Consider the following 107,421-nt stretch of genomic DNA (forward strand, 5'->3'; position numbering starts at 1 on the left):
TGTTCTAAATTATATAAATCACTTTAAAAGACATTCCTTAATAGAGTTTTATGTTTGTGTCTTATTATGCCATTGATTTGAGACAGAAAGTTTTATTAGCAGTTTTTCCAACATGCAAATGTGCATGTAAAATTCTGCAAAGACCAAAAGACTGTGTACATTTTGTCTTTATTGGACAGTTAATTGTTATTTTAAATTCCCTGCTCTCTGTTAGTTGCACTGCTTAAGATGTCAGTGGTCTAATCAGCCACCAGTGCATGTAGGTATGCAGGTGATATCAAGACAAGTTCAAACCAAGCATTAGAATGGGGAAGAAGGTGATTTAAGGGAAGTGTGTGGGTATTTCAGAAACTGATGGTTTTCTGGGATATTTCTCATACATTTGTCTCCAGAGTTTATATATAATTGAATTGAGAAAATATTCAATGAGTGACAGCTGGAAGAAAATGCTTTGCTGAAATCAGAGGTCAGAGAATGACCAGACTGTTTCGAAGTGATTATAACCAAGGTATGTAGAAGAGCATCTTTCAACCCAAAACATGTACACTGAAGCAGATAGGCTACTGCAGCAGAAGACCACATCTGGTGCCACTTATGCCAGCTAAGAACAGGAAACTGAAGCTACAGTTAGCATGGGAACATCAAGATTTGACAACGGAAGATTGGGAAAAACATTGCTTGGTCTGATGAGAAAAGAACATACATCAGTATCTTCTTAACTTAGGCTCACAGTGGGCTTATGTGGAGCTGTGTGGAGGCAAGGCCCTGGACAAGGCTAACACAGAGAGAAACAGACAACTTCATATTTCCACCTCCACACATAGGTCCAATTTAGGGAAAAACAGTTAACCTAACATGCATGTCTTTGGACTGTGGTCAGAAAACCACTCAGGCACAGGGAGACCATACAACTCCACGCACAAAGGCCCCTGCCAAGAGGGCCAAGAGGTTGAAACCTGAAACCTTACTGTAAGGCAGTAACAAAAAAGTCAAAAAATAAACTTAAAGAATGGCTTTAACATTAAAACAGATTACAAACCCACTTGTAACCTCGTGTCCAAGTAACTGAGGTTATACTCTACAGTAATTTGCAAGTATTGTAACTATTCTCCTGTGATTTAAAGCGTGTTTAAAACTGTTTGGTGAGTTTTTTCTAAGATATACTTAGATAAATATGAAAATGTGCTTTATTTTGGAAAATCTTCCCATCTTCTTAGCATGTGACCATGCAGATATTGCTTCACAGTCTAAACAACTAATATTTACAGCATGTGATGGGCAATATATGAAACAAAAGAATATTAGCCATAAAAAGTCATCAACAGTTGAAATACTACCTCTGAGCCAGCTTGTCTGCACTGAGCCCCCCACTTACTTACTTCTGTCCCCTCTTATGTCCTGGGAACACAATATAGGGTCTCCTCTTCTCATCACAATAGACTTCCACCTGCTTAATTCATCAATGAAACCGGAGCTGCAGGAAAGCCTGTCTTAATTTCTTAGACGTCGACATATGGGTCGGTTTCCACCAGATCTTAAGATGCAGAAATCAGTGCCAGTCAAAAGGAGCAGCTGTCAAGGTGTAATGTTATGTGATATACTGCAGGTAGCAGGGTCAGTTTACTTTAGTAGGGACATCTGGTCCACAGCATTAAAGGTTAAAGAAAGCAAGCATAATCCATTTTCCCCACACACAGTTGTCAAGAAAATAAGGAGCCTCTTATAATCATTAATGTAACAACCCTGAAGTGTGACCCTGGCTCTCTTAAACCCTCATTTGCAGCTGATTCACTTATGAACCTATAAAATGCATTAAAATATTTGGTTATATGAGGTTGTCTGTGATTTTTCTTTTTGTTTTGTTTTTTTGCTCCTTCCCTGAGTTGTTTTTTTTTTTTTACTCGGTGTGATTAAATAACTCATTAAGGTGTGTGCATCTGCATCCATCCATCTGCAGGGCAGGATTATATTAAAGCGCCGCTAAAAGTGTTTGTACAGCAAAAACCAAGGACCTGCAAACCTGAAACTTCCACCAATACTCAGACCCTAAAACCATATGTTGCACTGTAATAAGCAACTTAATATTTTTGCAATAACTTGGGGGGAAAAAGCAGGAAAACTCCTTAGCAGGGAGTTAATATTAATATATTTATTATTTTAATCAATTTAATTCATCTGCATCATTGCTCCACTCTTTTCACCTTTAGAAATGTCAGTTCTTAGACCATTCACCACCCCAAAAATGATTGAGCACTATCTACAGACTTTTGCTTGTCTTAACTTGCTCAGTAGTTTTCTTTACGTCAGTTTATTTAAATGTTGCCAGCGATTCAGGACAAGCAGCAGAGCATTCATATTATGGACTAACTCACCAGAGGTGGGACCAAGTCATTGTTTTGCAAGTCTCAAGTAAGTCTCAAGTCTTTATCCTCAAGTCTCAAGTCAAGTCTCAAGTAATGTCAGGCAAGTCAGAGTCGAGTCTCAAGTCACTGGTGTAAAAGTCCGAGTCAAGTCACAAGTCTGAAATTTTGAATTTCAAGTCCTTTCGAGTCTTTAAAAAAAAAACGAAAAAAAGCATGTTGCAGTTATGCTAAATGTAAATATTAGACCATGTAATTTTTAAATCTGTGTTTTTCTCAACACATGACAAAATAGTGAACTTAGAAAATATACACAAATTGTGAAATTGCACCTCTTTAAAATGCAGCTCAATTAAACCTAGCTCCAAGAATAATTTTCACCGACAGTTCTGAGATAAGCTGCATGTTATTCTTGGATGCGGTTGTAGGACCGGCTTTAAAAATCGCATGACAAAAATATCATACATATTAAAAAAAACTGCATCACCAACGTAGCCTGGACAACATTTGCTAGTTAGATGAAGTCAGCTATCTCATCGTAGCATATTTATATGCATATTTATAATTATACGCTTCTTGGAGTGAGTGCATACACTCGTGAAGTTTAGTAACTTCAGGTCACTGCAACAAGCCCAGGTACAGTTTACCGACGGATGGGTGCAGGACCTTGAAATGCACCGTGTAGAACGAAAGACCATCGTACGTATCATAAGTTTACCAGTCTCACAAATCGTCGTCATAAATACACATTCGTTAACCGTTTATTAATAGGACCTTTGAGCTCAACGGTAATTAATTAGCAGTGGAAATAATTTCTGGTAGCATTACAGAAATGTAGCAGTGACAATAATATTGTATGCTGTAATCGTACTGGGCAATTAGTGATACAAAACAACTGTTTTACCCTGTGAATAAAAGTATATGTTTTTGTCAGTGTACCATAATAACAGAAGCGAAACGCAATATTGTGTCAGGACAATTCACTATTTATGCACAATAAATAAAGGAGCATAGCGCGACAATTTCTGTTCAGCACCAGACTTGCTTGTAACCTATATCACCAATTATGTTATGAAAATGACGCATTAACTACAACAGAAGACTGACCTTTGTGTAAATGCTTGGAGCAGACTAACCTGTGAGCTGGAGTGTTCTGGGACGTTATATTTGGTCTTTGAATGGCTGCAATCCAGTCGCCTCTTTGTTACTTCAGAAACATGGCTCGAACAATTTCTCTTCAACGACGTAATCCGATAACAACCGATCTCTTTACCCGTCGGCTTCCCGTGGCTGTCATGCGACCGGCTATTGCAGTTAATAATACAACAGCTTCTTGACATTTTTGTGTTTCTTTTTATCGCTGTGTGACTGATTTCAATTGAAAGGCTGTGTGCGCTAGTACCTCTTGCCACGAGTTCCCAGAATCCTTTGCGGTTTTACCCCTGAATGACGTCACATTTTCAATCTCTATATAATATGCATGTTAAATTTTATATTTGGGGTAAAATGTCAAGTCTTTTCAAGTAAACCGGTTCAAGTCCAATTCAAGTCCCAAGTCATTGGTGTAAAAGTCCAAGTCAAGTCACAAGTCTTAGAACATTTTTTCAAGTCAAGTCTAAAGTCATAAAATTAATGACTCGAGTCTGACTCGAGTCCAAGTCATGTGACTCGAGTCCACACCTCTGTAACTCACTATCACTTCGAGATATCAGCACATGCACTGGTGTGTGCTAAACATTGTCTTCACTGCAACCTATGAACATCAATAACCCCTTAAGTCTTTGTTTCACTGGAACCAAAACCAGCACAGGCTTCCTTTGCATACTGGAAATCACACGTTTTAGATGCTGTTAAGATGGGTCAGTAAGTGTGCAGTGACATCCAGTAATTAGTGCTGTATGCAAAACATTTGCTTGATCAAACTTAAGCAAAGTATTGGAAATATGTGAAATCAGATTTGCATCTGGTTTTGCACGTTTGGTGTCACTTATGAGAAGGTGTGAGGAAAAAAAACACATCTCTAAAATCACTACGTCACCTTTTCTATTGTAAATTGTGCCCGTGTCACATTTTCAGCATTCAGTGCTACCAAATTACCATGCTCTCATGGTTTACTTGGACCCCCAACCACTGCTGCTTGAGGCTGTAATTCTTCCCGATGTTTACTTCTCCACTCTAAAAGTGTGACCTGGAAAAATTCCTGGAACCTTAATGCCATGGTCCTAAATACCTTATACTACTCAGATGCCAAAATGAGGAACTGCACTCCAGTCATCATAACTTCTTTTAAACGAGGGATAACGAATACAAATCACGGGGAAATTATATTTTTGAAAAACTCAAGGTTAGAAGAGATATGAAATGTCACTGTATTTCTGTTAAACAGAGGTTTAACTTTTGGACTCTGAAGCACACTAAAAGTGTTTAAAAAAAACGGCACAGAAACAACATATTCAGTATTGTGATGATGGTTTAGTGTGAGGATGGTTTAAAATCTGAGATTTTATCTGTATCTGGACTTGGCATGAATGGTTTTATTATTTATTTGTTTTGTTGTGATTGTGTATTTAAATCTTAGGTTACAGATCTACTTTAGGATTAATTTTCCTTACACGTTGATTGTTGCATCGGGGTAGGTGTTATCGACACATTTTCCATTTTTTATGGGATTTCTCATGATTGTATTTTGTCATTTATGCTATCGTGGTTAAAATGAACTTTACTGAATGAAAAAGTAAAGACAAGAGCCTTCAATTTGTAGTTTATGAAGAAAATCTTTAAAAATAAAGTTCTTTATTAGATTGCATCTTCAACAGCATCAACCTGTTTCTTTGACGTCCAGCCAGCTCTCCTGCCAGAAGACAAAGATATTGAGGACTCCCGTCACTGCTGAACTCCCGCTAACCTCTCTCCTCTGCGCACAACATACCAATTTATTTTCTGTTCCAATGCCAAGTACATAACCCCCACCTCTCCTGCTCATCTGTCTTCAGACTGTCAGGTACGTCTGTTTCTTTTCATCTGCTCAATACAACTTCTTACAACTGCCCACCATCATGTCAAACCTATACACATACCCTATTTACCACAACACTCCTTTTCTCAACCCCTTTTTTCCTTTAAATCATCGCCATGGTTCAGTTCAGCTTCAGGCTTCGGCAGTCTGCAATGCTAATATGATTTCTAGCTGAAATGAATCGTGCAAATGTGCTGTAGCCTCTCCTTTTCCCCAGTGGGTTCCCATTTAAGTCCACTTCATTTGACTGGAGTGGGTGGAGGGGTTTTTAAAATTTTATTTATTCTTTTTTCTTTTTTTGAACTGCGGAGGATTACAGTGGACATTTTTCTAGGCTTGATGTTTGTGGGTGGAGTATCTCTTATTTTTCCAGCATCCAAAAAGCCCTGTTAGTTTATTGTCTCTTGCAGTATGCAAAGACTATGTGTGAGTGTGAGTGCAAGTATGTGTGTGTGTCCTGCTGCAGCAGTGTGTTTCTGCAGATCTCTGTGTGCCCAAGAGTGTTTTCTAAAAAAAAGTCCTTGCCCTCGGCAGGCAGCGAGGTTTGTACATGACAAGACTGTTTATTTCATAATAACAGCGAGGAGGTTGCTGCCTGTGCAAAGACAGAAAGAAGTCCCGCTCGTGCTATTGTTCTCATGCTTTTGACAAAAACTGCTTTAAGCATGCTTGTAGGGAATCTGGTGGGTCCACCACATCCATGTTTGTGTCCAGACTGAAAGATACAGGCAGATTTGGCTCATATATTCATGTTTTCCAGATGATTGTTGACTGGTCAAGACTGAAGTGATCCACACCCTTACTGTGAAGAGCATCACATTTTGTTTTTCAAATTGAAATTAATGTTGCTGTGCTTGGTCTCCAGAGGATAAATCCTAATAGGTTTAAATGAAGCTCCACCAAAGGAGAACAGATGTTCTTGATTCTTTTTTTTTCTTTTTTTTAAGAATGGGCCTTTTGGGCGGTGGCTACACATAGTGTAAGGTCAATCACTTTCCACAGAGCACAGGCCTGTTATATCTGGCCCTCTGAAAAAGGAAAGGAGGGGGCACAAGCCAGTGTAAATTGACTGGTAATTACATTGCCCCTTTCTACTCAGATGAACACATAAAGTCTTTCTACTAGAAGTCTTATTCACCTAATCCTACACACATGCATACACCGCTTTTATCAATGCCTAAGTATGTTTTCATCCATACACACACTCACTCTCCAATGGATACATTGTGGGAAACTCAAGGTTCAGTAACTTTCCCAAGAATACTTCAGCTTGTGGACTGAAATGGATCAAACAACCAAGCTAGTGTGTTCCTTGTGCTGGCCCAAAGTCGAGATTTAAGGGGAGATTTGCATTGGAAGCTCCAAGTAAAATTTCTGCCCAGTCAATATGTGGATCCAAATAATTCCATACTGGACTGGTTGAGGCCTGGGTGGAGGTGAATGATCTGCTGTCACGACAAATGATCGGAACAGCTAAAAGGAGAAGAAAAAAAAGAAATAAAAAACCCCATAAAAAACATTGAACTTTCTGTGTAGGAAAAAGTCAAGAGTCAGTCTCAGTACTAATTAGAAAATGTTACATCCTAATGCACTAAAGTAAGATGGTAAACAGGATGAACTGTCACAGTTTCAATAACAGCATTAATGTAAAAACAGCCATGATAATCATACAGGAAAAATCTGAAAGCCCCATCGAATATCAACACATAGCATAAACCCAGAAAAGTAGCAGCCTGGTGGGGTTTTTGTGAGCAGAGAAAGCTGGAGTGGAGTTAGACTGAAACATGCTGCTGGCATGCCGTTTGACTTAAGCCAAAAGCATGACTGTAGACTCCAAAATCATGTCTTGTTAAGACTAACTGTATGCTTAAGTGGACATTAAGCACTTTTAAACAATGATTAACTGTATGTTTAGCTGCTAATGTTGCAGTGTGTAGAAATGTCACAAGAACATCAGATATTAATAGCTATATATGTGTGATTAATATGGCTACAGATTCAGTGATCAGTTTTGACTTGATGCAGGATTTGAACCTCACTCTCCCGGGTGAAATGGCTGCACTTAAATGAGAGAATGGCCAACATCACCCAGCACAAGCTAGATTTTCTTAAGCCTAAAGACAGAGGAGGCAGTACACTTGAAATCCCTTCTTTCTAGTGATTGATGACAATATGCTGAAAATGATATTATGGATTTTTTGAGGTTTTTTGGGTGTCACAGGCAAGTAATCCACACAAACTCAAGTTTCTACACAAACTGCCAAAAATGTGTTTGCGTCTAATTGTTCTGCAGCTGTAGGTGTTCTGTAATATATGCTGTGTACATGCTGTGTGACTCAAGTATACATGTGCCTCCACAGCATCCTTATACTGTGAGAACAGGCACAGGGCTCCCAGAGGGGGGACTCTGACAAACGACTCTACTGGCACAATTTAGCAAAACAGCTTCATAAAACAGATTAATGGAGAACTCCTCGCTGCCATGCCAAAGCAGAAATACTACACTGCGGGTCTTTGTTTCTACTGTGCTTTAGTCTGTCTGTAGTTGTCTGTGTGAAGCCTGGATCATATGACTCACATGCTCTGTCCCTTCAGGGTCTTCATCCACCACCAGACACCTGACCAAAGCTCGACCCTCAGCTGCAAGATGACTCAGAGATACGAAAGAGCTCCCAGCTAAAATTATTCCCATGAACCTGGGAACGTTCCTCACGTGCATTTCTGTTTGCTTCCGTTTCAACATAAAGTGCCGTTTACTTGTCCAACCTTTGAGTTTAATGACTCATGAATAGTTTATGCCTCATTTGCCAAGTGGATGAATTTTAGCTGTTCAATAAACAATGAGGCTCAAAGTGCATCCAAGATGAATCTGCCAAACAAAAAGAGAGACAGCGTGGGAATTTGAATGATGCCATTATCTTTGTTTTTGGCCACTGAAGAATTCATCAAGACCTATGACATCTCTGTCACGTTCCCAATTAGACTCTCCTGCATGGCTGGCACTCTGCTGAGGTTTATTTACATATTTCTATAATGGTCAAATCAGGAGAGTGCAGTATAGCATGAAACACTCCCTCGAATTCCTGCTCTGGTCTGAGTCTGAAAGCTCATCCAATATTGAACTCTTTGTCTACAAGACGAATCAGTGTGGCTGGGAAGCAAAGAACTGGGGCAGAAAACAGCTTCATCTCTGTTTTGATACCGCTGTCTGTTCGGAGCCTCTCATCTCTTTGCTGTCAAGGTTGGTGTTGTAAACCAGTATGACAGCTCAGATTCTGTCTAATTCTATGAAATGCTGCAGTCAGGGTTTTGGCAGGACCAGCTCGCTCAGACCAGGCTCTGAAGATGATTATTTAATACCACTATTCTGCTATTCAGTACGCTCATTAGAAGCATGTCTGCGCAACAAAAAAATCCCACATTGATAATTTATTCACTCAGCAGCAACCACTTAGATGGTCCCTTTATTCACCATCCTGATGCACTTTCATGCATTTCAATTGCTGCCCCATAAGCTCATCCATCTCCCTCTGCACTGGCACTGAACTCTGACCTCAACAAACCCCCAGTGTATACAAATAAGATATAATTATCACAAATATACATTAATAAAGTCCAGTCTCAAATTCCATCTGTTTTATAAATGGCTATTTTTGGAGTAGCTTGAATTTCTAAAGATCTGTTTTTCAGTTCAGTGGTGCATTTTTGTGGTCGACTAACCATAAATGATGTGAAATAATGCTGACGTTCAAGGGCAGCTATGGTACAGAGGGGTCTGGAAGTAGAGGAGAATCTTAGGGCTGGCTGTCATTGTTGTGCATAAGAATCAACACGACAATATTTGCTTTGTAAGCAGTAACATCTTTAGACTGAAGTGCGATGCAGGTTTGATTTAAGCAGTGGTTTAAATGCCACAATCTAAGACTGAGAGATGGTGCATGACTCGGACTGCAATAAAGTAGTGTTCTCCCAGAGAGTGCACAGCCTCACAGATCAATGAGCTAACTTTTTCATTTTTAATGTAATGCTCCATCAGAATTCTCCCCTTTTCTGCATCTCCTTGTGATGTGAACACACTGTAGACACTAATCACAGCGGAGCAGATTTCCACTCAGAAAGATTAAAGCTAACTACCTCCAGTAGCTAACACTTCTTCTCAGCCTCAACCTCTAAATTCAGGATTTTATTTTCCCCCACTGAGCCAAACATGGGATGCCAAGAGCAATCCTCCCTGGATTATTTAAACAGCCACTTCAAAGGGGAGCAATTATAATCCTGCATTATTGATATGGGAAAACCAGTGAGTAAATGTCATAGTAACTAGAAAAAGAAGTGCCACAGACACGTGAGAACATGCAGAGTGTGAGCAAAGGAGAAGTGCTTTTAGGTTTGAGGTTTAAATTCTTCGATAAGAGTTAATCAAATAGATATTTGAGTCTCACACAACATCTTCCTAATCTGAAATGCAAAATTTATTCTCCTTCCACACTTACATACATGCATTTCATCTTCATAGATACATAAAACTGCATTATCTAAACTGCAGTCCATCGCTGAGGGAGATCCAGCCTTCTTTGTTCACACATCACATACATGGCAGACACATAGCCCTAACCTTCCTTATGGAGTCTTCATAAATGTCACCGGTGTCACGAGTACCCCAACATAAGCGTAGATGCATGCACCCACAATGACATCCATGAGTGCTTGCTGCAGAAATCAGCTCATGCACAATAACTGTAGTTAGTGTATAGTAGTGAAATGTTGTGCTCACACAGTAAGCGGTCTGACCCAGATTAGAGCATGCATACGTGTGTCTGTATTAGTAGTTAGTAGTAAGGCTGCGAGTGAATTAGGATGCACGTGTCCCAGAAAACAGAGTGCAGATGGTTATTTTAGTCAGGCGAAGGCTGCAGGCCGCGCACTGTCATGTTGTGTAAATCCGGTGGCAGGAAAATGGTCTATCCCTCCAGGTTAATGATGAGATAGCTGCACATTTGGGGAAATGATGAATGAGAAGAGTGGTGAAGAAAACTAAAATTATGTAACGGTCAGCCGAGCAGTTGCGATTTTAGATCCTGCGAGCCTTGCAATAGGTTTCTGCTCATTGCCATCAGCACTTCATGAATAATTACATTTCTTGCCTCAGTGACCTTAGTGGATTCAAAGTTTACTGACCTTTAAAATGTCTGAGCAAGAACCAAAAGCATTTATCTTCAGACTTTTACAGGAAGAGTGCCTGTTCACAAAAGTGGATGTGTTGAAGGTTGATGATGCATTGATGGCGGGTGACTTATTGCTTCCTGCCACTAACCCGAGAACAGCTTCCAGCATGTTTCAAAGAGGGTCAAGGACTTTGCAGTAGAAACACTTTACTCTTAAATTATCTACACACCTTCACAAAATGTGCCTAGAAAAAACAAAACTTTGTCTCGTGACTATTTGTCCGTGCAAACAGATGTGTGTCTGGGTGAAAAACAGAATGTGGCGCCTTAGATTCAAACAGCAGCTGTGGAAATGTTTGTGTTGGCTGTGGTGATATAAACAGTGTGACAGTTCCCAGACACTCTGGAGATGTGGATGAACACACAGATATCCATCTTTAGTGTCATCCCATATGCTACAGTATGTCAGAATGGGAGCCATAAATGTTGTTGCAGGATCCTTGAACTCTGAGGAGCATCTTGTGAGTCATACACGGTTTCTTTGTCACTGTAGACAGAGCTGTGTGTTTATGTGTGTTTGTGTGTGTCATTCCTACATTTCAGCTGGCACACCTATTCTTCATCAGTTCATTTACTTGCAGCATATAAGAATCAGCTCATTCCTTCACTCCCTGGCCAAACCTGCTAAAGGATTTAATGTCATGCCTGAATCTTTGATTTAGTGTTTTGTGTTTTTAGTCTATCGAGTTCTGTTTATTATTAAATATCTTCAGTTTGATTCTATCATGGTTCCTCGGTCGTTGACTCAGTGTTTTGAGTTTGTTATTCTTTGTCCTCAGTCAAGAGTTTTCTCATTTATAATTTCCAAGGCTCTTGTAATTATGTTTGGATTATGTGCTGGAGTTGTAGGTCTTTGGTTATTATTGAATCTTGGAGCTTTTGTTCATGTCTATTCTCAGTGAGCACTCTGCTTTGGATTATTGTAGTCTGCTACTTTTTCTTATTTTGCCAGCTCTTCGTGTCGTGTTCTTTGTCTTCGGCTTTGCATCCTTTTGTCTCATTGGTTTTCCTTTTGAGTTTGATGTTTTTTAAATTCTGGCCCCAGCGAAGTTTTGTTTTGTAATTTGTCCCTGTATGCTCCAGCAGCGAAGTTGCCTTTAAGTTTATGTTGTGTCAGGAGTCCTGCATATTGGGTCCTGCCTGCCACTCAGCGTATCGTAACAGATTCTTAATTTGCTTATTCTTTACATTATCACCGTTTCCTTCTCTGTCAATTCCCCCAATGTTTAGTTCTGTCTCAGGTTCCCTGTTAGCTATTGTGCATCATTTCCCGTTTCATTTTGGCACCATTTGCCTCTTGTGTATTTTTGGTTTCCACCCCTCATCTCATTTCCCTGATTTAGTTTAGATGTGTTAAGCTCCACAGCTGTGTCTCATTGCCCTTTAGCCCTTTGTGTTTCTGTGTATTAAAGCCTCTTTTTGCCTTAGTTCTTTGTTGCATCATATTGTAGTTTTGTGTTAGGTTCCCAGCCTTTTTAAGACTTTGTTTTTTCCCCCTGTAATTATCCTCATGTGCTCCTTGTTGGTTCTCAGCTTTCTTGTGGATACTTCACAGTGGGATTTTCATGGGCTTTGTGTTTTGGACTCTTTCATCGCTTATAATAAAAGTTTGTTCTTATTTGATATCTGCCTGAGAGTCTGCGTTTAGGTTTTCATTCACACACACACACACACAGCATTACCTGCACTTATCTACCTGCCTGCCCACTTCCCACCACTCTGCTACCTGGAAATGACTGACCTGTTCATGCCCCCCACCACTTGTAAATACAACACAAACAACTATGTATGAAAGACTAATTCCTGCACAAATTCCAAGTCTTCCTCATGCCAAACCCTAACCTCTCCAGTAGGTGTCCCATCCAGTTTCTGGAAGAGAGAAGCCAGCTGTTATCACGTACCTTCAAATTCAAATTCAAATTTTATTTGTCACACACACACAACCATACACAGTATGACATGGGGGTGAAATGCTTGTAGCTGTACAATGCCCGACCATTAAATGACAGAAGAAACGTTTTACAATATTTACAATTTACAGGTTACCTGCACCGAATTTACAGGTTACAGGTACCTGCACCGAAATGAAGGTTATCTGTAAGTTCAATAGGGAAGATCTGTAATTACTCATCTGTTTGCTTTCCTGACTGTTCAGGCAGCTAGTCTGTTCTTTACATCACTCTCTCTTTCCTATCCTTTCAAACGCAATATTGACACCATTATTCTAGTCCAGCCATTTACTTTTGCAAGCCAATCAAAAATCTCTGTCATTCTGCCTTTCAGGTTCTTCTTCATGCTACCCACATCCTTCCCACCTCTGCCTCACTTTAGTCATCCACACCCCCAAGCCTCCATCTTTATCTTTCTCTTTATCTTCACTATCACCAGTATCTAGAGTCCAATCTAGATTTACTAGAGTCTATTTTCCAAAAGGCTTTTTAATTAAACAATATATTTCAAATCCTATTCAGTTCTTCCAAATGATATCTCCTTTTTGAGCTCTTTCCCTGTTAAATCTGCACAAATTTAGTAAAATCTTTAGACTGAATTGACTTGGTTCTGCTTTCAAATCTGAATTAATCTTTTGGTTTGCGATTTTGCACAGCTTTTGATCAATAGAGTTCTATACAAGAGCTGAGATTGCTAATTCATGATTATCTGTGAATTTAATGTAAAAATGAATGATGGCAAATTATATCCCCACTGGGTTCTTGACTGACAGCAGAGGCTGGCATAGGCAGAGCCATATCTCTGGGGGAAACAGCTTTGATTCGAGTGACTGCTCTGTATCCTGTAGATATTGCAGTCAATACTGACCTCTTTGGCATGTCTCCATGTCTTGTGAAGCACATTCCATTCAGTCTGCTGAGCTGCTCGTCTTTGTGCTTCTGCTTTGAAAAAAGTTTGATGGAGAAAGTCACAACTCTCTCCGATAATACAATAAAACAACCTCTCTAAACATTTGTTGCAATTGCGACTGATACACTTGTCATTAAGTGTGTTCAAAAGGCAATAAGCAAATAGAGGATGACCCATCCGAATAACGAGAAACTTGAGCAATCGTGTAAAGTACTCCACCTGCAGTGCACTTATCTTGCAGGTCCAATATTTTTTTTTGGCACCAACAGCTATCGTTTTCTTGAAAGAAGGCAATTAGCAGGCGTGGCTCATATTCCTCCAGGGAACAATTTACCTCTGTCTCCTCTGAAATAATGTTGTTATTTTGACAAAAACGTCAAGGCAATGTGGTGTGCTCTACTGGTGAGTTTTGCCCACTTTCTCTGACCGGATGAATGACTAAGAGAGGCAGCTGATTGACTGACTACCATAACAGCGACCTGTGGGTAATTGCTCAATGGACTCTTACACAATTTTCAGTCCACCCCAGCAGTCTCGTGGGTGCTTGTTGTGCTGCACTTATGCCACTTTTGTAGTTAATGTGAGAGCTCATCATGTCATCTAGTTTTTAATTGTATTTTTTAAAACCAGGGCGTTCCCCTGGAACCCCCCTTCTCGATGGACTTGGGCTCCTGAATCAGGAAGTTGACTTTCATTACTCACATCCATTATTCTCTCCGTGTGAGTGAATTACAAGCTAGAAAACAGTAACACATTGCTGCGACGAGTTTTAAGGTTTAAGCGAGGTGAGGAGAGACATAGAGATAGCTTTTATGGAAGGAGGTAAGAGGTACATGGGTGAAGTAGGGAAGAAAAACAAGAGAATGGAGGGATGGCACAGGAGGAGAGGAAAAAGGGTACACTGCACTAATGTGGGGAGACAGGGCCAGTCAAGGGAGCATCTGTTTTTAGAGTCTATAAACCCTCCATCCACCCTCCCCTTTTCTAAACCCCCTCTGCTTTTTTTTAAGCAACTTTCTTTTTTTCCTCTCTGTTTGTGTCCACACCACACTGAGCTCTAAACAGCCCTCTTTTCACCATCAGAAAGCAAAGACCAGGAGCTTCTCTCGTGGGAGTTGGATAACGGCGAGTGGAGACTGCGAGTCTGCCTTTGTATTTTGATATTTTAGGGTCAGTCCGGGCAATTCTATTCAATAACAGAAGGCTATAAAAATATTGAATTGTTATTAGAGTCAAGGCCTGAGAAATAATTCAAAGCATGTACACATTTATGTGTGTGAGCCGTTATTACATAAGTGTTTGCAAAGGAAAGAGTGGGGTGGGTTTGGATGCCGAAACAAAGACTGGAAAGAATTGAGGGGAGGTTTTATAGTCATCTGTCCTCATTCATTTCTCATTTTCATCCAATAGAAAGGAAATCTGGAAATAATTAAAGGCCGATCAGCCTCAATCACTGAATCTCATTCAATAAATCCGAGGATTATTTAATAGCTCTTGGAATCCAGCCACTTGCTCTTTGCTTTTCTCAAAAAAAAAAAAAAATAAAGAAAGAAATCTCCCTTCATGTGGAGTTGCATGTTTCCTCTAATTCCATCAGAAAAGAAGAATTTGTTGAAAGCATGCTTGTCATGCTCCTCCCATGTCCTCCGCTGAACCCTGCAACTATTTTCCTCTGGTGAAGCCTCCAAATGGCTCCTCTGGATGACTACATCATTTCATCTTCATATCCTGCTTCGTATTTCACCCAAGGAGCACAAGAGAAGGACTGGGAAAGTACAAAAGAACATACTCGTGTTTTTACTGAAGCCTCAGGGTCAGCCATGGGCTCATAACAGACCTTAATCAGAGAGCAAGGAAAGAAGAGAATTCATAAAGGAAAAACAAAAAAAGGTTTCTATGGTGCTGTAAAACCCAGAAATGCACTAATATTAACCTTGTGGATGCTCTGACCTTCACTTTCAGAAAAACAGCAAACAGTAAAACATAGTAAGCACAAGATTCAGAACTACTTGAACTGCTGGCACCTTCAGTTTCTCTGCTGTTGTGCACATTTCTCCAAATTCTTCTTCTTTTTTTTATGAGAGCAGCTTAATGTGAGACCTCCCCACAGATCTCGGTGATTAAAGTTGATGGCTTTTCGCTCCCTCATAAAAATCGATGGATCTCTAGTGAAGCACAGGGCTTGTTCCCATTAGCCAGTTGACTAACTGCATCGTCGGTTATTGAGCCAGGTATTGAGATGGTGACGAGACGGCTGCAACTGCTGCAATGCAGATCTCACAGGAACATGCAGTCACTGTAGCTTAAAGTGAAGGTAACAAGTGGATTCACCAATACTGGCTCTCAACCACACACACACACACACACAAAGTCATTAATTGTTCCCCGCTGACTGGGCACCTGGTACTGTTGTTTCTGATAATCAATCACCAGAGCAGTAACTCCCACCCAGATTTATTCATCATTTTAAGCTGCAGTTTTGTGTGGCTTTTGTCTGTGCGCTGCTGTGCTGCATGTGTGTATTTCTTTGTATGTGTGTGTGTGCGTGTGTGTGCGTGCATGCGTGTGCGTGCGTGTGTCTAACTGGGTCAAACCCTTCCATTGCCTTTCAGACAGTCCACTGGGACATTAATGCAGGATTGAAGCACGATCCTCTAACTCAATTAAACATCTCTGTCTTATAGGACACACAAACACACACACGTGCGCCTAAACTAACGCTACCATCGCTCCAACTTATCCTGTTACATGCAGATGACTTGAAATAAATTTTCATGTTTTCATGGTAAAAAAATTTTATGTACGGTGATTTATGCATTTCCCAAATTAGAGGCAAGTCCAAACACTTGACTATGTCCTTATAACATAAGTTCTATAGGTAATTGTGTGTGTGCAGGTGAGTACACAGAGTCAGTGAGGGTTTTAAAACTGATATCTCTGCATCATCCTTCCTCTACTGTTTCTATTCTGGCGTCTGTGTGTGATGGTAAGGGATGCAAGACATGTGTTTTTGTCGATTTTTCTATGTAATTAAAATGTTTAAATGTTTATTTTTGACTTGTTAAAATCATCTCAAATCCATTTCAACTTATTTGTTCGTAATGTGGTACTTGACTGTATCACATTTCATTATTTTTTCGGTTTCTCAGTTTTAACAGCACCTGAATTTTACCAGCAAATGTTCAATGTTATATTTTAAATACACAATTCACAGACCTGCACTGACTGTATCACAAATACATTTTCATTTTAAAAATCTATCAGTTAAAGTCAACTTCAAACAGCAGAATTCAAAGTATATTTCTGCTCTATTAACAAACAGGATGACGCTGTAACACCCCTTCCTGCCACCAGATGTCCTCAGACTTCCATTAGGCGCCTCCCTGCCACACTCACCTGGTTCCAATTTCCCACTAACTCCCATGTACACAGTTATGTTTTCAGACCTCACTCCTTTGTTAGATAGTATTTGGATCCTATGTGCATTTTTGGATGCCTTTTACAACAGACCCTTTTAAAGTCTTTTCTGCATACTTGGTTCAGTCTGCAGTGGGTCTTACTTCACAGGAAGCAATGGTTTCTGTGTTTTTGACCCTGCCAGCCTGCCGACAAGACTGGTCTGCCACCTTTCCTGTTGAGTTACACCAGCAGTTAGTTGTACTCTGCTCCTCGTGCACTCTGTCCTTCCTTTCTTAAAGCACCGCGAGGATATGAATCTCATGTCATTATGCATTTGGAGTTAATATATGTTTTTCTGTATTTTTGAAAATATTTCACTCCCACACAGACTGTTTAACCAACATGCAGGTTTAAGTGTGGTAGGTGTATTCAAACACTGTGACAAGGGTTTATCAAGACTGTGCAATAGGAATTAAAAGGGTAAGTAGCAGCCAGGTGCTCATAATAGAAATCATTTGATTAATTAAACATCAAGAAAATGTGAGCACCTCTTAAAAAGCTGAAGCTTTGGCAGTTTGCCCATCTGGAGCATTCAGGTGTGAGTTGACACAACGCTACTATTCTTCCGGGAGTGAACGTTGCACCCTGAGATCAGACCGTGCAACACTCAGAGTCTTTAGAGGTCTCAGTCAGCATGTTAAACGTTAAAGTTTATGACAGTACAATTAAAAAACAAGCCTGAACAAGTGAGGCGGCACGGTGGTTAGCACTGTTGCCGCACAGCAAGAAGGTCCTGAGTTCAATTCCACCATCAGGCTGGGGTCTTTCGGTGTGGAGTTTGCGGCTTCCTCCCACCATCCGAAGACATGTCATTCACAGCTGATGGAGTCAAACCTGGCCATCTCTAAGTTTTTGGATTTTTTACCAAGATTTTCTCTTAGCAGCTTCATATAAAGCTCTTAGGAAGAAATTAATAGTTTTGACTTTTTAGCACTCCTCCTAGTGGCAAAATGTGATCTTTGTGAATACAAGGGAATGTAAATGGGGTAAGGTGAGAGAGTGGCTTCAGTTTTGATTCAGGGTAAATAAGACTGAAACAGAAATTTGCTGAGTGGACAAAATGTCCTGTTAGAAACTTAAATAATGAAACAAAATTATTATTGTAGAAATGCATTGTGAAAAATATTTGTATAGCTTTTCTGTTTATCGGTTAAATGGTGCAATACATGTTCATTCTAAAGTTAGCATAAAAAAAATTTAGGCTGCTGCAAAGAATAAAAGTAAACGAATGAATACTTGTGATTTAATGTGACTATCAGACTACCCACTGACTATTAGGTCAGTGTGCTTGCTACCCACCATCAGCGTTATACAGAGAGACAGTGACTGTCAGGGGCAAAGATTGCTCCAGGGAAATAATTTGACAGTGTTTAGACAGCGCTGGCAACATGTGTCTTCCAATAAATGGCCGCACAATATGATGGAAAGAGGGAAGAAATGGTGTAAGTCAGCAGAAATGAGACCCACACGCACGCGCGTGAGCACGCAGACACACACTGCGTCTGATTTCTCCATCCACCCTAAATGAGAATGATACTGAAATACAGACAAGTGTTCTTGTCGCTGAAGCCTGAAATTGCCTTTTCCCTCCTGCTGTTGATTGTGTTTCACACTCAGTGAAACAAGAGCCAGGACCCCGACACAACTTCAGTGTCAATGTGTGTCTGTATCTAGTCTTACTCATTAGGGCTGCACTCACACTAGCGTGAAAGAGATTTTATATTCAGGCAGTAAGACTGTTTTTATGAATGGAGGGCGCCCACTGTTCAACAAGAGAGCGATCTGGTTAGTTAACCAGCCACCAGTCCAACTTGCCCCCTCTTAGCATGGTGTGGCTGTGCAACACTGCACATTCATTTGTCTACAACACTGCTTCCTTCTAAACAGCCTCGCCTCTTTTTTCTTAGTTTAGTTCACTAATTTTACTTAGTGGAGAAAACACAGAAAGTACATTTACTTACGTGGTGTCATTTTTAGCTCCTTGAGTATTTTTTCTGATTCACTATGTTTCAAAGGAAAACTGTAGTTTTAGCTGTAGTTCATTACAAATTCAAATTCATTGTTTGTTTGTTCTTTGGGGTTTTTTTACAATATATTGTATAGTCATGCACAGAAAAAGTTGGGACGCTTTTATTTAAGCTTTAAAAAAAAACAGAATACAATGATTTGCAAATCTCATATTTTAATTTACAATAGAACAAAAAAAGTCAACACAGAGGCAACAAAAGGCTGGAAAAGTAAGTGGTGCTAAAAAGAAACAGCTGGAAGAACATTTTGCAACTAGTTCGGTTAATTTTCCACAGGTCAGTAACATGATTGAGTATAAAAAGAGCATCTTGTGTTCTCTGTGTTCTGTTGTCAACAAAAGTATGATTTTAATTGATCAAATCATTGCATTCTGTTTTTATTTATATCTTACACAGCGTCCTAACTTTTTTGTATTACCTCATTGAGATGGTTATATAATAAACAAAGAGTCTGAGTACCTGTTTGAACCATTACGTTTTAATGTCATAAAATGTTCAATGTCATACCCTAGTCGTCACTTGTGGCCACACAAAAGCCCACATATATATCGTTTAAACTTTAGCTGCTGCCTTGCATAAGTAAAGAAAATTGCTTGTCTGCAGTAAAAACATCTAATTCCTAATGTGAAACGAACAGTAAACGTTTCAGGAGACAAAACTAGGACAGTAACACGTTGTGTTGATTCTTTACCGCTTCTGGGGAAGGTTAATTGTGTTTTTGCACAGGAAGGTTGGAGGGCATGGTCACCTTCAAAGCTGACAGGAGTTCTGCTTCACCTTGGTTCAGTGACACATTCATGAGTTTGGACGCTTGCACACATGAAGGATTGATGGCAGGTCAAGGTCAGTCTGTTATTCATTATGCCAGCCCTGTTTCATTCTGTCCAGCGGAGTTGCGTTGGTACGATGACAGCCTGGCACAATCGGAGGAAATCGCCTCAGACATAACTGCCACACTTCAGCAATAAAGTCGGGTTAAAACAAAGACTTTTACAACTTTCACTACATGCTGAACTAAACAAATAGAAAGAGGTGATACCTACAGTAGCATAAGTCTTTACAAACCAGTAAAATGAAAGGCGTCACCGATTGTTACATTTTCTTTAGAGATTTACAAGTACGAGGTGTGTCTTCTGCAAACAGAAACTACAATTAAACTTGTAAAGGTAGACAATATCAGAGTTTGTGCTAGCAGAGGTGTATGCTCTATAAGCAGGCTGTCAACGACCTCTAGTGGTAAACAGCGCTCGGTGCATTTGACATAAGACAGAGGAGAAAAACACTAGATGGCGCCACATGAGTGAGAATGAAACACCACATGGCGTGAGCCCAGCCCACAGTCCAAAGGCTGACATGGTTCATAGCTCTAAGCCACACACACACACACACACACACACACACACACACGCTGAAATCTCACTGATTACTGACCCAAGCATCATGACTACAGATCCATAAAATGTATCTCCAGTTTAAAACACGTGTTCACTCCTGCTGGTTGCACTTTACATATCAAATCAAAGACAGATAGCCTTAACTACATGTGCCGAGCTGGTTTACACTCTGTCAACAATTCCAAGTGTCAACAGAGTCCAAAAAGTCCAAAGGTCAAAGATTAGACATTTAGTTTCCGTTTGTCCAGGACATATCAGCTGCCTGTGTGTATGAATCCCCTCTTACATGAGCACAATCACACATAAACACCTGAGAGGAAGTCTCTGTGTTTGTTTGAATCTGAAACTGTTATAATGAAAACAAGATAAACAGCATCACGTGTTGCTCATATTACTCACTGAGTTTCAGGTGAAACTTGAGCGAGCTGCAATCAAAACATCTCTCTGCAGTGGAAATGTAGCTTAAGAAGACATTTCAACATATATGTGTGTGTGTGTGTGTGTGTGTGTGTGTGTGTGTGTGTGTGTGTGTGTGTGTGTGTGTGTGTGTGTGTGTGTGTGTGTGTGTGTCAGAAGTCATTGTGATGTGTCACTAGGACACCTGGGCGTGTCTTAGCACTCTCTCTGGTAGCAGCTGCAACTCAAATTTCAGTCTCATGTTACTTCCTTCATTCCCACTGCATGAACAGAGAACCCTGGGAGATCTTTTGATAAATTTGTTGTTAGAAAAAAGGAAAAAAAAGCTGCCTTTGCATTGATTTTGTTGGCTGCTGTCAAGAAAAATCAGAAAATTGCACCGGCAGTGGTTTATTCAGCATACCTCCCATTACAACATAACCAATAGGCTTTAAAGGCCAGTTGGATATTTCAACCAATCATTTAATCTCCTATCAAGATCTCAAGGGGTATTCAGAGCAAAATAACCTCTCTGACTTTTGACAGGCACATGCCTTTCTGTTTCTGTCATGTGGAGGAAGCAGATAAAGAGCTGATTGATATGCCAGTGTTACGTGTGTGACAGCAGAGACGCGTGGCTTTTCTGGCGTCAAACCGGTCCGGGAGGAGGCAAGGGATCTGCTTGTTGGCCTGAACAAGCACAGTATCTGTTTGTTTTGGGGAAGAAAAGTGCAGTGTGTCACGCTTTTCCTTTTGTCAGTCTAATACACAGGCTTCCTATAATGGTGACATCCAAACAGCCTCTTCAGAGTGGAAACATTTTTATGAGGCTGGATATTTAGAGCATTATTTGCTATACAGTGGCTGGACAAAGAAACAACAGCATGCTCTGAGCGGCATCACAATGAAGAGACTTAACGTTTGGTTCGCTTTTCTTTAGCCATTTAATCTTGACTACTGTGAAGGAGTCAAAGATGACTCTGCGACAATCTCAGCAGCATAGTCTGTACTGTTTTAGTGTGTGTGTGTGTGTGTGTGTGTGTGTGTGTGTGTGTGTGTGTGTGCGTGCGTGCGTGCGTGCGTGCGTGCGTGTGTGTGTGAGGCTAGATTCTCTAAATTTATCCTGACCGTCAAAACTCTCATATCTCTGTCTGTGTGACTGACATTTTCAATATCACAGTCTGAGGCTTCAAATGGACAGTCGAGCAGGTATGAGGAGGATTGATGGGGAACCTTTAGACGAAAAACTTTAAAGTCACCTCAACCAAAGCTACTTTTAGCTTCTCCTATAGTCACAAGAGGTCACCATAGTGGGTAGCTCTGCATATTTTGCAGATTTCACACTGGATGCCCTTTCTGGCACAGCTTCAAACGCATTTGTGTCTCCTCCTGGGATCAAACCAGGGATTTTCTGATTGTTAGGGGAAAGTGTCAGCCACTATACTCATTATATTGTACTGTCATTACAAAACAGTGAGTAATAATCAGCAGACAGTCATGTAAAGCTATTTGTCCTTTCCTCACTTGGCTCAGTGACACACTTCTTCGAGAAAGACAAAGCAGGGCTGCTCGTGTCTAAAGCGACGAATAAACAGGAGAAAGGGGAGCAGAGATAGCAGAGCCACCGGAAACAAAAGAGAAGAACAAGAGGAGAGGGAATCATCAACCACACCTAGACAATTCATGCACCTCTCTACACATTCTGCTCTGAAGGTTACCTTGATATACTGAAAGATTGATGTCTGCAAGCTAAAATCTATTTTTTATCCTCATATGTCACTGAAATCCCTTTCATCTGTCTCTGCTTGGATGATATTTATCAAATATGTACAGCTTTGATTCACCAGAAAGGAGAAAGATCTGTGGAAATCATTTTCCCCTGAGAAGCAAATCGAGTCTATGAATAGAATCGTTGTTTTAATCTCAGATTAAGTCACCTGTCAGGTTATTTCTAGGGGAGTAAGTGCTTTACACAGAGCACAAACAGATGAGTGAGTATGAACAACAACACAGTTCAAATCTAACCAACAAGGGCCATGTCAGTCATAGTCTGTATGTCTACCATGCTGTTTGTTTTAATTATGTTGCTTATAAAGCGATTTCAGTGTTTCTGTCAGGTGTATAAAGAGAGGGAATGCAAAAGTATGCTGCAGCAAACTAGCAAAAGTAGCACAGACAGAGGGCAATAGAGAGGACTATACACATGCATATAGGACTGAGTGGATTAAGTCTGACCAAAGGATCTCCCCAAAATGTAACCTTACCAGGCAGTCGGACTTCACAGGCTTAAATAATTTTCATCATTCAAACATGGAAGAAGATCCATCCATCGTCTTCCAATTATCCTTATCAGATTCTCCGGGGAGGGGGGCGCTGGAGTTTATCCCAGCTTTCATAGGGTGTGATCCAAAACAAGCAATTGAGAGTAAACTATAAACAGAGTTCAAGTCATCTTTCAAGGTTTCTCGTGACATCATACATATGTTCCTTGCAATTTGTTCGTCATATTGGATGTGATAAACCCCCGTTTGCTACAGAAAAACTTGTTTTTTGTATATTTTCATGTTTCTCTGAAAATGCACAGATGATAATGACATTAAGGACATTTTTTTTTAAAATGCAGGTTTAAGGCACTTCTGTGTTGGCTTGATAACCAACTTTTCTAGCTAGTACCAACATATTAACGTTCGCCCTGAGAGGCCAATCTGACTGCAACTTTAGAAAACACTAGCAATAAGAAAAACGCTGCAAAAGCACACAAAACACAACGGAAATAGGGGGGGGGGGGGGAAACAAAACAGAGTAGGAAAAACGACAACGGAAATAGGAAAAACTAAAACAGAAAAAGGAAAAAAGTGTTTCTGGGGAGACAATAACTAGGCGGACCAGTTGCAGGAACCAAAATATGCTTAGAATTGCGCTGGGAGACACTTAAAAGAAGGGGAGGATCTGTCGGTTTTGTGAGGAAAGAAAAGATGAGCGGTAAATGTGCTAGCCTAACTATTAGCCTAAAAATCCGTCACCAGTAGCATATGAATCATGATAAAACACGCCTACCATCTTGTAGGTTCCTGCAACTGGTCCGTCGGGTTATTGTCTCCCCAGAAACACTTCCCTTGTGTTTTTTTCCTACTTCTGTTTTCGTTTTTCCTGTTTCCGTTGTGTTTTGTGTGCTTTTGCAGCGTTTTTCTTATTGCTGGTGTTTTCTTAAGTTGCAGTCCGTTTGGCCTCTCAGGGCCACCGTAGATAAGCCTCTCCTTCAAATATAGGCAACTTCACCCGTTGCCTACTGGTGGTGGTCAGAGGGCCCGGTGGCGCCAGTGTCCGGCAGCCTTGCCTCTGTCAGTGCGCCCCAGGGTGGCTGTGGCTACAATGTAGCTTGCCATCACCAGTGTGTGAATGTGTGTGTGAATGGGTGGATGACTGGATATGTAAAGCGCTTTGGGGTCCTTAGGGACTAGTAAAGCGCTATATAAATACAGGCCATTTACCATTTTACCGATAGATAGATAGATAGATATACACACATTTGTTTATTTCAAAAGACAAGAATGGTGGCTTCTAAAGTGCCAAACATTGTAACATGCTGCTAACTGGACTAACTGAGAATTTTCTGTCATTATAACCATTATAATTTGTACTACTCTTTTCCAGTAAAGGTAACTTTTAGTTTACACGGCATGACATCAGCCAAAACACTAATGTTTAGGCTTCAAAGTGTGTAGTCTAGAAAAGTAATGGCTTGCGCCCATCACACTGTCTATCAAAGCAGTCTTCTCTAGATGCTAGTAGAGAAGATAAAACCGAGAAAGGTATGATGAAATTACCACATTTTTTCCTGCTCCTTTTGGTGCAGCCCTTTATCCTAAATGTCTCCATGTGGGAGTCTTGATAATGTGTAAATTCCGTCAAACACAAAAAGCTGCACTAAGCCTGCACTTCTGTCGTTTAACATAAAACCGCTTTGTGATATCCACATTTCAGAGCGGGCCCTTTGAAATTAACCTGTAAATTTTACACTACTCATTCCAATGTGCCACTTGAGAGAACAGGCTCCGCCTGTTGACACTGATTATCCACGATAGCATTACGCAAGTAACACACTAACCATGACAGTTTGTTAATCACACATCAAGCTGTACACACTGCAGGTACCTGGCACTCTTACAAATCCTCCATGGGTGTGTTTGTGTGAGCGTACGACACGGCTGTCCTATTTATGGGCGTCTTGTTTTGCTGTTAGTTATGTGTTACAATAAATGCATTGTGTGAAAACTGGGTGTTGTCCTCTCAATCCCAGAAATGAAGGAAAAGGTCTTATGGATGATGGAGAAATCTGTTTGGGAGGGGAGGAGGGTAGTTCTGCACTGTGGCATTTCCGATTGAGTAAATTCAAAAGGTGCATCATGAATGTAAGGCCTGCAGCTCGTCAATACAAGCTCCAACATTGGACGTTGTCTTTTAATGCCTTTGCAGGACACAGGACGGACATTATGCAGTTGGTTTTGATCAACGGCACTCTCCTGCTGGCTCCGAACCAGTCCTCGGGCATCAACCTCACAGCAAAATTTTCCGTACCAGTCTGCGCTTGCTGCAGGAACTCAGGCCTGCTTCCAGTTACAAAGCAGATGCTTCACTGGCAATATTTGCAGGCTTACATAGTTCGCTCTCTCTCTCCTCTTACATATAAAAAAAAAGCTTTGACAAGGATAGGATTTCTTTCATCTACCTTTGTATCTGCAAAATCAAAAATGAAGAAGTCTTTGAAGTAGAAAGTTTTATTCAAATTCATCATGACTGAAATGTGAAGGAACCCACTTCCCTTTTAATTCTTTGTGTTAGCTTAATAAAAGAATTGGATTTGCTGTGTGCACAAGCATGCAAACAGAGAACAAAACAATTACAGTGACAAAAAAAGCTTAACGATCCCTCATTAAGACATTAGGAATATTGTGAGGTTTATATATAATTTGGTGTATTTTCATTTCCCTTAGTAGGTTATAAATACTCACTTCTGTGGTGCTGGTACGGCTTCTGCATGCTTTTTGTTTGTCTACCGTGCTTCTATTTATTACATTTTGTGCAACACAGGCAAAGTGTGATCCTCCTTTTTGTTAGGCTTTTGTTTAACAAGTGGCACTTTGACACAAAACATCGACAGTAAATTCCAAAACATACAATGTACAAAATTACAAAATAAATATGCAGCTTCTTTGAGGGATAAAATAGGCGCACAAAACAACAAACTTGGCACTTTCGATTAATAGTAAAATGAGTTTTCTTTGTCCTTTACTTAAAGAGAAACAGTGTTGAAACAATTCATGCAGCAAGTGAGGGGAAAAAAAGGTTATTACATGAAACGGAGGGAAGGGCACTCTGCGCACACATAAACACACACGCAGCTGCTTTCTGAAGAAGAAATGCTGCTCGGTAAGACACGGGAGCCAACAATTTCCTTTCCAGTTGTTGCTGCTGGGGCAGAGACTCTTATGCTGTAGCCCTTATCCAGCCTCGCTTCAGGCGCCACTGTCCACTAACGACAGAAAATTTGATTTCAGTGCTCATTAAAGAATATCTTTGCAGCCAGTTTTGCCATCTGACACTGGTTGAGAGATGGTATCCTCGGGAATGAAATTAAGTGGGCTTCAAACTGACCTGCGCTCATCACACCTACAAACGAGAGAGAAGGCAAAAAACATTCAGCGTTTCCACTGCAGCGAATAAAACTGCAAATCACATCAAACCCCTGTAGTTGTGTTCACCTGGTGTTGTGCTTTGAATCGAGGTCAAATGGTTTTAATGAAGGCTTTTAATGTGTGAAGTGTTCAAGCTAAGCTGACTGGAAAGCCGAGCTCAAGCCACAGCTACGCTGGCGTCCTGACATCACAGCCGTGTTAGGTTCAATCCCACGTACGACTTTACATGTTCGTCACTCGTGTTTATCATGATGTTGTTTACACTCGAGTTATTTTTGCTTTTCTACTCTTGACGTACAGCAATTAAATGGAAAACCACACCCCATGCCCGCGGGTATGAGAAAAATAATTAGAAACCTGAGAGTGTTACATAATGTAAATGTCCAGGGAGACTTCTCACTCAGTTTCTCCATCCTCGTCATAAGTAGACTGTTTAATTAATACTGTGCTCAGGCATGGGAGCTGAAGATGCAGCAAGAGCAGATGGATTAGGAAAATAAAAAGGACTAAGAGTGAGACTGAGCAACATAATGGCCAAATCAGCCTAAACATTAATCATTGATGCAAGAGAAATTTGTTTTAATTTCCTGCATGGCTGGGTTATTCCCATAAATGAATTATTCTGTCAGAGTGTAATTTGTTCGAGATAAGACAATGCAGCTGTGAATGAGTTTACAGCATATGTTTTCAATCGGAAATCTGTGAGTTTACATTCCTGCACAAATTATTAATAACCAAGCTGATCTAATTGATACGCTGTTAGAGCATACAGGTGGGTAGAAACTGTGTGTCCACTACTGTGCAAAAGTCCTGAGCCAGACCTCATTTCTTTAAACTTTGCTAGGGAAATGGGTGCAGCGGTTTATTGAAACATTCAAAAATCCATGAAAATGAAGTATATAGGGCAAAAACAGAGTTTGCACAATGAGTGAGCTTGAAGGTCAATATTTGGTGTTACCACCATGATTCTCAGACAAGCCTGAACTATCTTAGCCAAACTTTCCTGTAATTTTCTTAAGTTGTCTTCAAGAATAGTTTTCCAGGTCTTTGGAAAAAAATTCAAACCTTTTTGTTGGATTTTGGGTCAAAATCTGATGGCACTTTTCTGCCTTCATAACTTGCCAACACCAGGGTTGAAATGCAACCCCAAGCCATGACATAGCCTCCACTCCACGGTGTTTTACAGATGGCTGTAGACACTGCCTCTGTTCTGACCTCCTCTATACATATTGACAATGATCTGAACCAAAGATTTTAAATCTGTTGGTACTGATTTCCAGTCCAGATCTTGCGTACTTTGGTATACCTCAGCCTCACTGTGCCCCTTCCTGGCACACATTGCACACCAAGCTTTTGGCTAATAGCTCTTTGGGAATTACCTTGCTGGTGTAAAATTACTATTTACACCTGTCAGCTGTGTGTTTTGGCATTTTTCATAGATTCAAGTAAAGAAATGGAGACAAATGTGTTTTTACTAAGTTATCTGTTATGTGTAGACAACAGTGACCTATAAATGATAAAGAGACACCAAATTCAAGGGACGAACCAAACATAAAAGCATTCCTTTGAAAATGTATAAGGACTGGACTGAAAGAGTGAAAAAAGCAGCCAATGCCCAAAGAAAAACTTTGAAGACCTTCATAACTATTCCTCAAAAACCACTTATAAACAATTACAACAAAGTCTGGCTCCTTGAAAACAAAATATAAAGAATGAGGGGTGTTTATCTCTCTGGTCCATAGCCTTAAGTACCTGTTTGGCTAACAGCCTGTGTAGAAGATGTATCAGTGCAATATAAAGACGATTAACCTTGGAACGCTCTTGGCGAACTCTGTTTCCCGCAGTCTGTCATTCTGTGTGACGGTCTCATGCAGGGTGTCACTCAGCGGTGGATTCAGGCTCAGTCAGTGTTTTTCTCCTGACCCACTGTGTCAGAGAAGGTCCAGCAGACACAGCTGAGGTCTGCACAGTTGCAACTCATCACACTGACAAGGGGGGGAAAGAAAAAAAAACTTCCTCTGGCTGGCTGGTTGCAGAGTTAATAACAATGACTTTAAAATTACTAGCATTTAAAGTGCACTAAAATAATTATAATACTGTCACATATTATCTTGGGATGTCCATCAGTACTTGGTGAAATAATCACTATTTAATACATTTTCATCTAAGGGTTTAATAAGTTTAATCCCTCATGAATTTTGCATGTAATGTGGACTCTAATGGCTACTTGAAGGAATTAGTAGATATTAATTAAACTGGAGTATTAAAGGCTAACACACTGCTTCATGTTTTAACCATTTATGATGCATTAACAGCATCACCTGGATTATCAACAAATTAACACAAATAAATTTTTCTGCAATTTAAACAATACATATAAATGATTAATATGATAATTATCTACTAAAAGTGGTGCATTACGTGTTTAGTAATTATATAAATCAGTAAATAAAGAAATACTTAGTTAAGCAGGGTTAATATTAAATAATGATTAGTTCACCAATTGATGGCTGGTGTAAATGTTATGTGCCATCCAGTCCTATATTACTGTAAAATATTGTGTTGGTTATTGCAATTAGTTAAAAGCAAAAACATTGCGCACCACGTTCCCTCCCCTCTCTCCCTTCATGTTTTTAAAAATGCATAGGCCATCTGTGCTCAAACGAACTCTGGCTAGCTGCCCTCCGGTCTGAATCGACTCTTCACATGTATTCATATTCCAGTGTGGCTCAATTTGACTTGTTGGTGGAGCCTGTGCATCCCGCTTTGTGCTCTGTGGATCAGAGGGCTCAGACATGACACTCAGATCAGACTGGGGACTGACTGCACTTGTTCTTATGGGCAGTTTTGAGGTGAGGTAGATTGCTCTTTTTTGTTGATTCATGCTCGGCCCCTTCACTGGAATTTATCTTCTCATTTGTCGCGCATTGGGAAATTGGGGAATTCAGTTTGACAAGCAGTTCAAAAATAGGAATGTCTCATTTCTGACCCTTTCACTGCTTTAGACCACAACAATAATGAGTCACGTGACAGGCACCAGCTAAGAACACTTAGCAGTACGCCCATTATAGGGGAAGCTACATCTGTCTACACAGAGCTCTCATCCGGCCTGGGCAGCAGCTGAGTGTGTTTCCTCTTCTCTAAGATCTTGTTGAGCTCCTCAGCAAAGGAATAACCAGGTGGTGACATATTTTCAGAGTCGCTCTGTCTCAGGAGCACATAGCTGTTCCCATGTATCCTCCTCAGGACACTAGGCAGTGTTGCCGACAGCCCGTTGGAAAAGTCACACCCCGGCGAGGTAAGTTGAGGTGTGGGGGGGAGAGGCGGTGCTGGGGGAGGAGGTTCATTACTGGGTGAAGTGTGACCCTCGCCAGGGACAATCTGTAGTAAGCCTCCGTCCTGGATGTTGCCGTTATGCATATTTGAACCTCCGTTACAAATGCCGTTGCCATTACAGTGACTCGAGATGGTCTTCAGCTCCATGGTGGTGGAGTTTCTGTGCTGTTTCCTGTTCCTGTGGTGCTTCTTACCACTCTGGTGGGCCGCAGCCGCAGCCCGTATTGAGTACTTTCCTCTTTGGCCTACTCGCAAACAGAAGCCCACATAGATAAGAACCACTGTGAGAACCACGCACAGGCCTCCGAGGATAGTGATGAGGGAGAGGTAGATGGCCTTCATGTTCCTGGGGGAAAGCAGATCTGAGTGTGGGAGAAGAGGGCTCAGCAGTGGTGGCTTGCCCCTCTCTGTCTGGGGATGCTCACTGGGGCCTCTGACGGTGGTAGAGCTATGAGTTGGATCAACAGGCGGTAGAGGGTGCAGGTCCAACTGGATGGTGACATTGTAGGTAACTATTGCAACCTTTACACTGTTTTCAACGCCGTAGCAGGTGTACAAGCCACTTTGGTCCTGCCGGGCATTGATGATCAGCAGGCCATCTGTGCCGGTTCTAAAACCAGAGTTGAGGTCGTACCCCTGCACCTGTCTGCCGTCCAGCATCCAGAGGGGCGTCGCCAGATTGGAGCTGAGCTCGCACTGCAGCAGCACGTCATCACCGACCCGCACCGAGCGGTTCCGGTGAACAACATCTGAAAAACACAAGCAAGCCCACATGTGCTGAAACACAGATTTCATAAGAAAACCCACAAATCAGCCACAGACACGTTTTATATATATGTTCATTGTTTTACATCTACTGCATTTATCAAAGGCCATCCAAAGTTATTGAGGCATGAACTCCAATTACAAATCTTTTAATTCCTGCTCTCACATTACCTTGCACAGAGCGAGGGAGTGAGGGGGGTAGAAGAAGCTACACTTTATCAGATTGAAATTGAGGAGTGAGAGAAGGACTTTGCCTGCCTTGAATATCAAACAGATTTCTCTCCAGAGATGGCAAAAATGTGATTAAAGAAGGGAGGAGAGGATTTTGCCAACACAGTGCGCATAATCAACTTTCAAAGAGGCCTTCATGCCATCTGATGACAACTATGCATCTTTCGAGTCCTTCCATGCGTTCTCTATTTTTAATCTCCCTTTTAAGCGTTACGTTTTTTTTTTCGTTTTTTTTTGGAACAGCAGCACTGAGGAGCAGATGAGATTTCTGCGTACCGCCTTGCGTGTTCTCACATCCCTTGGTGCCATGCTGGATATCCTGGATTAATGTGGATCTGTGAAGAGAGATAAATCATAACAATAGGTACATCAGTACAAGGAATAAACAGGCACCTTAACATAAGAATGTCAGCTATTTATTGCTTCGATATCTGCTTTCTAGAGAGGAAGCGTATCTTTCCTGAATAATCAGGACACCTAAAGTACACAGGCTATGCTATGTTTACAATCACAACCATCTGCTGTCTGCCAGCACTGAATTACACAACAGCGTGACAGTGTGACAGGGCACGCTGATACTTTAACTTTACTCAAATCAAACGTACAAAAGGGCACTTTAATCACCTGATCTAACCACACACACACAACCTTTCAAACTGACCTGTCTGCTTGCATCATGACGTCCACACACTCTGCTCCGTTCCAGGCACAGTGCGGGTCCCTGGCAAAGATGCAATCATAGCAGGAAGTGTATCTACCACAGCTAGAGAGTGGCAGCTGAACCACGCCTGATGGAGAGCCCACGTACACACTCCACTGAGGGAGAAACAAGAGTCATATATTGTATAGGACACATAGGACACAGATGACTTTGTTTAAAGCAGAAATTGGATCTAATAAATGTGGCTGTCTGTGCATCGGTCACTACCTGTTTGTCAGATATCAGTAGATTGTTAACAGGCTGTGGCTCTTCAAACAGCTGAAGCTCCTCAATAATGTGCAGCTGACCTTTGATGTCTACAGCTTTGTGTAACCAGCCTTCATCTGGGTGACACAAAGGGGAATCATTAGAAATAAAGCACTATACATAACACAAAACACACTGTAATACAAGCTGAATGAAACGTGCATGCCTATCAGACACTGGGTTATAGGTTGAATTATTATTTATCCATTGATTAATATGTATTTCACCATTTGGTATTGCAAACACTGAAGATTGTTCTTTCCTTTTACATACATTAATAAGTGCTAGACTACGGGTAAATAAAATCATTTTGGACAAAAATATTTGGTCACACAGGCTCTTAATCTTTGAATTCAAGTGTTTTGAGTCCCATTGCTGCAGGTATTAAAAATTAAGCAGCTAGCCATGCAGTCTGTCTTTACAATCAGTGTGTGAAATGTATTTACCCCTAGATATTCCATGATCAGCTATAAGTAGTTATTACAAAGTGGAGTAATTTAGAAACCAAAGCAACTCAGTGAAGAAATGGAAGACCATGTAAAGCTACAGAGCTGGTTCGCTCAGTGTGGCCATGCACAGCTGGTGACAGTTGTCAGTGCTCTGCTGAATCAAGAGCATCAGCATTCAAAACATCTTCTGGCATTAACATCAGCATAAAAATTATGTGCTGTAATACGGTTTTTAATGTCTAAAAGGCTAAAAAAAAATAAAAATGAACAGATAAAATTAATTTGCTGTAGTGTGCTAGCATTGTGCTAGGGAGAGGCAGGAGAAGGACTTTTGACCACGTCAGAATGTTTCGCAAACTGAAACAATGTAGTTACATGCAAGTAGAATTGCAACATCAAGTTGGCAGTGGACCAGGATGACACAAGACTGTGTTCAAGAATCACTGCTCAACCTTAAAGCCGCTGAGTACAGATCTAAGTGCTTTTTTTTTTCCTTCCACTCAAATGTTGCTTATATTTCCCATATGAGCTGCTTGCTCAGTGCTTGAAAAGCCACTGACAGGATGACTTGTTATTTTTGCTTGTTTCTTGTGAAACAAATGAAAAGCTGGTTGAACAAGAACTACAGGAAGTCTAAAATTATATGTAGGTGGACTGGTTCCAGTGACAGCAAGGGTCTTGAACCTCCCTGTAAGCCACAAGGACCTCATCACCTCTGGAACAAGGCAAGCTTTGTGTTTTCAGCTTTTACACCAAGCTAAGCTTAAGTTATCACACATTTAGAAACAACAACAATTCAGAAAAAACAATTATTAACTGGCTGCAGTTAATACCTGATCTGAATTTATACACACCTGTGCCCATGTACAATACATGGTAAGTTTTTCCATCTAATCCCTGGGCCGTGTGCACACCCATGTGTGTGTAGTCTGTGGTCCTCCTAAACAAAAGGGGGCGTCGGTCCTTAGGCTCGACCTGCTTGGACATCAGAGGATGCCTCCTGACAAAATTCAGAACATCATCAGGCAGGGAAGTGGAGAAGTTCATGTTCCTGGCCCTCAGAGCATCAGTTATACACTGCAGGAAAATAAGAGACAGACAAAGAGCACAACAAGAGAAGAGATGATGAGCAAGTAGGAAGGCATGATGTGGGCTGTAGGGAACAGCGGTATTTTTGACTTATTTGTAATAGAGGCCAACACTGGAAGGCAGAGAGGGTGTCAGAGAGCTTAGCGATGGTTTAGTGGGAAAATCGGGATCAAGACGAAAATGTGAGAATGTGAAACACTGTGTCTGGGGAAAATTTGACTTTTTTACTTTGACTACAATGAGCCTGCATGGGTTCAGCAGCTGGCTTGTGCTGACATGCGGGTGAATCAGCTTCCTCTGTACCTGACTAAGGGAACGACTTTCCTCCTCTCTTTGTTCCTTTCAAATCATTTCAGCCAACTCTTCTAAGAGGCTTTCACGCTCCCAAGTTAAAACGCTTGACCGTTTCTCCTTTCCATTTAATAGCAAAGTTAAAATTAAGTCCCACAAAGTGTTGAAGTGACACTGCAGTGGATGATGTCTGCTCCTGCTAACGATGACACGGCCCTGGCTGCTGCACTAAGCCATTGTCACCCAAGCTGCGAGCTTCAGTTAATCGCCATGGAAATGGTTTTCAGTGACATAAGCTGGTTGTGTTTTGAGCTTCATCCTTGAGGCCGCCACTCATTTTCTCAATTATTTTCCCTTCATCTATTCCTGTCCTCTCTTTATGAATCTTCGCTTTGCATCGGTTTCATCTGCTCTCTCTTAGGGAGACGTTATTTGTGTGCTGCATAGTATGTTTAAGGGATTCATTGGCCAGTGTGTGCATTTACCGTTCCAGGTCGCGGGTCAGGGATCTTTCCAGTGTATTCCTTCCACTTAGAACCAGAGTCCTGGTTCTCCATGTAAGGTCCTTGAAAGGCTTCTTGGACTTCAGACAGAGTGAACCGACACACTGCAGACGCCTTCACGTTTTTCCTAAAGACATCAACTCACACAATGAGAAAGACCAGAGCGCGAGCCGCGAACAATAACAGCAGTAAACCCAGGGTTTCCATAGTGACAGCAGTAGAAGTACAGTAGATCAGTGAGTCACCTCGATGAAATGATAGAAAAAGATAAATGGGATGAAAGCGTGGGGCAGGGAGGGAGGGGGAGACGAACGCTGAAAGAGATGGTATGAAGCTGATTAAAAGTTATATCTGTCTGGGACGAATAAAAGAGAAGGAGGAGAGAAGTAAGTGGTTTTAGAGAAGTGTAGTCGGACCTGAGGTAAGAGAAAGGAGAGCCGGTGAGGAGCAGTATCCCAACCATGTGCAGTATTACAAATAGATTTAGTGTCACTTGTTAAATTTTGAGTACAACTCTTCCCTTAAACTGCTGTTAAACTTCTGCAATCAGCTTCTTTTCACACCGCCTGGATAAAGAAATTCCTTCTGTCTTTCATCCTGTCCCTTCACGTCGTCTTTGATTGTCTCAGCGCATCGATTGCTGCCTTTCATCTCCATCTCACTCATTTGCATTTGCATCCTCAAAGACCCTGTCGATCAGCCATCTTGGCAACATACAAATTCGCACTCACCACTCAGGGCCAAAGATGCCGTAGAAAAGCATGTCCTGCGGCGTTTGGCCAGGCAGAGCGAACACGCTGCGCAGCATGTTGAAGTGGAAATCATACTCGGGAAGAGAACAAGTCAACCGAGTCTTGAGGAAGGACGTCCACCGTTTCTGGAGAGTTAAATGGCCTCCGCGGTCTTCCTGTAGGATGACAGGTGAGGAGGAAGGAGAAAAACAAGAGGGTGGAGGAGGGAGAACGGGGGAGGGGGGGGGGGGGGGGTTGATGTGAGATAAAAGAAAAATAGACTGAACACCACTCAAGGTGGCACACGAAAGGATATGAAGCTCCTGATGAGCACAACAGATGGTAAGGGAAAGCAATAACGATATATTCAATAAGGTTGTAGCTTCCCATAGGTAAGACTAATTTACAGATTTGTGTGTATGCGTGTGTGTTTATCCTCAGCAGGTTGAAAGCACTCACAGTGGAGTGAGCTTCTAATTGGATGTGACAGCCACGCGTACACAGAGACATCTCAACACCCATTCATTATATAAAAAGCTTCACTCGAGGCTGCGGGTCTTTTGGAAAATCCAAAAAATGGCACCATTTGGCTTTTTGATTTTAACCTTAAAATGTATTCAGCCTGGGGCAAATTGCTAGCGTCACACATGTAGCCACAAGGCACTGCTATTAGGATGAATACTTTGCCCTGCTTTCAAGGAGAGAACTTGCGAGCTGACTCAATTTTAAGGCGCCAAAGGAGAAAACAAGGTTAGAACAGTACAGCTGGCTCATGTCATTCTTGATACTTTACCAGGCAGCAGGAAATCTAAAACTTTATCGATACAGGCAGCAGACGATGCTAAATAGTCTTACCTGTAGCCATCCACCCGTCTCACTATGACTTACACTGCCTCTCTAACCAATTCATCAGCTACACAGTCTGCTCTTCTAATTACACTGAGGCCTTGTTCCAAATGTATTCTTTATCCAGCCCCTCATCTATTACAGCCCTCTCTTCTATCATAAGCTAAACCTTCACTCAAGTTGGCCTGACGCAATCTTTCACTCCCACATGAAAAATATCTCACGCATCTCTTTCAATCTGCACTCACCTTACAAACCCGAGCAACTCGTGCCACCCGGCTGTGGCTGTAGGTTGGTGTCTGTTGCTGGCTTATTTCAGTGAAGAAGAAATAGATCTTGTCGTCATCGCCAGTACTGCTGCCCACACTCTCCCTCACGAGAACCGAACCCACAAAGTCTGCCTCTGCAACGGGGGAAAAAGGAGATGCACTTATTGTAAATGTGACAAAAGTCTTTTGAACATTACACAACACTGAACACAACTCTGTTCTCAACTCCACCACGACGCCATGTTGTAGGCTCTGCTACTCTAGTCTCTTGGTGATTACTTCTTCTGGAGGCCACCCTAAACAACCTGTTGCTATGGATCCCTTGGCTTCGGCTCCCCACTTCCCCTGTGTGTCCAACCAGGTTATAACTACCCATTGATTCCCATTGATTATTGAAAGGAATAAGCACCATAAGACACTGCCTTACATCTGCCCTGATCGATAAGACACTATGTAACAGCTGTAATCCTGTCCTGGTCTCTGACCTGCATCTGGGATTATCTTGGTCCTGGCAGTTTTCACCTATGAACTCCAAACAATGTCAGAATAATCAAGTCAGGATATTGAACCAACATTGTTCTCATAGATATGCAGCACACAACAAGGAGACTGTATGAACTCTGCTATCACTACTGAAAACTAGTTAGGTAGGGCATGCAGGGGCCGGGACCAACAACACCCACACAACATACCTGCCCTACCTTCTCACATGGGCACAATTACAGCAAGTGAACAGCACATGGACTTTCTACTAGGAAGCTGGCAGGTTAAAATACCTTTTAATGTCAGATTAATTGAGTGTGGCATTTGTATTGAAGCAGGCAGCTCTGTGCAAGGAAATATCTAGAAAAGTTCCGGGCTGCAGTGCATGTGAGATCAGCTTAAACCTTAAAGTCTTGCTAATTACTCTGTGCGGCTAATGTAGTGTCAAGTTAAATGCTAACAGGCACACAATGCCAACTAGTACTTATATAGTGCTTTTCTACTTTAACTATCATACATGCATAATCTGATAGACAAATCAGGGATAAACTGGAGTACGGTATCTTGTCCAAGACCACTGCAATGTTGAGCATCTGTCACAAAGTATTTTAATAAGAATTTTAATAAATTATCATAATGATTAATCCTGACAGGGACATGAAGGCTAACTTCATGATGATTGCTGAGATATGTGAGCCCGAACCAAAGTGTTCGATTTACAAACTTGGACTACAAACCTCAATCAGTAGCAGTCGTAACGTTAACCATTACATAACCAATCCACTGAAGCCGAAGGAGTATGTGAGTCACCAAGGATATTCCAGCAGAGAAGGTCACGTGGAGGTTTAACATGACGTTAGCTGGCTGTTTGCTCAGACCCCTGTCCACTTGCACCATCCTGCCACCCAAACGCACTAAAGGAGCTTTTATCCTGCAATGAACTCACCATTCAGCCAGCGTGTGGGAGCATCTTCTGTCTTCAGCGTGGGAGACGGAGAGTTTCGGCGGATATCTGGAAAGCTCCTAAACTCATACTGGGAAGCTGTGTATATCTGCTGGTCTGGAAGAAAAAAAAAACAGTTTACCAGCTTATACAGCTGTTTATTGGAACTCAAGAAGAGACTGGTTTATTTTAACTGCCTTACCTATAATGAGGGCAGTGTAACCTGTTGTGGGGCCATAGGGGCATTTGTCTCTGCCTTCTTCAGGCTGAGATGAAATCACAAATCTCTCCACGTCCTGTATAGGAACAAAGATTTGAATATGGAAACTCCATGCACAAAGGTATCTTTTAATCACAGAAAACTTACAAACAAAACACTGGAAAATAACAGAAAGCACACGCTTTCTTTTTTAGTAAAGGTCACGGCTATAAAGCAAAAAATGCAATTTCTAAATATGCTGTATTTTCACTGCTGTAAAAAAAATGCATATATGTACATACTATGTATGCACAGAGGGGTCTGTAGGCATTAGTACCACACGTGTAGAGATGAGTTGAGTTGAACCTCTGGAGAAGGCGGATGTGATTAAAACACTCGGTCTGAAAGAAGAAGATGGAAAAAAACATATTGCAAAGAGCGAGCTAATATCAACACATAAAATAGACCCATATCCAAAAAAAACAAAACAATAAAGGGCTGAGGGTGGAAGAACGAGTGCTGTAAATGCCTACCTTATTGTCTTTTCCCTTGAGCCGGCACTGATGTTTTTGCTCCGGGGAGGCCTCCCAGTCAATCTATAACACACCAGATAACATACAGTAAGACAGAGATCCCCAAAAACGGATGGCTTTATATCACAAACCTACATAAACCCCTTTGGACTGTGCCACAGACATGACAGCAGATAAACTCTGATAACGTTACTTTTGCTTCGTCAGTGCATGCATTAAGAATGTTATCATCATCATCTGAATTTGTTGTGTACTTAGACAGCTGCGAGTTTGTTTGTTTTTTAACAATGAAAGTAAATTCTTACAGCAAGACAGAGGAGTGGCACGCACATGACTGCAGCCACTCCTTACAGCACAAACTTTTGCTGTATTAGGATAATTAGCAAACCAGTTTAATGCCAGGTTGTCACAAGCTAGAAAACAAAGTAGCATGGCAGCTAAAACATCAAAGAACTCCAAAGCACACTTTTGCTTGAATGAAATTTCAAGTGCCTTTTTTCTCATAACATGGTTGTGTTTAACTTGAAGAAAAAAAACTTTTGAAACAACATACAAGCCCTCATTGAGGAGTCTTTTTCACTGGTGTTCCACCAGTAGGAACTTTCCACTTGTGGTTTCACACCAATGGCAAAATTCCATCTGAGGTGATAGTGGAATATTCCACCAGGGCCGCATAAAGGCCACAACATTCATCAATTTTATACATCAAAAACAACACACAATAGCATAGATCACAGACAATATAACACCTCAAACAAGGTTTATAAAACAGCAGTAAAGGTGAGTCATTTAAGCCAGGGTATTTAGTACCCTGTACACTGTAAAATATGGATTTTCTTGTTCAGCTAATTACACTATAGCTCTGAAGTTAACAATAAATTTTAGGGATTGGCTCATTTTTTACAGCAGACACCCTTCCCAACGCAACCTTCCCATTTATCCAGGTTTGATACCTGCAGTGAGAGCACACTATTTTATGACTCCCACACACAAGGCTTAGTTTGTGTTTCTTCTTAGCTGCAAAGAGGGAACCTTTCACATGTTAACAAGCATGCTAACTCTTACACTGTCAAAATAAATTAACCTTCCAAAGACATTTATGTTGCTATAATTTTCTATAAATATGTAAGAAATGAATAAATAAACTGAAGAGGACACTGCTGAAAGTCAGCTGAAACATTATGTTTTGCACTGGTGTAGAGGTTGGCATAAAACTTCCCGAATTCGCCTCAGAAGCAAAATTCCCACCTTTCACAACTGGGACTAAACATAAAGACAGGTTTATGCAGGGTGTCACAACCCCTGCTAGATAAATATGGTCCAAATAGGAGTCGAAAATTACACGGAAAAGGTTTCATGTTGAGTCTGTTTACTCAACAAGAATTTATGTGTTTTGTGAAGGTATAACACACGGCGCTGAAGCTTGAATTTTACTGTTGACCTCACAGGAGTATTAGTAACAAGTAGCTGAAGAGGACGAGTCAAGTTTCCTGAACACTTTCAAAGTAAAGTCAACACCAGTGCAGAAAAATCTATTAAATCATGTTGCCTTGATATTTTGACTTTTTTCAATTTTTTTCCATAGCGTACCAGTCAGTCACCTCTTTGTGTGGAAAGAGCAATTACAAAGTTGTAATGTAGATGAGTTCCTATGAAGGAAGTCCAAGTAGTGTCTAGCCACGGGCAATTACTGCCTGTGCATATTCGCATATTCGTGCTCCGCTAACCAACCCTGCAAATGTCCAACAGTGATGAATGAGGTTTTACATTTAATGAAATGATTAACAGTAAACTCCTTTTTAGATGCGCAAAAGACATATGGAGCAGGGTTTTCAGTTCTTACTGAAGACAGTCAACACTAATTACCTTATTCTAGAGCACACAGTGCTGAAAGTCGACACAAACTGAAGGCAATATTTAAGAGTGCTGATTTTAACTCTAGTGGTCCTGGTGGGGTAATGCTAAGAATATTTGATTGAATACAGGTCTCGGAGTTATGTTCGAAATTTCACAGAGGGCAGGAGATACGCTCGCTGCAGCTTCCCTGTCAGAAATACAAAACAGACTATGATGAAAATTTGATGCCTTCTTTATGAACAACAGCCGCCGTACCTGTGTGAAAGCGTATGTGCTTCCTACTGCTTTTAAATATTTCAAGACTGCTTAACATATGAACAAAATTGCATTATTTTGTGAAAGCAGCAAAGCAACGGGGTGCTCCATAGCTGAGCATGTAAAATTCTGAATAGCCATTTAACAAAGCTGTAGATATATTTTTTCACAGATGAATTAACTTCAGTCGTTAATGGTGCAAAAAATGGGGTTAGCAGAACGAAAATTACAAATTTGATGTTGATAATAAAAGGAAAATGTCTTACAGTCACCAACCCTACAGTTATATTAGCCCATGATATTAATTAGCATCTGAATTTGCTTCTTTGTCCAAAAAAGACCATTTGTTCGGGCTGTAATAGCAATTTATGTCTAACGAAAGATCCCAGAGTTGAGATTGATATTCACAATTTTGCATTTGGAACAGTTTTAAAGTCTGTGAGTGTAAAAAGCAGCGCAGAAATGATCTATAAGTTATGCTAATTACTGCATGAATTAGGAAACTATTTCTGTGTCAACATACACTAGTGGTATCGCCATAAATTCTGGATCTATTTAAAGTGAGATGATCCAGCAGCTGATTCTTCACCGTTTTTCTATTTAATGTATTAATTTATGCAGCAAGATAGTCCTGTGAGTTATTGTGTTAAAAATAATACAAGTACACACACACACAGACACACACATACAGAACCAAAACTAGTGACAGAGGAATGTTTTTGCCTCAGACTGAAATATTGTTGCCTCAAAAGGTTCCTGCGATGTTGAATGCAAATGAGGCTGTGGCAGAGGTAAGGATGTGGCAGCTGAGGCACACAACATGCAGCAAGATGGAAAACAAACAAACAAACTCACAGTGAGAGCAGAGCTGGCTGAGATGTCAGAGGCATTGAGAGCGAATACGGCCCCACGGGCCCCGACGTACAGACGCTCACTGTCAGCCTCCAGCAACATGGTGCTGTAGTTGACTGCAGACGACTGGAAATGCCTGCAGCCTCGGAGACCTAGGAGAGTAGAGGAGAGAGGACGTTAATGATTGTGGCCTTCTGTAACTCCTTAACACTACTTTTTTTTTTCTAAATGTATAACGGCTCCTAATGACCTTAAAAACTCTTTAGAGACATTAATTGGTCAAACATACTCTTTATTATATGAACAGCAGTTTGGCACAAAGAATATGGATTTGGAATGGATTTGCCATCCATTGGAGGACTGGTAGGTTTAACCACCTTTTTTTCTGGGTGATATCAACCATAACCGTGTATGTATGCCTACATATTAATAATGGATTGGATTTATATAGCACTTTTCAAGGCACCCAAAGCGCTTTACAATGCCACTATTCATTCACTCACTGGTGGAGGCAAGCTACGGTTGTAGCCACAGCTGCCCTGGGGCAGACTGACAGAAGCGAGGCTGCCATATCGCGCCATCGGCCCCTCTGGCCAACACCAGTAGGCGGTAGGGTAAAGTGTCTTACCCAAGGACACAACGACCAGGACAGAGAGCCCGGGGATCGAACCGGCGACCTTCCGGTTACAGATACACTGGGGCAAAGTGGTAAGAAGACCTTCTTCTTTGATTTTTGAGAGAGTTCTTTGAAAAACGTTGATTTTTTTTTTTTTAAAGTGAGGTAGAGACAACTGTTAAATTTCAATCTGCTGGTGTCGTGGCTGAAAAAAAAAAACTTCTTTGCAATCAGAATCGGCTTTATTAGCCAGGAATGTGCACAAATACAAGGAATTGGGCTACATGTTCTTCTTTGCCTTCTTCACAGACAGTACCAACATGTACAGCATAGTCCAGACTGCAAAGATGTTGGAATAAATTATGGAATAATTGAAGGATGGATAACTTGTTGCTATAGATACAGTATATAGATTTAAACTTGACAGTATATTGGTATATACAACCAACAAGACATGCATCAGGCTTTGGTTGTGTAGCAGGTATGGTGAATGTTTAAGCAGAGACAATATGCGAGTGATCTAGTGATCTAATGATCGAGTGATAGCCTGTGGAAAGAAATTCGTTTTGTGGTATATATCTTAGAGCTAGTGATCGTTAACTCTTTATCTATTCGGGAAGTTTTATGCCAAGCTGTGACTAAGAAAAACCACTAGAGCACACACAAACAGAATGACACTTAAAATAGCCGTGAACAGAAAACAAATTTTAAGAAAATACATCAAATACTTTCACTTTAATACCACCGTTGAATACTAAATTGTATCTTTACTCTGAGGTAGAAAAGGGTTTAAGGTGACGGTTGTGACTTTCATACACACAAACAGATGAGCTGTGATAGTCACCGCGTTACACTCAAATGATTTGTTAAACACTTTCCATCCTCAGGTTAAGCCCAGTTGTCCCAGATTTTATTTTGGTGTCATTAAAAGCATGAAGTTGAAAATTAGTCTTTCCTAAAGCAAAACAGATTTTTCTTGTCTGTTTTTCAGTCGTTGATGTTTTCTGATCAATTTTAAAGCATGAATGTTAGACAAATTATGATTACACATGGTCACAGTTTTCATAAACTACCACACAGACTTGTTCATGAAATACTTGAGGTATTCTTTTAATTTATTTGTTTGTTTGTTTATAAATGGGACCTCACTTTCTGAAGTATTTAAAGGAACAGTTCACCAGTTAGTTAGATCTTGACGAGGAGACGTTTTGCTCACGCTGCTGCATGGTGCAGTTGATCAGTAGTCTAACACCACTGTGAGTACCCTTGCACATGCCTACACTTCTTGGAAACAAAGAGCCCAAGTACATGACTACCATTGTGATGCACCTTTTTTATTTAACATCTAATTAAGATATCTGACGTGCCTGTGCAGGTTTTACAATCAGCACAATAATTAAGCCATATAAATGTAGAAGTGAGCCACTTTTTATGACTGCTATTGACTACGAGAGACAAATTTTAAATTGCCAGACTTCCTGGATCCTCAGCCAATTCACTTTCCCCTGAAGATTGCATGGTTAGCTCAAAGTAAGCCGTCATTAAGATTCCTATCAGCTGCTGCGAAACACAATCCACTCTGCTCACTTCAGCAGCAGCAAAAGTCAGATGCCATCCCAAGCTGGTGATCAGGCGCCTGCTTTTCTCTCCTATTCTCAGCAGGAGGAGAAAGGTTATCATCCGTACGGTCTTTTCAGAGTAACAACCTTTCCTATGTGATACTAGTACCTCATTGTGACTAAATACAATGAGTTATTGCAGAGACAGTGCCTACGTTTCAAGCGTGTAATCCCGGCATTAGGGCACACAATGAACTGTGTGTGTAAGCTTGTGCGACAGGCGTGCCAGGTAACTGGAAACAGAGCAGCAGAGGGAGGGTTTATCTGGGATTTATTACAATGAAATAACATCCCGAGTCACAGGTTAGCCTCGGCTTACAAGATCGGGTGAGAACAGGCACATTTGAGTTAGTCTACAGGGAAAGAAAAGGTGCGAACTCAGATACTGTTATTCACTCAGCAAACACTTGGAGGGATCTCAGCTGATTGTACAGCACGTTGTGTTCAGGGACGCCAGCATACTCTATGAACATCAAGGCGCTGGACTGTGACGTGGCAACGGAATTGCATACAAACTTACACCGAGTCTCAGGCGTGTTTATGGCTGAGAGAAGGCAAATAAAATGTGTGCAACATTCCTAAATACGAGCGTCTAAGAGGAGGCAAATTCCCGAAATACCCAACAGGTTAACTCAGTGGGTGTAATAAAAGTGCATTTACATGTACTGCCAATTTATTAGTGTTTTCTGCACCATGGCCCTTCACTGTGGTGCCAGCTTTTAATCTTTCAGCTGCTCCAAACTGTCTGAGTGCCGAAAGACATCAAATTAATTATCTTTAAACACACCTGAATGATTTAACCTTGCTTAAGAGAAAAAAGGGAATGTTTAAGCCCAAGCATGAGAGACTGGGAGTCACTGTAGATGTATGTGTAACTTCTCTTGCCCCTTTTGGTTTCTGTAGCTTTGACTTTAGGTTGCCAGGGAACACAGCGATTAAAAGGATTAGAGGTAAGTTTGCATATCGAAGGCTTCCCATCTGTAGGAGGGACGCCGAAGAAAAAAAAAAAAAGAGGTGGAGGCAATATAAAGAAATGGAAAAAGAGGGCAGTGAACCAGAAAAAGTACAAACTAATGAAGAAAAATCAGGCAAAAGAGCTTAAGTGTAAAGGCAGAGCGATGAGGAGAGGTGGGGGAAGAGGATAGAAGTGTGAGGGGGTGAGCTGTGTGGGAGGACCTGTGGGCTTGAGTGAGCTCAAACCGATGATTAAACTGATGATGAAAGTGAGATATAAACGTATCAAGAATTGTAAAAAGATGGGCATGGGATGAGTGTAAGCAGGTGACGTGCTTTGTGAAGTACAACTGTTTAGAAAAAGAAGAAGAGTGATACTGCTTTATGAGTATTTCTAGCAGAAGGAAATGTGGGCGCCATTCAAAGTGGAAACGTGAGAAAATTTCTTGCACACATCTGTGCGTCGACAAATAAAGTCCGGGATCAGACGGCACTGCACGCTTTGCCATACGTGAACTAAAGGAAAAAAATGCTCTATACCGTCAACTTGTGCAATACCACAACAGTTGTCATGGTTACGGTGCTTCTCAACTACCTATGGCGGTGTCGGGCGCCCTGGATGCTCCGCAGGGAGCCCAACGTACACCGTACACTCATCTGCTTCTGTCTCTGCAGCACCTCAGGCTACATGCCATCACTCATGAGGTAAGTAAATAATAATCACAGCCGGATAAAATAAATCCTCATGGTTAACAGAAGAAGCAGGTGTTAGAGGAAAGTGAGGGTATATTAAACTCTGTGTGCACACATTGAGGTATAGAGGAGCGAGTGGAGAGAAACAGAAAAGCATTGCTTCGGGAGATAATGAGGGATAAAATGCTATGAAAGAGAAGAAAGAAAACTAGATGGAGAAAGGGGCAGAGAAAGAAAAAGGGACAAGTGAGGAGTTTTTTTGTAAAAGTCTACTTTTAGAAAACAATCAGCAGCTTTCTAATAAAAAAAAGATGACTGATGACTGCACGTAAAGAGCGAAATAAATACGGAGTTATGAGTCATCTTCAGCTATTTATCTACAGTTCAAATGTTTGTGCAATGCTTGGAAATCCAAGGATTTCTGCAGCAATTAGTCATTAAAATGTGGTCTGATTTACATCTCAGTCAGTGGTACATTTTCACATCTTTACAACGGGTGATCAGTTCAGGATGAATAACAAAAGTGAACCCCTGTGCCAAGGCAATATCTATGGAAGCTCGTTTCTGCCACTAAATAAAAACAAAAAACCTAGTATCCATAAATCAAAATTTCGAGTTATGTTCTCTAAATTTCGAGTTAGCTCTGCCAATCAAAAATCTACGTGAATGAAGTCGCTTTCTTGTTACCCGGAAGCATTTGGCGCAGAGGAACGCGCACTCAAAAACGGATCCCAACAAATTGGCGCTTTCGCGAGTACGTTTGCTGATAGTAACGCCATGTGATTCAGCTAAAAACACAGGGATTTCATCATTTGTGAAGCCACGCTGAAAACACTCAGCAATCTGTGCATTCACGACTGGATGTAATACCAGTAGCTTAGCTGTAGCATTTGTAGCTGAGGACTTCAGCTTCTGGGTAACAAGGAAATGACATCATTCACGTAGATTACTGATTGGCAGTGCTTACTCGAAATTTTGAGTTACTTTTCTCAAAATTTTGAGTTAAGAAATCGAAATTTCGAGTTAATATGCCGAAATTTAGAGAAAGTAACTCGAAATTTCGAGAAAATAACTTGAAATTTTGAGTTATGGATCCTTTTTTTTTTTGTAGTGGCGGAAACAGGCTTCCATAAATATCACCCATTGGTTTAGGAATTCCTAGTCAAAGCCTTGAGATGAGCATTCGAGCCATTTTTGGAGATTAGATAAGTGATAAGCTGGGGGTGAATCTGACAATATGGTAGCAACTTGTTACTTTAAATGGAAACACGTGTGTTCACAGTGAGACAAAAATATATATTTATATTATAATTCCATTATTATATCATTCCTGCCTGCATGACTCCTCTATCATACACAGAGCAGTAGTTATACCCTTTTTCTTAAACTTTGTAATAGATTGTATTATTTAATTTAGTTCAGTCTGTTACTGTTCTTATTGTCTTAGAGCAACTGTAAACACATCTTCCTTAGGGATTAATAAAGCATTTTGATTCTGATCAAACTTTTTTTCAACCAGATAGTTAAAGCCCTTAAACACCTTTACTATTAAGACTGGATATTTTATATATCCAGCCTATGCTGGGTTGTTGAAAACACTTTTCCTATTAATAAGGGCACACAAAGTTTGATTTCTGACTAAATCTGCACTTATTAAGAAAAACTGGTAGCTTTAAACAACATTTTTTACAGGACAGTTAAAGGAGCATTAGAGAGATTAGCAGTTTCTTAAAAGCTTACTTCTTCATTTCTAAAAACTGGTCCACAATAACACAAACTGTCTATAAATGAAGAAGCTCCAGGAGTGTTGCTACACTCCCTGGGAGTGGGCGTCTTGCAAAGATTACACCAAGAACACAATGTACATTTCTGAAAGAGGTAAAAACAAAACAAAAAAAAAGGGCAGAAATCTTTACTTGCTACTTTCTTTGTTTATGTGTCAATAACGCTGTGCAGGAACGCTTAAAAAAAAAAACCGCTTAAAGATTTCAAAAGACAACCGGGATAAATGTTGCTTCGCAATATTTCTGAGATAATGATGAGAAAAAAAAAAGTTGCACATAAACCAGGAAAAAAGAAATGCACTGCACACCAGAACCAATACCTCATCACTATGTCGCAGTTTGGGGTTCCCTTGCCATTTCAGAAGCTGGACGCTTTGCTATAATTTATGGGACAACAAATTCAAAACTAAATCAAGCGATTTCTTAGGCCTGAGGTGATGCTACAAGGAGATGACCCAAAATCTGTAAGTACAACAACAACAGAATGCTTTAAAACACAGAAAAGTCATGTGTTATAATGGCAAAGTCAGAGCCCTGCCCTCAACCCCATTTAGACCTGAACAGGGCTGGTCAATTACGACATCCCAGAATTCTCCTGAAGGCTGTCCAAGTCTCAGCAGCTGGTTGAAACAGGCGCCACACGTTACAAAGTTCAAAAGTTCAATTTTCCAACCTGTACTCTGCATGATTATTGAATTTGTTTAAAAAAACAGCTTCTAACAGTTCACTAATGAATGTTGGAATAAACTTCGGTACTGATGATTTTAAAGCAAGGTGCAACACGTGTTCGTGTCTGTCCTTACCGCTGTTTAGCACAGTGACACGTGGAGTCACATCCAGGTCCAGGGGTGTCCTGAACAGGTAGCCGGTTGCCACGGCACACAAGCAGCCCAGCAACAGCAGCAGCTGCACCACAGAGGACACACCTCGCTGCATCTCCACCGAGCACCTCACGGGACAAACACTCTCCGTTCAGGATGTATATGTATATACAGGCATTCACACTGGCATATTCACCCTGTGACTCACATACACCCCTGCACACAAATACACACGCACAAAACAGCACACCGACGCACTCGGACGAAAACAGGCAGCCTCTTGTTCGCCACGCTGAAGGAACCTGAAAAAAAAGAGAAAGAAAGGAAACACACAAAACGAACAGCGTCAGTGGTCTGTGATTAAAAATGTGACACCTTTAAAAAGTCAGAGAAGTTGAGAAAGAAGAAAAGCCGGTAAAGTTAAACAGCAGAGTTCAAACACATTAGATGAGCTGATGTGGAAGGATTTCACAAGGATGACGACAGAGATATGAAAGAGATACAAAGTGGATTTGCTCAGTAAAATATTGGAGGCTTTCGCAGATCAATGCTGCCCTGCGAGACCGGTCTGGCTTTACATGTTGCAAAGAGTGCGATGTGTGAGAGCAGCAGCTGTTGGATACAAACATAGGGCTGAAAATATCATTAACCAAACAACGACTGTCAAACAAGAGCTACGTGCCGATATAACGAGCAAACACTTGCGACGTGAAGCAATCCAGATCGATGAGGTGTGAAGCCAGTTCAAAACAGCAGACATACCTGACAGGAGTCAAATGCATGAGTGGAAAGATTGTGAAATATGATCATTTCAAAGATATGTATGTGTGTGTTGTGATATGAATGCCAATGTTGTTCCGCCAGACCCTCTTACAGAGGGGGAAAGGAGTGACGGTGAGCAGAGGAGAAGGAGGTGGTGTATATGTGTGTGTCTATACCAAGCGCCAGTGCACACACAGGCACTGAGAAAACACTGACAGACACTCATTACTAGCATTATCCAATTTCATGGTAATGCCATTCTTTCACTTATACCCTTTCTCCGCTTCTCATTAAAAAAGAATCACACGAATAAAACCTTTTGAACTGCTTTCCTGATTCCAAATGTAAACAGTCACACTCTTTAGCGCTTTCTTTTCAATCAAAACCTGCCTCCAGTGCTGCAAACAGGTGACTCTCCAGGGAGCCTGCTTGTTCCTTACATTATGAGCATAGGCATGCACAACACAAATCTATTTACACACACATACAAGGCTGCGGCAAGAAACGGGCAGAAAGGTGAAGCCATTAGCACGAGAAACCGTGTGTGTGCTCTCACAGAAAGTACCAGCAGTCCCTCAAGGCTGACACCATGACAACATGGCTTCGGTGTTGCATAACATTAGAGATGAACACAGCAGCATGCAGGTGCGGACAAAAGAGAAACTACACGAAATGCAAGGCTAACAGTAGGTACACCTACACGCACACAGACAGGTAATTAGACTTTGTGTAATTAGGCTTAAACTCTGTCTCTACAAGCTGCTTTGCAACCCACCTCCACCCCAGCTCCCCCATTTTCATCTAGTCATGTGAAAAACAAAGTTTGCACAGGTCCTTATGCCATCCTGTGAAAAATGACTGCTTTCATAGTTATTAAGGGGGCAAGTAGCAGCCAGGTGCTGCAAATCAAATGCACTTGACCTTTTTAACATTAGCAAGTGTGATCACAAAAACAGAAATTTTGGCAGTTTGCTGGTCTAAAGCATTCAGGTGGATGCAGACTTCTCAGCAAATTCCCCCCTAGATCAGAACTCAGGGGAAAAAACCTAAACCCCAAGAGCAACGTGTGAGACTCTGCCCGCCTCATTTAGCATTTTAAGGTTAAGACAGTCCAATTATAAACAGACTGAACAAGTATGACTTGTTGGGAAGGGCTACCAGAAGAAGGCCTCTTCTTTCTAAAATGAACATAGCAGCATGACTTAGGTTTGCAAAGTTGCATCTGAGCAAACCACAAGACGTCTGGAACAATGTCCAAACACGGCATAGCAGCATAAACACCTCAGCTGTCAAGCACGGTGGTGGTGTGATGATGATTTGGGCTTGTTTTGCAGCCTTTGGTCAGTGTCAGAATTGAACTTGTCCTGCACAGAGTCCTGTGATTCTATAGAATAATCTTGCCAAGGCATTCCCAGAAAAAAGCAATACCACCAAATATAAATGAGTATAACTGAAAATACTCTCTTTTTTTTTTTTTTTACTAAATAGGGCCTGAGTGAACTTATATATACACACCATACACAACATACATTACAGTCATATAACACACATACAAATAAAGAAAAGTAATTGTCTATAATAACACAGTAGAAAGTTAACAAAAGCACAGACACTTTAAATAATGGGGAAACAGATAATACACAACTCGGCACTTGTTTAATGCACTTCTGAGTCAGGATTGTTTCTGAAACACAATCTGTGTTGGGAAAGCTGCCAAAAGGTTTTGTAGCCACAAGTTTGACCAGCATGTAGAAGGTGCAGCAATAAATAAACATGAAAAATGTTCTGGAATATGTTCTCATATGTGGGGGATATATTGCTCACGCTTGTTTCTTTAATCATTCTAAATGCAGTACTTTGTCAGACCACTCATTTTGATTGTTGTCATTCCATTGAATGGCACTGTAATCACTTCCATAGATATGAACATCCAGTGGGAGCCCTTCTGGAAGCTCTATGATAGTCCAGCAGATGTGTTATCATTCACTGTAATTGGTGATAAATATAAAGGAACCCTGTTGCTATAGGAGATTTCTGGCAATCATATGAAAAAGTGCACGTAGGCACATGTAGTATATAGTAAACCAAACATATTTTTCCCTAACCTAACCAAGATGTTTTAGTGCCTCTCAGACTTGCACAATGATGAACTCAAGACTCATGACTAAAAACCATGTGACTTACACAACTAAAACTCATAATGACGAGCATTCAATGGTGCATAACATTCAAACATAAAACAAACTGTTACAAATATTGCTAGATTATATTTGATTGATGAAAACTGCTTTTTTTTTTTTTAAGTTGGCTGCATTAAAAAAAGATTCCTAAATGTGAAAACTCCTAAACTCCCTCAACGTGATAGAAAAGAAGAAACAAAGTCCTTTATGCTTCATTCTTTTGACAAAAAAAAAATCGATTAAATCTTCAAAAGCAACAGATTTCAAAGTATTTCTGCTGAACTTGAGTGAATGGCCAGTGGAAAAGAACTATAAATGGGAAAATCTATATAAATAATATAAACCATGTTTTATTATTTCCTGGAGTTAATCCATTTGAGATATACGACACTTCCACCAACCTTAAAGTTCTTATAGGGTTTCACAGCTCTATCTTGCTCCCTTAATGCCAATTTTACTTTGGCAAGAGCTGATTATTTCTGTTGCGTCCCCTCTGAGCATGTGCTAGCCCTCGTGGGAACTGTCAAACACTGAAGGTGCGTCAACTTGGCTTCCACTTTTGTCTGAGCTCCTTCTAAAAGGTGGTGAAGGAGGTGCGCCGAGGGGATCGTAATAAGTCATTCATCTGACTCATGCACACAAAATCCCTCAAATGGGCTGTCATGGTGCAAATCCTTTCAATCAGTCAGCCACAGCGGTCCTGATGTGGTCTAATAATCTTCAGAGGAGCAGGGGTTTGTTCACGCAGAAATGAAACCATAAGGTGACAGTAAGATAAAGAAAATATGAAAGAGAGGAGAGGAAGCAGTCAGGAAGGAGGTAAAATACTGTCAGAAAGTTCAGCAGTGCAGAGAAAAATCCCATAATTGTCACATTCCCAATTCTCTGTCATCTAAAATCAATTATTCCTGATTTCCTCCGAGTACCTCAGACCCCATGAATGCAGGAGCTTTCAGCTGTTAATTGGCCACAGAGCACACCATCAAAACTTTGAGGAAATGCTGAAAGAATGAAATGAGAATGAAATGCTGAAAACGAAATGAGCCGAATCCAGGGGAAATCACAGAGGCTCTACCGCTCACGACCTTCCTAATCTGCCTTCCTCCTGATCTCGCTGCCGGCTTTCTGTCCCATGACATCCATTCACGGAAATGGATTTTATCAGCCAACTGAGGCGTCCATAAACCTGCTTGAAAAGAAAATAGTGGAGCTCCGTGGCGACAGCTCCATCAACAGACAACACTGGTCCCAAAGGACTCCAAACTCTCTGTTGTTGAGTTGGATGTGTGTGCGAGTGGTGAAAAGATTATAGTCAAAGCCACTGAGCTCTGCTTCAACTGGCAGTCAGACTGCTTTAAAACAGTCTTGTTTCACAGAGTGACAAAAGGACGCCAGCTGAACTGAACTCCATTTGTTCAGAGGACTGTAGTATTTACACTTTGTACAATCGGGGTACAATGAGCCCTTTAAACCCACCTTTAACACACTGGAGTCATTCTGACAGAAGCAATGCTTTGTATTATTAAGATTTTGTTTGCCATCATTGATAATCCTGCAGCTTGTTTGTGCTATTTGTCAGAATCTTTCAACTCAGCAGCAGCCTTGCAATTAATTTTAATCTAGTATTTAGGGGGGGAAATATCCAGATTTGCATCAGAAAGCTTCAACAATCTTTCTGCCAGCAACCTTTTCTATCGCTGAGCACTTAAATTTGATGAGGAGACACCCTAAAAAAATAGGATGCATATAGGCATGCAAGTAAAAAGGCAAAACAAGACTTAAAAACACCATAATTCTGTACAAAACACGCAAAATCCTTGATGCAGAAAGAACCAGGAGGCTAATCTGTTAATTTTCATTAATAAAGGGTGGTGACTTCATTCTGGGCTTCCTGTTTTCACACAGCTTTATCAAGTTTGTCCCTTTGGACTGAGCTAAACCTCAATAACAGCAAAATATTGAGTTAGGCCGCTTCTGAAGGCATTACAGAAAACATGGTAAGAAATTACTAAAAATCAACATTTTAATAATGCAGGAACAAACAAACAAACAAACAAAAAACGGCTTACCAATCCTTTGAGTTAAACAAGAAATGACCATCGAGGACACTATCTGCATAACAATACCTAACAACACCTTTCTTTGCACAGGTCTTCCAACAGTTTTCTTCCTCTTACCTCTCAAGTCATGATTTTTTTTTCTTTTTTTTTTTTATTTAAATAGACAGGTAGATAAGCGGGTCCACCGGATCCACACAGATTTAAATGCAGGCCTAATGATGATTAGATCACCATGGCTGGACAGGAGATGGCCACCTTTATCAGATCAATCAACCTCTTCCAGCTCCTTAAGTTATAACACAGTATGCTCTCAATTAAGGCTCAATTTTAACACAGAAATGAACCGAAATGATTTATTTTTAATGTAAATGAGAAAAAGAAAGAAGAAAAATAGACAGGTAAGTATTCTTAAACATGCAGGAAATATAATGTAGGAAATCTGTATAACAATAACTGAAAGGAGTAATTTGTTTAAAGAGAATCACGCTGTAGACACTCTTACTATAGCACCGCCGTTGACACTAAAGAGATATAAAGGTATTATCACGGGAGCCTAAATCATATATTTGGTAGGTATCTCGTATCCCTGCAGAGATCGGGTAGTGTGTCGGCTGTCTTACCTGTATTCGTGCGCAGAAAAAGATATGTATGTTTCTTCGAGCTTCAGATAATCCAAGTGGACTTTACACTCCTGCCTGTGCACTCTCGCAAACACCCGCTGAAAGACACGCAGCACTGACAGAGGCGCAGACTCGCAGCTCGTCCACTCAGCTGCCGTCACAGGTGGCACGCCCTCCCGCAACGCTTACTTATTTTTTTATTTACGTTGAATCAAGAGATATCTTTGGCTTTTTATCACCGGTTATACTGCTGTTATACTTCTTCACTATCCCATCAAACACCTCCACTTGGAGTTGCGGTGCAGAGGTAAAGTGGAGGTTAAAAAGGTGGGCAACAAAAAGCAACAGAGTTCATTTAAAGTTGTGCCGTGGCTCCACACTGACACCTAGCGGACATGGATAAAATTACACAGAGCTGAGCTGACAAGTTTTACAAGTTTACTTTTATAAGCAGATTTTTAAAAAAGAATCTGGGACTTTTACAAGTGTTGGTGTTAATTGATGTGCACAGTAAATAAAATTAATATAAAATTTAAGTTATTTTGTTAGATATTTGTATTTTTGGTATTTTCTGACAAAGAGAAAAAGATTATGTTAAGCTATTTATTTAGCATTTAATGCTATTTGTAAATTTAATCAGTATACAGTTAACTCCCTTAAATGCTTTTAAAATAGTCCGAGGGAAAACCAATTCAACAATATCTATTAATCTCTATTTTGAATACATCGTATGAGAAAATAGAGATTATATCTCACTTTATGAGTAGATTTTGTCATGCTTACAAGTACGAAAGATAAAGTTTCTTCAGTAGCTCATCTCTAAGATGTAGACACGCACTCTCTCTCTCTCTCTCTCTCTCTCTCTCTCTCTCTCTCTCTCACACACACACACACACACACACACACACACACACACACACACACACACACACACACACAGCCTGTCGACCTTCAGTTTGTTCATGAGAGACTGCAGCAGTCCCGCTCCCTGCAGCACATTTTCTCCTGTTTTCCCGACTGTCTGGTGAAAAACAAACCACTCTCTGTAATACAAAATGATGCCGTTCAGCTTTACACAGACTCTACCACTGTCTGTTACATTAGTCTTATAATGATAATCCTGGTTGTAATAAGGTAAGGTCACAAATTACTAAGGTTGTCCTTAGTTTCAATACTAATGCAAAACAAAAATAATAAAAAAAATTAATAAATAAACAAATAAAAGAAAAAAACTACAAAAAACCCCATAAAAGTTCATTAAAAATAATATTTTACTGATAAAAAATAAAAGCTTTAAGAGTTTAATAAAACTACAAAAAGAAATGTAAATGTTCTGACGAGACTTTCATTCATATGTTGAGACGCAGATAGTTGATTAAGCCATCGGCTTATTGAAGCACCAGGAGATTGCAGGTGTGCCTCAACCAGGCAGGATGGGTCTTGGATGGTGACCCACACCCAAGGTTTGGTCCAAAGCTCCCAAGAAGAAGAGAAAAGATCTGGTGACCTCTGAGGTGATGCAGGTGGAAGAGGACTCATAAAAAATCAAGGCTGTTGGCCAGCATCAAGGGAGATGGACAGCCTGGGAAGTGATACTCAACAGAACGACCATGTGGGCCTTTCTGTTGAGGCTGCCGGTATAGACAGCAACACATCCAGGTTCTGCATAAGCTGGCGGAAATACTGGAGGTAAAAGGCTGGAGGGAAATAGCAACAGTGCAGTAACATCCCAGAGGCAGATCCATTTCATCAGGAAGGAGGATCAGGCCCACGTCAGCTCACAGTAGACACAGTCCCTAGTGTTCCCGGGAGGCGAAAGCTGATCTTGGGAGTGGATCTCAACCGTGCTCTCAGGTTCCCAGAGAAAATCGCCTCTGGGAACCTTCTCTGACCAAGACGGTCATCACTTATCCTTCCTTTAAATCGAGCTTTTAACATTCCTAGAAAAAGTTGGTTGCAGAGGTTATACCAGAGCAGCACCTCTGGGATCCCAGGGCCAGCTACAGGGCGTAGAAAGGAGACATCTCAACTGCTGCTCCACCACCCTGAGATGTTTCAGGGTTAAAGAAGCGAAACATCAGCAGGTAGTCCGACCTGTGCTCTAATAATGACTGCAGAACTAGGAGGAACACTGACCCTAATTGAATCCCATCAACTTTTAGTGAAGAGGATGGACCTGGTTAGGTAGAAGAAACGCAGTGCTGCATACATTAACATATAATCTAAGAAGAAAGATGCAAAACCACTGATTAGTTCAACTGAAAAGTGATTAGGTTAACGTGACTGATTACCTCATTCAAGAATCAAATGAAATAAATTAAAAAAACAGAAAAGGGCAGGGTGGATCCATGCTGTATAAGTGCCAAAGTCTGACCATCTGAATGTTTCAGCAGAAATTGAGAATCATCAGACCAGGCAACGTTTTTCCAATCAGGACATTGGAAAAATGTTCAAAGGAGTGGCACCCTGTGTGGTCTTCTGCTGCTCTAGCCCAAGCCCTCTTTTACATATCTTGGTTGTAAGGAGTGGTTGTTTCAGTCACTTGCCTTCCCATCAGCTTGAAGCAGTTTGGCCTTTCTCTGACATCTGACATCAACAAGGCCTTTTCACCCAGATAACTGCTGCTGTGGATATTTTCTCTTTTTCTAACCACTCTGTAAAACCCTAAAGATGGTTGAGTGGGAAAATCCCAGCAGATCAGCCCATCTGTCCCCCATCAAGTGCGCCACATATAAAGTGATATATAAAAAACCCCTACCTTGGGGTAGGGACAGGCTTAGGGCGTCGGGGGGTTCCCCGGAGGCATCTTCCTTGGGGGGCTCAACCCGGGGTAGCGGTCATGTCCGGTTAGGGGCTCTGTTGGCTCTCAGGTGACTGTTTCCTCGCGGCTGCGTGCAGCGGGGCTAGGGGAGGGTCTGTGCTGACGGACGTGGGTTACTGACCTGGTAGCCTGGCTGCCCCTGGGTGGGTCCGGGATGGGCGTGAGGTTCTGGGGGCGCTCCGTCTCTGGGCTGGGACCCGGACCGGGCCTCGGGGGCTTGGGTCCTGGTTGGTGTGTTGCCGGGGTTGTGGGCGGGTGGGTGCATGGGGGCCCAGCCCTGGAGCAGGGTGCCGCCGGTGCGTCGAGCCACCTGGGGGGCTCTTCAACTGGTGGGGGAGATTGTCACATCTTGCAGGAGCTTTCCTCTCCTCAGGAGCTCCCTCTGCAGGAGGGGGAGATACAGGAGAGGTGGCGGAAGATCTCAGCCTGGGTGTTTATTGTCTTATGTAGTCTGGAAGATGAGTGGATGGTGGGGTGGGTGCAGTTTTCTCTGTGGTGGGGTTGGGTGGACTGTCCCGGGCTCTGTGGGGCCGGGCGGCGCTGCTGCACTGGGCCCCGGTCTGGATGGGCCTGGGCCCCCTTTCCCTGGCGGGTCGCGGAGTATGGGGGTGCCTACTGGGGTCAGCGGGGGAGCTGGCCCCAGGGAGGGGTCACTTGCCCCTCCCTTCCTTCCCTCAAAAAACAAGCGCGTCCATGCTCACAGGTGTACACACGGGTGATCACACCCACAAACTACACCCTTTTTGGCTCCTACCTCAAAGCACACTGTGTTCTGTTGATCTTATGTGCTGCACAATAATGTTTAACATTTAGTATTTACTGTCATATTCCCATATATCATTGTGATGTTGTTTATTCTATTACTCTTGTTCTCTTCTGCTTGCTTTCTTTTTTCTTTCTCAGCAGGTGATCCAGGTGATTGATATATGCATTTTTTTTTCTCTGCCCGTTCTGTTGGTTTTTGTCTTTTGCCCTTCTCCCCCGTCCCTCTTCTCAGCTGTTTCTCTTTCCCTCTTTCTTTCTCCCCTTCTTTCCCCCAGTCAAGTCTGTCCCGTATTCAGTAAGTGAAAATAAAAGAAACAATAAAAGGTGAATCAAATGGACCATTGGGCATCTTTCTTTGCCTTTAGACAACAATTCTGATGGCAAAAGAGCCAAACGGGACAGGCCAAAAAAGAAAAAAAAAAAAAAAAAAAGATCACCTGATCGACACTATGCAAAGAAGAAAGAAAAAAAAGAAAAAAAAAAGAAAAGAAAAAAAAAACAAAAAAAAAAACACCTTTTCTTCCTCATTCTTCCTATACCCGCAAAATATACATGCAAAAATATATTTGATTACTGCTGTTTAGATGCATTCGATGATTATTTGCATTAATGAGCAGTTGAACAAGTGTACCTAATAAAGTGTGCATTGAGTATATGTTGTGGGTTCACCACCTTTAAAAGTTGTGTGGCTGTGCAAGATGTATATTTGCATACTGCAGAGAACAGCATGTGTTTGAAACTAAAGATGTTCCTGTGGTCTTTGCTACAATTGTCCCGTTTAATAAATTCCTTTTTGTGTGCTACTAGAAGAGTCACATTACCCACATCCAGGCATGCAGAGGCAATTGCTCCTGTGACTCCCCATCTCTTCTCTCATGCCTATAGCTTTTGGTCCCATCCAGACCCCTGGTTAAAAATAGCATTTTTAGATGTGGTAATATTCATGGTGAGCAGGATTTCACTTCTTGTGAGAACTGAAATACAAATGTTTTTTATACACTTAATGAAGGCGTCTTTGAGGAAAACCGGTTCCTTCACTCTCCCCTGTTGCTATCCCAAGAATTGATATACATAGGACTGTATTTAATCTAATGCACGAGCCCTGTAGGTCTTTATATAAAAACACAAAGGGCTCATTCTGCTGGACTGCAGAGATCAATTGGAGCTGAATTATGAAAGAAAACTGCAGACGCTATCTGTCATAATACACTTGTTTATACCGAAGTTTTAATGTATTATGAATGCATGCATTGATAATGGATGCAGTTTGTCATGTTCAGAGGGCACTGTTGCTGCTGAATTCAGCCATTTATCTCAACTCCTTGTTTTAATTCAGCAAGGATTTTGCACACTCTGCTCCATTAACTCCAAAGATTCAACATGTTTAACTAAGTAATTACAATAGCAATTTATTTAAGGTTTAGAAATATGACTTTGAATGGAAATTGCCTCACTATGTGTGGAATTACCTTTCAGAGAGCTGCAGACAAACAGGGCAGATTTTTTTTTTTGTTTTGTTTTTGTTCAACAGGTATCTTTATCTGTCATTAGCACATGCTACTTGAAGAAGCTGGTGATCTGGCTGTATATTATACCATATAAGCCCATCACTGACGTATATTTTATAATAATATTTTCCAAAGACATTATTGAGTTATAACTGTTAAAATGGGATTTACCAGGCACCTAAAATCCAATACTGTGGGTAAAAAAATGACTCAAATTAATGACCAAAGTTGATTTGCACTTTGAGCTCTGCTGGACCTGTTCTCTTTGTGGACAGGCTGTTTGATCAGCTGAACTGTGCTGCTGCAGTGGCTTTGAAGTTTTCTTCTCTTTGTGGAATTAACTAGTTGCACTTTTCTAATGTAATGTGACAGTTTTACATGTACTGTGACAGATTTCCCAACTTTTAGCAATAAAGAAATTTAGAAAGCGAAACTGAATAGCATCATCCGTTTAAATTTGAACTGATGGCTCCTCCCTTTTGGACTGTAATAATCAGGTAACAAACATGTAATAAGCATCTCAATAGCACGTTATATAAGTGCACTGTAGGCTTAACATTACCTCATAAGCAGTACATCAGCCCTGTTATTTGTTCACCCTGCAGAAGAAGACGAAATAGCACACACAGCACTTGATACACCAACTATAATGCTCTTTCCTTGGCTCCACTCTGTTGGGACCATACGCTCTGCTCTCATTTGGAGAAAGGTGATTAAAAGGAAATGAAGTCATTATACTGCAACATTCAGTAATTTTTTTAAACACACTGAAGTGTAATATAAGAAGGATTTTCAATGTCCCTAATGTCTTGTTACTGTTAATAATGTTTGTTTGTGCTGCTTCCACAGTAGAATAATTAATGTGATATAGAACACTGTTCTCTTGTCAGTCCTAAGATGAGTCAATACCGATGACACACATCTGCCTTTTAGTAAGAAAATACCCAGAAAAAAAAATCATCATATTAATAGGCTGACACCTTCTGACACCAACAATCATGCCACATTCTTCCCTTCTGTCACCTTTTTCTCCCCATTGTGACGCTGTTTCTGCATGACTAAATGCATCGACTTGCTGCCATGTGATTGGCTGATTAGATAGGTAAGCACTTTGGTACACCGGTTTTTGTGTGTTGATATGGATGCAAGATGGGCATGTACACAAACAGCTCCTCGTTGGCATCTTCACAAAGAATCACTAAAAAGGTCTCTGTCTCAAGTCAGCGAAAGTTACTCATCCTTCATCTATTTACCACTGCACATACTTGTGTTAACGTCAGTTTCAAATCTTGTGTCCACGCTTTATAATGACTAACAGAGCCCGTGAAGACGAGAAAATCACTATGTAGTGTCAACTACTGTCCAGCAGATGGCAGCGAATAACTTGTAACAAGGCCATAAGAATTTTTTTCCCCCCCACACTGATTATATAATTTTTTTTGTTGTGCATATAAATGTGTGGCTTAATGTTAATTCATGTTTGATTCCTTTTGATTGTAAGACACCTGAAAAGAAATTACATTAGAGCGACTTAGTACAAAGTTTTTATTGTAAATGTTTGAAATACTACAATACATATGTGGTTACAATTCTGACAAAATGGCTAAGGGAAAAAAAACGTAACAAAAAAAATAAATACATCAGCACTGATTGATATGTGGTGAGCTGAGTCTTGAGATATTTCAAGCTACATCTTATTTTAATTATTTTTGCTTTTAGGAATCGATTTTACTTGGAAAAGGTTTGTGACAGCTTTGTCTTCACAGAATGGCTGTATCAAACTCATACTGCATGTTATTCTCCTGTGTCCTCAGACAGCCTCTTATGAAGTTTTGTAATAAAATAACTACTACAGTGACATTTAGCTAACTTTTATGACAGAAACACATCTATACACATCATCTGTGGCATCTCAACCACGTGCAACTGCAGGAAAGCAAGCCAGCTTTTGAGGTGTCATTGACCACAGAACGTACAGCAAGAGATAAAGCAAACAGCTTCGGCGCTGTATTCCCCCCCCCCCCCCCAGCTGTTATTTCTTCTTCTAATTGTTTAGCCAGAACAGCAGTGGTCACGGCCGAAACTTTACAGCTCCAGGGCAGTTGTACAGAGGCACAGTGACTTAACACAGGCGATGACAAATACGCCCTGAAAGATTGTCACAGTAACAGAGTGTTTCAAAAGCATCATCATCACCCTCCACTCATTAACCTCATGCAACACAGAGTCGTAGGGTTTGTTAAAAAATAACCAGTATTCCAGACATAAGATTTAAAAGACTACTCCAATGTGTAAAAATCACTTTCAATGAATAAAAAATACTGTTTGTTCCTTTTACATCCCACTGTGACATCAGACAACATTCCAGACACTAAATACAAAAGCAGTGGAAATAAATGAAAAGAAAGCCTTTAGTGTCATAAGCACACAGTACACAGTGTGACCTGTAATTAAAAAGAAGAAAGGAAAAGAAAAAAATAAGAAAGGGTGACTCCCTCTCTTTTGTCGATACAGAAAAGTGCCGGAAACATTTGATCCTTCATATTGTTTGGTCTGTCCTCATCTTATCATCTCACAAGGTGTCCTTTTCTTCACCAGTCTATTAAAGCCTGTGCATATGTGTGTGTTCAAAGTTCTGCCAGAGTGGAAATGTGCAGGGATTCCTGTATTTTAAGCCAGCGTCCTCTGTCTTGGTTTTATTCTGGGGTAGAGCTGTAGAGGACAACACAAAAAACATATTAATAATCCACATTTTAACACCTAGAATACTACACTGATAATACGCTGATTCATAACTCACCCCTAAGAGGTTGCGGGGAATGTAACCCTCAGTGTCGCCCATGCGCGCCCACCACCACTCGATCTCATCTTCGTCCTCCCTGCGGACGATGGTCATGCAGTCTCCCTCGTGGAACGAGAGCTCATCAGGGTTTTCAGCAGAGTAGTCCCAAAGGGCGTAGACCACACCCCTGTTCATGATACCCATTTTTTCTTGCACGCCTGAGGAAAAATGACATTTTAAACACTGAGTTTTTGTTGAAAGAGGGAGGGGGGAAAAAAACAACATTCACAAGACAGGAAACAATAATGGAGAGACAAAACAGCTTTTACTGACCATAGAGGAACTGAGAGCACTGGGTGTAGCCTTCTTCCATTTCTTCACATTTATCAGCTGCCGTTTGCATGTCGCTGTAAGTCATAGCAAACACTGCTGCTCCAGACTCCACCAAGAACTTGCACACTTGCACATTGTTGCAGGATGCAGCACAGTGAAGAGGTGTCCTATTTATTTTAATTGAAAAAATAAAGAAAAAAATGGAAAAACAAAGAGGAGAAAATGTGACACGTATTAGGAAAAAAGAAAAACAGTAAAGCAAAAATAAAATGAATGTGCTCAGCAGCGAGCATGAACTTACCAGCCGTCACTATCAGCGGCATTAACATTGACACCAAACTGAACCAGGAACTTTACGATCTCCGTATGGCCGGCACAGACAGCGTTGTGTAGAGCAGTGATGCCTTCATCATTGGGCTGACTTGGATCTTCCACCTGTGATTCAAAAACCACAAGAAGTGAAATACTAGTATAATACCAGAGCAGATTACCAGCAGGAGTGACAATATAATATATAACAAGCTTGTGGGAGAGATTTCTTACTTCGTAGATGATTCTCTGAACCAGATCAAACTCTCCCTCCAGAGAAGAGTCCAGCAGCAGAGCCAGTGGGTTGAACTTGACTCTCATGTTGTGCTCGATACGTTCAGAACCAGGCTTGCGCAGATTGGTCCTCTTTCCCTAAAGACACAACCATAATAGTGTATCACATACACATAAACGATCTTGAACAGCACAGAAAAAAAAATATAAATCTCAGAGAGAGGAGACGTCCACTTGCTCTTGCCCTCAGTGTGGGCTTAAAGCAAATGAGGGACTTGTGCTTCCAGCGAGCTAATCCAGTTTATGAACGCAAGCTGAAAAAAACTAATTAATTCCTCCAATACCACGATTATGCAACCCGATATGGAAAAAAGGTTCTTTAGCTTTCAAATTGAGGTGACAAAAGGAGGGGACTGGGCTGGAAAATGGGTCATAACACTGATTTCTCAGTGTTACAACCTGCTACCTTAAGATCAAAACCGCTTAAGGAGTTAAGCAACAAGAAAAAGTAAACTGGTGTTTATTTTTAAGAGAATGTGTAAACTGCGCAAAGCGGGGTGGATATCGGCTTAAAGAGAGCAGAATGAAGCCCATTTTCTCCTGAAACAATAGCAGTACTTGATGGTGATTATTCAATTATATAACACCAGAGCAGGTCACTGGTGTTCAGCAGGGCCAAGTGTAACTCATGATGTGCCCCTAACAAACATGTGAGAGGATTTACAAAATGCACGCAGCACAAATACAAACACAGGTAGTGTCTCCTGTGGACTGCAATGACTAGTTCTTCTTTCAAAAACAAACAGCTAACAGCCATGTTATAATTGAGATTCTACAGATTAAGATTCATACCGGTGGCAGAGTGACCTGTCCAGTGACCTCAGGTGCTTTCATGTTGAAGGTGTCCTCTCCAAAGCTGTCCTGCTCTGCTCCGCTGGGGTATGGAGGTGGTGGGTATGGGGGGAATTCTTCCAGGAAGCCTTCTGGAGGTGGAGGGGGCAAACTAGGTTCTGTGTCCTCCAGACCAGGAGGTGGTGGCGGTGGGAAAAGAGCATCATCTGGCCTTGGGGCTGGGTGGGATGGTGGAGGAGGGGGAATAATTTCCTCAGTCTCCAGGATGGCCGGTGGTGTGTAGGGCTGTTCAGTAAAGGCTGGGAGTGGAGTGTTGATACCTGTGGTCTGTGAGGGTTCCTGAGTTTGTCCTCTCTCTGATGGGTAGTTTTCGGTGCCAGTCGGAAGGCTTGGACCATGTGGTCCGGCTGATCCTTCCACCGCTTTCGCTGCTTCTCCAGTAAACGTGGGAGTGGTTGGTGTGTTCACAGTGGTCTCCATAGCTGCCAGGGTAGTTTTCTGATAAAGGAGTTTCTGAATGTTGGGCCCTGCCGGACCCTCTGGTTCAGTGATGGAGCTGCGTTTCTTCAAAGGCCGAGGGGCATTGTAGAGTTTCTTTCTCAGGGCTTCCAGGTCACCATCGCTCTGCCTGTAGGGGTTGGAAATGAAGGGAAGCAGCTTGGTAGGGCTGAGTGGCCGGGGGATGCGCTCTGTCTCTGGCTGCTGCCCCTCAGATGAGCTGGAGCCTGTGTTGTTGGTTCCATTGTTGTCAAGTTCAGTTTCTGGGGCTGGGGAGCGACGCTCTAAGTATGGATTCTCTGGATGTGGGGAGCCTCCACTGGAGATCAGTGGTTTACGATACACTACAAACAAAAAATGGGAAACAAGTGTTTAAGACAGCGAGAGAGAAAAAAAGAAGAAATTTTTTGGTGCATAGCTCTTTTTTTGGACACATTTCACCACTTCTCTCCCTTCTACTTCTACTAACTTGATATTCAGAGGATGGAGCTTCTTTACAGCAGCCTTCACCATGTCACAGCATAATCATTATGCTTTCTATTATTAAGTTGCAATTCATAATAACAATGTATTTGATTATTTTTTGTATTTATTTTAATTCATTAATTACAACAAGTAGGGTTTTTTTTTCCCGTTTCGTCTTCCTCATTAAATGAATGGGCTATATTATTTTACAGAGTTAGTGTGGAATACAAAAAGATTCTGAGGACAGATTCAGGACTTTGATAAACTTCCTTTTCAATTTTTATATATGAATCCATCTACATCAACTGTGTATGCAAAGATGCTTAATGTATATTCTTACCACTGACAAATCCGTTGGTGCGGTTTTGAGCCCTGTTGAGAGAACCCTGCACAACAGGCAGGAAAGGCTTTCCTGAACCCGACTGCTGTGTGTACATGGAGTAAATGGAGCTGGCAGCTACGATTTGCGGTTTACTCAGGTTGGCTTCTTTGGAGGAGGGGAGGTCTGAGGTGAAGGGCCGTACCGTGGCTGCAGGTGGAGTGTCCTGCTTGGAGGGTAGAGGGAGTGTCTGGCTCTGTGACGGTGGGTGAGGGCTGCGGCTCTGGGCGGTGTGGGGCTGCTGGCTGTGGGGCTTGGCTTTAGGGAAGGTGCCTGTGTTGAGGCCTGGTTTGCCATAGGGAACAATAACGGGGCCTTTCGGTTTGCTGGGGACAGGGGGAGGTACCTTGACTGGAGCTTTGGGAGCCGACTGATGGAAGTTGAGGAAAGAGAAAGATAGTAAATAAGCTAGGGTTTTTTCTACAGGTATTAACAAATCTTTCTAGTATTTTTTTTCTCATGATGATATAAAAAGTGTGTTTTCATTCCCCCTCACCTGAGCATCCCTGACAAGGTCATCACTGCTCTGGTTTTTGCGGAGGGAGGTAGCCGGAGCCTCTGTTGGCTCAAACATGGAATATGGACGCACTTTCCTGTCCCTCTTCAATTCTGAATCATCTAGCCACAAAACAAACGGAGAAGATGATGAAGAAATTAGTTTCAACACAGTTTGAGGAAAAAAAAGAAAAGAAAAAAAAAAATCTTGTTTTATAGGAACAGGAAGGGATTACACTTTATTTCTGCACGTGTGCAGTATGTGCCTGTGTCTTTACCTTGGTCTGTGTTAGAGCTGGAGTGAGAGTTCATTCGTGGCAGTGTTGAAGCAGAACCGTGACCATTGGTGTTGGGCTCTGGACCTGAAGAACTCCACTCTGCCAGTTTCCCTGGCTGAAGGCCTGGTGAGCCAGCAGAAGAGGACAGAGAAGATAAAGTATAAAATGAGATGCAATCGGTTTTTAAAGAAATAATGAACTAAAGCATCAACACAGAAATTCATTCATTATAAACACAAAGTTCATAGAGCTTTGTGTTGTGCAGTGTCATACATAACAAACCTTTTTTGAAAAACAACAGATTTTGTGGCATTTTGCATTGCTCTTCATTTGCTCATTTGCTTCCATGTCTGCGAAAATCTCTGGTCAGATTTCCACAAAAGCATGGAGGGGTATCTTACAACTAGCAAAAGTAGCAACACATAGCAAAACCATGACTTCCGTCACAGTTTCTACACACTTTAGTTAAATGGTCCATTAGAAGAAGGGCTGTACCAATACACCAACAGCCCCATATATTTTTCTAGACCAGTCCAGACCAGATTGGGTTGGTCACAGTCCACCCAGGATGTCAGTTCAAGTGAAGGTTATGTGTTTGTTCCAACTGACCCATTTAGAGCTGCAGAGAAAGAACTGAGGAGGAAACTCAACAAGCACGCTTTAACAAACAGCAGCAAAACAAGCAAACGGGATCAACGATCCAGCAAGAAAATGATAAAAAACTCGTTTTTGGTGAAGATAACAGTCATGAAAAATGAAAACATCTAAGCAAAGATATCGGGAAGCGCATATGTGCAGACACACACACACACACACACAACACAAGTGTGTACCTTTTCTTTTAGCCCGCAGCTCTTTCAGAGGCTTAAGCAAGAACATGGCTTCTGAGGAAGATGCATTCGAAAGACAAAAAAAACAAAAAACAAAGTAGCCTTAAAGCTCCAGATCTCCTCTGGTTCTAAACATGGTTTTGGATGGGCCCAGTCTGGGCCCCCCAAGGGGCCATGCAGACCACAGCACAACCCCCAGGAGCCTGCCTGTTACTGTGCACAACGTCCCTGATAGAGAGGAAATGGGAATGGGTGTATAGAAAGAGCAGATCCCTTCTCATCCCCGCCCATCCCTATCTCTCTTCTTTCCATACTGCAAATCAACTCAGCATGCAGAAATAATTGCATGCAACAACACAACAGACTGGAGAGATGCCTGTTCCGTTCACTTTTGGTATGTGAAATTGCTTTAAATAGCAAAACATGAGATGACGATTTCTTCTGTTGTTGTTTTGTAATGACTAATTTTGGTGTTGGATCATTCATTTTTAATAACCTGAAGCATACTGCTGGCACAAAGTCTTACTGACGGACCAGTTTTAGGATGAGAGAGTAACTCTCTCATCCCACAAGATAGAGATGAAGCGCATAAGAAGGAATTACAGTGTGGAGGATGGTAGAAAGAACAATATGTTGTTCTGGTCTCATTGGTTGGATCACACTTTCACTTCCATTACATAGAACATACCTTAGTGCTGTCCCCAGTTTACCATGTAACAAGATGTGAAACAGATTGATTTTAAAGCAGCACAGGAGCAACTACATTAGGGACAAATTTGCAGCCTTAATAAAATAAAGGTAAGTAGCATTGTTTGGAGTTTTAATTTCTTATGGTATAAATAATTTTCTGTATAGCTGTTTCTGAATCTATATTAAGAAAGGCATGCGAGACACACTTTGGCAAAACAAAAACTCAAACTACTTTACTCAAAACCTAAAAAAGTGTTTTATAAAAAAAAAAAACATCCCAAAAAAACAAAAGACTATGAAGCTCAGGCTAAGCCATGCTAGATCACAGCACAGCACCCAGGCAGTAACTAGCTACCTTCTGAGCTCAAAAAGACATCACAACCAGCAGGTGTCCCAGACTCCTTTGCTCCTGCTGTAAATGGTAAATGGTTAACGAACTGCTCTTTATACAGCACTTTTCTACTCCTTTACTGAAGAGTGAAAAGACTTTTACCTATCATCATGCTGAAATTAACAAAACGTATTTAACTGAAAAAAAAAAAACAAAAAACATAATTTAGCTGGTGATGTAAAGATGACAGCCTGATATTTGAGTCAAAATCAGAAAAGGAAAAACTTTTAAGAGCAGCAACACTTCAGACTGCACAGTCTGGGTGCTCACCTGTCCCCGCTTTGCTCTGTGGCTCGTGGGCTGGGAGGGTGGCAGTGCCGTCTGGGTAGGCAGGTTTTACAAGCAAATCGTGTCTCGCTGGGCCCCTCGGCATAGTGGACGACTGGATGTACGGACCGACCGCTGCCACACGAGACGGACCCGACTGCTGTCCGGCTTGGGCATCGGAGGGCAACTGTACAGTGAAAGGGTAGAGAAAGTAAAAAGAAGACTGGTTAGTGAGAGCAATTTAAAGAGCCTGTATTACAGTAAACCACAGAAAGGGATACAATATTTAGACAAATGAACATAAATGACAGAATGGTAATCAAAACTGTAAACTGCTGAAATGAGTCCACAGAAAACACGCTGACAACAATTTTGAAAAATGTAGTTTTTAAAAATGAAAGGCACCTAAGTCGATTACTTAAACAAATACACAGTGGATGAAAAAAATGGGAAACTTGAAAATTCTCCTATACAAGTTTTTTCTACTTGGTGGGTGAAAAGTTCACTTTAGCCTGTGCGTGGTGCCAGAGCAGGCCATGTTTTTATTCCTCCCCACTCAAAGATAGAAAAAAACAAAACAAACATGGATTAACTCTTGTGAGCAAGGAAGTGTTCAGCCTTTTTCAGAATGATCATTTGTTTTGTGAAGTTTACTCTCAAGAACCTTAGTGTGGGACCTTTGTATTTATGCCAGTTGGTGGTGTATAAACCGAAAGATGGCCAGACAAGGAGTCCAAGTGTGTAGGATTTGTCATATAGAAACAAATGTTGATAAATGCCACAAGAAGGCAAAAACCCAAGAATAGGTGCAGCAGAGCAGGTGTTATAATCTAGAACAAAAATGCTGGAATAACCGACTGACATCTCCAACCTTAGTGTCTTAAAACACTTTCATAGATATCCAGTTACTTTCTCAGCAATGGCTGTTAAGTTACTGCTGAACTACTATCTCACACACACACACACACACACACACACACACACACACACACACACACAACCAAACATTTTAAGATCTAATGACTCCAGAGCAGCGCAGCAGTCTCCTAAGTGTTGTTGCTTTATTAAGTTAGGACAGCACCTTCAATATAAACACAGCAATTCATGCCTTTTTTAAAAAAATTATCCACATTTAGAAAACTGACTGATCAATGTTCACCTATAAGTTGGCACGAGTTCTTACAGCTCAACAAAAGCTGGTCCTATATCGTTTCCCTTTAAAAAAAATGATCATTGTAGGTTTTATCCATCAAATGAATGGAGCAACAAAAGTTAAACAAATGCAAAAACTAACAAAGTCTGAAGCCAAATCACATTCAGTTTAGAAATCAAACAGGTACGTATGTATAGCTGCAATACTAGTTTAGTTACCTGAAGGTGTGTTTCTTTTGAAGCCCTCTCTTTACCAGGATAGCCATTCTTGAGAAAACAAAAGCACAAACATGCAACAGAAGTTCAAAATACCAAATAATCCCCCCTTTCCCCCCCTATCCAGTATTGGCCCTTTTCACTGTTTTCTGAAGTATGTGACTAAGATGGTGTGAGATGACTCTCAGCTGGCAGCTCTCAGACTACCTCTTGGTCAGTATGTTCAGACGTGTTTGCTGGGTGATGTTAGCCGGACGCTTGCTGTTTAGTAGGAGGAGAGAGCAGCTTGGATGGAGTGTGTCTTTGTGCTGGTGAGAAAAAGGCTCACTCATTATGATTCTAGGCAGGGTGTGGGTAAATCACCTCACGAGCCCCTATTCAAGCTTTCCTCTCAAACACACATGCACACATAAACACCTTTCTATGTACTGCTTCTCCTTTATTACATATGACATTAAATAAAGAGGCCAGAAGGCTATAAAGTAAGGCACGAGTTGCTCATTATCTAAACAAAACAGATTTAAATTTCCTTCTAAAATGTATTATTTATGTTTTAACTTTTAATCTTCAACACTGTTTTGGCTGAGTAAATACTGCAAACCAAATACTCACGAGGCTGTATTTTGAATCTAAAAACACAGATAAAACATAACAACTGTATCAGCTTTTAATGAAAAATAATATTTGTCGTTAAAAGTTTGAGTTGTAATAGAAAGTTCGTGCTGGAAGCCAATAAAGCCCCGATTAGGAGAACATAATTAAATAAGTGCATAGAGGACAGATTACAGTGACTCATGTAATTGAGAAGGTGAAAGCACAATATCAACCAATCAGGATTTTTTATTTATTTACTTTATTTATTCTGTCCACCCTGAGAGTTAACCTCAAGCAGTAAATATGGTAACTTTTCTTCTCACATCCTGTTTCATAAAAATCCCATGGCAACCTTCAAACATCTTTTAGAACGGGGTGGGGGGGGGGGAGTAGAAAGACACCAGAGACTGAGATCAGAACTGATACCTCAACACTAAACAGGATTACCACCACAGACTGCCTTAACTCAGCCTTCTGATTTTTAATGTGTGTTGAATCTTGCCATAAATGTTTGCATAAAAGACGGTTTAAAAAGGCAACTGAATTCTTCCACTTTTCATGTTTATAAGCCCCACCAGAAACAGATAGTATCTTCACTGACATTCCTGCGTGTCTGTGATAGGAAGTCTGCACATACTATTCCTCTCTCATCTTCTGGCTTTGTTTCTGTCAAATGGGACTGAAAACACAACCGAGTGAAGGAGTGGGAGTGAAAAATCAAACTCAATTCCTTTATATGATCAGAACAACCTTCCTTTCCCACCAAGATCCAATATTGGAAAAAGACAGATAGGAACTGATTGCTCTAAGTGAGTGAGGAGGGGTGGGGGGGAGCGTCACTTGACCATCTCCAAACAGAGGAAAGAAAGTGTGAGAAGCTTGAGCTCAGAATGTCAGACGTAGAGATACAAACAGCTTTTTATCACAAGGCCACTAGGGGGAGTTCTGATCAAAAGCATTTCTACTAGTTAGTACCAGAAATTAAAATTAGTACCCTGAAAGATTGTCAGGGTGCCATATAACAATTAAAGCGATGGGTTTTTTTTTGTTTATTTGTTTGTTGTTGTTTTATGTAGTTTTGGTGCAATAATACTTACGGGCAAGTTCTCTTTCTGCTGCAGGGCTGCCTTCTTTTTCCACAGCCGGTCTCGGAGCTCACTGATCCGTTTGTCCATAGCAGCCACTTCCAGGTTGCGCTTGTTCAGACTTTCTCTCTGGTGCTGGAGCTTTGAGTTTTGATCCTGGTTGAGCTTGTTCCTCAGCTGACCAACCAGCACAAACACAAATCAAAAACTGTGCTAATTTTAAACAAGTAATATGTTTGGACTTGAATTTTCCTTTATTACTTCACACCTGTAGCTCTTTGTAGAGGCGGTCCAGCTCTGCAACTGAGCTCTGGTTGTCATGGAAGTTATCCATTTTGCCATTTTTGAGCAACTCCAGCTGCCGGTTGAGCTCCTCCACCTTGGACGCAGCCATCACTAGTTCTCTCTGCTTCTGCTGGAACAGGTTATTCATTTGCTCTATCTCCTCCACTGGAAAGGGAGAGGGATTGAGGGTGATGATGACAGAGGTAAGAAGAAAGAAAGCAAAGAGAGACAAACAATATAATGTTGACAGTCCGTCACAGAAATACAGCGCATCTTAATCCAAAATAAATTTCAAACTTTAATGGTTCACACCATACTCTTAGCAGGCATCCAGTCGTGAATTCAAAGTTAACGAACTCACCCAGTTTGCCATTGCTGAGACGTTTCTGTTCCACCTGACCCTTGAGGGCCCGGACCTTCTTGAGCCGAGCTTCCTGATTCTCAATGTTCTCTCTGAGGCGCTGGAGCTTCTCCTGCTCAGATGCCTGTTGCTGCTGACGCTGCTCTTGCTGCTTCAAGTAGCGCAGCCGCTGTTCCTAGAGACAAGAAAGAGCAAAGGGGAAGCAGAGCACTTGTTAAAAAAATATATAATTAAACAAACACATCCCTCCTCATGCATGACTGCACTATGTACAGTGCTTAAATGTTTGTGGGCTACACATATAAGGGCCACTGATAGAAGTTTTTCCTGGTTCATCTTCCTCTGAACAGACAATAGGTACATTTTTCCTTCTATGATGTTCGCACAATGCAATGCTACTGAAAATAAAATGAAGTCACTGATAACTGGCTTGCCTATAACCCTTGCTTTCAGTGCAAAATACTTCCTGCCACAAGTCCTTGGCTGTAATGAAAATCAGGAAGTAACTTGCTTTCCCTGGTAGCCTTGGGAAGCTATTCCCAGGTAGTTAAATAGCAGAAACAGATGCAACTGTGGAAAGTACTGAAAACAAATCAAGGGGGGGAGGGAGCTTGAGAGGGAGATAGTTTGCATTACTTCCACTGGATCCAGCAAAAAAAAAAAAAAAGAAAAAAAAAATCAAACAAATTCTGACTACAGAAAGCTTAAATGTTAGCAATGGTATTTAAAAATTGGTTGGTTTCAGAATCAATCATCGCTCTTCAGGTGTCACATGGTATATTGTAAACATGACAGAGCTCTCCCAGCAGGTTTCAAGATAAGCACATCCCAGCCACGGGTCAGGTGATGATGACGACAATGCCCCTTTATTTACTCCAAGCAATCAAGTATACATGTAATGCTTGTACTTGACTGCTTGGAAGTCACATTCCTGGACTTGTTATACTGTGCTGATGTATACACAGTGCTTGGAAGTGAATGCTTAAATGCCTAAAGGACCTAAACCACAGCCCTAGGAGCATATTTAAGGAAGTAAAAGAAGACACAAAGTTTTTAAAGTTACTATAAAACTGCATATACTGCGTGGGTGATTCAGAAGAACAAAAACATTTTAAAGTGCTTCCGCAAAACAACAAAACAACAAAAAAAAAAACATGGAAGGAATAAGCACTCAGTTAAGTATTTCACTATATCACACCTATTTTCTATCATATCTTTCTTCTTGTCAATCAATCCTGAGCAAAGTAAAAAACAAGTTTAGATATCAGATGTGTCCCGCAGAGTGAGAAGCCTGAGACAGTAAACTGTCTCAGGCTTCTCAAATGAAACTATGCCCACATCCACCCATGCCTTACCTGTCTATCACAAACTCTACATAAACATGCATTATATAAGTACAATAGAATGTACTCATTTAATATACTAAATGAACTCATTTTTAGTCCAGTACTGACTTCAATACTGTCTCCACTTAACTCCTTAATCTCTTATAGACACCCATCTCTTTCTACTGCACTTTTTTATGCACCTTGGAGGCAAGAAGTTGCTGTTGGGCTTCTATCTGCTGCTGCTGTCTGGCAGCCATCTCTTGTAGCTCAGCCAGCGTCATGTCCATCTGGGGCGTTGCCACCTGTGTAGAAAGAAAGAACAAAAAGAAACACATTCATGTTTTAAATATATATTCAAGCTGAAGGCTGAAGGGGGGGGGGGGGAGATTTCAGAATTCATTGTACAATATTTATTCCCCAAGGAGACATCCTCAGCGGAATAATCATTTTGCAGTCATATCCATGTTATGATGCACTGATTAATTTTGCAGAAAAACACTGCAGGGTGTGAGAACTGAAAGGAACTAATCAGTATCCCAGAGCACACAATTAACTTCAACTCGTCAAGTATAAAGAAATTACATTTTGGGAGAAGACTTTATGCCAATACTAAATGCATGACCCTTATTAGTAAAATTTAAAAAAATAAAATAAAATAGACTTTGTTCCAAATTGACATGTTTCTAATTATTCACATCAGCTACCATTCAATGTGAATGAATGTAAAATAGTGTAAACCATTTCAACCACTTGTCAGAAAAAAAGTTAATAACTCACCCCATTCTCCATCCTTCTCTCTGGGGGACCCTTCACTCCATTTCTCTTTGAATCTGAGCCTCTTGATCCTCCTAAGTAATGAAAATAAGTGGAGATTTCGTCAGACATTAAAATTTAGACCACCTTAAAAGAAATGAAGGATCAACAAGAAAAAAAAAATGGCTGGAACGTCCTGTTGTCCTTTTGCCCTTCAGTGTCTCTGACAAACAGTCATACACATTTAGATTTATAGGTTTGTCTTGACATGCTATAGAGGAGGGTGTATACCAGCTGAAAAAATGAGAGGCTAGTGCTGAATTATTTTAACTTCTTTACCCCAGTGCTTTTTGTAACTTGTAAAAAATCTCTTGGGATTCAACCTCATCAATAATGACTTATTAGTGGGGTGGGTACACTACTGCATGTATATATGCTTGTCTAGGAAGATATAACCATATAGCCAACCGTTTTACTGGCATTTGGCATGCATGTCTGATAATCTGGGTCCTATCCCTAAAGTATTATCCCATGATGAAAGCCCATAATAGCTTTACTATATAGTCTAACTGCTAGCATACAGTATGCATGCTAGATACAAACTAATCGCTATAAACAGATGTCTGAAAATCAACAAATTTAACATTCAGTATTGTTAGTACAGGAAGCTTTATGTGGTTTAAAGAGGATTGACCAACCACGATTAGAGCTTCATGCAAGCCCATAGATCAAAGCCTCATGGGTTGCAGCTCCAGAAGCTAAATAACTGGTTTAATAGATGCTGGTTAATCGCTGATGGGAATGTAAGACACTGCTAAGCTCAAGAGTGACGCAAACTGTTATAGTCACAGCATTCAGACATTCACACAGTGATTAATTTTCCGTTAATTTTCCTCACTTCATTTAGATAGATCAAGTCAATGACAGAGCAGAAGTACACCCATGATTTTCTGGGGCATTTTGTTGCCTATGTGTCATTGACTATTGTCACATGGCACTGAATTTGGTGAAGCGTGACAACTCTTTTGAAGGTTTAGTTCTTTCGGCCTTCTTTTCTAAGGTTTAGTTCTTTGTCACTAACTACCGAGTCTGTGTGTTATAGTAAAATAGTATAGAAGAAAAGTAAGATTATTCATGTTTAGGGCAGTCTTCAAACTAATCATGTTTTTTTGCCCAGTAACTTGAGAATTTTGTCTGTGCCTGTTTGTTAATGATTGCATTTCATATTTATGCTATGCTGAAAGTAAAGGTCTATAAAAAGTATAATTAGTGTGGCTGCTTACTCAGACATGACACAGGCATAACATTAGATTAATGAAAAGAAGTTCAAATGTACTGGCAGTCCAATAGATTGGTGACATTCCATTTTATCCTCCGACATGCTCGGAGGATAAAAAGAGCATGCTCGAACAGTATCGGGGAAGTATAAACATTTAACTAACTGCAATCTGAGGGCAGGACAGAGTACATCCGTACTGCCGTAACTAATGTAAACACGGCAACAGGACTAAATAAACCCGCATAAAAATGCAGTAACTGAAAAATTTAATACAGAGCTGTGTTGCAAATAATGATCAGAGCTAAGCTCTCAGTGTGGGAAAACAACAGCGGGCTAAGATAACACAAAGGGAAAACAGTCACCTAATCCCTGGGCCAGACTCAAGCTGTGAGAGGTAAAAAGGGCTTAGTTATGCAAGTCGGGGTTGAGAGGATAGTCTATGAAAAAAATACTAGACTTTTCTGTGTTAATAAGAAAATTGAAAAGTAACAGACTTCTGATAGTGTGACTCGGACACTCTGATTCCAGCAAGGATGAAGGATCTGAGGGCTCCAAATATAAAGCCCTCTTCTGGATAAACGTTTGAAAAATACCATAGTGTTTATTGAGTGAATAGGGCATTATAAAGACAGCAGGCACCTCTGGAGACAGTGCTCACCCAATCATAACTCTTGTGTGTGAGCAGTATCAGACATTAAAGCCTCTTTTCACTATCTGTTGTGTATTGCAAACAGTTGCTTACCTGATTCCCTGCTAGGAGCTCTGTTGTGACGCAGAAAGAAGCGCACCTCTGATCTGTGCTGTCCCAATCGTTGGAGCACATCCAGCATCCTCTCCCCATCACCTACAGGTCTCTCTGCAAGTCGAAATAAAACATTTTAGCCCAAGTTTTCATAATATTTCACTTGGATTGGCTAAAACACGAATGCATGTCAAGTTTGCACATGCCATTTACTCAGTGAATCCAGTCTAACCCAAATTGAAGGATGATTCATTTTGTCAACACAGTTTGCATGCCATTGATCTATCTAAGCAATGACTTCAGGGGAAACAACTATAACGTGCTGTCAATTATGCCTCTTGGCACTGAGCTCATCAGCTGTTCTTCAGACATTGTCTTTGAGCATTTCATTACACAGATGAGCTGACACATTATGCTTAAGTAGAGGTGAGTGAAACTGATCTTTTAATAATGGTAGAAATGCAAAATGAAGCAGTTAAGTAAAATATTATAAATATAATTTATAACTTTACATCTAATTTGGATGCAAAATGTCACTGCTGTGTTTTCAAGGAGATTCAAAAGTGGCCTGTGGTGAATGGGTACAAAATGAGACAATCTCTTCAGTATTCATCAATCTCCTTTCAGACCACTCCTGGAAGTACTCAAACACAATAATTGGCACTTTTTCACTACTATGGCAGTATCACCATGGAAACGGCTATGAAGCCTGGCTCCTTGAGTTCTGATGTTGTATACTCTTTGACTCTTAGAAACGGTGAAAATGAGGCAGGCATGAAATCTCAACGTCACTCCTCACCTCCCACCTGAGAGATGTAAGAAATGTTTAGGCGCTTGTGTTTGATGCAGAGATTAGGGCTCTACGCTATTTGCATGGTAGATTCAAAAGAGACAAACACTTTAAAAACTGCCAAGCAGATGACTACAAAGCTAATCACAAACCACAAAGTGGTCAACATGAGAAAAAGCACTTTTTGTCTAAATAAAATAAGAACTAATGTGTCCACACACCGACTCCTGTTCCTTCAGATACTCCACAAACAAAAGAGCACTGTCACTCACCAGATCCACGCCACATCTCAGATAGGTGGCAGTCCGTTTCCCCCGGCTCTTTGCACAAGTCCACCACATCCCGGCACAGCGTCTCCGGAGTAACAGGAACCTCAGTAAAATGCTGGTCATTGTTACTGAGGTATACAGTCAGGAACATCTGGAACAGCAGGCGAGAGAAGCAGATAACCCAGTAGATTAGATAGAGCTAATTAAGATCACAAGCGAGAGGATCCTGTTAGAGTTAGTAGAAGTAAGGTAAACATAAAAGTTCTCTGGAATTGGTGTCCAATTTCCTCTTGGTTCATTGTTTGTATAGACTGTATAATATGTGAGCTTCACTGATAGCAGATCTGCTTCCCAGGTCTCATACCTCTGTGTCAACAGAAAAACCAGAGGCCAGATCTTGAAATTCCATTTCACTCACCAACTAGTGCTGTCACCACTGTGAGAGATCCCTCCATCCCAATGTAAACACACTAAAAAAAACCCGTCAAGGACTCTGAATGAGCAAACCGCTAGGTTCTTATGCAAGTGTGTGACTGACAGCTGCTCAAGGCTGGTTTATATCAATCTACACAGAAATGGGCAATCTCAATGAAGCAGTTTGTAATAAATTGGAATTTGTATGCCTCCAGCTACTGCAGAAAATAAACACACTGACACTGAGCAGAAAATTGAGCTGTCTATCAGCAAGGATCCAAATGCAGACAGTCACCTACAACCTTTTAAAATAAACTCTAAAAATCAATACTTATATGGGATATTACTCATCTTTATAGCTATAATAGGCAACAATTGTCAAAACAATTAAAGTAAGAAGGGCTGAGTCAAACAAAAGCCTTCACAGATGATTTAAAAAATATGCATCTGAAATGTCTGTGATATTCCAAAATCTATATAATCGCTGACAGGAAACACAAACATCAAAAGTCAGTGTACGAGTATCATACATTCATAAAAAGATAAGCGCTAAGAAGCTTAAGGCTCGTAATGGAATATGCCCCCAATCTGTAATATGAGCACATAAGAGGAGTTGATAAGGCAGCAATAAAACCAATTTTCTAAGGTGTCTTAGGATATTGCATGCCTTGAACATACTGAACTGTTTTGTTTCAAACCCAGGTTTTTGCACAGTGTCATGCCTTCACAGTGACTTCAGACAGAGTATCCTGAAAAGCGTGTAACTGTAAAAGCGGTATTATTTTAAATGCCCAGAACCTCCAGGTTACACTGCCAGGTTTTTGTACTCCGAGTTGCTGTGAATAGCCATGCCTACGGGGGCTACGGTGGGAACATGAGGTCAGCTAGGTCACAGGCACAAAAAACTTGAAGGGGGTAATCATGCAGAGCAGCTGGTGCAGAAACAAAAGTATTTGGGTTGCTTTTTAGCTGTGGTGTGTACTGCGCCAAAGAGCAACAGCCTTAGGATAAGGGGCTTTATTCCCCTTTTCTTCCTCAAATGAAGCTTACTAAGTGAGTGGGCAGGTGAAACGCTCCCTCTGAAGATCTCCTAAGCAACATCTACAACCAGAGGTTTGTTTTATCACACAGAAGGTGGAATCAACGGACACTGGCCTGAGTCAGAGGACCTGACTCAACTGCCAGAATCAATGGGGATGCAAATGAAAGATTCTCATGAATAGAGCAAATCAGCTGTGAGTCATGCCTGTCAGTAATGTAGAGAAGAGAAAGCTGTAAACAGAAAGCTGTGTTTCTAACCAAAGACCACCCTCTGTGGCAGAACACTACCCTGGAAAGTAAAACTAAAATGGGGGCTTTTTGTGTCTGTTAATTAGAATAGTTTAAACATTCATGCTAAAACAATTAAAATCACTCATATAGTCTGCCTTCATCAAATTATTTCAAAAAACAATTCGTAGATCTTTCAGAATGAGACGGTGACATCATGAAAACTTCCCAGAAATCCAAAGTGCTAAAGTGAACCTATTAATATTTGGAGAGTGAAAGAGAGCACTGACAGATAGTAGGAAAAGAAAGAACCACAGATGGGAAGAGAATATAATCTCGGGCGCTGGCAACGCCCCCACTAAAATCCAGTTTGCTGCAGCACTAAAGTTGATGATCCAAGACCACCAGTATTCACTTCAACTATCCATCTAGATGACTTAGCACTTTGCAGTTGACCTTCATCCACCTAAAGCATGTGGTCACTGCTTATTCGCTATGATATAGCACACATGGTACAAAAGCTGTATAAACTACAAATACAAATACAAAAATCTATGAGACCAATTTTCATATTGTTTTGGAAACTTTGAAACATTCAAAATGACGTGTGGAAACACATTCCCTTTAATTCGTTTTTTGTCTTTGATCCTTGCAAACCTTTTAAGGTCTCAAAATGATAGGTCTTGTAGACTTTTCATTACAAACAAAGCAGTGCATGCAAGGTAAATTACAGGAATTTATTTTATGTGCTGCAGTAAATATCAGAAAAGTGTTTTCATCTTTATAATTTATGGTCTACTCAACAATAAGCAACTACACCGCAGACCCTCTTCAACTTTTAAGAAACGTACCTACTCAGACAGGCAAGATTACCATAAGTAGGTGTTTGACTCAGCCAAACAAATTGAGTGTTCATTAAATATTCATTGATACAGCAGCAAGTAAAATTAGGTAGCTCAGTAACAGCCTGATAGGTACAATGCAAAATAGACAAACAGTAGCTCAACAGCCTACCAGAAAATACTGCTTTGTGTAGCTTTATATAGTTCGAAGGGAGCTGGCAATATCATGATTTTATGTGACAATGTTTGACAGAAATATGCTCCACTTGCTTTCTATTAGGTATGGAGAGGATGACAGAAGCAATTGCTGAATTGCACTTCCCTTCCTATTTTATTTTAGAGAGCCCTGGGGAAGGAGAAGGGACAAGCTGCCTCGGCTGCTGTGGCTCACTATTATAGCAAAAGATTTCCATTTCCATCATAGCATCAGCTAAGTCAAACCTGTCTCCCAGGGTTTTGAGGGTGATGTGGCAGCTCAGAATAGCAAACGGACAATTATAGCCAATGCAAAGAAATATGGCCATAATACTGCTGTCTACACTGTAGATACCCTCAAAGCAGGGCAGCTATATGGTTAGGTCATTTTATCGCAGGGATTACGTTAATCCGCTGTATAAAAATATAGCCTTTTAACAGCCTGCTGGCTCAGGGGACAATAATAAGCTGAAACATGCTAGCTTGCAGCTAGGCTATGGCCATTATGTCTTACTATATTATAGGATCATGTTTTTTTCTTGGAGGTTGAACAGTGGCCTGCAGTGAATAGGTGCAAAACAGTCTGACCATGTATTCTCAAAAAAAAAAAAAATAAAATAAAATAATAATAATAAACTGCCACAATTTTAAGAGTCGGCGTAGGATCCTTTGTTCAAGATGCAATAACACTGACAAGACTGTGTCTCTCTCTGACATGAAAGGCTGTAACATCAAAACCTCAGACAAAAGACACTGCAAGAGGAAGACATCTAAGAGTAGGAGAGTGACTGCAGCTGGCAATACTTGAGCTAAAAGGTTCAGAAAGACAGAGGGGAAAAAACTATCAAAGATATGCTATCCTGGGTTATTTCACTGAAAGTGGCTTCTTTGTCTGCGATTCTCCTGTATCCAAGTTAAATGAGCTCCAGTCCCTTTAGGGCGGTAGAGGACAATTCTGTCAAATTCTGTGTACTGAACAGACAAACTATGAAGTTTAAAAAATAAATGCTGATTTTCTTTGCCTTTTGCAGCGTGATTTGGATCCTTAAAGCAGATGCCACCGGCTGCAGACCTGAACAAGCTTTTCAAGCCTCTCCAGTTCAGACAGGGCACTGTGAGATGACTTGAGTTTAAATATCAGCACTCTACCTGTAGCCAATTGCAGAAAGGAATGTTCTGTGTGTGTGTGTGTGTGTGTGTGTGTGTGTGTGTGTGTGTGTGTGTGTGTGTGTGTGTGTGTGTGTGTGTGTGTGAGAGTGAGAGAGAGAGATTGTGGCACTCCCACTGATTGTTAAGATAAGGTTCATGCAACAGAGAGAACAGTTTACAGGTCAATGTGTTAGGTTTGATGGTCAATGTGTTAGGTTAGGACGGGTCAAAGGAAAATGAAGTTAGAAAAATACTCCTTAGATAATTTGACTCCTAAAAGCATATCATTCTTCATGTCCCACCTTGAAAATCCACTCTCTCCATCTGAGGGTCAATCCTCCTGCAAGAGTCTCTTAAGGTAATTGTCCAGATGCAGTTGTTCACATATTGAGTTAAGAGTGATCAAAACTGCATGCCGCTGCAGTTTCCAATTTCCGGGAATAACACACGAGATTGTACTATAATTCAATGACTCTGCAATATAACAATTACTACCAAATAAAAGTCAGTCCTGTCACAGAGAATTTATTATATAATTAGCTTCCAATAGACAAGTACAGAAAACGCAGTATCTCATGTACTGTCAATGCAAAGAGTAGCATATAACCAAAGTTAAATTCCCACACCCATCCCCTGATGACTATTAATGGGTGAAGTATTAAAAGGACCTATTAATACTTTCCTTGCTCGTGTATTTTAACTGTCACACTTATAGAAATCCAAATTAAACATAGCAAGTATACAAGAAGGTCATTGTTTAAATAAGTAATCCCAGAGTCAAAAGCTGTTTCTGTTTCAACTAGGTCAGTTTTGTTACTGCTTGGTTCTACAGGGTGTCACTGAAATTGGATATCCCTAATATGGTCATCTTGGACACACAGCATTTCCTTAAACAGCAGCCCTACCCACCTGCTGGTCAAGCGTTCTGTTTGAGAGGAGGAGCCAATCAGAGAAAAAAAAAAGTTTCAGACAGAAGCTGCAGAAGGGCCCAGTAAAAAAAATGAAGCCATTATTCTGAATTGCTCCTCATATAAAGATACTCTAGTAGAGTCAAGAATGTTTCTTCTCTCTGTTAGCCCTGCAGACAAGCGACCTGTCTGGGGTGTAACCCCCATCTCTCGTGCAATGGAGGAAGAAAATGGATGGATGAAAACGTGCATAGCGTCTCCACTTCCAGATTGTTTACTTTTCAAAAATCAATATTTTGTTTACATCAGCACAACTAAAAACCAACAGAAACACTGGACATGGTTAGCCTTCGGATAGGGCTAGGTGAAAAAAGATAAAGACAGTTTTCACAAAGTAAATTTTCCTTGATAGAAAAACGAGACGCGGTCAATATAAAGTCAATAGAATTCATTCCATCCACGTTTTGGCACGAAAGGCCAATGGCAATGACAATAGTGCTGTGCTGAACCAATCTGACGGCTGGAACAGAGTTAGAAAAACATCAGGATTGGTTGGCCCTCAGTGTTGGAGGAACAGTTGACAGTAGTATATGTGCTAAGGACTCATCCAGGCTGGAGAAACTGATCAGGAGGGCTAGCTCTGTGGTCGGCATGAAGCTGGACACTCTGGTGACAGTGGCAGAGAAAAGGACATTAAAGAAACTGATGGACATTATGGACAATGCCAGGCATCCTCTGCACACGGCCATTAACAACCAGAAGAGTCTGTTCAGTGACAGGTTGCTTCTCCCAAAGACAAGAACTAACAGACTTAAAAACTCCTTTGTCCCACACGCCATCAGACTGTTTAACTCCTCTCTGGAGGGGAGAGGGAGGGGAAACAGGAGGACAAAGGAGGGGGGAACAACTAAGCTGTAGTGCCTCTTCACCTCACTGTACAATACCTTTTGTGCAATACTTTTGTAAATAGTCAACGGTGCAATAGACTCAATACTTGAAATGTGCAATTCACTTGTATTTTTATTTTTATTCCTATTTATTCTATTTATCCCCTTCGTATATTTTATTTATATTGTCTCTGTATTTATATATATATATGTGTGTGTGTATAACTCTGTAACTTCTGTCGGTGCTGTGCTTTTTTGGAAATCGAATTTCCCAGAGGAACCCACCCGAGGGATTAATAAAGTTCTATCTAATCTAATCTAATCTAACATTTCTCTCAGAGAACTGTTAGCACATCCCTTTCCAGTTGTACACAGAGCTGAACAGCTGCGTCATACTTTAGTACATCAGATTTGTTATCAAGATTTGTTATGAAAAAAAATCATGTATAAGACTTGATTTCATATGGATGAAATCAGTAAATAAATAAGATACACTGCCCGACAGGTTAAAAAAATATATTAAGACGCAATACCAGTTCCTTATAAACATATGGAACATGTAACACAATGCCTTAGGGGAAATGGAGTGGCTGGGAAAGTGGATAGTATGATAGCAGCAGAGGATAACAGAAGCCATATCTTCAAGTATGCCCGAGGGCACTTCACCTAAGGGGTGCTGGACCTTCTGTCCACACACACTTTCAATTACAGATATTGCTGTAGTAAGCGAATGAGTCAACTAAGTCTTGTTGACGGAGTCACCTCTGAATCTAATTAGCAAAGGTTTGTAAGACACTGCAGCAGCATCTTCCTGTGTGTGCGTGCCTTAGTTCTCTCTGCCTGACACAGTTCCAGATTAGCAGTTCTTCAAAAAGGCGAGGCAGCATAAAACTCTATGAAACTGAAACAGCTCTATGCATTATATCTCTTCATCTCGTGTTCCCTCTCCCTCATTTTCTGTGTTGCATTAGAGGGATGAGGTGGCACGGGAGAAAAGGTCAGGGGTAACAAACAGCAAAAAGCACAGTAGTCTTATTCAGCTGCAACATTCGGGGGGGAGCAGCTTTTACAGTACATGAAGCTGCAGAAAGCTTCCATCACAAAAGCCTCTTCTCTATGTCTGCACTGCAGTACTTAGCCTATCACTTCATAATCTGCGGTCTTGCAATGCTCTTCTATTTTTGGTCTACGTGATGAGAGAGTTCCTACTCTCGGCTTATCTGGGAGATAAGGGAAATGGGAGTCAAAATTAAGCAGAAAGGAAAGGATGCATCCTTTTTTTCCCCCTTTTCCAATGCCTCATGACTCTTGGATGAAGATGTTCCGAGAACTAGTCACAGCCTGAAAGTTATTATAGAAAATACAGATACTTAAAATATGAAGAGTGCAACAAAAACTGAATAAAAATGCCCACTGTGTGGGATTTAACTGCAAGAAAACTTACCCTTTATTAACTCTTATTTTATGCAAAAAACAAATGCGATTCAAAATGTAGCAGTGAATGATGCCTTTGTGACCTTTAATCAGTCATATGTAAAAATGAAACCTTGGTGAAGCAGCAGAGTGAATGACTGTAGTCTTACCAGTACAGAAGACCTTTGCTACTAGAGGAACTTTTCAGGACTAAATTATACAATTTGTTTCCACCAAAAAGTCCCTGCAGCAACGGAAATAACGGAGAGCTTTGTGTCATCAGCTATTTTGCCCATCAACACTTGAAGTTGTTGTACGTTCTCTGGTCAACACTTGACTACTTTAACAAAGTAGATGACTAGCAGGAATTTGGCAACTAGAGACCAAAGAGCATCTCTTGTATTCATCAACTTCAAGCAGTGATAGACCAAAAAGCCAGTGGATGATTCCCGAGCTAAACTTTTGTTCAATTTTGAGAGCAGTGATTGATATATGATGGGGTGGTAAATACATTATATAGGGGGTATCTACATAGCAACCAACCGTCAGGGACAATTGCATGACAAATAGCTTCCTGTGTAGACTGCCCTTAAAGCTGGATCCACCCAATCTGGGTTGTCACCATTTTTTTTTCTCCACCCATTGCTCCTTGAAGTTACTGAATGTCACTGATTATCTACAGTCTTAGCTTCGCTGCTAGTCTCTTCCCGTGTTAAGTAAATGCAATGTGAAAACTGACCAAAACTTCTAGTTTAAATCTTTTGTTCCTTCACACATGTCATAACTACCATTATCAATAAATCTATGTACCGTACTGGTGATAAAGCAAAATGAATGTTTGCCATCAAACAAAAAACATCCTGTGTCAAAAAAAGAACTGCATCCTGTTTATTCATTTCCCTTATCATTGAGATAGGGGTCAGCTATATTAACGATTTATACAAAAGGACATTTTGCTTCCTGACGTTACCTATACCCCACACAACCTCCCTGTTCATTCAGCAGCTCAACATTAGTTAGAGAACTGTCTAATGTGAAAGTGAGTTCTACTGAAATTTTGCACCACTTTAATGTACATTTATCCTTTTCAAATGGATCATTCCCAGTGAGCGACTTTGTATTCAATTACTGTAATCTGACACCAGCTCAGGTGATTCCTCTCAGAAACCAGGTGAATGTAGAGTTGTTGTTGAGGCACTGGTGCACAGCACAATCTAACAGTATGCATTCAAGAAGATTATTCAGCTTCTCTATAAGACCTGTGGTTGTAAACAACATGGTCACCAGAGCATTGAACCATTCACAAGAACTTCCTCTTCACCTTAGAAATTATTTTGTGCACTCCTTTGATGAAAAAACAAAATATTACAGGCCTACTGTGTTTTTACACAACTGTTCTCAGCTAACAAAGGTCTTCCTATCAATCTTCTTCTTAAGGATAAAGTCAAAACATGAACATCCTTGTCTATCACATGTGACTATCTGCTTATGTAACCAACACAACTCTCCCACAGAGTAAACACAAAGCCTGTGGCACTCAAAGAGAAAGCCTGCTCAGGTTTCTGTTGACACATACAGCAAAATCAGGCTTCCCACAGCATTAGCTCACTTTTCCACCATCAAAGCACCACCATAAAGTCTAGGCACACTGAGATTTGATGATGTGGAACCAAGACACGGTACAAATGTGAGCAGTGAAAGAATGAAAAACTAAATAATGTAAGCCAGGTGCACAAAATTGTATCTGTTTGAAAATCTACACACCGAAGCAACATGCATCATGGGAGAGGAATGAGGAAGTGTTTGGTATGTGAAGCGAAAACACAAAACACAAAAAACCCACAAAAAACCCACAACAAAACAAACAAAATGTATTCTTCCAGCTTGGTTTCTGTTATTTTATGTTGTCAATAGAGTATAATTAATCTTGTCAAAAAGTGGACAAAGAGAAAATATGGGCTAATAAACCAGCAGAGAATTCAAGCCTAAATGTGACATTAATTCATGTGTGCAGAACAAAGGCTGGTTTCAGGAGAGATAAAGTAAATCAGGAGTAAATGAGTTATTCCATGCCACGGTTTAATTAATGGTGAACATCACTTATCAGGGTATTGGCACAGCACAGGCAAACACACACAATGTACCCACCACAGCACACTGCTAAAGAGTCCCTGCAGCCCATTGTGCTCAGGAAACAGTGACCCCCTATTTACCATCCCAGCAAGCAATTACGACACTCCATTCTCACTACCCCACAAGCCCCTAGCCTGCACGAGCAGGGTCATGGGCTATTGGTGTAATTTATAAAACAATACCTCACATCAGACACATCTACATAAAGACCAGTTTGTGTTTATCAGCGAGCAGCAGGAGCCGTATCCTATTTACAGCAAAAGGACATAGAAAGATATCCTCAGGTGACAGAGATGGAGCAAACGGGGTAATTATTAAGGGCCAATAAAGAAACAGCTCTGTTATGTAAGGGTGACAGTTTATATCAGTATCCACTAGGAACAAGCTTGGCAATAACAAACAAGTATGTGCCAGTAGCAGACTGAGGTCATGCGCCAGACAAGAGTCGTCCGAACACGACTCTCTCCACTGCTAAGATGATTAATTCAATGAAAGAACACAGGTAGCACAGGTTTGAGGAGAGAAGGGCCACAGTAGTAGATCCTACACATATTGTGAACAGCTGTCATCAGCTGTTCACAATAAGACAAAATGAAAATATGACCATGTATCATAGTTATCTGAATTATTCAAATCAGAATTAAAGACATAAACTAAAGGAAAAAATATAGAAATAACAGGTTTAGCTACTTTTTGAAAGTTATTATTAATATTATTTTATATCATCCCTTTTCCCTGAGGTGTTTTGTTTTGCCATATGTTAGTTACTTTACAGTTATCCTACTTTACTTAAACAATTTTGCATCAACTTACCACCTCAAGTTTTCTTCTCCCAAAATTGGGAATGAATAAAGTAGAATTTATTTTTAATGAAACATGGTAAATTTTAAAGAAAATTGTGGTAGACAGTGCTAAAACAGTCTGTTCATAAAATAACACAAAGAAAACTAAACTATTTTGATAAAAGATTAAATAACTTCCTATGCTACCTGGAAATCATTTAAATCCTTTGCTGAAAGCATGGCAACTGTTGTTACTAACACCTAACTGTAATGTTATTAGTTTACTTCATGTATGTCACAAAATTACCATTTATTTTTATACCTTACTGAGAAAATATGTCAGTGACCTCTAACTCTGTTCATATCCTTGATTTGGTATTACAGGGGTAGAGTGGGCAAGGTTTGAGAAGTACGGTTAATTGTTTTCTTATTTTGGTTTATAAAGTCTGTATTGTATTTTGCTATGAAAAAAATATTGAAAAAGTCTATAATCATTTCAGCTTGCAAGAATCAAAACAAATATCCACAGACTGATTGGGAAACTGTTTCTTAGTTGCAGCTCCATTTTCCATGAAACATTTGGGTAATTAGAAAATATGCCAGGGTTAAATGTTTACTAGTTTGGGGGGGGTTACTCATTAATCACCATTTCTATTTGTTAGGAAGGTTGTTTCTCTACACTGCACACACGCAGGCAGACTGCTGTGTGCTGCCCTATCCACACATCTAAGATAGTTCTGAGAAAGAGAGAGAGCCTTGCACTGCAGCAAAAGCAATGAACCTCTGATGATGTTGAAGATGATGGGGCTGACATGGCAGGAGTCCAGAGCTGAGGATAGGTCCAGTGCCAGCCAAGAACTGACAGGTGAATCCTGCCTATATACCGACAATACTTGAGATTACGACTGGTTTATAGGTGACTAAGTCTTGTATGAGTGTAAAATCACATGGGGGAAACACACTAACGCAAACACAAGCATCTATGGTAGCCAATAAACTTCACAACAGACGGCTGTGTCGACATAGTAATGACACAAAGTAGCAACCGCATCAACTTACCACCTCAATTTAAATGCCCAGGTAATTCACAATGATAGCGCCGCAGCGTGATACAATATCGAAAACTGGGGGATTGCGCAATGGGACAAGGTTAAAACTTGTAGCCATGAAAATAAAATAAAACTCACCGGCATCATTTTAGCTTCGTACCGCATTTAGCTAACGCACACAGCATGAATCCCCGCTGGCAGTTTCGACGAAGGCTGTTGGGACTGGCGATCGCTGTAATCCCAGAGCCTAAAGCCGCGACAGGCAAGGCTACTTTCTCCTTCTTAGGGAGGGGGGGATCCAGTCCTGCGTTAAAAAAGGACAACACAACAAAACATGGTTACGCTCTAAAATTCGACAAAAAATAAAAAGAATACAAAAACAAATAGCACTAAAGTTAACTGCATCTCGTGTCGTAGACCTGTTGCACCAGATAACGAGGCCTTCACGGCAAAAGTTTCCGTTGTGGTTGCGCGAGCATCGCTTTAAAACTTTGTAATGCTCGCAAAAGCGAGCGCGAGGATCGACGTAAATAACAAAAAAAAACAAGGTTTGTGAGTGGGAATACACACACGCGTTTAAATGGAAATACTTAATAATAATTTTTTTTAAGGTTTTACTCACCAAGAAAATACGTAGGTAATCGTCTCGAAACCCAGTAGAATGACAGCGTAGCTCGGTCGCCCGCAGGCAGCCTATCCCAGAGTGACGTAGCGAGAGGAAACTCATTCCACTTTGGAATTCAAGCTCCGCCCCTGCCGGAGTATAAAACACCCCCACCGGCTAGACTTGTATACTTTGTGCCTTGACTTCTGTCTTAATATCAGAATCGCACGCTTAATATTGAAACCATGTGCAAAAAAAACAAAAAAAAACAAAACCAAACATTCAGTGTGTTCAGCAGTTTCTCAGCAGCAGATTAAACTTAAAAGAGCAGAGGTAGGAATGATTCCTCGCCAGGACATACTTAAGATGTATCACTCCGCCAGTAATCACAAACTGAAAGGTGAAGGTGAAAGAGCTGCGAAACTGTTTGGTTCAGTAAAAGCATTAATTATTAAAGATGGCAACTTAACGAATGAAAAAAGAATAATTATTAAAGTTAATATGACCAGTTAGCTGAATTAGAGCATATAAACAAGCAACACCTAATGTAACTTGGGAAAATGTAACTTGCTTCAGATAAGAGCTGTAATCAGGATTTATACTGAAATAAAAATTTCTACCTGGCTTCATCTAAACCCCATATGGCCTCACTGTATATCATGAATCAGAAGAGTTCTTTCTTCTCTTCTTATACTCTCACTTCAGATTACAGTGTCGTCTGCAAACATTATAGGCTACAGAGACTCCTGCCTGACCTCATCTGTCATCCTGTTCATTACCACTGGGACTTCCTACATTTCTGATGTAATCCCATCCCCATCCCCTAGCTTCAACAACTCTTTCCTATAACTTCGTGTTATAGCTCATCAACCTTATCCGTCTACGGCTACAGCTCTGCACATCACCCTTTAACTTGAAACTCAGTATTAGTAAACTTTTTTCCCACTCCTCGGGCATCCTCACACTTTCCAGGATTGTGTTTTCTGGTTAAAAAGCCCACTCCCTTCTTTTCTATATATCGCCATACTTCCAAACACCTGTACTTTTATGTAGAATTATAGTTAAAGATTATTTTTTGTAATTAATTAATTACTGTTTATTACGGAATCTATTTGTTGTATTCCTGCTCTTTTGATTTTGCTGCTGTCATCATGCGAATTTCCCAACTGTGGGACTAATAGAAGGTCTTTTATGTTATCTTAGACATCCTGGTCTCATTAAACATATATGTAATGACTTCTAATGCGAGATGAAGACATTTCCTGTACTTTGATTTATTTATTTATTTATTTTTTAGTTTTGTAAGTAAACCATACTGTTTGCTTCATTTTTACATTTTTTTTTTAATTCAAGTAGCTAATGAATATAATAGTTTCAGAGGTGATGGCTTAGATTTATATAGACGATCTTTAAAAAAAAATCTTAGACTACAACTCCCAGAATTCCCACTCAACGGCGAGCAAAGTGTTCAAACGCGCGAGTAGCGGCAGGAGAAGCAACGGCAGCACATTCTGTACACGTTGGTACCTCACTGAGTGTATCGCTCGTCTCACTGTACTGCAGGTGCTTTGCATAAGGGAGTTGCTTTCGCCTCAACAGTGTGTTAGACGCTACTTGAAGTCATGGCTGACCAGGTGGCCGCCATGTGTGATCAGCTTGTGAAAGCTGTGAATGTGATTATGGACGCAGAAACAAGTCAAATTTACCGACTGGAGGCCCTAAAGGTAGCTTCGTTAACGCTTGCTAGCTAGCCGCTAAGTTTGCTGAGCTTGTCATTCATTTGTGAAAGGAGAATAATGTACTGGCTTAGCTAGATAAATTGGGCTATTATACGTAGTTTCCTAGTAACAGCGCTGTTTATACGGTTCATGTATGTTGGTTTAACCTGCAATGATGATAGCCATATGCTTTACGAGCTAGCCGGCATGCCACAATTATCACCTCAACACCAGAGCCACTGTGGACTCATATTCATGCCATTAACCACATGGTGAAAAGACAGAGCTCGATTTAATGAGGCTAGTTAACCAATTCCGAGTAATTCTGCCCCCAAGAATAACTCTAACCCTAGCTGCTAGATTAGCATTCTGCTATCCAAGTATTTATATGAATGTTTGTGAATTAGCTGTTGCTATCTGACATATTACACGTGTATGGTAGTGGTGGGTTCACAAAACTGTTCATTTAAAGTCTTATAACATTTCCTAATCTTTAAAATTACGCGGTTTCTTTTTTCTTCTCTTCAGTTTTGTGAAGAGTTTAAAGAGACGAGCTCCTTGTGTGTCCCATGTGGCTTACAATTAGCTGACAAAGCCCAGCCAGCAGTAGTGAGGCACTTTGGTTTGCAAATCCTGGAGCATATCATCAAGTAAGTTGAAGGTGACTAAGGTAAATGTAATAGGGAAAAAGCATGATAAGGGATCCATGTTTGACAGAAAGCTAATGTCTCCCTGCAGATTCAGATGGAACGACATGCAGCAACAGGAGAAAGTCCACCTGAAGGAGTGCGCCATGCAGCTGTTATCAAATGTAAGTGTGATTTGTGAAAGACGCTTCACTTCACAGTTGTACTGCTCTGATGCCTTCTATTGTCTCTTTTCAGGGTACTCATTCGATCTTGGACGAGGAGAGCCACATCAAAGATGCCCTGTCACGAATAATTGTGGAAATGATAAAAAGAGAATGGCCTCAGCATTGGCCAGATATGCTGAAAGAGATGGAGACTCTCACTAGCCAAGGAGTAAGTAACCTGTGTGGTGCAGGAAGCTCAATTTTTCCTCATCTCACTTGTTTCCTCAGCCAACATGGATTCAATATGAGAATGGAATAACTTGCATGCAAATAAGGGCCAGTTGTGGATTACTCATTCATTTCCCCATTGCCTCATCATGTAAACTTGGGCACTGGGATAACGTCACCTTCCAAATACGAACCTAACAACCCTCTTTCCGCTTCCTTGTTTTATCACTAAACTGTAGACCTTTTCAGACATTCAGATCAAGCTTGGTTTTACTTTTATCATTAATACATACCCACTCTGAAGGGATGAACAAAGTACTTGTGCAATATTACAATAATATCTAAGTGTGATAGTATATTAAAGGATATACAATTCTTAAGAAAAGTTTTTTTTAGTTGGTTGCTGTATATTTAGAAAATCAGTTACATCCTATGTGTAGCTATGGGAATGTGGTAGACTGATTAAGCAGTTGCTTTAATGCAGTGTTGTGTGTCAGCGCACCTAAATGAAGTGGAGTACACACTGTCATTTCAATTCAATTCAATCTTTATTGGCAGACTTCATGTCTATAAAAACAAGACAAAAAACACACACATAACACCCCCCCCCCCCCCCCCCCCAACACAAGGTATAAACCATTAAATATATATATGTATATAAATAAGTATCTAAAGCATTTGTAAAAATATAAAACCATAATATACATAAAACACAATTACTTAAAATAAATCAATAAATACACAAACACTTTAACCAGTGCTTTCTCAGACTGGATGAGTAACGGGAACCACTCACTGTTGGATCTGTAAGTGCTACAATTATACTGTTATTCGAACCATCCAGTCGTTCTCTAAAATTGAACATTAGCTTTCTTAAAAGTGCTTTAAAAGTCCAAACACCCACAGCTACAAACATCTGACTGGCACTACCACTTCTAGGTATCCTGCAAAGGATTCTCATCGCATCATTATATGCAACATGCAGCTTCTGCATGCTACATTGTTTGTAGGATGACCACAAGGGGGCAGTATATAGCGGTGTGCAATACGCTTTAAACAAAGCCACTTTAACTGGAAGTGAACAAAAGCTGAATTTGTGTGCAATAGTATTTGCCTGCACATAGAGCTTACATCGCTGTCTGTATATGTCATCATCATCATTCATTTGCCCAGTAATAAAGTGACCGAGGTATTTCACCTTTTTATGAACTTCAAGAGTTTTTTGTGCCAGTTTAAACAAAGGGAAATTTAGCTGTTTATCCTGCTTGGTTCTACATATCAAAACAGCACTTTTAGCAGCATTGTACTCAATGTCATATTGCACACCATATTCAGTACAGACATTAAGGAGATCCTGTAACCCATCACTGCTTGGACTAAAAACAACCAGGTCATCTGCATACATAAGATGATTTATCAATGTTTTACCTAATATACACCCAGTGTTACAGGCTCTCAGTTGTATGGACAAATCATCAACATACAAATTAAATAAAATTGGAGACAAAATCCCACCCTGTCTAACACCATTGCTGACACCAAAGGGGGCAGAAATACTGCTTCCCCATTTAACCTGCATGTTCTGATGAGCGTACCAGTAAGAGAGAATCCTCACGATGTACTGAGGAACTCCCCGTCTCTTCATTTTATCAAAAAGTTTTCTGTGGTTCACTCGATCAAAAGCCTTAGAGGCATCAATGAAACACATGAGGACAGATGAATTTTTAGCCCTATACAAACTGACTATTTCCTTGAGTGCATATATGCACATGTCAGTGCCGTGCTTTGGTTTGAAGCCAAACTGATTATCCAGAGAAGAGATGAACACACTAACTCTATCAAACAAGATTCTTTCTAACACCTTAGATAAAATAAAGTAAGATAAAATACCATTTTAAAAACATCAACATTCATTTATTTGGATACTGCCTTTTTGGAGCCAGCTCCAAAAAATCATATTTGAACAAGGGGGCAGAGTGCTTATTTATACGCTGAGGTTAAGAAACTTGGTTAGCAAAATGCATTTATAAACCTTACAGCTGCAGTAGAAGGAAACAGATTCCTCATTATTAGTGCTAAGTAACAGATGAATAAAATACTATATGTCACTCAGACTTTGTCTGTAGCACATTGAAGACTGTATATTTTCCAGATATTTTTTTTAAAAAGTATTAAAAGTGCTCCAAAAAGCTTGAGCACATATAAACACCATACGCTGCTTGATAAATGTATACAACTCTTTCATGCTGAAACGGCAAATGGCTTTGAGGCTTCCTGAGATCTGTCAGTCCCCACATTTATGGGGGCGTTCTTTAAAACATAATTTCTTTCAGTGGGGTGAACAACTTAAAATGCTAGAGAGATGTAAGCATTTGTTACCTTGTGCGTGCTTATCCTTTAATGTAATGACAAGCAGTCAAACTTGTACCATGTTTTTCATGGATGCTTAAATGTTATTAGGTCTGACTTGATAAAACTATCATTGCATCTTTTATGGAAAAGTGAGCATTCAGACACATTCTTGATAATCGTGGACTTCAGGAAGACCAGGAAACACTTGACCCCTGTTTCAATCCAGGGGGTCAGTGTTGACATTGTGGAGGACTATAAATACCTTGGAGTACACATTGACAATAAACTGGACTGGGCTAAAAACACCACAGCACTTTACAGGAAGGGCCAGAGTCGTCTCTATTTTTTGAGGCGACTGAGGTCCTTCAACATCTGCCAGAAAATGCTGAGGATTTTCTATGAGTCTGTTGTGGCCAGTGCGATCTTCTATGCTGTTGCATGCTGGGGGAGCAGGCTGAGGGTCGCAGATGCCAACAGACTTAATAAACTGATCCGTAAGGCCAGCAATGTTGTGGGGATGGAGCTGGACTCCCTCAAGGTGGTGTCGGAGAGGCGGATGCTGTCCAAGATAAAGACAATGTTGGATAACACCTCCCACCCACTCCATGACATGTTGGTCAGTCACAGGAGCTCGTTCAGTGAGAGACTGAGATTACCGAAAAGCACCACTGAACGACACAGGAAATCATTCCTGCCTGTGGCCATCTCCCTGTACAACGCATCCACTTAACACACTGTTTGCTGCTACAGCTACACATGTTTCTTTTCCAAATATTTATTTATAAGTGACTTATGTATGTATGTATGTATGTATATATATGTATATATTGTACTATTCTTAGTTGGCGTATTGTCTGTCTTGTCTTAATGTTGGTTTAAAATGGAGCACTGTAACAAAAAAAAAAAAATAATAATAATAATAATTTCCCCCAGGGATCAATAAAGTATTCTGATTCTGATTCTGATTAATCCAAGCTGATTTGTCACGAATCACTTCTTTAAAACTGCTGTTACAGCCATTTAAAGCTAGATAAAAGCAAATCAAGGAAAAAAAACATCCTCTTTGCTTTCACAGGAGGCCCAGACAGAGTTGGTCATGCTGATCCTTTTGAGGCTGGCTGAGGATGTGATCACCTTCCAGACGTTGCCTACCCAGCGACGCAGAGACATACAGCAGACACTCACCCAAAACATGGAAAGCATCTTCACTTTCATGATGGGCATTCTTCAAATTAATGTGGAGGACTATCGTAAACTGGTTAGTGGAGTCCTGACCTCATTTGTGTTGCAAGAAAGTAGAAATTGAAGAGTAAACTGACTTTACAATATTGGTCTTCTTTTTGTTTTCATCTAGAAAGGTTCTCCTGGAAATGAACTGCAGGTAAGAAAGCGTCAGCGTGTGCCTGCTTTAATATTCTAAACTTTGTTAATCGACTTGATTACTTCACTTTGCCCCCTTATAATTTTTCATCCACACAGATGAGAGCTCACTGTCGAGTTGCCGTGGCTACGCTGAATACACTCGCAGGCTACATAGACTGGGTCGCTCTGGTGTACATAACCTCCGGAAACTGTCATCTGCTGGAGATTCTGTGTCTGCTGCTGAGTGAGCCGGAGCTGCAGCTCGAGGCAGCGGAGTGTCTGCTCATTGCTATGAGCCGCAAGGTGAGTCGCTGGGACAGTATTCATGATGGCTTTCAAGAGATTTTGTCTCGGTTTGTCAAGTAGGCACTGCTGTATGCAACCTTCTTTTATGAGATGATAGAATTGCCAGACAAGCTTTTCCAGTTTCTTTTCCCAGCAGCTTTCATCACTGTGATCCTCTGAATATACTAATAAGTCCTGCAGAATTGTGTTTTTTGCAGTTAAATTGCTTTAACGTTTATATGTATTGTGCTATTATAACCATAATTACATGAGCAATGCACAAGTCTAATCAGGACACGTGAATCATGCAATGACAACAAGGTATGAGTCTGAACAAGTCCATGAGTCCATTTCCTCTAGGTTCCAGGTAGGGTTAATAGAGCTCATATCCCAGTCATCATAACTGACTTGTTTTTTTTCTTTTATTGGACAGAGTCATAAAATTTCTGCCATAATAGAACTTTGAGTAGAATTTCTAATGATCATATTAATAGTGTTATAATTTCAGCAATAACTCAGTCAAAATTAGGAAACGCACAGAAAATGACGAAGGTGCTTTTGTCCTCGCAGCAGATAGAACCGCATGTTGGATTTGGCAGAAATTTCACGCGGGATGTTTGTTTGACACAATCCTCCCCATGGATAAATGGGAATACAATGAGTAAATAAGTGTTGAAGATGGGAAATATTTGTTTAATCTGTCTTTTTAAAAATCCTTATACACTTTGAGAAATTTTACTATTAAAATAACTCTATTTTTGATAATTTAGAGGCTTTCTTTTGGGGATTTAGAGTAGTCTTGCAGATCAGACCAGTAATACTACATTATGGTAAGCTATAGTTTTTTTACTACCAGTTAATAATCTGTCATTCTGCCACAGGGCAAGCTGGAAGAGAGGAAACCATTCATGCTTCTGTTTGATGATGTGGCCATCCAGTATATTCTTTCTGCAGCCCAGTGAGTACAGCTGCTTCTCTCCACGTCTCTGCAGGCTTCATGCTAGCACTTCTACTGCAATTTAATGGTTTGTGTGTCTGCTTACAGGACAGCAGATGGACTTTCGATATATCAGAAATCCGCAGAATCATCATTAAGTAGCCGTGACTCAGAGCCCTCTATGTGTACCTCTAGAGCAGTGGAGGTGGTGGAGCGGCGTTACATCTTCCTGAAGAGGCTCTGTCAGGTCCTGTGTGCTTTGGGAGGTCAGCTTTGCTCATTAGTGGTAAGTTTGGCCATTTTTAAGCACTTTAGATATTCGTTTTAAGATTGAAGATAGGTAACAGTTTCTCATCTTTTCTCCCCAGGGTTCAGACGTAGAGGTTGAAGTACCTGCAAACCTCAGCAAGTACATGGAAGCCCTTTTAGCCTTCACTACGCATTCCAGTCAGGTGAGATACCTCAGGAAAAAGATTGGACCCTTTTTGAAGTAAAATTTCATTTGAGTGAACAGCGTGTAAAGAAAACGACTTTTCTCTTTATTTCACTGCAGTTTTTAAAGTCCTCAACCATGGCGACATGGGGAGCTTTGTTCAGACATGAGGCTCTTTCAAAGGATGCAGCTGTTGTCAAGATGGCTGTCAAATTTCTTAGAGCCTCTATGACCAACTTAGTTAAGGTGAGGTCGTGGTGACAGCAATATCATTCACAGTGTGACCTAAAGCCAAACAAAGTGTTAATAACTTTCATCTTCCCCTCCTTAGACTGGGTTCCCGTCTAGAGACAATAACCCAAACTGCGAGTACTCCCGTGTGGACTTTGACAGTGATGAGGACTTCAACTCTTTTTTTAATTGTAAGTACCGGGGATTCAAGTTTTGCTTCAGTAGTTCTGACTCTTTTATTTTGTGCATACCTTTATGGTTTTCATTGTTTCTTTTGGTGCTTTGCAGCTTTCCGAGCGCAGCAGGGGGAAGTTTTGAGGAGCACATGCCGCATTGTTCCTCTAGAGGCTTTCCGGATAGGAGCAGAATGGTTACAGTATCAGATTACTAACCCAATAGATACTGGAGATAACGCCTGTAAGTAGTCTTTGACACAATACCAAAGAGGAAATGATCGCTGTTTTCACACGTGTTTTGGTTTACTGCTTGAAGGGATTTTTATGGCCATATGCCGATAGTTAATTCATCATGTAAAATACGTAATAATATTACAATAATTTAAGCCTGGAGTTAATTGGGAAACTAGAGCAGTCAGTTTGGGGAATAGCAAACTCATATTGCTACTAACATATAAGCTTTACAGTTTCCTTTCGAGTCTTTTAAGGGACACTAAGGGAAAATTGGGGAAGGGCTGATATATTATTGGCTGATATTGACCCTGATGCCAACTTTTTTTTGTGCAGCGCATCCTTAGCAAAACCTTAAACACAAGTTTCATTTCCATATTGATGGCTGAATCTGCCGTGAATGGGCGCCTCTCCCTTTGCATCTCTCTAGCTAAGACTGCAGAGGGCCTGTGTTCCCTCTTGTCCCCTTCAGTGGTCCAGTGGGATGCAATGACGGTCTTCATGGAATGCATGGTCTCGCAGATCATTAAAAGTGTGGATGAGGAGGTAAAGGAACAAGTTTTCTGTAACAGAATGGAAATAGCAGTGTAAAAGTAATCGTAGTCAAACTAATAATGAAGGCTTTTGCTCCTTCTGCCTTATAGAAGTTACCCATTGATCAGAGCATGGAGCTCCTGCAAGCCGTGCTGAACTACGAAACCAAAGACCCGCTCATTTTGTCCTGTGTGCTCACCAATGTCTCTGCCCTTTTCCCATTGGCCATACACAGACCACACTTCCTGCCACAGGTCCTCATCAAGGTAAGTTGAGCTGTTACTGGTTCCTGAATAACATTTACTATGTGAATGTAGTTTGTCACAAATCAATCAGAAAGTTCCTCCTGTCACATATTTTTGCTCGGTGGGGATGTTTCTTGTATTCACACCTTCAGCTCATTTGGAGGAGTTTGTTTTAATAATGTGGATTTTGAATGGTTTTGTTTTGTCCTGCAGCTCTTTAAGGCCGTCACATTTGAAATTGATCACGAACCCAAAGTAAGTTTCCTTCACGGAGTCATTTTTACTTCATCTTCATGACAACTGTGGAAAACAAATGTATTCTCCTCCTGATGTCTTCAGGCACCTTGGACTCGAGCTGTGAAGAATGTGAGGAGGCACGCCTGTTCTTCCATCATAAAAATCTGCCGGGATTACCCACAGTATATGCTGGTAATGGACTATTCTATTCCAGTTAGCTTAATAGCTAATGATAATTTGTCTTTCTGACGTACACTTTTCCGTATAGAAGTAAGTCAGTGTCTTTAACGATGCCCTTTTTTCTTTCTACAGCCTTGTTTTGAGATGTTTTACAATCATGTGAAGGAACTGTTTTCGAGCGGAGTCGCGCTCACTCACATGGAGAAATGCGCCCTGATGGAAGCTCTGGTTCTCATCAGTAACCAGTTCAAAGACTATGAGAAGCAGAAGGCGTTTGTAGATGAACTGATGGCCTCAGTGGTTGCAGAGTGGACTTCAAATGAGATTAGGCAGTGAGTTTGAATTCTCTCAGTGTGCCTCAAATTTAACACGATAGCGATAAATGATAGTTTTCTCTTCTTTGTTTTTCAGTGTGTTGTGGAACCCAGACACATTCTTGTCCTTTATTGGAGCAGATAAGGTGGTCACGGAGCAAAAAGAAGATGCAGATACAGCAGCCATTAATAGAGGCAGAGTAAGTGTATATGCGTGAACTCATTTATGTGGAGGGATACTGCCATTGGAGATCACTGTAGGTTTGCTTGTCTCACTTTTGTGTAATGACAAAATGTCGTAAGGGAAACAGACGTTATTTGACCTTTTAAAGGCATTGCACATGGACGTGTGCTCACTGACGAAACTTGTTTTTTGCGTTGTGTAAGTTGTTTATTACGTAAGCAAAGAAAAACTTTCCAGACAGAATGTGCCATGTCACCAATTTTTTTTATTTATTTTTTTTGCACCAGCCACAAAAGCTCATATTTCAAATTCTGACGCAGTTTTTGGCTTGTCGTTGGAGTTTATATTTTATTAATAAACAAAGCTGAAAACCATCTGGGTGTAGGCCCTGAGGTTTTGTAGCAGCTATGTGACTGTAACTAGGTGTAGCAAGGCTTTTAACCTAATCTAACGCAGCATGGTTAAATTTGCTGATTAGAAATAAACACAGAGTGCAGCTGTGGCAAATGGAAAAACTTTTTTTTTTTTTTAGCTATTTGTCAAATAGTTTTGTTTATCATCAAACTAAAAATGCTGGTGATAGATATGACACAAAATTTCAAAGGCAGTCGCGTTATAAGAACGGATAAAAATTGCTTGTAGTTAGTTGTAACAAGGTAACTTGTAACTGTTTAATCCTTTTTTTGTATTTTCTTTTTAATTGAATCCTCCTCTAGTTGAGCTTCTGTTTGTATGCTATATTGGCGGTGGTGAAGCGGGCACACTGGCCTGCAGACCTGGAGGAGGCCAAGGCTGGTGGCTTTGTTGTGGGCTACACTCCTGCTGGAGCTCCCATGTACAGAAACCCCTGCACTGCCCAGTTTCTGATTTTGATGCCCAATTTACTAGCACTAATCAGGTGCGCTTGTACCATGATGTTACAGAAATTTGTAAAAAATGATTAATTATCCTTTTTACCGTACTGATATGTTGATTATTGACTTTCCCCTCTTGTTATTCCTCACTGCAGGACTCACAACAGTCTTTTCCTGCCTGAGAACATGGCCCGTCTCAGTGAGACCTTCAGCAGAGCTCATGAGATCATGGATAGTGAGAAGAAAGTGGTTCTTGGTAAGATGAGTTTTGTCCACACTTTTTACCAGAAGTCGGCAATCACCTTAAAAAAAGACTGTGGTCAAACTTAAGTGCATCCCGTCTACAGGTCTCTCTCATCATCTTTTGGATATTTACGACTCTCCCGTGTGTAAAACCATGATAGAGCGCATGCAGGGATTTTTCTGCACATTATATGATAACTGGTGAGAACTGTGGCTTTGACAGCTTTAACCCAAATTTTTCTTGCCTTTTTATATACCTTACATGTTGTTAAATTAAGTTTACCTCCAATTTTGCTGTTTTTAATCCATGTAGCTACCAAATCCTGGGAAGTGCAGGTGTGTCCCTGCAGCAGGAGTTCTACAACATCGACAAGTTGGCTGAAGGAATGGCTGGCTCTGCTTTCGTCTCCCTCGACCATGTGCCCGATCACAGACTTCGCCCAATGATTCATATCCTTATTTGCTTTTTTTTTTTCCTCCATTTGATTTGGTCAGCTTCTTTTCCCCTTCTCCTCCATGCTCCAATTCAGTGATGCACACCGGCCTGCAAGACCTGACATAATTAAAACTGAGCTAAAGCTTTACGTAAACTTTACATTTCCTTGACAAGTGTACGTCTGTTTCTGAGGCAGCTGGTGCTGTCTTGTCCCCAGGAGTACTATGAAAGTCTACTCTGCCCTCTGCTGGGACCATTGTTTGGCTACATGCTGCAGGTCAGGATCTCCACACCCACTGTTCTCTTCTTTTAAACTTTTTAGCCTAAAATGTGCTAAATATCATGACTGTGTTTCTTATTACTGCTTCAGAGACTCAACATGAGGTGGCAGGTCATCAACCAGCGGACATCTATCAAGTAAGTTTTGGCACAGTGTTTGTGATCAAATGAATTTTCAGTCCATAAGACAAAAATAACACACACATACCCCAAATATAGACCATAAGGAAGACTTTTCTTATCTGGAATGGAAATTTCTCAATTGCAGTTTGAAAAAAAAAAAAAAAAATCACTGCTTAGTTTTTCCTCATAATTCACCTTTTGTGTGTGTGTGTGTGTGTGTGTGTGTGTGTGTGTGTGTGTGTGTGTGTGTGTGTGTTGTTTTTTTTTTTTTTTTTCTTTCTTTCTTTTTTTCAGTGGTGAGCATGAGGAGGAGGAGTTGGTTTGTCAGGAAACCCAAGTGACCCAGGAGATGTTGGAAGAGCAAGTAGTACGCCTGCTGACGAGGGAGGTGCTGGAACTTCTCAGTAAGTAGTGTCTTTAGTACCGCTTCCCACTCGCATACATGTTCATTCTAATGCACTATTGCCAAGTTGTGAAAGTTGAGCTTTTGGAGCTAATGTTGGTTTCAGAGCACATCAGAAAAGTGCAAATCTCAGCCACAAAGGCAAAGCTGTAATTCTACATTTTGTGGTAGATTTTTCTATCCAGTAGGATTTGTCTTTGGTGAGTGATAAGATTATGTCTGAGTTTATCCAGATTATGAGAAGTATAAAAGCACAATACATACATACATACATAACAAACAGTTGTACTTTTTATGGCATTATTAAACAAGGAGCCAGTCACAGAAGGGCTGCAGAAAAGATGTGAAACTCTGCGTTAATGACTTCTCCCTGAGCTCTCTGGAGTCAAGTGCTCCAATTAAGAAGCTAAAAGTGGAAGTGTTTGCAGAGAATTGTACCTTCTTATAAACAAAAGTCATACAAAGTCTGATTGGCAGATAATATTTGATTGAGGACGTTGCTGCCAAAGTGGTATTTAAAGTACGAAATTTAAGATCCCCTCCAAGAGTTGAATCTGTTCATCTGGATGTAGAGTTTTCAGTAAAAAGGGAAAGACCATCTCTGAATCAAGGAAAGTTTCTCCCACTGAAAACGCTACGTCCACATGAACAGAATCAGGTTTTGGGGATTTCCTTACCTGGATGATTGAGCATCTAATCAAGACACTAAACTTGAGTGCACACTCTTTTTCAGCCTGCATTGTGAGTGACTGCTTAACATGTATTTTAGTTTGGTTTAGTTTGATCACTCATCAGTGCAGAAATGCTGGTAATTTTGAAGTGTAATTCAAAGAGAGCTTCTTTTTTGAACATGAAGGTTTTTGTGAATTGATAGCAGCTTAGGTAAATAGTTTAAGGATTTTTGCGGTTACTGTGCATTGTGCAATGAATATCCAAGGTTTTGTGTCGATGTAGTGGGTTTGTTTGTTTGTTTGGGTTTTTTTTTAGCTGTCTGATTAGCTTTTAAAGATGGAAGTTCAGTTGTCAAAACATCACAATTGTCTCTTTTTGTTTTAGCTGTGACCTGTATTTCCAGAAAGGTATCTGAACCTGCAGCCAATAAGGAGGAAATGGATGGTAAGAGTTAAACTGGAGAATTTGAATTAACTGGATGATTTTTATTCTGGCGTATCTCTTTATTTTTAATTAAAATTTGTTGTTGTTGTTGTTGAAACATGCTCTTGCAGAGGAAGATATGATGATGGATTCAGTGCAGTCAGCGTCTCCTGCTCAGCCCACAGAGGAGCTGACAGAGCTGGGGAAATGTCTCCTGAAGCACGAGGTCGACCTAAAACGCATCACGTATCATTCAGAGGAAAGCACAGTTGTACATTATTAAAAACGTAATGCTTCTTTTTCATTTCTCAGAACCTCTACATGTCCCTGCTGACCCTGTCCTTTACCTCACTTTCCTGGAAGGATGCCACCAACTGTCATCGCACTGCTTCACTGGTCTGCTGGACTCTGCTGCGGCAGGTAGCACATTTAATCTAACCTAAATACAAGGCAGCAGCTTTTTGATGCTCTCATCACACACGTTGCTTTTATGCACAAGCTGTCTGGCAATATTTAACCCAGATGTCTTTAAATGTGGGACTCAAGTATGCACAACAGGTTCCTGAGGACTGTACTTTATAATGAAATGCTACGTAAGCAAGAATAAGTTGTGCATTTGTTTAGGATTGATTTCAGCATCACAGTGTGTATATATGACCCAAAACATAAGCCTGTGCTTAGTGTATTTAAGGAGATTTTATTAAGTAAGATTTTTTGGGTAACATTGGCGGTTTATAGCACAGAGGACTGAAGTGCTATAGGCTTACACAGGAAACGGTGGTTGGAATCAACAGTACATTTTTTTACATTTTTACCTTTTGAGGTTACGAAAAAATGCCTTGCAAGATTTTAAATAGCAATATTTATGGATGTCATTTAAGGGATTTGTAAAGATGTGATGAATTATCAGCTTAACATCAGTATAGGCCAAATGTTCACGTTCATGTTTTAATCTGGTGTTTTTCTGTCAGTTTTGCATTTGGGTGCTTGAAGATGGTGTGACAAAAGGCTAAAGTACCTTCAAGTTATTCATGTATAATGAAGACTTCTTTGATTCTCTGTAACAAAAGAGGAGAGTACCAACAAAAACAAATGTCAACAAAACAAAATACACAAGACATTGGTACTGGCGTCAGGTAGCATCCGTATGAAAGCAGAATTTAACAAACACAACCCTAAAATCTAACGATCTTTGATCTGGGAGGTGGCTGAATAAGTGTCTTGCATAGCTTTATATTTCTCTTGTCTCCAGGTTGTTGCAGGTAATCTTCTTACTGAAGCTGTTACGTGGTTCTTTACCAGCGTTCTCAGGGGCCTTCAAGTTCATGGGCAGCATGAGGTCTGCAGCTCTACCCTCTCTCAGTTGGCAATGCTCATCTATGAAAACCTGGTGAGGCAAATTTTGAACATATCTGACATATTTACATATTTGCTCTTTTTTTCCCTGCCCTTTAGAGGACTTATTTTACTTTCACTACTAATCAATCTGTTGTCTATATTCTGCTTTGACCTATAAAACGACAGATTATAGTGAAAAAGTCTTGATCAGAATGAAAGATTTTTCAAGATGTAAACTTACAAAAAAACAAACAAGAATTTGCAAAGCTGGAATCGGCGAAGATTTGAGAGTTTTGCATGACAAATAATGTCTGTCTTTGGGATGAAGTAAAATTGACTTGTTTTTGAGACTGGTGTACATTCCCAAAATTTAAGTTTCATATCATCTTGCTTCCTTATATTGTATCCTTTTTAAATGTCTGTGTTCCTGTTAGCGGCCTCGCTATATGGAGCTGAGAGGAGTGATGACCCAGATCCCAAACATCAATTTGGAGGCTCTGGACCAGTATGACCACAGGCTCATGGACCCCAGTGCCCAGAAGTTTGGAGAAAAGAAGAGAAAAGACCAGTTCAGGAAGCTTATTGCAGGAACTGTTGGGGTAATGCTACATTTCCCCACTAGAGAGCAGTGCTTCTCTAGTATATCCGACTGTAGATGGCTCATTAGGAGTAACCATAGACGCTGGCGTTTTAGTGCAAGTCATTACTCAGCAGAGTGATTCTGGCTGTGTTGTAAATCTTCTGTTCGCCGCAGCAGAAAAATGTTCAGCAGCTCAACAGGGCCGGACAGTCTAATGAAATTCTTTCCTGCAGGTCTGGGATAGCTGTGTTTAACCTTTCCTCTACCTGTCCCCTGCCAACAGAAAGCTCTGTGCCAGCAGTTCAGGAAGGAGGTTCATATCCGGAATCTTCCATCGCTCTTTAAAAAGCCGAAGCCAGATAAGGATATAGTGAACAATGAACCTCTGGGCCTGGCAGCTCTCTTCTCTCCCAAGAATGATGCCCTGTAGGAACACAAAGCAAGTCAAGACTTCACGCTGATTGAAGACGGAGTTGTGTGTAGGACCACCGTCTCTCCTAAACATCCTCCAGCTGGGGCAGTGTGGCGCTACCTAACATATCTGTCAACACTGGTGTTGCTTCAGTAGGTTGTCTTTTCTTTTAACCTACATCGTGCAATGCCGCCGTTCATGCTTTATAACTGCTAGTCATTTGTACAGTCAAGTATCACAAAGTAGGGGACTTTTTTTTTTTAAGTTCCTTTTGTGCATAAATGAGATTTGTAGACTCTACAGAATCTGTAGGGATTATTTCAGAATGAAGTTCTTAATTAATATTTAACCATTAATATTTGCACAGCTGAAGAAGCTGTAAAGAGCCACAAGACTAGTTTTATTTAAGACTTTTCTGCATTCTTATTTTACTTTGTGCTTCTTCATTTTTAGTCGCTGTATTTTTCCATTTCCCAACATCAGGACACAAGAGGAACTATTAAGTGTAGCAACTTGCAGTTAATCGTATCCAAGTAAGCAAAGCAAGTAAAGCAGGTCGGCGTGCAGTTAGCCTGTTGGGGTACGATGAGGGATAGAGTGCATTTGTGTTATGGCATGTGGACAGGTGGACTTTTTTTGTTTTTGTTTTTTCTTTACAAAAAAAAATAAAGAATACATTTTGGAGGTTAGTGTTGGCAGATACGTTGGTACCCATGCTGCTGTTGCATCCCGCGTCGAAAAGAAAGACCCGAGGGGGAAAAACTGCTGGTGCACATTTCTCTGTTCACTTTTTGTTTTGTTTTGGGGTTGTTGTTTTTTTCTATTGACTGGACCAGCTTGAATTAATTTTCTGATTCTGAAGGATGTGCTGATGGTACCTCGAGTGTGATGTTCTTTATAATGGGGTAAAGTTCCTCTGTCTATGTATAAACTAAGAGAGGAAAAAGTAATGGATTATATGAATGATTTATTGTAGACGTAAACAGAACAGCGGTCTGTTTTGCAGTTATTTTTTGCCAGTTCTTCATATCGCCACATGTGAAAACAGCCCATGTACTGTTTCGAATTGTTAATTTAATGCAGAGCACATATCATACTACAAATGATACAACCGCAGTCTGTGCCAAAACACTCATTGTAAATTTGTAAGCAGACAGTTGTCTGACAAATCTAATTACACGTAACTTAAGGAGTATTTAACAGTGAACTCAACTAATGTGTAGCTTAATCCAAGTGTTCCTGTTGTGTTCTTGCTGTCTGGTTTTTGTTTTGTTTTTATTTTATTTTATTCAATACTGGTTTTGCCAACCAGGAAGAAAGGTGAACCATCACTACATTCCTTTATTGTCCAAGGGATTGTTTTTCAGGATAATTTGTTGGATGAGTTTTGCTCTTATGGAGCCATCAAAGCAGTTTGTTTTGTTTTTTTGTTTTTTTTGTGTGTGTGTTTTTTGTTTTTTTAATTAAACTCTTCACATCCTTTTTCTACATCTTGAATGCTGTTGAACCTAAAGCAAGCTGAAGTACTTCGTTAGTTATCAAAACTGTTTTCCTTTTATCATCAAACTGTTCCCCTGTCTTTGTGCTGATTGTTCACATGTGGTTATTTTTAAAATGTGTTCAACACTAAAATGTAATGTACAAATGAGAAAATAGGCTTTTTAAAAGTGTAGTGTGGTTTATATTTTTGTTTTGAATAAAAAAAAAAAACAAACAGTATCTTTTTTTCCCCCCCCTCTATTTATAATATATCAATTACAGCACGTTCACATATTTTTCTTTGAATTAATTTCCAGATGCAGCATCTAAAACATTAGAATGACCTTAATGGGGATGTAGTTTTGAAAACTGAATCTAAATCTCGAAAGGGTGAAAAATACTTGAAAGATGGGGAATGTTTTCAGACTCCCATATTCTTTGTGCTTTAAGTTTAAAGATCTTTTTTTTTTTTTTTTAAATTAAATCTCCCGTTCAAATCTAGTATCAAAAGCAGTAAACTGAGGTGAACAAATACTGCAAATATTTTAATCATGTGGATATTGACCATAACTTGACCCATTAGACCTTCATTTATGTCTGTTATGCATATTAAACTACAATATACTATTAGCAGTTGCTCTTAACATTTGTAAGATTTTTACAAGCAGGCTGATAAGTTCAGGTGTAGTCTAATCCTCCAAAACACAAGGAGGAGAGAGAGAGAGACACTGTAATCACCCAAATCGCATTATATTGCCAAATCTGTACTTTTCAATTCTGCATCAAACTGTTTTGGTCAGGTTAATTGCTTTTATAGTCCTTCAAAACTGCCTAAACATCTTCATTTATCAGTCGCTATATTAATCTTATTGGTGCGTGTATTATGGAGAAATATTCAATTCGGGAGAGATTTCGCGATCACATTTAGACAAATCCACCTGGCCTCAGCAGCTTAAGGAAAGGCAGTTCACGCTCAGACCGGTAGGGGGTGGTAAAGCAGCAATTGCCAATCCGGTTGTTCAGTCTGACGTCACTAGCCGTGTCTGGGTCTAAACTCCGCTGCAGGTCCATATATCAAACGATCACTGTGGCATTACTGAGAGTTGAAAAACTGTCTAAAGTCTTTCATCTTTAATAAAATGATCAGCGTTCTGCTCTACCAGGTGTAACAATTGAGTTTAACATCCAGGCATCCATGAAAACGGAATTTATGACATTTAACGGAGTTAGAAGTTAGCAGGGAGTTAGCTCGCTAGCTTCTATCTAAATACAATATAGCATGTCCTGACTGCGGGGTTTTGGAAACAAATTAAAACGTACAGCTCTGTTATCACTTCCAGCATAAATGAAGACAGAAAACTAAACAGCAGTGACGCTTGTGGGGTTACTGAAGTTGGGCTAGCTGGTATATAATGATGTGCTACGTGACCGCTAGCGACACAGCTATGTTAGCATAATATAAACAAGCTAACTTTTTTTCCACTCGATAAAGGTTAACGTGAGTGTTCTCGGTGGTCAGAAACAAATGTAATCGCATGGCAGGATGCTGTAAAAGGACCAAACTTCAGCCAGGAGAACAACTGAGATAATCCATCCATAATACGAGGTTAGTCATTCATATACTGCTGCATAGGCTGGGCTGTAGCTACATCCTAAGGTTTTAAAAACTGAGCTTAAATAAATGATTAGTGGTAATAAAAGCCGAGGGAGGTCAGCAGTGATCACTGACTGTTTTAGGAGCTTTTTGAGATCAAATAGAAGAAAATACATAACATTAAACATGTTAACAACACAAAAGCCATATTAAACGCAGACTACTTTAGACCCGGAAGTAGGATTCGTCGCGTCATCACTGAACAACCTCAGCTGCCGTAAAAAATAAAAATAAAAAAAAAGGAGGAAAGAAGAAGAGCAGTAAAGAATCGATGGCAGCCGCCCCATTGCGTTTTGTGGTTTCTACCGTTTTGATGAGGTTTGTTGGGAATGAACAAATAAGCGTACTTGGGCTTAATATGTCAGGAGAAGCACAAAGGCCTGCTTTGTGCCACCAAGAGTTTAATGTCGCACAAACATATATATTAAAAAACAACTTCTCAAACTTGTCACGAGACCGTCGTTAAACAGTTTTGAAAAAGTTTGTTTACATTTATTTCATTAATTCACATACTTCCACTCCTTTAAGTTTCATAGCGAATTTTTAACA

At 40.6% G+C, this 107,421-nt stretch overlaps 3 protein-coding genes and 1 long non-coding RNA gene across 6 annotated transcripts; 1 reads left to right on the forward strand and 3 right to left on the reverse strand.

Annotated features, from left to right (window-relative positions):
- Positions 1–25,498: 25,498 nt before the first annotated feature.
- Positions 25,499–28,527, reverse strand: LOC145419553 (uncharacterized). The gene is made up of 2 exons (XR_013900842.1): positions 28,185–28,527; positions 25,499–26,406 (listed from the first exon to the last, which is right to left on the reverse strand). It is a non-coding gene; the product is annotated as an uncharacterized LOC145419553 (long non-coding RNA).
- Positions 28,528–28,720: 193 nt separating this feature from the next.
- Positions 28,721–53,278, reverse strand: LOC113034746 (semaphorin-4G-like). 2 transcript variants are annotated; one of them, XM_080287553.1, is made up of 16 exons: positions 53,141–53,278; positions 47,777–47,820; positions 47,501–47,646; positions 41,035–41,183; positions 38,068–38,130; positions 37,837–37,935; positions 37,538–37,631; positions 37,339–37,452; positions 35,889–36,043; positions 34,795–34,970; positions 34,046–34,190; positions 33,035–33,257; positions 31,693–31,808; positions 31,426–31,580; positions 31,041–31,099; positions 28,721–30,517 (listed from the first exon to the last, which is right to left on the reverse strand). In XM_080287553.1, the coding sequence occupies exons 3-16, from the start codon at positions 47,631–47,633 to the stop codon at positions 29,520–29,522; spliced, it is 2,679 nt and encodes an 892-aa protein (XP_080143679.1). In that variant the 5' UTR covers positions 47,634–47,646; positions 47,777–47,820; positions 53,141–53,278; the 3' UTR covers positions 28,721–29,519. The 2 variants fall into 2 exon arrangements, with proteins under 2 accessions (XP_080143679.1, XP_026045509.1); XM_026189724.2 differs by having other exon boundaries at positions 47,501–47,820.
- A 6,487-nt stretch (positions 53,279–59,765) lies between these two features.
- On the reverse strand, positions 59,766–87,686 carry LOC113034758 (apoptosis-stimulating of p53 protein 2). Of its 2 annotated transcripts, XM_026189745.2 has the most exons (20): positions 87,555–87,686; positions 87,071–87,236; positions 75,895–76,042; positions 74,833–74,946; positions 72,836–72,906; positions 72,259–72,360; positions 70,731–70,905; positions 70,353–70,534; positions 70,097–70,261; positions 68,409–68,456; positions 67,041–67,224; positions 64,860–64,982; positions 64,583–64,704; positions 64,048–64,456; positions 62,745–63,586; positions 61,893–62,030; positions 61,651–61,784; positions 61,350–61,516; positions 61,035–61,234; positions 59,766–60,946 (listed from the first exon to the last, which is right to left on the reverse strand). In XM_026189745.2, the coding sequence occupies exons 2-20, from the start codon at positions 87,095–87,097 to the stop codon at positions 60,905–60,907; spliced, it is 3,393 nt and encodes a 1,130-aa protein (XP_026045530.1). In that variant the 5' UTR covers positions 87,098–87,236; positions 87,555–87,686; the 3' UTR covers positions 59,766–60,904. The 2 variants fall into 2 exon arrangements, with proteins under 2 accessions (XP_026045530.1, XP_026045531.1); XM_026189746.2 differs by lacking the exon at positions 68,409–68,456.
- Positions 87,687–89,024: 1,338 nt separating this feature from the next.
- Positions 89,025–105,453, forward strand: xpo5 (exportin 5). Its single transcript, XM_080288291.1, has 32 exons — positions 89,025–89,260; positions 89,783–89,904; positions 89,993–90,065; positions 90,139–90,276; positions 93,703–93,885; positions 93,982–94,008; positions 94,107–94,292; positions 95,156–95,232; positions 95,320–95,497; positions 95,580–95,663; positions 95,765–95,890; positions 95,976–96,066; positions 96,164–96,292; positions 96,713–96,828; positions 96,927–97,082; positions 97,275–97,316; positions 97,401–97,490; positions 97,611–97,810; positions 97,890–97,992; positions 98,693–98,874; positions 98,986–99,086; positions 99,178–99,274; positions 99,387–99,522; positions 99,688–99,786; positions 99,880–99,926; positions 100,206–100,315; positions 101,371–101,430; positions 101,541–101,635; positions 101,722–101,829; positions 102,662–102,799; positions 103,182–103,346; positions 103,611–105,453. Exons 1-32 carry the CDS (start codon positions 89,159–89,161, stop codon positions 103,755–103,757), a joined length of 3,708 nt encoding a protein of 1,235 aa, XP_080144417.1. The 5' UTR covers positions 89,025–89,158; the 3' UTR covers positions 103,758–105,453.
- The last annotated feature ends 1,968 nt before the right edge of the window (positions 105,454–107,421 follow it).

The sequence above is a fragment of the Astatotilapia calliptera genome, chromosome 13 (assembly GCF_964374335.1).
Source record: "Astatotilapia calliptera chromosome 13, fAstCal68.1, whole genome shotgun sequence".
NCBI lineage: Eukaryota > Metazoa > Chordata > Actinopteri > Cichliformes > Cichlidae > Astatotilapia > Astatotilapia calliptera.

Excerpts from the sequence above, each read along its gene's own strand:
- LOC113034746 (XM_080287553.1), bottom strand. The coding sequence starts at position 47,633 with ATGCAGCGAGGTGTGTCCTCTGTGGTGCAGCTGCTGCTGTTGCTGGGC. Across the intron at positions 38,131-41,034 it reads CAGCCAGCTCTGCTCTCACT|ATTGACTGGGAGGCCTCCCC; the intron begins GTGAGTTTGTTT and ends GGTGTGTTATAG. Across the intron at positions 31,581-31,692 it reads TACTGATATCTGACAAACAG|TGGAGTGTGTACGTGGGCTC; the intron begins GTAGTGACCGAT and ends TTTCTCCCTCAG.
- LOC113034758 (XM_026189745.2), bottom strand. The coding sequence starts at position 87,097 with ATGCGGTACGAAGCTAAAATGATGCCG. Across the intron at positions 74,947-75,894 it reads TGAGATGTGGCGTGGATCTG|AGAGACCTGTAGGTGATGGG; the intron begins GTGAGTGACAGT and ends TTCGACTTGCAG. Across the intron at positions 70,906-72,258 it reads AGCAACTTCTTGCCTCCAAG|GAACAGCGGCTGCGCTACTT; the intron begins GTGCATAAAAAA and ends TCTTGTCTCTAG.
- xpo5 (XM_080288291.1), top strand. The coding sequence starts at position 89,159 with ATGGCTGACCAGGTGGCCGCCATGTGTGATCAGCTTGTGAAAGCTGTG. Across the intron at positions 90,277-93,702 it reads AGACTCTCACTAGCCAAGGA|GAGGCCCAGACAGAGTTGGT; the intron begins GTAAGTAACCTG and ends TTGCTTTCACAG. Across the intron at positions 96,293-96,712 it reads AGATACTGGAGATAACGCCT|CTAAGACTGCAGAGGGCCTG; the intron begins GTAAGTAGTCTT and ends GCATCTCTCTAG.